Below are 138781 nucleotides of genomic sequence, written 5' to 3'. Positions count from 1 at the left end.
TGGACTGCTGGTTGCACGTTCTTGATGTGGATTGCAGTCCATTTTCAGGCCACAGTTACTTCCTTCCCAAAAGTTCAGTATGAGTGTGCGCAAATCTGTTTTCTTTTCCTGCTGGGGGTTCAGTGACTGTGGTTGCAGGGAATATCGTGAACACGGGTGGTACATTTCTTCATCATCTAGGTGCTCCTGCCTCACATCCCTTTTCTTTTTTCCTTAATGCAGGTGCACCCACTCAGCTGTCTTATCCTTATCACCAGAGTGTGCTCTTTATTCTGGGAAAAGTGTTCTGAGGGAGGATACGCTTTCTGCAGAATATCTGGTCAAGGCCTCCTCCCTGGGTGTCTGAGTGTTCCAGTGTATTGTAAACTTTCCTGTCAGTTCTCCTTCTTTAGTTCAGGGGCCACTGCTTCACTTGTGCTGACTCCACACGAGGCGAGTAAGGAGGGGATCTGCTCATCTACTGTTTGTGCAGTAGGTGTGGTCTGTTGCTCAGCTCCTCTTTTGTCTCCTCCTCCTGGGGCAGGCATCTGTCTAGATTCGATTCAGTCTCCTTACAGCATGCAGCGTCAAAGGTCCCCCTCTCAGGCCACTGCAGAACACCTGATGTTCTCTCGTGCCATTTATTTGTGCACTGCCTAAACTGCTTAGCGTTATCTGCATGTTTTTTTATCACTAATTCTACTGGGGTCATCAGCCCCTCTCCTTTTACCACTCTAGCCCCCATGACTCCCTGTTTGACACTTTCCTCTTGTCTTCTAATTTCTGGCTGTCCCTCTTCTCTTGTTCTTCTTAGTAATATTATTTTATGTACGGTGGTGGCCTGTTTAAGCCTAGGTGTCCCTGTAGGTTTGTACTTCAAGTCCTCGCCTCCGTCCTCGGCTGGAATATTAAAATAAAATATCCAAATTTAACTATTTCCCATTCTATTTTTCTGGGAACGATCTGTATCTGCAACCGTGGATCTACTTCCCCCCTTTGTCTCCCAGCTATGGTTAGGTTCTCGGGAATCCCCAGATAGGGTCGCAGATGCAGTATTACTCTGCTGGTGGGATCATTACACAAGTTTTCTAATATAGTTGCTAGTGTATATGGTGTCCACAGACTCCGTATTACAGCTTCTCGCGGTAGCACTGGAAACTCCTCTTTAGTTTGAGTGAAGTTTATGATTCGTGTAATATGCCACAATTTTTGATTGATCTCTTGTTCAGTCTGCCAATGCTCTATGCCGTCCTCATCTCTATATGTCCGTTCCAGCCAAAAGTGTGCTCCGATGCCTTTCGTCTCACAATCTCTTCCTTGCTCAAAGTGATCAGAGGTTAATATTTCGTCCTGACTCTTACTCTGACTCCCTTCATTCATCACCTTATTTTATCCTCCTTATGGTTATTATAAGCAATGTGTATCTAAGTTAGTAAGTATAAACAGATAAACAGATATGTATGTGTTTATTATTCTACTGACTATCTGCAAAATTCTAAGTTCCTCTCACACTTAAGTCTTAGGCATGCGTGTGTATGCGTGTATATGAGTGTGTGTGTGTGTGCTCCTTTTGATCCTCTTTCCTTATGACCTGACTGACCTACTGCCGCTGCCCAAAGCTATGCGGCTCACACGAAACTCCCCTGTTCTACTTGCTTTTTTACTGGTGCTACTCCTTTTCTTTATGCGACTCACAGCGAAACTCTTTTCTTTTCTTCTTCTTTTATTAATCTGCCCATGCAGACTCTCGCTTCTTAACCTGTCAAAACTTCTAGCACCAGCTTGTTTAACCCCACAAAACCCAGCACCAGCTCATTTAGCCCCACAACACCCAGCACCAGCTCATTTAACCCCACAAAACCCAGCACCAGCTCATTTAACCCCACAGAACCTAGCACCAGCTCATTTAACCCCACAGGACCCAGCACCAGCTCATTTAACCCCAGCACCAGCTCAACAATTTACTCAGGCAATTAGTCAAGGCGGTATCCACAGATTGATTACACCGCAATACCCTGGCGGTGTCAATGCTAGCAAATTGTATCACACACCTCTGGCAATATTTATCCTGCCTCACTCTGGACAGGATCCTGCCTCAAACCGGACAGGGCGCGCTTTATCTCTTAGCTTTTTAGATTATTATTATTTTTTTTTAAAAAGGCTCTGCTTACCTTTTTACATTTTTTTGGTGCCAGTGGTGTCGCGGTGGAATCTCTGAAGTCCTCCCGGTGGCGATCCTCCTCGTCTGATCTTTGCCCTCCTGGCTGGCTCGCCAATAAATGTTGTATCAAATTATTCCAAAATAGGAGACCCTTGTAAAACTTAGTCCTTGAAAGATGTTCAATTCAGCCTGAAGATAACTTCTCTTTGGAGTCTCGTAAATTATCAGGAGTCTAAGTCCAGAGCATCAGAGTGATCTTTATTGCTGGCAAAAAAGGAGAGCAGCATCACAGGACAAAAAATGGTCACCACGACCCCTCTCTGAGGTGCAAGGGCTACTGTCCTCATGTTTTATACCTTTGGGACGTCACAAGTTGCACTCTTGTCCATCCCCTACATGGGGCACACCCTCACCAGCCCCTTATTTTAACCAATCATACCCTTAGAAATTGTCTTCATCACTGTTGATGAGCCACATGACCTGGGATGCCAGGTGAGCCATGTGGCCTGGGATGCCAGATGTGCCACATGGCTCTAGAGCATCGTGATCTGCTCCAAACCCCTTTTCTATTTTTTCCCCCTCAGGTTCAAACACCTGCAGTTACGTCAGTAGTTTTGGAATTTCCCTAGGTTCCCAGTTTCATAAAGTTACTCCTGTCCATTTTACTCCCTTATCTTCTAGTCCACTCTTAAGCTCATTATTCTTTAAAATAACTTTACCAAGTGCGATAAGCACAACCATCTTCTACATATACACACGCTCTTGTGAGGAACACAGTAGATATACGTTTGATTCCAGTGCTCTCCCTTTGTGTTAAGTTTGCATATCAAACTTAATGTTGTAATCAAGCTAATGACATTATGATCAGACATATCATTGTAATTCAATCATAACCTTATAATCAAACATGATCAAACTAAAGGTATTATTATTCGATATATCATCATAATCAATACAACCTTATAATCAAACATGACGTCAAAGTCATTCAGCATGCATCTTATTCATTTATCTTCTTTTTAGAACATCACAGACTTTAAAATTACACTACACCTTCTTTACCTTTAAGACCTCATTTGCTTTTATATTCAGATACTACTTCTTAGAAAGGATTGGAAACTACTGTACCTAAGGATTAAGTAAAAGACTTTATATGAACAAACAGGAAGAAAGGTCTTTTGTCCTGACAGCTTTCTGATCCATCAATCATGCTTCATACATGGCATGCTACTCCTCCTGCTGGTTAAGTATTTGACTGAGGCATTATGTGTGTGTCACTATCACCGTAGAACAGGATCCGTACATAGAATTTCTGTTAATTTCTCACCAAAGAGCAATGATGAAGTTCAAGAATGATATCCACAACTGCTTTACTTTGAAAATGGATTAAAACTGGATTAAAACCAGAGTGGGTATCCTTTTTCACTTGCCCTTTTTACCTTATCCGTCTTGCCAACCACAACAAACCACTCCTTGCTCAACAAGAAAAACTTTGGAATCATGTCCCAAACCATCATATAATATAATATAATATAATATAATATAATATAATATAATATAATATAATATAATATAATATAATATAATATAATATAATATAATATTTAGAATGTACACCAGAACCGAGGATGGGAATTATTTCCCTGGAGTTGTTTCACTGGTCTGCAATGCCTGAATGACATCCGCGGATGAGATAAAGGTCTTTTTTAGTTGGAGCACAGCAGTGCTTTAATGTACTAAAGCTGGTATGAGATGCAGAGAAAGAGGGAGGGGTGGATGTTTCAGGGTGGATGTATCAGCTGGCACCCGCATCTAACACCTGGCGCCTTAAAAACAATGCGTTGAATCAGCTCAATGCTGTGCAATGCTGAGAAACAGAGGAGGAAGTCTAAAGAGAAAACCAAAGACACCAAAAGTAAACAAGCAGCAGCAGGGGGAATACACACAAGGAAGCAGAAAATCACTGAGGCAAGAAAATACTTGAAGCAAAGCAGCCTAAAACAGAAACAGGAAAAAGGCTATCATTTCACAGTGATTTTCATTTTAATTTGAATGCTGTTACATTGTAAGTGACACCCTTGATATTACCTTTATTTATTAAAAGTAGTACTAGCTGACTGCTCTATCTATCAAACTCACTCTTTGACACTAAAATTCAGGGCATTCGTCTCCAACTCTCCACTCTTCACCTGATGTATTTAGTGAAAATGCCCACATTATTTGGGATTAATTATTTCTAAATAAGCTTTCTTGTTTGGAGCTTGGATTCAAAGTTAAATTAAAGCCCAAAGAAGTTACAACTAGTAATGAACTTTTAGTGTCAGAATAAGGCCAGGCCAATCCAGGTCAGAACTGCTTATTATGGTGACTCATATGATGAAGTCTGCACAGCTACTGAAGGCAAATTAGTTAAGCGAGTCTTACAGCCCAACAGAAAAAGTATTGTCATTCCTATTGTTGGGGTGAGGTTCTGCAAAGACGAGCGTTAAAGACAATGCAGGAACCTGGCACCTCCACAAGTCTGGGCATGCCACCACAGCGAGGACGGTGCCTCTGTTTTTTAGAGTAGAAGCTGACTTCACATCTACTGCAGTCAGCAGCTTTGGCAGAAACTGAGCATGATGGAGGGCAGATGTCTTCAGATGAGTTCAATTTCTAGAGAGGAGACTCTCGGCTATAACAGATTTTCTGAAAGTGGACGAATGTACCGTGTGTTCACCGACTCATTGTCTCGGAAAGCAACGTCTGGGGGTTTTTGACAACATCTGTAGCGGGTGTTGCTCACTGTGCTCACTATAGGAGGAAAATAACAGTATACTAAAATTGTTCAACCCCTTGTGAACCATGGTGCACCCGCATTTTGTCGGACTGCCGTTTTCGAGAACGACCCCAATGGAAAAGCTAAAGCTGATAGACGCCCCAGCTGATGTTGGTGGTAGGCATGTCTCTCAGACTGTCTGAACGTATTTGATAAATAACAAGCTCACATCCGAGATATTTTATTGGCCATTCAGCTTGTTCTCTAAAACCAACATAATAAAGTTCAGAAAAATAATGTTGCCCACTTTCATTGCAACTTTATTGATCCACAAGGGAAAATGCTTTGTGACAGTAGCGCAGCTGCACGCACAAAAATATAAAACACTTGAGAACCCGGAGTAAAAAGAAAAATAGGCGTAAGATAATTAATTTTAAAATGAAAGTAAAAGAAAGTCACATTTTCTGACGTATTACCTGACACTGGCCAAAACTAATGTTGTAACTGCAGTTTTTGCATTTGGTTTCTGACATCCCATGCTTCAGTGTTAGATTATTTGCATTATCATTCTACTGATGACCCAAGAAACCAGGAGCCTAGATTTGCTTGTGTCATTCTATTCAGACCAGGATCCTGCACAAACGTTCAGTTCAATAGACTTAATCCACTGTCAATAAGCAAACAAGTTACAACACTTGAAACAATCACGACTCCTAGATGTTTACTGCGAGTAAAATCCCTTTTCACGCCACTGACAGTGTGTTCTTTGGGGAGTTCAAATGGAATTCATCATGGATGCTATTGCTGGCTTGTCAGCAGCCACGAAATCAGCACCAGGCAGGATGCAGTGAGGAGACTGATCTTGTGGCTCACTCCTCTTGAAGCTGCTTATGAGATGAGAAGAGCAAATGGGTGAAACTGGGTAATAAATAACTGTGTGACTTTTTATACTGTGACCAAGTAGCAGTAGGAGTTACTTACACGGGTCAGTGATGGTGATGGAGCTGCTTTCGATGTCAAATCCACTGATCCCTGCATTGGCCAAAGTGGTCATAATCGCTGTGTTACTGGGAACAGTGCTGTTTACAAACGTAAGGTTCATGATGTTGATGATCGATCCGTTTCTGCCAAAGAGGAAGCAAAAACCACAGTGTGAAACATCATGTTCAAGTCAGCATTCTTAAACTGTATCATGATATTCGAGTCACCTGAAAGCTACCACTTGCAAGTTGATGAAGGATGAGGGGAACTGTCGCACGTATACAGGTTCAACCTGCAGACACAGAATATAAATCATCTACAAACAGTCTGTCTTCATATGGGATACATTGTACAATGAGGTGTAGTTTTATTTGTCAAAATTTGACTTTCAGCCTTAAATTTAGTTTGAATTAAAATATACAGAGACCTTCTGAATCAGCCTGTTAAAAACATTTTTAGCAAATTTTAATGAAAACCTGACATGACATTTTAAGGTAGTTCACTAATGTATATATATAAGCTAGTTCAGTGATTATATATATATATATATATATATATATATGTGTGTAAATATATAATAATTACCCCTGAAAATGTAGCATATTTTTTTCTGTAGGAGACTTACCTGTCTTCTTATCATTGAAGCTCGATTTCTAAAGGCCGTTGATGCTGGATTCAGCAAGTCATTTGTAAAAATGTCACGAACAGACCTGAAAGTCACAACTCTTGTTGTCAGAACTGGTGTAGTAGTGGTCGTTCCCCCTGTTGTTGTCGCAACAGTCGTTGTGGTTGGAGAAGTTGTTGTGGTTGGAGAAGTAGTTGAAGTTGTAGTTGTAGTTGTTGCCTCAGTTGTTGTGGTTGGAGAAGTTGTTGAAGTTGTAGTTGTAGTTGTTGCCTCAGTTGTTGTGGTTGGAGAAGTTGTTGTGGTTGGAGAAGTAGTTGAAGTTGTAGTTGTAGTTGTTGCCTCAGTTGTTGTGGTTGGAGAAGTTGTTGTGGTTGGTGAAGTTGTTGAAGTTGTAGTTGTTGCCTCAGTTGTTGTGGTTGGAGAAGTAGTTGAAGTTGTAGTTGTAGTTGTTGCCTCAGTTGTTGTGGTTGGAGAAGTAGTTGTAGTTGTTGCCTCAGTTGTTGTGGTTGGAGACGTTGTGGTTGGAGAAGTTGTTGAAGTTGTAGTTGTTGCCTCAGTTGTTGTGGTTGGAGAAGTAGTTGTAGTTGTTGCCTCAGTTGTTGTGGTTGGAGAAGTTGTTGAAGTTGGAGTTATTGCCGCAGTTGTTGTGGTTGGAGAAGTAGTTGTAGTTGTTGCCTCAGTTGTTGTGGTTGGAGAAGAAGTTGTAGTTGTTGCCTCAGTTGTTGTGGTTGGAGAAGTTGTTGAAGTTGTAGTTGTTGCCGCAGTGGTCGTTGTTGCCACAGTTGTGGTTGCAGCAGTGGTTGTGGTTGCAGGTATTGTTGTTGTTTGTGTAGTTACTGGTTTTGCAGCAGCTATAGAAAGCAAAGTTTAAGTCTATTTGAACCGTTCTTATTTTTACTTATAAATCATAGAAAATAAAATGTCTTTGCTGACATTTGTTTTCATATAAAATGTTAAACTACTACTATAGCTACTTGCTGCTCAAACATTCACACATAACAAGAGCAACCTCACCTCTGTGACTGTAAACCTCCTGCCCTCAGCAGTTAATCATGACATGATGCAGGTAGCATGCTGACTGTATTGTTTTGTTTTTCCATACTAGTTTCCTTCTTTATTTTGTGTTAAGACAGTTGCATTAATGGCAAAATTGGTTTAACATCTTTCAGCTCACCTGTTAGCAGCAGAAAAACTGATATCATCAATCCAGCGCCCATTGTGTCTTCCTTTGAATCTGCAACATCAAACATGTCTTATTCACACAAGCAAATTAACTTTGTGTTGCCTTCTATTATTTCTATTCATGCTTTAGATTCTTTTTAAATGTAACAGTTTTTCCTAAGCTGAGCAATTTTTAAATAAGTACAAGTCATGGTAGCCCTTAGACAGCCAGACATTTATAGTGTTAAAAGCCTCAATTATACTTACCCAAATGATGCTGTAGGAAAATAAGTTTTTCCTGGCTTTTTAGTTTCAGTCCTTTCTACCGAGTCCAATTTTCATCTGTGGTGCTGTAAACCTCTCATCTTATATAGCCTGAAAAACAATGGCTAGTGACGTGAATCGAGAATGATACATACTCAAGAAAGAATGGACTTATTATTCTACAAATAGGCACCTGTCAGTGTGCTGTCTCACTACCATGGGTCTACTCCCTTCTTTTGTCCTGTAAAACCAGTTGCCTGTAAAGGAATCAACAAACACATAAATCTGAAGATGTCTTAAGGTGAAATGAGGTGGGGATAAATAGCAGAAATGATCACAGAATTGCATATTGAAACATGGTGAATCATATACAGTACACACAAATATTGTAGATGATGCCTCGGCTTTTCTGAGTTAATATCTAAACAGATGATACGGAATATTTAAATTAAATACTTGAGGTTTCTCATGTTAGGGAACTAGAATATAAAATTTGCAAACCAAGAACATAAAGGCAGTTTTATCATTGTAGAGAATCAGAGAGAAATATATGACTGTTTACACTTAATGTGAACTTTATCAACATGGCACTTTGACACAAAAGCATAATTGAACTTTTTTAAAAAGTTGCATGAGAGGTGAGTTTATTACTCAAAACTAAAACAAAATGTAGAATTGGCTTATATAGTGGCAGACATTTGTGTATCATGTGTATCATCGATGGCTGAGTCCCACTCAGTGATCCTGGAAAACACGGGAACAAATGTCAAAATAGAAACGAAAGAAATAAAAAGAAACTACGCTGTGCCATGCAACGATGTGAGGCATGCAGAACGAGGTCTATGTGCCTTTAGATTGCATTATTAATAGTAACAAAATAAATAATAATGGATTTCCTGCCTTTTTCTATTGTGGAGGACCAAGGTTTTAAAACTTTTGTCCAAGCCTTAAATCACATGCAAACTTTACCAAGTAGAAAGACAATGTCCACAACAATAACACTAAACTTAGATAAAAGGGAACATGTATGATCGGAGGAAAGGGTGAAAGAGGTCACATCAGTTTCCCCGACAACTGGACTGCTGGAGTTTTATTGAAATATTAAACAAAAGTAAGAATACTTTTGTAACAGAATGACATGAGACAGATGTTAGGTTTCTCATATATATATATATATATATATATATATGAAACATTGACTGCAAAATCAACATGCAAACCATGTGTATTTGCTGTGTTGGACTGGTAAAGCCGGGCTCTTCTCTTCCTCTGTCACTAATGTACACACTAGCGGTTATATTTTTCTGTCTTCACAGCTCAGGCGATATATTCAAGTAAACAAAGAATGAAATGCGCATCACAATAAGTTGTGTGCCTGCAGTTTCTTGAGACTCCACCCTTCTGAGGTAGGAAATGGTTGCCAAGAAGTTGAAGAGGAAGTACCTCTCCAGTGTACCTGGTACAAAACATATTCAGCATACCTGCAGTGTAAGCATTATGTAAGTTGAGGTTATGATCACAAACAATGCAATTATTAAAGGATGGTGAGCACAAACTAAGGGTTGATGTTCTAAAGGTGTATGAGTAAAGCTTGAGCAATGTGCCAATTACACCCTATCCTTAATTAGACGCTATTCAACAAGGGACAATACGCAAATTTGCTTTAACCGTCTGCATTTCTTCCTTGAGACAGCTTCTCATGCGAGACTCGCCCAGTTAAATTATTGCATCTCATAGATAGGAAAAAAAAATACGTGTTGTTGTTAACAGTAAATGAACAAGGAATGTAATAGTCAGCGCATGACAGACATCTAGTATCGGTAACAGCATTAGAAAATCATACAGCAGCAAGGATTAAATGAGCTTGGAATGATGGATTTGAAGTGGCATACCCACTACGTCACACACAGATGCTAATTGTTTTTCCATGTTAAAGTCTTTCATGTGATCTTGATTTATTGATAGTCTTAATTTTGAACGTGTAAGCAAAGAAAACAAAGTTAAAAAAAAAAATAGATAGAAAAAGAAGAAACGTAGTGAAAAATCAGAACATGTGGACTAATAAGTAGACAACTAAATAAATAAAAAGCAAAACCTGTCCACATACTTGAATGGGGGTAGGAGGAGAGCATTGACTTTGATTATTATTATTATTATTATTGATGGTACATTAGTGTGTTTTCACAACTGAAGGAGAAGAAACAGACTAGACACGAGCATTAGCCTTTCCTCCTCCTGTCACACTGACCTACAATTGACTTGGGAGTGAATAAAATAACTGAATCACCTTAAAAATAAACTACCTAACAATAAAGAGCATTATTTACCTAATGACATCATCCCATGAAAAGTAATTATCCTTTGTTAAAATCTACTTTTAATGTCGTCACTTTCATTGTAGTATATGAGCCGTAAAGAGAGCCAGTGTTTACAGCACAGGGTGGAGCCTATTCCAGTAAAATAGCTTGGGCATTATGAAATAATGACAAACATGAGATTTACAAAAGAATTTTTCTGTTATTAAGGGATTAAGCTGGAATGTGTTTTGAGAGTTGAATGCATTCATTAAACACCTTTCAATAGAAACTAATGACCATTGAAGGGTTACAGAAAGAAATGTTAAAATGTTAAATTAAGGGAATTGTTGCTGAATTTAATTCTAATAGCCAGTAAAGGTTGGTTTGAACCAATTCATCACTGCATTGGTGGTACTTTAGTGATATGTATATGTAAATCCCTGATTATTTACCAGGTTTTGCGATCTATTGACAGCTGCCCATTGGCTTTTTAAAATAAACTAATTTTCTGCTTTTGCTCATAGTATTGAGATGGTGAGATGGAAAAATCAGCCCTAAACGAAGGCCGTGCTAAAACACACACTCACAAAAACAAAAAGGATTAAAAAAAAGTGGATTTTATTTTAATCAAATCTTATTTTACTTTATCTTTCTTTTTACCTGTGGTTTTTAAGAGTGTTTTGTGTGCAACTAAGCGACTGTGACCAAACTGTTAAGATCGGTTAAAAAATAAATAAATAAATAAATAAAAGAGAGAGAGAGAGAGAGAGAGACATAAATATAATAATAACTAACTACAAGTCATTTTCAGAATCAGGATCACTTTATTGATCCCTAGGAGAAATACTTTTCGTTGCAGCGGCTCCTGCTCAAAATGTACCGGTGTTGAGAACACTTAACTTTTCTTCCATCCATTTGCTTTATTTATAAAAGTACATAATTAACAAGCATGAGTTGTGTATGCACATTATAAGCGAAGGCAAATATAGAAAAGAAAAACAGACCAAGAAGTGCACATATTGAATGACATTAGGATGTTCCTCAATTGCCGGAGGAGAGTAAATACTTTTTCCGGTTTACTGATTAATATTAATGATGAAGCTCGAATGTAGTTTTACACATTCACATACATACTTATATACACATTATCATGATCATTATTATTATGTTAAATATATGTTTGCATGTATAGTAATAATAATCATCATCATTATTATTATTATAAAAACACCTACACCACTACATACATAATGGATACAACGAAAAACCCCACATAGGACACAAAGCAAACTAAGAAATATACATAAAAAAATATATATTTTAAAAAATTGCAAAAAACAAAACAAAACAAAAACAAAAAACCTATGTTTGGACACCTACAGAAGTGTCCACAGGCTGTCCATGATGAGTGTCACTGTCACCTAATGCTTCTTAAAATAAACAAATAAATTACTACTACTACTACTACTACTACTACTAATAATAATAATAATAATAATAAAGGCTTTTCATAACCTACAAAATTAGGTCAGTCTTACTGCGTGTATCAAAAGCGCGTATCACCTGTCCCTTTATCCTGTTTTACTCCGCACCAGAATCCACAAAAAACATTAGTAGCATCATCAAACATCGTATCGTCGCCGCGTACTACGAAAAGGTCTGAAAGCAGGCGCGTGGAACAGGGCTTGCGCCTTTTGGATGTAGTCTAGCTGTGCATGTTGGTGCAAATTTTAAATGATGACCAGCTACCGTGACCGGATAGCTTTTTGGACTCGTTGGGGATTCTGTCCCGGTCTGTGCACCCTAAGCACTTCAGGATCAGTGGTCGGAGTTTGGAAGAATCGTCTCTGGTCGCACCAACCCTGTGCACGCGCATTATGTCTGGAGGTTGCTCTAGGTTAAATTCGCAGTGTGCAGTATTAGCCTCTGAGTGGGTCAGAGGAAACCAGGCTACTCCACACCTAAAACACATGGTAACTAGATCTAGGCGTGACACACAAATACATGTGACACTATGTTATGCATCCATGTTGACTAATGACTACATGTGAAACATTTGCAGTCTGCTTAATTTATGCCACGGCCTCTTTTACTAGAGTGTACCTTGTTTCCGTCACTGCCTTATGTATTTAATGATGATAATCAAGCCTGGCACGCAAGAGTCTCAGCAAAGATGACCTGTTGTTGTTGTTGTTGTTGTTGTTGTAAGGCAACTCTTGTGTGCGTAGCAAAACACCGTACCGACAATTAAGTAATGGAAACATAAAATGTAGGCCAAAAACTGCAAACTGGCCGTATAAGATCAAAATTAGCCCAAACGTTTGAATGTTGCTCACTGCTGTACTCGCCGTGAAAATCGACAAACTAGGCCATCAACATCACTCTCCAAATCTTCATTGAAAAATTATGCATGTATATAGCTCATACGGCGTCAAACCACTCAGATCTGTCAAACCAGTCAAACTGCCATTGACTGCAGTTGAAACAGGCCCAAAACTGGAAGAGTCACATCTCCAAAACAAGCTCCAAAGCCTAGGTATTATTTGCCCATCACCAATTTGACCAGTTTGATCAGATTTTTCTCACAATGGGCTATATAAGAACAATTGCAAACAAACAAACTTAGAAATGTCCTTTCAGGTGCCAGCACAGTTTGTCCACACCTGTCTAAAGAGTCACATGAAATTAGTTTGCTATATTTGAAATCAAGTTCTTTACCTATTGATTACACATTTAATTAGCATTTCAAGAAGCGCTTTTAATAAAGTGCAGGCCTATTTCACGTGATGAAATTTATATTTTATTTGTATTTTTTATTTGTATTTGTCATTTTAGAGTGTTTTTATCAACTGTAACAACTGCAACCTGTGTCCCCAAGGTGGCAGCAAGCTATTCTACACCCGTGAAAAAACATGTCAGATTATTTTAGCCTGCTGTGTTCTGCACAAATTTGCAAAAAGGAAGGCTCCCTGACCCAGCACCAGCAGAAAATGGGCCACCTCATTTAAATGCCATCATGACAGCAATTAATTACACGGCTTTAGGGTAGGTCATCATGCCGTGATTGCACAGCAGCGATGCACGCAAGACATTTCCTGCAAAGCAGCAGACATAGTTTGAAAACATTGTAATATTTCCTCATGGTTTCTCAGCAACACAAATTGCTCTTCCTCTGCATTAAAGAAAAGAGAGCACAATTGTTTGACCTGTTCTTCCACATAGCAGCCTATATTTACAACATTTGAACAAGGACAAATAAAGGGATAAGGGGAATCTCATTTCAAATAGCCTACATTTTCATTTTATGCCTGCTGATGTAGTTGTGTTCATTAAAAAAACGTGAAACTGTTTGACAGCATACCATAACTGTCAGGCGTGTTGTCCATATCTTCACATTCAGGTTGTGTCAACTTCAACCTCTGAAATAGTAAAGTTCTTCTTTTTACAGTTTGACACCATTTTTATGAAAGAACACTCCTGTCATGCGGCGTGGGAAACTTGTCCTTATATGGTATTCTTGGGGCGTTTATCATGCAAATATGCTATCCTCATGCACGTCGGCTCAAGCACGCAAAGGTGGCATTTGTTATGTTTCTACAGGTCATTTACACACTTTAGTGACGTTGGCGGTGTTTTATTTGAATCCGACAGGGCGTGTTCGTACGAACACAACATAACCTAGTTTCTCTGCTATGACAATCATAGTGGCTGTCATATAGTCCAAACTAAGTCCACATAGTCTTGTCTGAGACATTGAGGTTAATCAAGTGCTTACTTCATGTTATTCCAGTCTGCTTCAAATATTTGCCTCTTCCTTGGCCTTTGCTTTTCTTTACTTTTAATGCAACTACTTCTGCTCTGTGAATGTCTCTTAAGTTGAGCACAATAGGTATAATGTGTATTTATTATACAATTTTAGAATCTAGTTGGATCTGGTTGAAGTTTTCTGGACATTAATACCATTTACAGATAAAGCAGACTAATGAAATAAACTCACGGTATTCTATTTTTTTCCCCATAACATTTCAACAAAATCTCGATTTTGAAGAGACTACACATCAGGAATGGAACTGCACAGTTTCGAACACTGGATAGAGTGATTAGTTAATTCCTTCCTTTTCAGTTTGATGGAGGTTCAGCTCTCAGAGTGTCATTCTGTCTGTCGCCCACAGTCTATCCAACTTTCTTGTCCCCCCTCTCCCTCTCACGCATCCAAGTACACTAACGCAAAGTAACCAATAAGCCAGCTGATTTGGGGGACACTGAGACCAAATGTAAGTTTCAATAAACCAGAGAGTGGATAAAATAACCAGATCACATGTTTTGTCCAATGACAAATAACCAACATTTATTAAAAGACACTTTATGTGTGTAATAGGCTCATTGATTGACACACACACACACACACACACACACACACACACACACACACACACACACACACACACACATGTGCCCTCTATATATTTACCTTGAAAACCCTCAGACTGCAAAGTTGCTGCTCCCCATTACTGTCCTGAGTTAGTCTATTTGCTTTATTTGTTTACATGGTTACTTACAGCTGACTGACTTAATGTTGTGCGCCGGCTTTTCACTTGACTGCCAGCACACTCCCTGGGTTAATTGTGGCTGACGACTACTGCTACTACTCCCTGCCCTGGTGAAACCTGATTTACCTATTTCTTGGTTTTGCTGATTTAACCTATTTCTTGGTTTTTAGGTAAAACAAACACCATTAAATCCTCCGTGGGTTTTTTGTCTTTTCCCTTTTCTTGCACTGCTGACTGCTGTTTTGCATAGGTTTATAGATATAAAGATTTTTATTTTACATTGGCATTTGCTTTTTCAGAGGGTTTTAATTAGTACTGTGTAGAGTGTCTTTATATAACTTGACTTGGGGCTGGACTAATTGTATTTTCTGTTTCGACTAGGCCACATCAGATACAGCAAGGAAGGTCGGCGGCCTGTTCAACCTGGGGCTTTGCATGCCATTTCTATAGCACAGTTGAGTGTGGTTTGTGTGTTTACACTTTTTAGTGTTGTGTGTTTCCTGTATTAAGACAGCGATTCTCTCCCCTGAACAGAATTGTTTTGAATGTCATAATTGTGTCTCTGCTATCTCCTTCTTGTTTAAATTCCTGTTCACCAGGTCACATATGGATGAATCACATCATCATTTGCCACACCCACGATTAATACATTCATGGACACATTCAGGGTGGGGCATCTTCCTGTAAAATGGTTTCATGTCAAAGAGCATTATGAAGCCAAATGACATCCACAAAAGAGTTTTAATACCTTTACTGTAATTAAGATCAGGAACTTACTTTGCAAATGCATCAGGTAAATACCTTTAACCAGAAACTCTGCAATGGGAAAGTTTTAGAAAGATGACAATGGACCTCTTCCTCTTCACTCCACATTGTTTTAATGCTCAGCAGTATCTGAATAATTTGAGAGGTTGAACAAAGAAATGTCCATTTTGTGTTAACTACAAAGATAGCATTAAGCATTAAGCAAGTATTCTACATCTTTAACATGTTATTTCATGATTGTCTCCTCAACTGACTGCCACACTCTGTTTACATGGTGTTTGCAAATCCATGACCAACATCTAGCTAAAAGCAAAAAAAAAAAAAAAAAAATGCTCCCACATCGTGCTCCGTCTCTGATCATTTTCAAAAGCCTTGAGGGATTTTTTGGTTCAGATTTGATGCAAACTGCTCAAGGAGTGAAGGTTGAGCTGATTACCATTTGGTGGTCAAAATTCAAATTATCTGTGGTCCTCGCCAAACGCAGTGTATTATATAGGTCTGGTCAGACATCCACAACTTGACTGGTTGTCAGTGGCATTGAACCACAAATTGGCATTTCTACTTTCTGGTTGTTTCTAGTGTAGCAGTTGTGTAGCAGTTGCATAACTATTACTGCACTAGCAGGTGGTTATCAAATGTTAAGAAGACACACATGTTTTATCAGTATGATCTGTAAATTTCAAATAAAGCGGCAAAAGCAAGAGAGATTGAAAAGACTGATGTACTTTAGTATGCCTGATCGCTTGTGCTTTTTTTCTGGCAGGCAACACCATTGCTTACACTTAACTAAATTTAACTAAGAAAATTTTAAATCTCAGAAGATTTATTTTTCTCTTTGTGACTCTTTTCGTACTGTTGATCATTTTCTGTACTTCTTCTGTCTGAGTTCATTGTTACTTCTTGGTTTCAAATTACTGCAGCTTCTTGGTTTAGTGGGCTGATTTTACATAATTGCAAACTGCTGCACATTCACCAAAGACAGAATGCAATTCAACATTGATCTCGGGTAGACAATAACTAACTTTAACAATGAATGCAAATTACCAACAGATTCAGCTGGGGAAGAACAGTTTGACACACATTTATCATTCACTTTTTTTTTTATTCACCTCTTATTGTTTTGTACAAGAATAAATTAAAGAGAAAAATAACATTTATGAATGGCATTTATTTCATGTGAACTTCACTGGGGTTTTCATTAGTCCATGAACTTCAGTCTAATCCACTTATTCCTAATCCACCAGAATAGAAGAAAAATAAGACATTTTATATGCAGGATCATGCGTTCTGGTCATTGGAAAGACATAGATTACACAGGCTAGAAGAAAATTACACAGAATACAGACCTGTATGAGTAAATAAATACTTGAAAATTAAATAAAGCATTCTCATGACGTATGTATGCCATGACTATCAGTAAATCTATATATTATATCAATGTGTTTGACCCCCCATTCTGATATTATGCTAAACGAAAATAGAACTGCATTTGGAAACGACAGAATGAGTTGAGATAATTATAATATACTATAATAATTAAGGTAGAACAGGAGCATCTTTTCAATAACATTTTAACAAGTAATGTTAGCTTTATTATTGTTGAGATTTTTCAAGGTACCAACTGCTTATGAGTTCACACCAGCAGCATAAATTCACAACTAGCTATTGTTGCTACATGTCAGACATGACATGCTTCATATCAGGGCTTCTAATGATGTGATGACGTGTCAAGATCACGTGTGCATATTCCAACAGCTAATTTTTAAATGGATCACTACAGTAAACCAGTGTTTGAACAATCAAGTCAATGTAGCTGCCTGTTCTCAGACATTTTTATTTTCTATGCTCTTGTAACTTTTGGAAGTGTGAACACAGAATGACAGTGGGCTTTGTTATTTTGTCTGGACCAGAATCCTGGACATTCACAAAAAGAAACGTGCAATATCTAATTAAATGTCAGAAGTCAAGTTATCCATTGTCAGAAAGCAAGTTCATTTGAAGCCACAACACCTAAAATAACAATGAATGCTGGATATTTTACTGACAGCAAAGTCCCTTTTCAAACCAGTGATGACAGTCATGTTCTATTGACTATTAGGTGGTCGGATAGATAATTGAAGTCAGCATAGACGCTATTGCTGGCTTGTCAGCAGCCATGAAAACAGCACCAGGCAGGATGCAGTGAGGAGACTGATCTTGTGGCTCACTATGCTTGAAGCTGAAAGTGAAGTAAAGGAGAAACACACATTAGGTCAAGAAATAAGTGAGAAACGTTTGATTCTCTGAGATCATTTCACTCTAATACTTACAGCTGCCAACGGTGGTTGGTGCTGTGGTCGTTGTTGGTGCTGTGGTCGTAGTTGTTATTGGTGCTGTCGTTGTAGTCAGTGGGGTGGTTGTGGTTGTTGTTGAAGCTGAAAGTGAAGTGAAGGAGAACCAGATGTAAGGGCAAGAAATAAGTGAGAATTTTTTATTAATTTGTGTTCATTTAAATGAAATCATTACTTACATGTTTCAACAGTGATGGAGCTGCCTTCAATGTCAAAGCCTTTAACCTCTGAAGCTGCAGTGATCAAAACATCCCGAACCGCAGAGTTGTCAGGAACAGATGTTTCTACAAATTGTAGGTCCATGGTGTTGATGATTGATCCACGTCTACCAAAGGTGAAATTAAAACAGTGTGTGAGATATCTGTCTTAAGTCAGTATTCTTGATGTAAAAATTATTCAAAAAATTCAATAGTTAAAATATTCCAATTTACCTGAAGGACACCACCTGCAAGGCGCGGAAAGAACCAGGAAACTCACTCCGGTAGCGGGGTTCAAGCTGCAGAAGCAACATACAAACTTACTTCAAATAATTGTTTGTTCTTTGATGATAATTACACTTGAGTTTGAGGGTCTTAATCTGCTGATTTAAAATTTAAGATGAAAAAGCCATTTCTTTGCAAATTAGAAGACTTACCTCTCCCGTAATGTTGACTGCTCGGGCTCGAAAGCCTGGTGATGATGAATTCAGCAAGTCATCTGTGAAATTGTCAAGAACTGATCTGAAAGTCACGACTCTAGTTGTAACAGCTGGACTTGGTGTAGTGGGTGCTGTGGTCGTTGTTGTTGGTGCTGTGGTTGTTGTTGCTGCTGTGGTCGTTGTTGTAGGTGGTGCTGTGGTCGTTGTCGTTGGTGCTGTGGTTGTTGTTGTTGGTGGTGTCATTGTTGTTGTAGTTGGTGCTGTGGTTGTTGTTGTTGGTGCTGTAGTTGTTGTTGTAGGTGGTGCTGTCGTTGTAGTCAGTGGGGTGGTTGTTGTTGAAGCTGAAAGTGAAGTGAAGGAGAACCAGACGTAAGGGCAAGAAATAAGTGAGAAATTTTTGATTAATTTGTGTTCATTTAACTGTAATCAATACTTACACGTTCCAACAGTGATGGAGCTGCCTTCAATGTCAAAGCCTTGAACCACTGAAGCTGCAGCGATCAAAACACTCTGAATCGCAGAGTTGTCAGGAACAGATGTTTCTACAAATTGTAGGTCCATGGTGTTGATGATTGATCCACGTCTACCAAAGGTGAAATGAAAACAGTTTGTAAGATATCTGTCTTAAGTCAGTATTCTTGATGTAAAAAATATTCAAAAAATTCAATAGTTAAAATATTCCAATTTACCTGAAGGACACCACCTGCAAGGCGCGGAAAGAACCAGGAAACTCACTCCGGTAGCGGGGTTCAAGCTGCCGAAACGACATACAAACTTGCTTCAAACGATTGTTGGTTCTTTGATAATCTTTGACGATAATACACTTGAGTTTGAGGGTCTTAATCTGCTGATTTAACATTTAAGATGAAACAGTCATTTCTTTGCAAATTAGAAGACTTACCTGTCTCTTTATGTCGGCTGCTCGGGCTCGAAAGCCTGGTGATGATGGATCCAGCAAGTCATTTGTGAAATTGTCAAGAAGTGATCTGAAAGTCACGAATCTAGTTGTAAGGGCTGGACTTGGTGTAGTGGGTCCTGTGGTCGTTGTTGTTGGTGCTGTGGTTGTTGTTGGTGCTGTGGTTGTTGTTGTAGGTGGTGCTGTGGTCGTTGTTGTTGGTGCTGTGGTTGTTGTTGTTGGTGCTGTGGTTGTTGTTGTTGGTACTACGGTTGTTGTAGTTGGTGCTGTGGTCGTTGTTGTTGTTGGTGCCATGGTTGTTGTAGTTGGTGCTGTGGTTGTTGTTGTAGGTGGTGCTGTATTTGTTGTTGTAGGTGGTGTGGTAGTTGTTGTAGTTGGTGCTGTGGTTGTTGTTGTAGGGGGTACTGTGGTCATTGTTGTAGATGCTGTCGTTGTTGTAGTTGGGGCTGTGGTCGTTGTTGTTGGTACTGCGGTTGTTGTAGTTGGTGCTGTGGTCGTTGTTGTTGTTGGTGCCATGGTTGTTGTAGTTGGTGCTGTGGTTGTTGTTGTAGGTGGTGCTGTGGTTGTTGTTGTAGGTGGTGCTGTGGTTGTTGTTGTAGGTGCTGTGGTTGTTGTTGTAGGTGGTGCTGTGGTCGTTGTTGTAGGTGCTGTGGTTGTTGTTGTAGGTGGTGCTGTGGTCGTTGTTGTAGGTGGTGCTGTGGTCGTTGTTGTAGGTGGTGCTGTGGTCGTTGTTGTTGGTGCTGTGGTTGTTGTTGTAGGTGGTGCTGTGGTTGTTGTTGTTGGTGGTGCTGTGGTTGTTGTTGTAGGTGGTTCTGTGGTTGTTGTTGTAGGTACTGTGGTTGTTGTTGTAGGTGGTGCTGTGGTCGTTGTTGTAGGTGGTGCTGTGGTTGTTGTTGTAGGTGGTGCTGTGGTCGTCGTTGTTGGTGCTGTGGTTGTTGTTGTAGGTGGTGCTGAGGTCGTTGTTGTTGGTGCTGTGGTTGTTGTTGTAGATGGTGCTGTGGTCGTTGTTGTTGGTGCTGTAGTTGTTGTTGTAGGTGGTGCTGTGGTCGTTGTTGGTGCTGTGGTTGTTGTTGTAGGTGGTGCTGTGGTCGTTGTTGTGGTGCTGTGGTTGTTGTTGTAGGTGGTGCTGTGGTTGTTGTTGTAGGTGGTGCCGTGGTTGTAGTTGTAGGTGGTGCTGTGGTTGTTGTTGTTGGTGCTGTGGTCGTTGTTGTAGGTGGTGCCGTGGTCGTCGTTGTAGATGGTGCTGTGGTTGTAGTTGTAGGTGGTGCCGTGGTTGTTGTTGTAGGTGGTGCTGTTGTCGTTGTCGTTGGTACTGTGGTTGTTGTTGTTGGTGGTGCTGTGGTCGTTGTTGTTGCTGTGGTTGTTGTTGTAGGTGGTGCTGTGGTCGTTGTTGTTGGTGCTGTAGTTGGTGTTGTAGGTGGTGCTGTGGTTGTTGTTGTAGATGGTGCTGTGGTTGTTGTTGTAGGTGGTGAAGTGGTTGTTGTTGTAGGTGCTGTGGTTGTTGTTGTAGGTGGTGCTGTGGTTGTTGTTGTAGGTGTTGCTGTGGTCATTGTCGTTGGTACTGTGGTTGTTGTTGTTGGTGCTGTGGTTGTTGTTGTAGGTGGTGCTGTGGTCGTTGTTGTAGGTGGTGCTGTGGTTGTTGTTGTTGTAGGTGATGTACTTGTTGTTGTAGGTGGTGCTGTGGTCGTTGTTGTTGGTGCTGTGGTTGTTGTTGTAGGTGGTGCTGTGGTTGTTGTAGGTGGTGCTGTGGTCGTTGTTATTGGTGCTGTCGTTGTTGTTGTAGGTGGTGCTGTGGTCGTTGTTGTAGGTGGTGCTGTGGTCGTTTGGGTTGTTGTTGTTGTAGGTGTGTAGTCGTTGTTGTAGGTGGTGCTGTGGTTCGTTGTGTCGTTGTGTGGTGTGTGTGTTGTTGTGGGTGGTGCGTGTTGTGTGTTGTTGTTGGTGTGTCTGTTTGGTGTTGTTAGGTGGTGGTGTGGTCGTTGTTGTTTGTGGTTGTGGTTGTTGTTGTGAGGTGTGCGTGGTTGTTGTTGTAGTGTTTGTGGTTTGTGTTGTAGGTGGTGCGTGTTGTGTTGTAGGTGGGCTGTGGTGTTGTTGTGTGTATGTGGGTTGTGTGTGGTTGTTGTAGGTGGTGCTGTGGTCGTTGTTGTTGGTGCTGTGGTTGTTGTTGTAGGTGGTGCCGTGGTTGGTGATGTAGGTGGTGCTGTGGTTGTTGTTGTAGGTGGTGCTGTGGTCGTTGTTGTAGGTGCTGTAGTTGTTGTAGGTGGTGCTGTGGTTGTTGTTGTTGGTGCTGTGGTTGTTGTTGTAGGTGGTGCTGTGGTTGGTGATGTAGGTGGTGCCGTGGTTGTAGTTGTAGGTGGTGCTGTGGTCGTTGTTGTAGGTGCTGTGGTTGTTGTTGTAGGTGGTGCCGTGGTCGTTGTTGTAGGTGCTGTGGTTGTTGATGTAGGTTGTGCTGTGGTCGTTGTTATTGTAGGTGGTGCTGTGGTCGTTGTTGTTGGTGCTGTGGTTGTTGTTGTAGGTGGTGTGTTAGTGGTGCTGTTGTTGTTGGTGGTGCTGTGGTCGTTGTTGTAGGTGGTGCTGTGGTCGTTGTTGTAGGGCTGTGGTAGTTGTTGTAGGTGGTGGTGTGGTGTTGTTGTGGTGGTGCTGTGGTTGTGTTGTGTGCTGTGGTTTTTTGTGTGTGGTTGTTGTTGTGTGTCTGTGGTTGTTGTGTGTGTGGTGTGGTTGTTGTTGGTGCTGTGGTCGTTGTTGTTGGTGCTGTGGTCGTTGTTGTAGGTGGTGGTGTGTGTTGTAGGTGCTGTGGTTGTTGTTAGTGGTTGTGTGTTGTGTGTGTGCTGTGTTGTTGTTGTGGTGCTGTGGTTGTTGTTGTAGGTGGTGCTGTTGTCGTTGTTGTTGGTGCTGTGGTTGTTGTTGTAGGTGGTTGTTGTAGGTGGTCGTTGTTGTTGTTGGTGGTGCTGTGGTCGTTGTTGTAGGTGGTGCTGTGGTTGTTGTTGTAGGTGCTGTGGTTGTTGTTGTAGGTGGTGCTGTGGTTGTTGTTGGTGTGGTGTTGTGTGGTGGTCTGTTGTTTGTAGTGCTGTGGTGTTGTTGTGGTCGTTGTTGTTGTTGGTGCTGTGGTCGTTGTTGTAGGTGGTGCCGTGGTTGTTGTTGGTGCTGTGGTTGTTGTTGTAGGTGGTGCTGTGGTTGTTGTAGGTGGTGCTGTGGTTGTTGTTGTTGGTGCTGTGGTTGTTGTTGTAGGTGGTGCTGTGGTCGTTGTTGTTGGTGCTGTGGTTGTTGTTGTAGGTGGTGCTGTCGTTGTTGTAGGTGGTGCTGTGGTTGTTGTTGTAGGTGCTGTGGTTGTTGTTGTAGGTGGTGCTGTGGGGTTGTTGTTGGTAGTGTGGTTGTTGAGTGGTGCTGTGGTCGTTGTTGTTGGTGCTGTGGTCGTTGTTGTAGGTGGTTCTGTGGTTGTTGTTGTAGGTGGTGCTGTGGTCGTTGTTGTTGGTGCTGTGGTCGTTGTTGTAGGTGGTTCTGTGGTCGTTGTTGTTGGTGCTGTGGTCGTTGTTGTAGGTGGTGCTGTGGTTGTTGTTGTAGGTGTGCTGTGGTTGTTGTTGTGGTGCTGTGGTTGTGTTGTGGTGCGTTGTGTGTGTTGTTGTTGGTAGGTGTCTGTGGTCGTTGTTGTTGGTGCTGTGGTTGTTGTTGTAGGTGGCGTGGTTTAGTTGTAGGTGGTGCTGTGTCGTTGTTGTTGAGTGCTGTGGTTGTTGTGTAGGTGGTGCTGTGTGTTGTTGTTTGGTGCTGTGGTTGTTGTTGTAGGTGGTGCTGTGGTCGTTGTTGTAGGTGCTGTGGTTGTTGTAGGTGGTGCTGTGGTCGTTGTTGTTGTTTCTGTGGTTGTTGTTGTAGTTGGTGCTGTGGTCGTTGTTGTTGGTGCTGTGGTTGTTGTTGTAGGTGGTGCTGTGGTCGTTGTTGTTGGTGCTGTGGTGTTGTTGTAGGTGGTGCGTGGTTGTTGTTGTAGGTGGTGCTGTGGTTGTTGTGTAGTGTGTGTTGTTGTTGGTGTGTGTTTGTAGTGGTGCTGTGGTTGTTGTATGTGTGCGTGTGTGTGTGTTTGTCTGTGTTGTGCTTAGCTGGTCTGTGGCGTGTTGTTGGTCTGTGTTGATATGTTGTATTGTGTTGTGTGGTCTGTAGTGTGTAGCGTGCTGTGGTTGTTGTTGTAGGTTGCTGTGTTGTTGTTGTAGGTGGTGCTGTTGTCGTTGTTGTAGGTGCTGTGGTTGTTGTTGTAGGTGGTGCTGTGGTCGTTGTGTATCGTGGTCGTGTGGCGTGTTGTTGTATAGTGCTGTGGTTTTTGTGGTCTGTGTGTTGTTGTTGTGGTGCTGTGGTGTTTGTGTTGTGGTGTAGTTGTGTGATGTGTGTGGTCTGTTTGTAGTTGTGGTGCTGTGGTGTTGTTGTATGCGTGTTGTGTGCTGTGTTTGGCTTGTTTGTTGGTACGTTTGTTTGGTGCTGTTGTTGTGCTGTGGTTCGCTGGTTGTTGTTGGTAGTGTGGTTGGTTGTTGTTGTGGTGTTTTCGTTTTTTCTGTTGTTGTGTGTGTGTGGTGTGTGGTCGTTGTGTTGTTTGGTGCTGTGGTTGTTTGTGGTTGTAGGTGGTGCTGTGTGTTGTTGTTAGGTGGTTGTCGTGGTTGTTGTTTGTAGGTGCTGTGGTTGTTGTTGTAGGTGTGGCTGTGCGTGTGTTGTTGTAGGTGGTGCTGGTGTGTTGTTGTTGTAGGTGTGTGCTGTGGTTGTTGTTGTAGGTGGTTCTGTGGTCGTTGTTGTAGGTGCTGTGGTTGTTGTTGTAGGTGGTGCGTTGTGTTGTTGGTTGTGTTGTGGTGTTGTGTGGTGCTGTGGTGTTGCGTTGTAGGTGGTCTGTGGTTGTTGTTGTAGGTGGTTGTCGTGTGTGTCTGTTGTTGTAGGTGGTGCTGTGGTTGTTTGTTGTTGTAGGTTGTTGTTGTGTGTGGTGTTGTTGTAGGTGGTCTGTGGTGTTGTTGTTGTGGGTGTGTTGTGGGTCTGTGGTTGTTGTTGTGGGTTGTTGTGGTCGTGGTTGTTGTGTAGGTGGTGCTGTGGTGTTGTTGTAGGTCTGTGGTTCGTTGTTGTAGGTGGTGCGTGGTGTTGTTGTAGGGTGCTGTTGGTGTTGTGTTGTAGGTGGTGCTGTGGTCGTTGTTGTTGGTGCTGTAGTTGTTGTTGTAGGTGCTGTGGTTGTTGTTGTTGGTGCTGTGGTCGTTGTTGTAGGTGGTTCTGTGGTCGTTGTTGTTGTAGGTGATGCTGTGGTTGTTGTTGTTACTGCTGTGGTTGTTGTTGTGTTGTCGTTGTTGTAGGTGGTCTGGTCGTGTTGTATATGTGGTGTGTTCTGTGGTTCGTTTGGTGTCAGGTAGGTGTAGGTGGTCTTTGTTGTTGTAGGTGCTGTGGTTGTTGTTGTAGGTGGTACCGTGGTCGTTGTTGTTGGTGCCGTGGTTGTCGTTGTAGGTGGTGCTGTGGTCGTTGTTGTTGTAGGTGGTGCTGTGGTCGTTGTCGTTGTCGGTGGTACTGTGGTTGTTTGCGTGTTTCCTGGTTTCACAGCAACTATCAAAGATGTACAGAGAATTTTATTTTTCTTTGTCAGTAATCCCTCTAATGCCCTCTGACAAAAGTCCTGTTCTAGAGTTTCAGACATCAGTCAAACTGGAAATCTGTTTGACTCTTAATTTGTCCTCTTCCTATGACAATATTTCTGTAATTTCCCACCCTACTCATGAACACATTCCAAAAACATGTACAGCAATGATTCTTGTTATACATGTTATACGTTGTTCATGTGCTTTCTTTGTTTTGTACTGATTTTCCTTGTTTTGCATCAGTGCATTCAGCATAATAGTAAATAGACGTATCAGCTCACCTGTTAGCACCAGGAAAACTGATATCACCAATCCAACACCCATTCTTTCTTCTTTTAAATCTGTTGAAAAAAATGTGGTGTCACTTGTCAGCTCATGTTGGGTCACATCGAGAAGAACTGATGAGTCCTGTCTTAGATGGGCTGAGCTATTCTTTCATTACTATCACTTTGTGCCCTATCTTTGACTCTGCTCCTCTATTTAGGCACCGTTGTCCTCCTGGACAATGTTATTCCACTCAATAAAGATCAACAAACTAACTCCCAGGGAGGGCCAGTGATGGCCACACACCGTATTGTAGGGATGTGCCAACATCTGACTATTAATGTATCATATTCTCTCCTTCTCTCCATCTCTTCCTTCAACCATATCAAAGTATTCAACCCATCCTGCCCTACTTCTCCCGTACAAGTGCTCTGTCTCAAAGACAAACTTATGATTATGACCAACAATGCTGCGAAGATGCTAGATTTTCCCACAACAAAAGAACTCAATTGTAAGGTCATGTCACACATTTCAGTTGTAATAGCCCAGAACATTACACACCCTGTCTGATGCCATTTTACTCTGGCCCTCAGAGACCTGCAGGCATAGTTGCACTAAAGATAATAATAATGTTATGTCCTATGTGCTGTCCCATATTAGAACGGTATGTGAGAACTCTAATTATGGGGTTCCACTCTGCTGTAGCTGAGTTTCTCTGCTTGTTATTGACATGTTATAAAGTTATTTATTCTACTATATATATATATATATATATATATATATATATATATAAAATAATTAATTAATGAATACATTGTTTTTTAAAAATTGCCTTGATAATAAAATGGTAGTATTTAAAATATAATCAATTTGTCAACCACGAATATTTGGTTACAATAGGATTTTTAGACTATTAATAAAAATATCACTATGACATAAATGGCAAAAAAACACACAAACATTTAACAGACACAGCCACAATACATACATGCATACATACATGCATACATAAATACATGAAAGTCCATTATTGTACTTACTCAAAAGGAAAAACTGAAAAGTTGTTAATTCTCCTGCTTGTATCCGGTGTAAAAGGTTTTAAAATATCTCTGTATCTTTCCTTGAGCTCAGATCACTTCTGTGATGCTACAAACCTTCCACCCAAAGTGACATCTCATGTCTATGGACACCTATAAGTATTCTAGTGGAACAAAGGCTAATGACGTGGTTCAGAGACGATGCATATTTATCACAAAGGCTGGGCAGAAACACATTTTTGAATAGACCGTCAGACAGTTTGTTGGCTCAGTACCATGGACCAACTCCCTTCTTTTGTTCAATGGAACTTGTTGTCAGTGCAACAGGTAAATAAAAGAGATCTCCCGAGGTGGAATGGATGAACAAGATTCCGTTATTAAGTATTTTCATTGCATTGCATTGACATGTAGGATTTGATCCCACAAAACTGTCATTTTTCTTCAGCTGACATCAGTGGGGCTGACATGTTTGAGGGCTACGGCTTTATTCTGGTCTGATGCGTTCCATATTCTATAGGCTGCATACAGCACCATATAGCATGTGAGACAATGGACAGCGGTTGTGACTGTCCGTTGGCTGCCACACCAGCGGTTGTGGGGGTTAATCTGATCAAAATAAAATCTATCTATTTTAATAGTTTGCTTGAAATTCTTTGACGTTCTGACGATCTGGAGTCTGGGAGCCATGTACGCAATGCGCGACACATTGTCAGGCATTTCCTGTGGACTTGGTTAAAATTAAGCGACAGACACGGCCACTAAGGAATGGTCCTTTTCTTAACATCAGGAACTCCTGGAGTGCATTCACACGGAATATGTGCAGAACGGAATGTTCTGTGAAGTGCCATCAATCAGCTTTTCAGCATGTGACTGAACTGGAGCAGATGGTGTATCCCCATGCACTTCATGTCATTTGAATACAGGTAAACCTCTTCTGCTAAAAGCATGCTGCTTCAGAGCTTCTCTGACTGTTTTAGAAGCCTTGTGAGATAGACTACTGTGGCGTTTCAATTACTGATGTTTAAAAAAATAAAGTACATGGTTTACAGAAGGGTATGTGCAAGCAAGGAGAAAGGTCTCTTGTCCAAAGAAAAATAATCATCCACCATTGTTAAAAGATACATTATTGGGGTGAATCATGTTTAGTGTGGAGTAATGTTTTTCTAGCGCTTTGTTTAGGAGTCTGTGTTGCATTCACTACGGTGCGATATGTACCGAGGACAATAAATAAATGTCAAAACACTGGGTGAGGCCTCTTCTTTAGAAAGGCTACATGCCAAAGAGCAATTATGAAGCTCAGTGACTCTTCAAAAGCATGCTATATTTAGGAGCTGACAACGTACTTTGGGCATTAATGACATCGAGTTCACGTCATTAACCAGAAGCTGTATTGTGCAAAACTTGTAAGAGGCATGACTCAACACGTTGATTAGTTTATGTCTTTACATTTTTGTTTTCATTACATTTTTAAATAATGTACATTGAAGAATTACCGTTTTATAATTAGGTGTTAATTAGAAAGACAATAACATTTAGTGGTTGGTACACCGGGTAAAATCATTAGTTATCTTAAATATTTATCTTATGTTCCCAAGGACATTGCCTTCACTGCTGGAGTTTAGCCAAACCACATGAACTGAACTGAACTGAACTGAGTGGAGTTAATACAGACTTTTATTAAGATGCAGTATTGTGTACATACAGATACATCCACCATGGAATAGCAGAGGTACAAACATAATACTATTATAATTTACAAATTATAAAACAAATTATAAACGACACAGAGTATAAAACACTGAGTTTTGTGTGCACCTGGAAAATAAGTCTTCTAAATCTTTCTCTGCTGCACTCAATTTACACAATTTAACTAGCCCTAAATCTGGATTTGCATTTGTGCTGTAACCTCTTCCTGGTTTTTTGTGTGTTTGTTGGCTTTGTTTGTGCATTCAGAACGCACACACGCACATGTTGCACTCACTCACACATTTCCTTGTTAGCACCGATACCGTTACTATCCACACCTCATACCGGTTGAAATTAGTTGTTTCTTTTCTTTTCAATTAACAATGAAAAACTTGACTGCTTGACTGTCTCTAGTCATAAATATACTACAATTTCTGTCACCTAGTGACAACAAACAAGAGAACCGCGAGGCAGCATTTCTACTTTCCGGTCATTTCTTGTAAAACTGTTGTGTAGCTGTAGCAGTGTTTCCCATACACTATTAATACAGCATTAATACTTTGACCAAATGCTAAGAGCACACATGTCATAACTTTGTATATTTCAAATACAATTTCAATCTCAGAAGAAAAAATATTTAATTTTCTCTTTGTGATCCCTCTCCTATCACTGGTCGCTTTCTTTCTTTCTCCTGTCTGACTTCAGTGTTACCTTGCAAATTACTGCAGCTTCTTGGTTTGCGGCCACAGCACTTTTCTATAATTGCAAACTGCTGCACATTCACCAAAAGACAGAATTCAGTTCATCAGTAGACAAGAACTCACTTTAACACTGAATTACAGACATATTCAGCTGGGGAAGAACCCATTTTTGATTCACCTCTTATTGTTTTGTGCATGAACGGATTAAAGAGAAAAATAACCGTCATGATTGGCACTCTTTTTCATGTGAACATCACTGGGGTTTTCATTAAAGTCCCTGAACTTCAGTCTAATCCATGTTTCTCTTAATCCACCAGAATAGAAACAAATAACCGAAAATAACAAGAAAAAAAAAGAAAGAAAAAGAAAATTCACCAGAGACATTCTATATTCAGGATCTTGTATTATGATCATTGTAAAGACATTGATTACACATTCATACCAACTTCCTCAAATGCTGTTATACCAGACTTTTTAACCCATCATTATTGTAAGCAGCACAGTATTATTAATACAAGAACACAATCTACAGTTCTGCTGTTTAATAAAATGTGATATGTTTGCTAATATTGATTTAGTTGATTTGTTATTGTGTGAAGATAATAGCAGGTAAAGTAACAAAAATTTTGCAATGCAGTACAGAAATTTTTAACAAGGCTTCAGCTAAGTTAGACACGCAGCTTTTAGTTTCTGTCCGGTAATGACGTCTAAAAAGATGCCTTTCTGAGATTGTTATCAGTCAGACACACAAAAAAAACCAAAAAAACAGGTTTGTTTGGTAAGATGTCTTGACGTGTTCATCTATATTTTCTCTCTGCCGGAGGCGATTGGCTGGGTGAGGGGTGTGGTGTTATATAACGCCATCAAACGCCCATATAACAAGGCTCTGAGACAAAAACAGCAGGACTCTCAGTTAACTAGTGGCAATGACCGGACTGGAAGTGAAATCACTATTTGACAGGAGACTGGACTTGCAATTGCACAGTTGACATTGTAGTCTTTTTAGGCATTGTTGGAGTATGTATAGCATGCAAAACACGTGTTCTGACGCCATCTGCCAATTACGCATTTATGTGCCGCGTCTATTGGGAAGAAGAAGTCTGGACAGTCGCCACATACCTGTCACTCACAGGACTAACACAGAAAGACACTGTCTTCTAGTTTAGAGTCACCACTAAACATACCATGCTTGTCTCGGAGATGTGGAGAAAAGCTTATATACGTCAATATAAGGTCAAGTTTTTGATTATTATTCTCTTACTTACTTCACACCTTACATTACACATTCCTTGGAAGTGGAAACAGGGATTCAGTGAAATAAAAGAGCCGCGCTTCATGTAGCAAAAACAGAAACTAAAATCTCCTTAGTCACCCATGTAAGCACTTATAGTAATACTGTATTGGTATTAAGTACACAAATTTACCCTGCATGTCTGGTTTTCCTGCATTTCCAGTGCCTGCTTTTTGTTTCCTCTCCCTCTGTATCTAATTTCACTCACCTAGGCACAAGACTGGCAGGAGCACCTGAACCAGCTGGGGCATATCGCTAATTTGCAGCTCACTTTCTAAGGATTGCTGTGGCTTTACTCCAGCTCCAGATAATGCAGCATTGCTCGTCTCTGCCAGCACAAGTCACGTCTTATGTGTAGTAAGTGTTTTCTTATCCCTAAGACTTATCTCAGTTGTTTCTTTTAGTGCCTCTGAGAGAGAAAGACAGTTTCCTGCCTTAGGTGCCACTTTTGTGTTTTCCAGCATCATTTTCATTTTTCCTTTTCAATTTAGTTTTTCACTAAAGAGTTTTTAATAAACCCCAATTGTTGACTTTTACACGAACCTCATAGTCTCTTGCATTCTGGGTCCAACCACTGGCTTGACAGACATCACAGAATGTATGTTGAACAAAGCCGTGATATCACCCATAGTATTCCTGTAGTATGATTCGCTCTCCTTTGGCCTCCTAAACAACATCAAGTCAGACGGCCTACTTTACTTTTGAGACCTCATTAGCTTTTATACTCAGATACTATTTCTTCTGTTGGTGAATGTTTAATAATAACTACTGTACCTAAGGATTAAGTAGATTTTCTTTTCTTTAAAGACCTGTACAAACAAGAAGAAAGGCCTTACGTCCTAACAGCATTTGGATGCATTAATCATGTATCATACTCCTCCTGCTGGTTAAGTGTTGGAAGCATTATGTGTGTGTCACTGTCACTGTAGAACATGAACCGTACATTCATTTCTGTTTATTTCTCACCAGAGAGCAAGGATGAAGTTCAAGAACTATATGTCCACAACTACTTTATTTAAGGACTGGATTATTACTTTGCAAGCGCATTAAACCCAAACGTTGTGGGAAACTTCAGGCAGAGGTGTCCTTTTTTTCAATTTCTCTTTTTATCTTATTCATCTCGCCAACAACATCAAACCACAGCAAAGCAGCCAAAAGCACAGAAGAGGCTATATTTATAAGAAAGGAACTACAAAAGAAACCCAGAAACATAATACATGCCACATTTTCACTGTCTTTCAAATCAGCCTAAGTGAAAGACCGATTATAAAACCATGTCCATCATTCAGGGTGTGCCCAGTACATCTTTGCATTGCTGTTGTTTGTTTTTGTAAATGCAACAAAGAGGAACTCTCATCACTTTCTGGGTGGGACCAGATGTGCAGTATTTACAACCAGCAGACGTCGGTGACAGACAGGATATTTCCCAGTCCCATAGCGCATGCTGAACAAGACTACATCAAGTGCTATTCATTGAGAGGGGTTTTATTGGCAGGAAGATGAACATTATTTAACAATTTGTTTAGTTATGAGGTCATTAATCTCTTTGAAACCTCGAAATACAAAGTTGAACTTGAAATAACTGTTCCTCATTTCCCAGTGGTTTTCAGTCTAATTTGAATGTTGTTACGTTGTGATCGGCACCTTTAATATTACCTTTATTAAAAGTGCATTTGATGGATAAAGGGAGGTAGAAGAACAGAACAGCACTGTTTTATGTGTGCGTGTCATGACTCTGGCATCCAGGTTAAATTATTATTTATTGTTTTCCGCCCTGATGTCAGTTAGACATGCACAAGACTCAAACCCTGGACGTTTCCATATGCACAGCAGTCTCCAATAATAAAGGTGAATAAAGGCATGTGTGATTGAAGAAATATGTAACTTAACCACATGGATTATCAACATGACTGCATCAATAATTAACCACATGCTGATACATTATTTAATGACGGGATAATCCTGTAGACTCATTAAATACTTTTATGATTAATTCTTGACTGGATTTATTTATCACTAAGTTAATAGCTACAAGGACAGGATATTTTAAAAGTGTCATTACATATAAACAACCGTCGCTTAGACAGGGGCGTCCCTGTTGCGTATAGACGGTCTCAGGGCACATTGCTCACAGTTCTTTTACGCTGGCCATTTCTGATTAGATTTCCCAAATGTGATTTTAATGCAAAGTCTGAACAGGCCCTAAGATCCCAGACAAAGTGGTGTACACTGCAATATTATTCAAAAAGAGGATACCTCTGCAATGATTTTTGTGAGATATTCCCGGCTATAATGTTGCAGCTCCTATCCACAACAGCCAACTATTGATGCAAGTTATGTTACTATGTCCAGCGTACGGACATTGTTATGAGACAAAATGGATTTTTAACTCGACCAAAGAAGGACCTCCGCAAGGATAAGAGATGCAAGGTAACAGGTATGTTTATGCATGGCAGTGGCACTAGTAGGCCATCACTCATTGCTCTTAAATCCTAAAAGTAGCTGCACACATATGCTAATACATTTAATGCTAATACCTGAGAAATGTTGGACACAGGGCATTTACCCACAACTCTCCACTCTTCACCTGATATATTTAATGAAAATACCCACATAAATGGCTTTTTTGGGATATATCAAATTTCTAAATAGGCTTTCTTATTTGGAGCTTGGATTCGAAGTTAAAGCTCAAACTACTTACAGTGATGACTCATAATGAAGTCTGCGCGGTTGCTAAAAGCAGTTTAGCTAAACGAGTCTTACAACCCAACAAGAGTAGTGTTATCATTCCTATTGTTGGGGTGAGGTTCTGCGAAGACTCAGGCGTCACAGAAACCTGGCACCTCCACAAGTCTATGCATACCGCCACAGGGAGGAACACTTCAGTCTGCACATGAGTCAATTACTCTATTTTTAGAGTAGAAACCAACTTCACGTCCACAGACAAAAAGAAATGAATCAGCAGCTGTAGCAGAGACTGAGGAATGAGTGCGCCAATGTGTTTCAGGGAGGAAGAACAGAGAAAAAGAAAGAATAAGATGTGAAATGATAGATCAGGTGCTAACTCTTCCAAGAGGAGTACTAAATAAATACTGAACTTAGTCACTGTCAGTTGAAAAAGAATGAATATAGCTGAACTCCTGAATGAACTTCTAGATAAAAATAGCAGTGTAGAAACTGAAAGCTTATGAGAGATGATGACTCATGTATGAGGGAGAGAGAAAGAAAAATTATAGATCTCATATCATTGACTGATCTGGAGAAATAATCCAATTTCACTTAATTGATCAGAAAATTATTATTTAATTACTGCAAGTAATTAGTCTTCCTCTATGTCAGTGACTATAATGACAGGCAGAACAATTAAATAAGCTTCCACCAGATGGCAGAAGGAACAAAATTAACCTGTCTGTCTATCTAATGCCATAGTCATGATGTTTGGAGTGATAGAGATGGACTTGAATTGAGAAAGTAGTCAATCCTATTGTGGCCCTATTCAAAAATTTCAGAAAACACAAAGGCTTTACAGAAAACACAACAACATTACAGAAAACACAATGAAATTTCACGGTAAGGACAATACTTCTTTCTGATTGAACAGAACCTGTGCTAAAATACATGCTGATGTGATTTGCTTGGTTGTTTCGCTGCCAGTCAAACAAATTATGCTTTGTGAATGGTCAGATCAAAAATAACATTATATGTATGTCCTCTTCAGTTACTATTTCCAAACCAGTAATCAGATTAAAGTTACTCATCCAAGTCACGGTGTATTTTTCCTGAGTGAAAAGATATATTTTTGCTTTCCTCTTATGCGACCAGTTTTCAGCATGAGGACAACTCATGTGTAATACTGCACAGCGACACACAGACAAACAACAATGGAGGGAGGAGAGATGTGTGTTTTCCAGCCGCCACTATTTTGAGTTTGAGTCAGGTAAAGAAAACAATATCAAGGTTCGTTGTACACTCCATTCTCACAACAAAATCCTATCGAGCTACAAAAACACAGCATTGAATTTAAAGAAACATTTGGAGTAGTTGTTTTTATAAAAACAAGTATTTATATTTTAGTGAATTCAAGAAAGACTGATTTTATTTTATTTTTTTATAAAAACTGCATTAAACTATGTATTTTTTCAGGAAATAGTTTTCGAATTAAATCTGTTAAAATGCACTTCCAATAAACTGAGTACTGGCAAAACCAGTTGTCATTGTTATGTTGAGGCAGGGGGGAGTTGTCGGCAGCTGCTGTATGTAACTATTAACGTAACTTGTATTCTAATTTAGTTATTTTTAAAATCAAGTGATCAGGAAAGATATTCCTCTATTAATGACATCTCATCCTCCATTCTTCCCAATGTTTTTTTTTGTGTGTGTGTCTTTTGTGTTTTCTCGAGTGTTGTTGTGTTTTCTGTAATGTCATTGTGTTTTCTGTAATGACGTTGTGTTTTGTGAAATGTCTTGTGTTTTTTGTCATGTCGTTGTGTTTCGACCTTCAGGGAAACTGTACAATCTCCACTGGGTCGTGGACACAATTTTGACCCAGATGAAGTCATAGTATGAGCAGTGGTCAACAAAAAAAAAAAAAAAAAAAAAAAGCTGAGCTCACGATAATACGATGAAAGTTACCTCAAGACTCCTCCACGCCACTAGAGAGCCAAGTGGTGTTTACACTGGAGGCTTTTGCGACAGGTGTTTTAATTGATAATTGCAACAAAGGTGCTGACTGAGGCGGAATTAAACAGTGACTGTGGTCGATTTTACGTGGTTATGGGTGGTTTGTGTTTATGTGAAACGGACTATTGAACTGAGTACTGAACTGAAATACGACAAGAAATAAAGCGCCTTGTGAAGTTGAAATGCTGGAAAAAAATGGATTCGTTTTTTCGAGTACACGTCCGAACAATAGGCCCATTACCAGCCAGTAGTGGCTTCAGTGTAGGACTCTGTCACTAGAATTAAGTTAAAAAGTACTTCGGTTTGGACGCTGGAGACGACGCGGTTCTTCACGTGGAGTCAACGGAGCTCGTTCGATGGACGGACGGAATTTCTGCTCTTATACCTGGAGCTGCCCCGGAGTTACCGGGACACCAAGCATTAAAGAGCGGGACGTCTGATCGTCTATGTCGGCCAACGTTTGGGGGGTATGTTCGCTCTTCGCTGACACAAACATTTAAATGGCTATTGTGAATCTGTGTGCACAAGTTAAATAGTCTACGCGTAAATCCAATGTTGCTACCCTCTTAAAAATGCTTTGTGCGTTAAGACGTATTGCTTGGTGAATATAAACTTCTTCTTTTTGTTTAACGGCGGTTGGCATCCAGCTTGTTGGTGCATTACCGCCACCTTTTCCTCCGTGGATTGGAGTGGATCAGATATTAGGCTTACAATCTAATTTCGATTATACAATAGTCATAAAATAAATGAAAAATCCGCTGCCTCCATCATATTGTCTGCTATACTTACTACAAAGGCTGATAAACATTTGGTTAATGAGACTGAGAGTGAACATAATGGGGTTGTGAAAAGGCCTCAAAATGACACTGTTAAACAAAAATGTCCCTCTAAATTAACAGTCAAAGCTTGGATGGACAAAATAGACAATATACAAAGGGTAAGAAAAGCTAAATTACCAAAACTATCAAAGCTTAAAACATTGTTGACTTGGCAGATGGCAGATCTTCCACTCAATCTGCGTGTATTAAAGCAGAGGCGGAAAAGGCCGTGCTTTTGGCTCATGCTGCTGCATTAAAGCCGAAGATCAGAAGAGTTGTCCAGGAGCCAAGGACTGTTAGTGTCACCACGCCATTTCTGAAGAAAAAGCATGTTGAAGCTTGTTTAACGTTTGCTGCACAACATTTAGACAAGCCTGTAAAATACTGGAAGAACATAGTTTGGTCAGATAAGAGCAAAATTTAACTCTTTGGATGCCATAACACACACCAAGTTTGGAGGACAAAATGCACTGCACATCACCCCAAAAACACCGTACCCACAGTGAAGTTTGGGGGTGGGACCATCATGGTGTGGGGCTGTTTTTCTGCATACGGGCAAACTTCATATAATTGAAGAGAGGATAAATGGAAAAATGTACAGAGACATTCTTGATTAAAAATCTGCTGCCACCTACCAGAATAATGAAGATGAAATGAGAGTGGACATTTCAAGACAATGATTTAAAGCACAGAGCCAAGGAAACTCTCAACTGGCTTCAGAGAAAGAAAATAAAGCTGCTAGAATGGTCCAGCCAATCACCTGACTCCAATTGAAAATCTATAGGAAGTACTAAAGATCAGAGTTCATAGAAGAGGCCCACAGAACCTTCAAGATTTAAAGACTGTTTATGTGGAAGAATGGGCCAAAATCACATCTGAGCAATGCATGCAACTAGTTTCTCCATATAGGAGGCGTCTCTTGAAGCTGTCATTACCAACAAAGTATTAACTATTAGATAAAAATCTGTAAGCTTGTTCAATACTTTTTCCCTCTGTTATTTTACATTATAACACATAACTTAATTTCTGAAACTATTTGTTTTGGTTTCTTTCTATGTATGGATTACATTGGTTGTTACCAACTCCTGGTCAAAATTTCAGGTCTACAGCACCTTTAGAAATAGGTTTGCTATGAAAAATTGTGATGGTATTTTTCCCGCTTTATGTACAAGTCAATCAAACCTCTCCACCTCAATGCAATGATCAAACAGCAGGACAACTCTACAGCATACTGCAACGGCAAAAACATTTTCTACCACCCAGGGAAATTCCATTTTATGATGGAGAACTGGCAGTTCACTAGGGGACCATCAAGGGATGCTGTGCACATCTGCCTTCATAAGACCCCAGAAAAAGGCTACACTGTTGCCAAGCATCTGCTCAAGGAGCATTTTGGAAATGAACTGAAGGTAATGGCTGCCTACATGGAGAAGATAGTCAGATGGCCAAGTGCCAAGTCTAAAAATGTGAAAGGACAACAAGCATACAACTATACTTACGCAAATGTTTGAAAGCTTTGGAGGAACTTCAATACTTGGAAGAGCTAAACATGTCAGGAAATATGAAAATTCTGATTCAGAAACTCCCATATAAACTTGGATAAACATGGACAGCAAAGGCTTGCAGAGTTTTGGATGGAGACAAGCAAAGAGCTTGTTTCACTGACATCATCAAGTTCACTGAGCGACAAGTCTGAATTGCTTCAGATCAAGTCTTTGGTGGCATGCAGGACACTCCACTCAAGGAAGAATCAAAAGCAAGCCTCAAGTGACATCATGACTCAAAAGAAACGGTTTTGCAACTTATGTGTCTATTAGTGATGAACGCAAAGCAAGTGTTCACAAAAATGAAAGGCTAACTATATTTCCTGTCTGCACTGGAGCGATGTCCACGACTGGAAAGGAAAATGCACAGAGAATAATTACATTTTCTGAGAGAGAAAGGTCTTTGCTTCGGTTGCTTGTGCGCAGGGCATTTAAGCAGTGTCCAAAATCTTTTTTCCACTACTGTGCAACCATTGCAGCATCCATTGACACTCTCGCAAGTATTGTGACAATTATAACCCATCCTTCTGCAACTCAAAGCTCATTAATTAAGTTAATACCAAATGGCCCCGGCCAAAATGCACAGTGTTGACGAGGAGTTGGCTAAAATGATTGCCTTTGATTTGCTTCCCTTTTCTGCTGTGGAGGACCAAGATCTTAAAACTTTTGTCCAAGCCTTAATTCCCATTGAAACTGTAATAAGTAGAAAGACAATGTCCACAACAGTAATACCCAGCTTATATAAAAGAGAGCATGTATTATGGGAGGAAATGGTGAAAGAGGTCACATCAGTTTGCCTGTTTATTCAAATATTGAACAAAAGTAAGAATGCTTTTGTAACAAAATAACATGAGACAATTGACAAAAAACATTGAATGCAAAAGGGCTTATTAATGCACAAACCATTCGTCGTCAATTGGGTCAAAAGAGATGTTAGTCAAAAGTTCAGAGGTGTTTTGGTATGACTGTACGGCTAATACATGAGAGCCAACTGAAGTTATGATCGAGAAGAATATGGAAAATATGCACTTCTAAAAGAGATTGTGAAAGTTTTTGATTTCATTTTTGATCAAATGCTTGGTGTGGACTAACTATTTTACTGGACCCTTAGCAATATAACAGGATCATTTTTTGCTGGCGTTTTATCTGCTCTTGAAATACTGTGTGGCTTAATAGATGAGTTGCACACACTTTTGTGTGTGTGACTGGTCTGACATAAGTGTTTACTGAACCTGCAGTTATGATTTTATCCTGAAAATGGTATGCATCATTCTAATCTCAATTAAGCTTTCCAACAATGTATAACTACAACAATGTATAACATGTGTGTTGACACATGTGGGGCCGTCACATCTGCAAGGGGCTGATGGCATGATTCATCCTGCCTTGTGCCAAGATTCTTGACTGATGATGGTTGCGTAATAGTGTGGAGACGTAGACATACTTCAATCAATGATCGTCACCATGTGCATTCTATTTTTGTACCTCGTGTACTGAGTTCTCTGGATTCTCTGAAGCATTTACTTTTTTGTTTTTTCTATTACATAATGTAAAGTAGAAGTGTATTACAGTGCTCAGTGAATGTATTCATGCATGCACTAAAACTGGTCACAGTTGAAACAAGTTTGAATAAGTGAGTGGTACATTGGATTGGATTACTGAATTTTCATCCACTTTCTCTGTCTTCACAGCTCAGACAATACATTCAAATCAACAAAGAATGAAACACCCATCACAATGAATTTTGTGACACTCCACCCTTATGCAACAACAAATCATATGATCTCTGAATGTGGCTGAACTCTGAGGTAGGAAACGGTTGCCAAGAAGTTCAGGGACATGTACCTTTCCATTGTACCTGAAGCATAACATACTGCATACCTTGCAGTGTGAACATTATGATACACACACTGCAGTTATTTCAGGATGGAGAGCACAAACCAAGGATTAGTGTTCTAAAGGTGTATGAGTAAAGCTTGAGCAATGTGTCAGTTACACCCTGTCCTTAATTAGACGCTATTGAATAAGGGACGATCACTTATTGCGCTAATTTGCTTTAACACTCTGCGTTTCTTGTTTCCATGAAACAACTTCTCATGCAAGTTAAATTACAGCATCTCATACAGTAGTTAGGGAAAAAAAAACTTTGCAAAAAGAACAGGGTCCTCAGTTAAGCGGCAGCACTGAGCTGATGGTTAGTGCATTTTTAGGTATGCATGAGGCGAAGAAAGCAGGTAAACTGATATTAGTTTGCAGTACATTAACAAAACCATAATGTTAACAGTAAATGAAACAGAAATATAACTCACATGGCAAGTTTGTGTTGGCAATAGGGGAAGCAAAGAAGCCCACACATCGCTGTTTCGTCAACTATCTCAAGCTTGGTGTGGATCACCAAATAATAATAATCCATTTTTAGATTACAATTGTATTGTAAACTACCACTGTGACTACTGAGGCTGACGGAAACGTGGCTGCGCCTACAGCCTCTACGACCACTCGCATTCATACAGGACAGACTAGGGATAGGGGAACCTTTCGGTTATTGGATAACCACTCTGCCTCCTGCGCTACTGCCGCCCCACAGACTAGTATCCTAACTTCCGCTGATTCCAAGATACTTAAGCTTCTCCTTTTAGATGGGGGAGGCATGCCATCTGTAAGAGAATGATGGATTTAAACTGGCATACCCACTAATTCGCACAGATGCTAATTGTTTTTCACGTTGAGGTGGTATTTTCTATTTTAGTTAGCATTATCTCAAACTGTTATAAATAACTACCAGGTATTGAAGGAGAAGAAACAGCGACACTCGGATTAGCCTTTCCTCCTTTTGTCACACTGAACTACGACTGAACCCACTGTGTGGATTTCAACTGACTAGGTAGTAGATAAAATAACGGAATTGCCTAAAATGTGAAGTATGTTACAATAAGAACATTATTTATATAATAAATCTAGGATAATTGCTCATTTTGTTTTTGTATGAAGATGTTATTTTTCAGTTTATATTAATTTGTTAGTTTTATCTTCACATTAATTGTTGTTTTCTGAGTGTATTGTAATATGACCCCCGGAAGAGTAGTCGCTGCTGAGACAGTGACTAATTGGGATCAGAAATAAAGAAATAACAAAATAAAAGACTGAGACTTGGTGTGATATTTAAAGGCAATATTTATCCCCAAACCAAGATGGTGCTGAAACACAAGTTAACAAAAGAAGAAAACAAATAAAACTGAGGATATGTTGAAAGCACAAGAAATATGTATAATTGAACCAAACTGTTGAGTTTGAGTGAACGAAAGTTAAGTAAAAAAAACAAAAACAAAAAAAAAAAACAAATAGAAAAATCACAATGTAGAAGTGGTGAAATTTTAATATGCACTGTGGATCTCATGAATATCACAAATACTGACACCTCCCACAGGAGAAAAACATAAATCTAATAATAACTAACTATAATTCCCGTGATATAGGCAGATACATTGTACAGAGAATGGAGGTGATTCTTTAGGAGTGATGGGAAACCAGCAGCAGTGCTTATGTATGCTGTGGGTGCAACTAGTAACGACATTCAATTGCACCATTAAGTGTTTCATCTTCCAGATACACTCCCAAAGATTTCTGATCAGAATAGCAACACCCACTTGCCAGCCACTTAATATACAATTAATGGTATTTTGATGTTTGCTGTTTTTTTTTTTTTGTATTGTCTGTACTTTTTTTCTGTACAGGTAATATCAGTACTCACACTTAACTAAACTTCATAATAGACTTATTTTTCTTTTTACTGCGTTTTACTTTAAGTGTAAGCAATGGTGTTGCCTACCTGGGAAAAACAAGTCCCTGGATGTCAGTCTAATCCACGTATTCTTGATCCACAAGAATAGGGAAAAAAATCACCAAAAACATTATATATTCTTGACATCTGACCATTGTAAAGACATAGATTACACAGGCTACAATACAATTCCACAGAATACAGAGGTGTATGATAAATAAATACATAAGTATGCCATGACTATAAATAAAGCTATGTATTGAGTCTGTGTGTTTTTAGAAACCTCACTGATCTTCTCTTTTCTCAACTTTTGTTGACATTTTTTGTTTCATTTGGAAACTGCAACAAGAGTGTAGAAAGAACAGCAACATCTTTCCAATAACATTTTCACAAATTTGTTAGATAGATAATGGAAGTAATCATAGATGCTATTGCTGGCTTGTCAGCAGCCATGAAAACAGAACCAGGCAGGTTGCAGTGAGGAGACTGCTCTCGTGGCTCACTGTGCTTGAAGCTGAAAGTGAAGTGAAGGAGAACCAGACATTAGGTCAAGAAATAAGTGAGAAACTTTGGATTCTTTGTGATCATTTAACTCTAATACTTACAGGTGCCAACAGTGGTTGGTGCTGTGGTCGTGGTTGTTGTTGGTGCTGTCGTTGTCGTCAGTGGGGTGGTTGTGGTTGTTGTTAAAGCTGAAAGTGAAGGAGAAGCAGACATAAGGGCAAGAAATAAGTGAGACTTTTTGGTTCATTTTTGTTCATTTAACTGTAATCAATACTTACACGTTCCAACAGTGATGGAGCTGCCTTCAATGTCAAAGCCTTGAACCACTGAAGCTGCAGCGATCAAAACACTCTGAATCGCAGAGTTGTCAGGAACAGATGTGTTTACAAATTGTAGGTCCATGGTGTTGATGATTGATCCACGTCTACCAAAAGTGAAATGAAAACAGTGTGTGAGATATCTGTCTTAAGTCAGTATTCTTGATGTAAAAAATATTCAAAAAATTCAATAGTTAAAATATTCCAATTTACCTGAAGGACACCACCTGCAAGGCGCGGAAAGAACCAGGAAACTCACTCCGGTAGCGGGTTCAAGCTGCAGAAACGACATACAAACTTGCTTCAAACGATTGTTGGTTCTTTGATAATCTTTGACGATAATACACTTGAGTTTGAGGGTCTTAATCTGCTGATTTAACATTTAAGATGAAACAGTCATTTCTTTGCAAATTAGAAGACTTACCTGTCTCTTTATGTCAGCTGCTCGGGCTCGAAAGCCTGGTGATGATGGATCCAGCAAGTCATTTGTGAAATTGTCAAGAAGTGATCTGAAAGTCACGAATCTAGTTGTAAGGGCTGGACTTGTTGTAGTGGGTGCTGTGGTCGTTATTGTGGTTGGCGCAGTGGTTGTTGTAGTTGGTGTAGGTGTTGTTGTAGTCGGCTCCGTGGTTGTAGTTGGTGCAGGTGTTGTTGTAGTGGATGAAGTTGTTGTTGTAGTTGTGGTTGTTGGTGTTGTGGTTGTTGTTGTTGTGGTTGTCGGTGTCGTAGTTGGTGTTGTACTTGTGGTTGTCGGTGTCGTAGTTGTCATTGTGGTTGTCGGTGTCGTAGTTGGTGTTGTACTTGTGGTTGTCGCTGTTGTAGTTGGTGTTGTAGTGGTGGTTGTCTGTGTCGTAGTTGGTGTTGTAGTTGTGGTTGTCGGTGTTGTAGTTGTGGTTGTTGGTGTCGTAGTTGGTGTTGTAGTGGTTGTTGTCGGAGTCGTGGTTGGTGTAGTTGTTGTGGTTGTCGGTGTCGTAGTTGGTGTTGTAGTTGTGGTTGTCGGTGTCGTAGTTGGTGTTGTACTTGTGGTTGTCGGTGTTGTAGTTGTGGTTGTCGGAGTCGTGGTTGGTGTAGTTGTTGTGGTTGTCGGTGTCGTAGTTGGTGTTGTAGTTGTGGTTGTCGGTGTCGTAGTTGGTGTTGTAGTTGTGGTTGTCGGTGTCGTAGTTGGTGTTGTACTTGTGGTTGTTGGTGTTGTAGTTGGTGTTGTTGTTGTGGTTGTCGGTGTCGTAGTTGGTGTTGTAGTTGTGGTTGTCTGTGTCGTAGTTGTGGTTGTCGGAGTCGTGGTTGGTGTAGTTGTTGTGGTTGTCGGTGTCGTAGTTGGTGTTGTAGTTGTGGTTGTCTGTGTCGTAGTTGGTGTTGTAGTTGTGGTTGTCGGTGTTGTAGTTGTGGTTGTTGGTGTCGTAGTTGGTGTTGTAGTGGTTGTTGTCGGTGTCGTAGTTGGCGTTGTTGTTGTGGTTGTCGGTGTCGTAGTTGGTGTTGTACTTGTGGTTGTCGGTGTCGTAGTTGGTGTTATACTTGTGGTTGTCGGTGTTGTTGTTGTGGTTGTCGGTGTCGTAGTTGGTGTTGTACTTGTGGTTGTCGGTGTTGTAGTTGTGGTTGTCGGAGTCGTGGTTGGTGTAGTTGTTGTGGTTGTCGGTGTCGTAGTTGGTGTTGTAGTTGTGGTTGTCGGTGTCGTAGTTGGTGTTGTACTTGTGGTTGTTGGTGTTGTAGTTGGTGTTGTTGTTGTGGTTGTCGGTGTCGTAGTTGGTGTTGTACTTGTGGTTGTCGGTGTTGTAGTTGTGGTTGTCGGAGTCGTGGTTGGTGTAGTTGTTGTGGTTGTCGGTGTCGTAGTTGGTGTTGTAGTTGTGGTTGTCGGTGTCGTAGTTGGTGTTGTACTTGTGGTTGTCGGTGTTGTAGTTGGTATTGTAGTGGTGGTTGTCGGTGTCGTGGTTGGCGTAGTTGTTGTGGTTGTCGGTGTCGTAGTTGGTGTTGTAGTTGTGGTTGTCTGTGTCGTAGTTGGTGTTGTAGTTGTGGTTGTCGGTGTTGTAGTTGTGGTTGTTCGTAGTTGTGTGTAGTGTGTTGTGTGTTGTGTGTTGTTGGTGTCGTATGGTTGTGTTGGTGTAGTGGGTTGTTGTAGTGTTGGTTGTCGGTGTCTGTGTGTGTAGTTGTGGTGTCTGTCGTAGTTGGTGTGTAGTCTGGTGTCGTGGTAGTTGTGGTTGTCGGAGTCGTGGTTGGTGTAGTTGTTGTGGTTGTCGGTGTCGTAGTTGGTGTTGTAGTTGTGGTTGTCGGTGTCGTAGTTGGTGTTGTAGTTGTGGTTGTCGGTGTTGTAGTTGTGGTTGTCGGTGTCGTAGTTGGTGTTGTAGTTGTGGTTGTCGGTGTTGTAGTTGTGGTTGTCGGAGTCGTGGGTTGGTGTAGTTGTTGTGGTTGTCGGTGTCGTAGTTGGTGTTGTAGTTGTGGTTGTCGGTGTCGTAGTTGGTGTTGTAGTTGTGGTTGTCGGTGTTGTAGTTGTGGTTGTCGGTGTCGTAGTTGACGTTGTAGTTGTGGTTGTCGGTGTCGTAGTTGTGGTTGTCGGAGTCGTGGTTGGTGTAGTTGTTGTGGTTGTCGGTGTCGTAGTTGGTGTTGTAGTTGTGGTTGTCTGTGTCGTAGTTGGTGTTGTTGTTGTGGTTGTCGGTGTCGTAGTTTGTGGTTGTCGTGTCGTAGTTGGTTGTATTTGGTTGTCGGTGTTGTAGTTGTGGTTGTCGGAGTCGTGGTTGGTGTAGTTGTTGTGGTTGTCGGTGTCGTAGTTGGTGTTGTAGTTGTGGTTGTCGGTGTCGTAGTTGGTGTTGTACTTGTGGTTGTCGGTGTTGTAGTTGTGGTTGTCGGTGTCGTAGTTGGTGTTGTAGTTGTGGTTGTTGGTGTTGTAGTTGTGGTTGTCGGTGTCGTAGTTGGTGTAGTTGTTGTGGTTGTCGGTGTCGTAGTTGGTGTTGTAGTTGTGGTTGTCGATGTTGTAGTTGTGGTTGTCGGTGTCGTAGTTGGTGTTGTAGTTGTGGTTGTCGGTGTTGTAGTTGTTGTTGTCGTTGTGGTTGGTCGTGTTGTATTGTGGTTGTCTGGTTGGTGTGTTGTTGGTGTTGTCTTGGGTTGTCGTAGTTGGTGTTGTAGTTGTGGTTGTCGGTGTCGTAGTTGGTGTTGTAGTTGTGGTTGTCGGTGTTGTAGTTGTGGTTGTCGGTGTCGTAGTTGGTGTTGTAGTTGGTGTTGTTGTTGTGGTTGTCGGTGTCGTAGTTGGTGTTGTAGTTGTGGTTGTCTGTGTCGTAGTTGTGGTTGTCGGAGTCGTGGTTGGTGTAGTTGTTGTGGTTGTCGGTGTCGTAGTTGGTGTTGTAGTTGTGGTTGTCGGTGTCGTAGTTGGTGTTGTAGTTGTGGTTGTCGGTGTTGTAGTTGTGGTTGTTGGTGTTGTAGTTGGTGTTGTAGTAGTTGTTGTCGGAGTCGTGGTTGGTGTAGTTGTTGTGGTTGTCGGTGTCGTAGTTGGTGTTGTTGTTGTGGTTGTCGGTGTCGTAGTTGGTGTTGTACTTGTGGTTGTCGGTGTTGTAGTTGTGGTTGTCGGAGTCGTGGTTGGTGTAGTTGTTGTGTGGTTGTGGTGTCGTAGTTTGGTGTTGTAGTTGTGGTTGTCGGTGTCGTAGTTGGAGTTGTAGTTGTGGTTGTTGGTGTTGTGTTGGTGATTGTGTTGTGGTTGTCGTGTCGTAGTTGGTGTAGTACTTGTGGTTGTCGGTGTTGTAGTTGTGGTTGTCGGAGTCGTGGTTGGTGTAGTTGTTGTGGTTGTCGGTGTCGTAGTTGGTGTTGTAGTTGTTGTTGTTGTGTCGTAGTTGGTTGTGTTTGTGGTTGTCGTGTTGTAGTTGTGGTTGTCGGTGTCGTAGTTGGTGTTGTAGTGTTTGTTGTCGGTGTCGTAGTTGGTGTTGTAGTTGTGGTTGTCGGTGTCGTAGTTGGTGTTGTACTTGTGGTTGTCGGTGTCGTAGTTGTGTTGTGTTGTGTTCGTGTGTAGTTGGTGTTGTTGGTGTTGTGTTGTGGTTGTCGGTGTCGTAGTTGGTGTTGTACTTGTGGTTGTTGTGTGTCGTAGTTGTGTTGTTGTGGTTGTCGGAGTCGTGGTTGGTGTAGTAGTTGTGGTTGTTCGGTGTCGTAGTTGGTCTGTGTAGTTGTGTGTTGTTGTTGTGTGGTTGTCGGTGTCGTAGTTGGTGTTGTACTTGTGGTTGTTGGTGTGAGTGGTGTTGGTGGTGTCGTGTCGAGTTGTCTGTGGTTGTGGTGTTGTAGTTGTGGTTGTGTGTCGTAGTTCGTGTGTTGTGTTGTGTGTCGTAGTTGGTGTTTGTGGTTGTCGGTGTCGTAGTTGGTGTTGTAGTTGTGGTTGTTGGTGTCGTAGTTGGTGTTGTAGTTGTGGTTGTCGTTGTTGTAGTTGTGGTTGTTGGTGTCGTAGTTGGTGTTGTAGTTGTGGTTGTCGGTGTCGTAGTTGTGTTTACTTGTGGTTGTCGTGTTGTTGTGTGGTTGTCGGTGTCGTAGTTGGGTTGTACTTGTGGTTGTGTTTGATTGGTGATGTAGTTGTGGTTGTCGGAGTTGTGGTTGGTGTAGTTGTTGTGGTTGTCGGTGTCGTATGTGTTGTGTGGTGTGGTGTGTAGTTGTGGTTGTCGGTGTCGTAGTTGGTCGTTTGTAGTTGTGGTTGTTGGTGTCGTAGTTGGTTGTAGTTGTTGTGTGTTGTCGGTTGTCTGTGTGGTGTGTTGTATTGTGGTTGTCGGTGTGTAGTTAGTTGTATTTGTGTTTGTTGGCGTGTAGTGGTGGTTTCGTGTGTATTGGTTGTATGTGGTTGTCGGTGTCGTAGTTGGGTTTGTAGTTGTGGTTTGTCGTGTGTCGTAGTTGGTGTTGTACGTTGTGGTTGTCGGTGTTGTAGTTTGGTGTTGTTACGTTGGTGTTGTAGTGTGTTTTGGTTGTCGGTGTAGTGTTGTTGTGTTGTCGGTGTCGTATTGGTGTTGTAGTTGTGGTTGTCGGAGTCGTGGTTGGTGTTGTACTTGTGGTTGTTGGTGTGTAGTTGGTTGTGTTGTGTTGTCGGTGTCGTAGTTGTGTTGTACTTTGGTTGTCGGTGTTGTATTGTGGTTGTCGGAGTCGTGGTTGGTGTAGTGTTGTGGTTGTCGGTGTCGTAGTTGGTGTTGTAGTTGTGGTTGTCGTGTCGTAGTTGGTGTTGTATTGTGGTTGTCGGTGTGTAGTTGTATTGTGGTGGTGGTTGTGTGTTGTAGTTGGTTGTTGTTGTCGGTGTCGTAGTTGGTGTTGTATGTGGTTGGTGTGTTGTGGTTGTCGTAGTTGGTGTTGTAGTTGTGGTTGTCGGTGTCGTAGTTGGTGTTGTAGTTGTGGTTGTCGTTGTTGTAGTTGTGGTTGTCGGTGTGTAGTTGTGGTTGTTGGTGTCGTAGTGTGGTTGTAGTCGTTGTGTCGAGTCTGGTTGTGTAGTTGTTGTGGTTGTCGGTGTCGTAGTTGGTGTTGTAGTTGTGGTTGTTGGTGTCGTAGTTGGCGTTGTAGTTGTGGTTGTCGGTGTCGTAGTTGGTGTTGTACTTGTCGGTTGTAGTTGGTGTGTCGTAGTTGGTGTTGTGTTAGTTGTGTGTGTTGTCGGTGTGGTTCGTGTAGTTGTCGATGTGAGTGTGTTGTTGGTGTTGTAGTTGTGGTTGTCGGTGTCGTAGTTGGTGTTGTAGTTGTGGTTGTCGGTGTCGTAGTTGGTGTTGTAGTTGTGGTTGTCGGTGTTGTAGTTGGCGTTGTTGTTGTCGGTGTCGTAGTTGGTGTTGTAGTTGTGGTTGGTGATGTAGTTGTGGTTGTCTGAGTCGTGGTTGGTGTAGTTGTTGTGGTTGTCGGTGTCGTAGTTGGTGTTGTAGTTGTGGTTGTCGGTGTCGTAGTTGGTGTTGTAGTTGTGGTTGTCGGTGTTGTAGTTGTGGTTGTCGTAGTTGTTGTAGTTGTGGTTGTTGGTGTCGTAGTTGTGTGTTGTCGGAGTCGTGGTTGGTGTAGTTGTGTGTTGTCGTTGTGGTTGTTTGTGTTGTAGTTGTGGTTGTCTGTGTCGTAGTTGGTTGTAGTTGTGTTTACGTGTTGTAGTTTGTTGTGTTGTAGTTGGGTTGTAGTGGTTGTTGTCGGTGTCGTAGTTGGCGTTGTGTGTGGTTGTCGGTGTCGTAGTTGGTGTTGTTGTTGTGGTTGTCGGTGTCGTAGTTGTTGTTGTAGTTCTGGTTGTTGGTGTCGTACTTGCTGTTGTAGTTGTGGTTGTCGGTGTCGTAGTTGGTGTTGTACTTGTGGTTGTCGGTGTTGTAGTTGGTGTTGTACTTGTGGTTGTCGGTGTTGTAGTTGGTGTAGTTGTTGTGGTTGTCGGTGTCGTAGTTGGTGTTGTAGTTGTGGTTGTCGGTGTCGTAGTTGTGGTTGTTGTACGTGTTGGTGGTTGTTGGTTGTCGGTGTCGTAGTTGGTGTTGTTGTTGTGGTTGTCGGTGTCGTAGTTAGTGTTGTACTTGTGGTTGTCGGTGTTGTAGTTGTGGTTGTCGGAGTCGTGGTTGGTGTAGTTGTTGTGGTTGTCGGTGTCGTAGTTGGTGTTGTAGTTGTGGTTGTCTGTGTCGTAGTTGGTGTTGTACTTGTGGTTGTCGGTGTTGTAGTTGGTATTGTAGTGGTGGTTGTCGGTGTCGTAGTTGGCGTTGTTGTTGTCGGTGTCGTAGTTGGTGTTGTAGTTGTGGTTGGTGATGTAGTTGTGGTTGTCTGAGTCATGGTGTTGTAGTTTGGTTGTGGTGTCGTGTGGGTTGTGTTGTGTTTCGGTGTCGTAGTTGGTGTTGTAGTTGTGGTTGTCGGTTGTAGTGGTAGTTGGTGTATGGTGAAGTTGGTCGGTCGTGTGTGTCGTGTTGTGTTGCATGTGTAGTTGTGGTTGTATTGGTGGTCGTAGTTGGTGTTGTAGTGGGTTGTTGTCGGAGTCGTGGTTGGTGTAGTTGTTGTGGTTGTCGGTGTCGTAGTTGGTGTTGTAGTTGTGGTTGTCGGTGTCGTAGTTGGTGTTGTAGTTGTGGTTGTCGGTGTTGTAGTTTGTTGGTGTCGTGTTGACGTGTGTTGTGGTTGTCGGTGTGTAGTTGTGGTTGTCGGAGTCGTGGTTGGTGTAGTTGTTGTGGTTGTCGGTGTCGTAGTTGGTGTTGTAGTTGTGGTTGTCTGTGTCGTAGTGGTGTTGTAGTTGTGGTTGTGGTTGTGTAGTTGTTGTGGTTGTCGGTGTCGTAGTTGGTGTTGTAGTTGTGGTTGTCGGTGTCGTAGTTGGGTTGTGTTGTGTTGTGGTTGTCGTATTGGTGTTGTACTTGTGGTTGTCGGTGTCGTAGTTGGTGTTGTACTTGTGGTTGTCGGTGTTGTTGTTTGTGGTTGTCGGTGTCGGTATTGGTTTGTACTGTGGTTGTGGTGTGTAGTGGTGTAGTAGTTGTGGTTGTCGGTGTCGTAGTTGGTTGGTGTAGTTGTTGTGGTTGTCGGTGTCGTAGTTGGTGTTGTAGTTGTGGTTGTCGGTGTCGTATTGGTGTTAGTTGTGGTTGTTCGGTGTCGTAGTTGTGTTGTGGTTGTGGTTGTCGGTGTCGTAGTTGGTTGTATTGTGGTTGTCGGTGTTGTAGTTGTGGTTGTCGAGTCTGTGGTTGGTTGTTGTTGTGGTTGTCGGTGTCGTAGTTGTGTGTAGTTGTGGTTGTGTGTCGTAGTTGTGTGTATGGTTGTCGGTGTCGTAGTTGGTGTTGTAGTTGTGCTTGTCGGTGTTGTAGTTGTGTGGTTGTGTGGTGTCGTAGTTGGTGTTGTAGTGTGTTGTTGTAGTTCGTGGTTGTCTGAGTATGTTGGCGTTGTTGTTGTGGTTGTCGGTGTCGTAGTTGGTGTTGTAGTTGTGGTTGTCGGTGTCGTAGTTGGTGTTGTACTTGTGGTTGTCGGTGTTGTTGTTGTGGTTGTCGGTGTCGTAGTTGGTTGTTGTAGTTTGTTGAGTCGTGGTTGGTAGTTGTTGTGTTGTCGGTGTAGTTGGTTGTAGTCGTGGTGTGGTGTCGTAGTTGTTTGTAGTTGTGGTTGTCGTGTTGTAGTTTGGTTGTCGGTCGTAGTTGGTGTTGTTGTTGTGGTTGTCGGTGTCGTAGTTGGTGTTGTAGTCTTGTGGTTGTCTGTGTGTAGTTGGTTGTAGTTGTGGTTGTTGTGTGTCTTGTGTTGTGTGTTGTTGTTGTGGTTGTTCGGTGTCGTAGTTGGTGTTGTTTGTTGTGGTTGTCGGTGTCGTAGTTGGTGTTGTACTTGTGGTTGTCGGTGTTCGTAGTGGTGTTGTAGTTGTGGTTGTCGGGTCGTGTTGTCTTGTGGTTGTTGTGTTGTGTGTGGTTGTCGGTGTCGTAGTTGGTGTTGTATTGTGGTTGTCGGTGTCGTAGTTGGTGTTGTAGTTGTGGTTGTCGGTGTCGTAGTTGTGTTGTGTTGTGGTTGTTTGGTGTCGTTGTTGGGTGTGTAGTTGTGGTTGTCGTGTCGTAGTTGTGTTGTATGGGTTGTGGTCGAGTGGTGTAGTTGTGGTTGTCGTGTGTATTGTCGGTGTCGGTAGTTGGTGTTGTATTGTGGTTGTGGTGTCGTAGTTGTGTTGTACTTGTTGTGTGTTGTATGGTTGTGTGTGGTTGTCGGTGTCGTAGTTGGTGTTGTAGTTGTGGTTGTCGGTGTTGTAGTTGGTGTTTGTTGTGGTTGTCGGTACGTATTGGTGTTGTAGTGTTGGTTGTCGGTGTCGTGGTTGGTTGTAGTTGTTGTGGTTGTCGTGTCGTAGTTGGTGTTGTACTTGTGGTTGTCGGTGTTGTAGTTGTGTTGTACGTGGATTCGTGGTAGTTGGTGTAGTTGTTGTGGTTGTCGGTGTCGTAGTTGGTGTTGTAGTTGTGGTTGTCGGTGTCGTAGTTGGTGTTGTAGTTGTGTGGTTGTCGGTGTTGTAGTTGGTGTTGTCGGAGTCGTAGTTGGTGTTGTAGTTGTGGTTGTCGGTGTCGTAGTTGGTGATGTAGTTGTGGTTGTCGGAGTCGTGGTTGGTGTAGTTGTTGTGGTTGTCGGTGTCGTAGTTGGTGTTGTAGTTGTGGTTGTCGTGTCATTGTGTGTCTGTGGTTGGTGTGTAGTTGGTTTGAGTGTGTTGTCGGTGTTGTAGGTTGGTGTTGTTGTCGGTGTCGTAGTTGGTGTTGTTGTTGTGGTTGTGTGTCGTTGTGGTTGTGAGTCTGGTGCGTAGTTGTTGTGTTGTGGTTTGTTCGGTGTTCGTAGTTTGGTTGTTGTGTGTATTGGTGTTGAGTGTGTTGTCGGTGTCGTAGTTTGGGTGGTGTGTATTCTGTTTGTGGTGTTGTCGGTTGGTTTGTTGTTGTGGTTGTCGGTGTCGTAGTTGGTGTGTTGTATTGTGGTTGTCGGTGTGTAGTTGGTGTTGTGTGTGTTGTCGGAGTCGTGGTTGGTGTAGTTGTTGTGGTTGTCGGTGTAGTAGTTGGTGTTGTCGTTGGTGTAGTTGTTGTGGTTGTCGGTGTCGTAGTTGGTGTTGTAGTTGTGGTTGTCTGTGTCGTAGTTGTGGTTGTCGGAGTCGTGGTTGGTGTAGTTGTTGTGGTTGTCGGTGTCGTAGTTGGTGTTGTAGTTGTGGTTGTTGTGTCGTAGTTGGTGTTGTAGTTGTGGTCGTGTTGTTTGTGTTGTCGTGTCGTTAGGGTGTTGTAGTTGTGCTTGTCGGTGTTGTAGTTGTGGTTGTCGGTGTCGTAGTTGTGGTTGTCGGAGTCGTAGTTGGTGATGTAGTGGTGGTTGTCGGAGTCATGGTTGGTGTTGTACTTGTGGTTGTCGGTGTCGTAGTGTGTGTTGTCTGTGTGGATTGTTGTTGTAGTTGTGTGTGTGTAGTTGTGGTTGTCGGAGTCGTGGTTGGTGTAGTTGTTGGTGTTGTTGTCGGTGTCGTAGTTGGTGTTGTTGTTGTGGTTGTGGTGTGTGTTATTGTTGTGTTGTCGGTGTGTAGTTTGGTTGTTGGCGATCGTTTGTAGTGTGGTTGTCGGTGTCGTAGTTGGTGTTGTAGTTGTGGTTGTCGGTGTCGTAGTTGGTGTTGTAGTTGTGGTTGTCGGTGTCGTAGTTGGTGTTTTTGTGGTTGTGGTGTCGTAGTTGGTGTTGTTGTTGTGGTTGTGGTGTCGTAGTTGTATTGTGGTTGTGTTGTTGGTGTTGTATTGTGGTTGTCGGTGTCGTAGTTGGTGTTGTTGTGGTTGTCGGTGTTGTAGTTGGTGTTGTAGTGGTGGTTGTTGGTGTCGTAGTTGGTGTTGTAGTTGTGGTTGGTGATGTAGTTGTGGTTGTCTGAGTCGTGGTTGGTGTAGTTGTTGTGGTTGTCGGTGTCGTAGTTGGTGTTGTAGTTGTGGTTGTGGTTGTGGGTGTCGTAGTTGGTGTTGTAGTTGTGGTTGTCGGTGTTGTAGTTGTGGTTGTCGGTGTCGTAGTTGGCGTTGTAGTTGTGGTTGTTGGTGTCGTAGTTGGTGTTGTAGTTGTGGTTGTCGGTGTCGTAGTTGGTGTTGTACTTGTGGTTGTTGGTGTTGTAGTTGGTGTTGTTGTTGTGGTTGTCGGTGTCGTAGTTGGTGTTGTACTTGTGGTTGTCGGTGTTGTAGTTGTGGTTGTCGGGTCGTGTTGGTGTAGTATTGTTGTGTGTTGTCGTAGTTGTGTCGTAGTTGTGGTGTGTCGTAGTGGTGTTGAGTTTGGTTCGTGTGTCGTAGTTGGTGTTGTAGTTGTGTTGTCGGTGTGTAGTTGTGGTTGTTGGTGTGTAGTTGGTATTGTGGTTGTGTCGATGTGTTGGTGTAGTGTTGTGGTTGTCGGTGTCGTAGTTGGTGTTGTACTTGTGGTTGTCGTGTGTAGTTTGTAGTTGTGGTGTTGTGTAGTTGTTGTGGTTGTCGGTGTCGTAGTTGGTGTTGTAGTTGTGGTTGTTGTGTCGTAGTTGGTGTTGTAGTTGTGGTTGTCGGTGTCGTAGTTTGGTTGTGTTGTACTTGTTGGGTGTTGTCGGTGTTGTATGTGTTGTGGTGTTGTAGTTGTTGTGGTTGTCGGTGTCGTAGTTGGTGTGTAGTTGTGGTTGTTGTGTGTAGTTGGGTTGTAGTTGTGGTTGTTCGGTGTCGTATGTGGTGTTGGTGTCGTAGTTGTGTTGTAGTGGTTGTCGGTGTCGTAGTTGCATGTTGTTGTGTCGTGTCGTATTGGGTGTACTGTGGTTGTCGGTGTCGTAGTTGGTGTTACTTGTGTTGTCGTAGGGTGTTGTGGTTGTTGGTGTCGTAGTTGGCGTTGTAGTTGTGGTTGTCGGTGTCGTAGTTGGTGTTGTACTTGTGGTTGTTGGTGTCGTAGTTGGTGTTGTAGTTGTGGTTGTCGGTGTCGTAGTTGGTGTTGTAGTTGTGGTTGTCGGTGTCGTAGTTGGTGTTGTAGTTGTGGTTGTCGGTGTCGTAGTTGGCGTTGTTGTTGTGGTTGTCGGTGTCGTAGTTGGTGTTGTAGTTGTGGTTGGTGATGTAGTTGTGGTTGTCTGAGTCGTGGTTGGTGTAGTTGTTGTGGTTGTCGGTGTCGTAGTTGGTGTTGTAGTTGTGGTTGTGGGTGTCGTAGTTGGTGTTGTAGTTGTGTTGTCGGTGTGTAGTTGGTTTGTATGGTGGTTGTCGGTGTGTAGTGGGTTGTTGTTGTCGGTGTCGTAGTTGGTGTTGTAGTTGTGGTTGGTGATGTAGTTGTGGTGTCTGGTTGGTGCGTAGTTGTGGTTGTCGGTCATGTGGGTTGTGTGGTTGTCTGGTGTCGTAGTTGGTGTTGTAGTTGTGGTTGTCGGTGTCGTAGTTGTGGTTGTGGTTGTGGTGTGTGTTGTAGTTAGTGGTTTGTCGGGTCGTGGTTGGTGTAGTAGTTGTGGTTGTCGGTGTCGTAGTTGGTGTTGTAGTTGTGGTTGTTGGTGTCGTAGTTGGGTTGTAGTTGTGGTTGTCGTGTCGTAGTTGTGGTGTCGTGTTGTAGTTGTGGTTGTCGTGTCGTAGTTGGTGTTGTAGTTGTGGTTGTCGGTGTCGATTGTGTATGTGTGTTGTTGTGTGTTGTAGTTGTGGTTGTCGGTGTCGTGTTGGTGTTAGTGTTGTGGTTGTCGGTGTCGTAGTTGGTGTTGTAGTGGTGGTTGTCGGTGTCGTAGTTGGTGTTGTATTGTGTTGTGGTGGTTGTGTTGTGGTTGTCGGTGTCGTGTGGTGTTGTAGTTGTGGTTGTCGGTGTCGTAGTTGGTGTTGTACTGTTGTGGTTGTTCGGTGTCGTAGTTGGTGTTGTAGTTGTGGTTGTCGGTGTCGTAGTTGGGTTGTAGTTGTGGTTGTGGTTTGTAGTTGTGGTTGTCGGTGTCGTAGTTGAGTGTTGTACGTTGTGGTTGTCGGTTCGTAGTTGTGTTGTATGTGTTGTCGTGTCGTAGTTGGTGTTGTATTGTGGTTGTCGGTGTCGTAGTTGGGTTGTAGTTGTGGTTGTCGGTGTGTAGTTGTGTTGTCGTGTACGTGTTGTTGGTGTGTAGTGTGGTTGTCGTGTCGTAGTTGTGGTTGTGGTTGTCGTGTGTGTGGTTGTAGTTGTGGTTGTCGGTGTCGTAGTTGGTGTTGTACTTGTGGTTGTCGGTGTTGGTTAGTTGTGTTGTCGTGTTGTGTGTGGTTGTGGTGTCGTAGTTGGTGTTGTAGTGTTGTGTGTTGGTGTCGTAGTTGGCGTTGTGTTGTGGTTGTCGGTGTCGTAGTTGGTGTTGTAGTTGTGGTTGTCGGTGTCGTAGTTGGTGTTGTAGTTGTGGTTGTCGGTGTTGTTGTTGTGGTTGTCGGTGTCGTAGTTGGTGTTGTAGTTGTGGTTGTCGGTGTTGTAGTTGGTGTTGTACTTGTGGTTGTCGTAGTCGTAGTTGGTGTTGTAGTTGTGTGGTGTTGTCGGTGTCGTAGTTGTTGCGTGTGTGTTGTGGTTGTCGGTGTCGTAGTTGGTTGTTGTAGTTGTGGTTGTGTTGGTGTGTAGTTGTGGTTGTTGTCGTAGTGTGGTTGGTGTAGTTTGTTGTGGTTGTGCGGTGTCGTAGTTGGTGTTTGTAGTTGTGGTTGTCGGTGTGTGTTGGGTTGTCTAGTGTGTTGTTGGTTGTTGTAGTTGTGGTTGTCGTGTGTGTTGGGTTGTTGTGGTTGTCGGTGTCGTAGTTGGTGTTGTAGTTGTGGTTGTTGGTGTCGTAGTTGGTGTTGTAGTTGTGGTTGTCGGTGTCGTAGTTGGCGTTGTAGTTGTGGTTGTCGGTGTCGTAGTTGGTGTTGTAGTTGTGGTTGTCGGTGTCGTAGTTGGTGTTGTAGTTGTGGTTGTCGGTGTCGTAGTTGGCGTTGTTGTTGTGGTTGTCGGGTGTAGTTGTGGTTGTGTGTCGTAGTGTGTGTGTTGTGGTTGTCGGTGTGTATTGGTGTTGTAGTTGTGGTTGTCGGTGTCGTAGTTGGTGTCTGTGGTTAGTTGGTGTTGTAGTTGTGGTTGTCGGTGTCGTAGTTGGTGTTGTAGTTGTGGTTGTCGGTGTCGTAGTTGGTGTTGTAGTTGTGGTTGTCGGTGTCGTAGTTGGTGTTGTAGTTGTGGTTGTCGGTGTTGTAGTTGTGGTTGTCGGTGTCGTAGTTGGTGTTGTAGTTGTGGTTGTCGGTGTTGTAGTTGTGGTTGTTGGTGTTGTAGTTGGTGTTGTAGTTGTGGTTGTCGGAGTCGTGGTTGGGGTTGTGGTTGTGTGGTTGTTCGGTTGTGTAGTTGTGTTGTGTTGTGTGTTAGTTGGTGTCGTAGTTGGTGTTGTAGTTGTTGTTGTCGTTGTCGTAGTTGGTGTTGTAGTTTGTGGTTGTTGGGTGTCGTAGTTGGTGTTGTAGTTGTGGTTGTCGGTGTCGTAGTTTGTATTGTGGTTTGTTGTGTTGTAGTTGTGGTTGTCGGTGTCGTAGTTGTGTTGTACTGTGTTGTTGTCGGTGTTGTACGTTGTGGTTGTTCGGTGTCGTAGTTGGTGTTGTAGTTGTGGTTGTTGGTGTCGTAGTTGGCGTTGTAGTTGTGGTTGTCGGTGTCGTAGTTGGTGTTGTACTTGTGGTTGTTGGTGTCGTAGTTGGTGTTGTAGTTGTGGTTGTCGGTGTCGTAGTTGTCATTGTGGTTGTTGGTGTTGTAGTTGTGGTTGTCGGTGTCGTAGTTGGTGTTGTTGTTGTGGTTGTCGGTGTCGTAGTTGGTGTTGTTGTTGTGGTTGTCGGTGTCGTAGTTGGTGTTGTAGTTGTGGTTGTTGGTGTCGTAGTTGGCGTTGTAGTTGTGGTTGTCGGTGTCGTAGTTGGTGTTGTACTTGTGGTTGTTGGTGTCGTAGTTGGTGTTGTAGTTGTGGTTGTCGGTGTCGTAGTTGGTGTTGTAGTTGTGGTTGTCGGTGTCGTAGTTGGTGTTGTACTTGTGGTTGTGTCGTGTTGTGTTGTATTGTGTGGTTGTCGGTGTCGTAGTTGGCTTGGTTGGTTGTGGTGTCGTAGTTGGTTGTAGTGTGGTTCGGTGTCGTAGTTGGTGTTGTACTGTGGTGTGTGTGTGTAGTTGTGTTGTATGGTTGTCGGTGTCGTAGTTGGTTTGTAGTTGTGGTTGTTTGGTGTCGTAGTTGGTGTTGTAGTTGTGGTTGTCGGTGTTGTAGTTGGTGTTGTCTATGGGTTGTTTGGTGTCGTAGTTGGTGTTGTAGTTGTGGTTGTCGGTGTCGTAGTTGTCATTGTGGTTGTTTGTGTTGTAGTTGTGGTTGTCGGTGTCGTAGTTGGTGTTGTACTTGTGGTTGTCGGTGTCGTAGTTGGTGTTGTACTTGTGGTTGTCGGTGTCGTAGTTGGTGTTGTAGTTGTGGTTGTTGGTGTCGTAGTTGGCGTTGTAGTTGTGGTTGTCGGTGTCGTAGTTGGTGTTGTACTTGTGGTTGTTGGTGTCGTAGTTGGTGTTGTAGTTGTGGTTGTCGGTGTCGTAGTTGTCATTGTGGTTGTTGGTGTTGTAGTTGTGGTTGTCGGTGTCGTAGTTGGTGTTGTACTTGTGGTTGTCGGTGTTGTAGTTGGTGTTGTAGTGGTGGTTGTCGGTGTCGTAGTTGGTGTTGTAGTTGTGGTTGTTGGTGTCGTAGTTGGTGTTGTAGTTGTGGTTGTCGGTGTCGTAGTTGGTGTTGTAGTTGTGGTTGTTGGTGTCGTAGTTGGTGTTGTAGTTGTGGTTGTCGGTGTCGTAGTTGTCATTGTGGTTGTTGGTGTTGTAGTTGTGGTTGTCGGTGTCGTAGTTGGTGTTGTACTTGTGGTTGTCGGTGTTGTAGTTGGTGTTGTAGTTGTGGTTGTCGGTGTCGTAGTTGGTGTTGTTGTTGTGGTTGTCGGTGTCGTAGTTGGTGTTGTAGTTGTGGTTGTCGGTGTTGTAGTTGTGGTTGTCGGTGTCGTAGTTGGTAGTTGTGTTGTGGTTGTCGGTGTCGTAGTTGTGGTTGTGAGTTGTGGTTGTAGTGGTTGTTGTCGGTGTCGTAGTTGGCATTGTTGTTGTGGTTGTCGGTGTCGTAGTTGGTGTTGTACTTGTGGTTGTCGGTGTTGTAGTTGTGGTTGTTGGAGTCGTGGTTGGTGTAGTTGTTGTGGTTGTCGGTGTCGTAGTTGGTGTTGTAGTTGTGGTTGTCGGTGTCGTAGTTGGTGTTGTAGTTGTGGTTGTCGATGTTGTAGTTGTGGTTGTCGATGTTGTAGTTGTGGTTGTCGGTGTCGTAGTTGGTGTTGTAGTTGTGGTTGTCGGTGTTGTAGTTGGTGTTGTAGTTGTGGTTGTCGGAGTCGTGGTTGGTGTTGTACTTGTGGTTGTTGGTGTTGTTGTCGGTGTCGTAGTTGGTGTTGTTGTTGTGGTTGTCGTGTCGTAGTTGTGTTGTAGTGGTTGTGGTGTGTGTAGTTGTTGTTGTGGTTGTCGGTGTCGTAGTTGGTGTTGTAGTTGTGGTTGTCGTGTCGTGTTGGTGTTGTTGTGGTTGTCGGTGTCGAGTTGGTGTTGTGTTGTGGTTGTCGGTGTCGTAGTTGGTGTTGTAGTTGTGGTTGTCGGTTGTAGTTGTGGTTGTTGGTGTTAGTTGGTGTGTAGTTGTGGTTGTCGGTGTAGTTGTATTGTGGTTGTTGGGTTGTAGTTGTGGTTGTCGTGTCGTAGTTGGTGTTTATTGTGGTTGTCGGTGTTGTAGTTGGTGTTGTAGTTGTGGTTGTCTGAGTCGTTGTTGGTGTAGTTGTTGTGGTTGTCGGTGTCGTAGTTGGTGTTGTAGTGGTTGTTGTCGGTGTCGTAGTTGGTGTTGTAGTTGTGGTTGTCGGTGTCGTAGTTGGTGTTGTAGTTGTGGTTGTCGGTGTTGTAGTTGTGGTTGTCGGTGTCGTAGTTGGCGTTGTAGTTGTGGTTGTCGGTGTCGTAGTTGATGTTGTAGTGGTGGTTGTCGGTGTCGTAGTTGGTGATGTTGTGGTTATCGGCGTTGTAGTTGGTGTTGTCGGAGTCGTAGTTGGTGATGTAGTTGTGGTTGTCGGTGTCGTAGTTGGTGATGTAGTTGTGGTTGTCGGAGTTGTGGTTGGTGTAGTTGTTGTGGTTGTCGGTGTCGTAGTTGGTGTTTAGTTGTGGTTGTGTTTGTCGTAGTTGTGTTGTTGTTGTGTTGTCGGTGTCGTAGTTGGTGTTGTAGTTGTGGGTTGTGTTGTGTTTCGTAGTGTGTTGGTGTATTGTTGTGGTTGTCGTGTCGTAGTTGGTGTTGTAGTTGTGGTGTCGGTGTCGTAGTTGGTGTTGTGTGGTGTCGGTGTGTAGTTGGTTTGTTGTGGTTGTCGGTGTCGTAGTTGGTGTCTGTTTGTGGTTGTCGTGTCGTAGTGGTGTTTACTTGTGGTTGTCGGTGTCGTAGTTGGTGTTGAGTGTGGTTGTTGGTGTCGTAGTTGGTGTTGTAGTTTGGTTTGTGTGTAGTTGTATGTGGTTGTGTGTTGTAGTGTGTTGTCGGTGTCGTAGTTGGTGTTGTATTGTGGTTGTCGTGTCGTAGTTTGTGTTGTTGTGGTTGTGTGTTGTAGTTGTGGTTGTCGGTGTCGTGTTGGTGTTGTTAGTTGTGGTTGTCGTGTCGTAGTTGGTGTTGTATTGTGGTTGTCTGGTGTTGTAGTTGGTGTTGTTGTGTGTGGTTGTCGGTGTCGTAGTTGGTGTTGTAGTTGGGTTGTCGGTCGTGTGTAGTTTTTGGTGTCGTGTAGTTGGTGTTGTAGTGTGGTTTCGGTGTCGGAGTTGGTGTTGTAGTTGTGGTTGTCGATGTTGTAGTTGTGGTTGTTGGTGTGTATTGTGTTAGTTGTGGTTGTCGGTGTCGTAGTTGTCATTGTGGTTGTTGGTGTTGTACTTGTGGTTTCGTTCGTAGTTGTGTTGTCTTGTGGTTGTCGGTGTTGTAGTTGGGTTGTAGTGTGGTTGTCGGGTCGGGTAGTTGGGTCGTGTGTTGTTGTGGTTGTGTGCGGTGTCGTAGTGGTGTTGTAGTTGTGGTGTGGTGTGTAGTTGTTTGTTTGTGGTTGTCGTGTTGTAGTTGTGGTTGTCGGTGTCGTAGTTGGGTCGTTGTAGTTGTGTTGTGTTGTCGGTGTCGTAGTTGGTGTGGTATATTGGTTGTCGGTGTAGTTGTGATTGTGGTTGTCGTGTGTATTTGGTGTGGTGTGAGTGGTTGGTTGTGTTGTGGTTGTCGGTGTCGTAGTTTGGTGTTGTTATGTGGTTGTGTGTCGTGTCGTAGTGGTGTGTAGGTGGTGTCGTGTTGTTTTGTGGTGTCGGTGTCGTAGTTGGTGTTGTATGTTTGTGGTGGTATTGCTTGTGTTGTGTTGTCGTCGTAGTTGGGTTGTTTGTGTGTGTGTCGTGTTGTGTTTATTGTGGTTGGTTCGTAGTGTGTTGTGTGGTGTGTAGTTGTGTTGTGTGTCTAGTTGGTTTGTATTGTGGTTGTCGGTGTTTAGTTGGTGTTGTAGTGTGGTTGTCGGTATGGGTTGAGTGTGTTGTGTGTCGTATGTGTTGTGTGGTTGTCGTGTAGTTGTGTTGTTGTGGTTGTGTCGAGTTGTGTTGTAGTGTGTGTCGGTGGTTTGTTGTGGTTGTTGTGTGTTGTGGGTTGTCGTGTCGTAGTTGTTGTATTGTGTTGTCGTGTCGTAGTGGTTATGTGGTGTCGGTCGTTTGTGTTGTAGTTGTGTGTAGTGGTTTTTGGGTGTGTGTTAGTTGTTGTTTGTGGTTGTTGTGTGTAGTTGGTGTATTGGTTTGGTCGTAGTTGTTGTGTTTGTGGGTTGTTCGGTGTCGTAGTGTGTGTGTTGTGTGTTGTGTGTTGTCGAGTTGTGTTGTATTGTGTGTGGTCGGTTGAGTTGTTGTCGTCGAGTTGTGTGATTGTTGTCTGTGTAGTGTGTTGTATTGTTGTCGTGTAGTTTGTGTGTGTTGGTGTGTTTGTTTGTTTGTGTGTTGTGTTGTTGTGTTGTTTGCGTATGTTTGTATTGTTCGTTGTGTTGTGGTTCGTGTCTAGTTGGTGTAGTTTGGTTTGTCGAGTTGGTTGTGTGTTTTGTGTGTGTAGTGTTCTAGTTGTTGGTTAGTTTGTCTGTATTTAGTGTTTTTTGTGGTGTATGTGGTTGTCGTGTCGATGTTGTGTTTTATGTTTGTTTATGTTGTGTTGTTGCTCTGTTGTTGTTTGTGTTGTCTATTGTTGTTGGTTTGGTGCGTGTTATTGTTGGTTGTAGTTTGTTGGGTCGTAGTTGGTGTTGTATTGTGTCGTGTATGTTGTGTGTGTGTTGTCGGTGGTTGTGGGTTGTCATTGTGGTTGGTGGTAGTTGTTTATTTGTTCGTGTCGTAGTTGTTTGTGTTGTGTCGGTCGTTTGTTATTTGGTTGGTTGTGTGTTGTGGTGTGTGTTTGTGTTTCGTGTGTAGTTTGTGTCTTGTTGTTTGTTGTGTTAGTTGTGCGTGTGTATTGGTTGATTGGGTTGCGGTTGTATTGCGTTGGTGGTTGTCGGCGTTGGTGTTCGTAGTGTTGTGTTCGTTGTAGTGGTGTGTGTTGGTTGTTCGTAGGTTGTGTTGTCGTGTGTTTGGTGTTTGTTGCGTGTCGTATTGTGTTGTGGTTGTGGTTGTGTTGGTGTGTCTGGTGTTTTGTGTGTGTGGTGTTTGGTGTGTTGCTGGGGTGTTGTTTGGTTGTGTGATGTGTTGGTGTATGTTGTTTGTGGTTGTGGTGTGTGTATTGGTGTTGTAGTTGTGGTTGTTGGTGTAGTTGTTGTGTTGTAGTGTGTTGGGTTGTTGTTGTGGTGTGTCGGTGTGGTTGGTGTGTTGTAGTTGTGGTTGGGTGTGTAGTTTGTATGTGGTTGTGTGTTGTGTGTTTGTGGTTGTGGTGTCGTAGTTGGTGTGTTGTAGTTGTTGTGTCGGTGTGTGTTGGTTGTGGTTGTGTGTTGTGGTGTGGTTGTTTGGTGTCGGTATGTTGGTGTGTTGTTCGGTGTGGTGGTTGTTTGGTGTCGTGTTGTATTGTGTTGTTTGGTTGTTGTGTGTAGTTGTGTTGTGTGTCGTGTTGTGTGTATTGTGGTTGTCGTGTTAGTGTTTGGTGTGTGTGTTTGTGGTGTGTAGTGGTGGTTTGTGTTAGTTGGGTTGTAGTGTGTCGGTGTGTAGTGTTGTGTGTTGTGGTTGGTGGGTGTCGTAGTTGGTGTGTGTTGTTGCGTTAGTGTATTGTGTGGTGGTTGTGTGGTTGTGGTGTGTGTGTGGGGTTTTTGGTCTGTGTGTGTGTTGTTGTTGTGTGTTGTCGGTGTGTAGTTGTGTGTTGTTGTTGGGTCTGTAGTTGTGGTGTGGGTCTGTTGTGTGTTGTGGTTGTGGTGTGAGTTTGTGTGTGGTTGTGTGTTGTGTGTTGCGTGTGTGTGTTGCGGTTGTTGGGTGTTGTCTTGTGTGTGTGTTTGGTGTGTGTGTGTGTTGTTGTTGGTTGTGGTCGTGTTGTGTGTTGTGTTGTGGTTGTGGTTGTCGTGTAGTTGGTGTTGTGTTGGTGGTTTTCGTGTTGTGTTGTGGTTGTCAGTGGTTGTGTTGGTGTTGTTGTGTTTGTGGTTGTTGTGTTGGTGTTGTATTGTGGTTGTGTGTGGTGTTGGTGTTGTTTTGTGTGTTGTGTTGTTGTGTTGGTTGTGTGTTTGGTTGGTTGTGTGTGTTGTGTGTTGTTGTTGTGTTGTGTGTTGGTTGTGTTTCGTATGTTGTGTGTTGTGGTTTGGTGTGTGTATTTGTGTTGTTGGTGTAGTTGTCGTGTGTTGTTTGTGTGTTTGGTGTTGTGTGTTGTGTTGTGTTGGTTGTGAGTTTGTTGTGTTGTGTGTGTGTTGGTGTTGTGTGTTGTGTGTGGTGTGTGTGTGTTTGTGTTTGTTGTGTTTGTGTTGTGTGTTGTGGTTGTGTGTGTGTTGTGTTGTGTGTGTGTGTGTTGTAGTTGTGTTCTGTAGTTTGTGTGTTGTGTTGTGTGGTTGTGGTGTGTGTTGTTTGGTTGTGGGTTGTGGGTTGTTGTTGTGTTGTTGGTGTGTGGTGTTGTGTTGTGGTTGTGTGTCGGTTTGGTGTTGTTTGTGGTTGTGTGGTGTTGTGTTGGTTGTGTTGTTGTGTGTGTGGTGTTGTGTGTTGTTGTGTGTTGTTGTGGTGTGTGTGGTTTGGGTTGTGTTGTGTTGTGTGTGTGTGTTGTGTTGTGTTGTGTGTTGTGTTGTGTTGTGTCGTGTTGTTGTGTTGTGTTGTGTGTTGTGTTGTGTGTGTGTTGTGTGTTGTGTGTGTGTGTTGTGTGTGTGTGTTGGTTGTGTTTTGTGGTTGTTGTGTTGTGGTGTTTGTGTGTGTTGGGTGTGAGTTGTGGTTGTGGTTGTGTTGTTGTGTGGTTGTGGTTGTTGTGGTTGTGGTGTGTGTTGTGTTTGTTGTGTTGTGGTGTGTTGTGTTGGTGTGGTGTGTGTGTGTTGTGTTGTGGTTGGTTGGTGTTGTGTGTGTTGTGTGTGTGTGGTGTTGGTTGTGTTGTGTTGTGTGTTGTGTTGAGTTGTGTTGTGTGTGATTGGTGTTGTTGGTGTTGTGTTGTGGTGTGGTGTTGTGTTGTTGTGTTGGTGTTGTGGTTGTGTTGGTGTTGTTGTGTTGTGTTGGTGGTGTGTTGTGTTGGTGTTTGTTGTGGTTTGTGTGTGTGGTGGTGTGTTGTGTTGTTTTGTGTTGGTTGTGTGGTGTCGTGTTGGTGTTGTGTTGGGTTTGGTGTTGTGGTTGTGTTGTTTGTGTGTTGGTGGTGTTGGTGGTTGTGTTGTTGTGTTGTTGTGTGTGTGTTGTTTTGGTTGTGTGTGTGTTGTTTTGTGTTGTGGTTGTGTGGTTGTGTTGTTGTTGGTTGTTTGTGTTTGGTTGTTTGGTTGTTGTGTTGTGTTGTGGTGTTGTGTGTGTGTGGGTTGTGTTGTGGTTGTGGTGTGTTGTGTTGGTTGTGTTGTTGGTGTTGTGTGTTGTGTTGTTTGTGTGTGTTTGGTTGTTGTGTGGGTTGTGTGTTGTGTGGTGTGTGTTGGTGTTGGTTTGTTTGTGGTGTTGTGTTGTGGTTTGGTTGTGTTGTGTGTGTGTTGTGGTTGTTGTGTTGTAGTTGTGGTTGGTGTTTGTTTTGGTGTTGTGTTGTGGTTGTGTGTTGTGTTGGTTGTTGTGGGTTGGTGTTGTGTTGTGGTGTGTGTTGTGTTGTGTTTGTGTGTGTGTTGGGTGTTTTGTGGTTGTGGTTGGTTGTGTTGTGTTGTGTTGTTTGTTGTGGTTGTGGGTGTTGGTGTTGGTTGGTTTGGTGTGTGTGTGGTGTGGTTGTGTTGGTGTGTTTGTGTGTGTGTGTTGTTGTGTTGTGTTTGTTGGTGGTTGTGTTGTGTGGTTTGTTTGGTGTGTTTGGTGTTGTGTGGTTGTGGTGTGTAGTTGTGGTTTGGTGTTTGGTTGTGGTGTGTTTGGTGTGTTGTTGGTGTTTGGTGTGGTTTGTGTTGGTGTGAGTGGTTGTTGTTTGTTGTGTTGTGTTGTGTGGTGGTGTGTATTTGTTGTGTTGTTGTTGGTGTGGTGTGTTTGTGTTTCGTGTTGTTTGTGTTGTGGTTGTGTGTTGTTGTGTGTGTTGTGTGGGTGTGTGTGTGTGTGGTTGTGTTGTGTTGTGGTTGTTGTGTGTTTGTGTGTTGGTGTTGTGTTGTTGTGTTGTGTTGTGGTGTGTTGTGTGTGTGTTGTGTTGTGGTTGTGTGTTGGGTTGTGTTGTGTGTTTTGTGTTGTGGTTGTGGTTGTTTGGTGTGTGTGTTGTGTTGTGTGTGTGTTGGTTGTGGTGTGTGGTGTTGTGTTGGTTGTGTTTTTTGTGTTGTGGTGTGTTGGTGTTTGTGTTGGGTTGTGTTGTTTTGGTTGTTGGTGGTTGTGTTGTAGTTGTGGTTGTCGGGTGGTTGGGTTGTGTTGTTGGTGTGTGTTGTTGTGTGGTTGTCGTTGTGTTGGTTTGTGTGGGTGTTGTGTTGTGTTGTTTGTGGTTGTGGTGTGTGTTGTGTTGTGGTGTTGTGGTTTGTGTTTGTTGTTGTGTTGTGGTGTGGTTGTTGTGTTGTGGTTTGTGGTTGGTTGTTGTGTTGGTGGGTTGTTTTGTGTTGTGGTTGTGTGTGTTGGTGTTTGTGTTGTGTTGGTTGTGTGTTGGTTGTGTTTGTGGTTGTGTTGTGTTTGGTTGTGTAGTTGGTTGTGGTGTGTTGTGGTTGTGTGTGGTTTGGTGTTGTGTGTTGTGGTTGTGTGTGTTGTGTTGTTGTGGTTTGGTGTTGGTTGTGTTGGGTTTGTTGTTGTGGTTTGGGTGTGTGTGTGTGTGTTTGTGGTGTTGTGGTTGTTGTGTGGTTGTGGTTGGTGTGTGTGTAGTTGGTGTCTTGTGTGTGTTGTGGTTGTGGTTTGTGTTGTGGTTGTTTTTGTGTGTGTTGTGTTGGTGGTTTGTGTGTTTGGTGTGTAGTTTGGTTGGTTTGTGTGTGTGTGTGTGTGTTGTGTGGGTTGTTGTGTTGTGGTGTTGTGTTTGTTGTGTTTGTGGTTGTGGTTGTGTGTGTGTTGTGTTGTGGTTGTGTTTGTGTGTTGGGTTTGTTGTGGTTTGGTTGTGTTGGTGTTGTAGTTGTGTTTGGAGTGTGTTTGGTGTTGTGTGTTGTGGTTGTTGTGTGTGTTGTGTTGTGTTGTGGTTGTGGTGTCGGTTTGTGTTGTGTTGTTGTGTGTTTGGTTAGTTGTGTTGTGGTGTGGTTGTGTTGTGTTGTGTTGTGGTGTGTTTTGGGTTGTGTTGTTGGGTTTGGTGTGTCGTTTGGTGTTGTGTTGTTGTGTGTGTTGGTGTTTGTTGTGGTTGTGGTGTGTTGTTTGTGGTTTGGTTGTGTTGTGTGTTGTGTTGTGGTGTGGTGTGGTGTTGGTTTGTTGTGGGTTGGGTCGTTTGGGTTGTTGTTGTTGTGTGGTAGTTGTGTGTTTGGTTGTGGTGTGTAGTTGTGGTTGTGTTGTGGTTTGGTGTGTGTTGTGTTTTTGTGGTTGTGGTGTGTGTTGTGTGGTAGTGTGTTGTGTGTGTTTTTGTTGTGTGTTGTGTTGTGTGTGTGTTGTGTTGTGTGGTTGTGTTGTGTGTTTGGTGTTGTAGTTGGGTTGTTGTGTGGTTGTGTTGTGTTGTGTGTTGGTGTTGGTGTTGTGTTGTGGTGTTGTTTGTGTTTGGTTTGGTTTGGTTGTGGTGTTGATTGGTGGTTGTGTTGTGGTTGTGGTGTTGTTTGTGTTGGTGTTGTTGTTGTGTTGTGTTGTGTTGTTGTTGTGTTGTGTGTTGGTGTGTGTTGTGTTGTGTTGTGTGGTTGTGTTGTTTGGTGTTGTAGTTGTGGTTGTGGTGTGTAGTTGGGTTGTGTTGGTGGTTGTGGTTTGGTTGTGTTGGTTGGTGTGTGTTGTGGTTGTGGTGGTTGTGTTGTGTGTGTGTTGGTGGTTGTTGTTGTGGTTGTCGGGTGTGTTGGGTTGTTGTGTTTGTGGTTGCGTGTTGGTTGTGGTTGGTGTTGTTGTGTGTTTTGGTTTGTGGTGTGTGTTGTTTGTGGTGTTGTGTTGTTGGTTTGTGTTGTGTTGTGTGTTGTGTTGTGGTTGGTTGTTGTTGGTTGTGGTGTGTGTGTTGTGTTGTGGTTGTGTGTGTTGTGGTTTGTGTTGTGGTTGTGGTGTTGTGTTGTTTGGTTGTTGGTTGTGTGTTGTGGTTTGTGTTTGGTTGTGGTGTGTAGTTGGTGTTGTGTTGTGGTTGTGGTGTGTGTTGTGGTTTGGTTGTCGTGTTGGTGTGGTTGTGGTTGGTGTGGTTGTGGTTTTGTGGTTGTGGTTGTGTTGGTTTGTGTGTTTGGTGTTGTGTTTGGTTGGGTGTGTGTGTTGTGTTGTGGTTGTGTGTGTAGTTGTGTTGTGGTTGTTGGTGTTGTGTTGGTTGTGGTTGTTTGTTGGTTTGTTGTTTGGTTGGTGTTGTGTTGTGGTTTGGTGTTTTGGTTTGTTGTGTGTTTTGTTGTGTGTGTGGTTGTTGGTTGTGTTGGTTGGTGTTGTGTGTGGTGTTGTGTGTGTTGTGTGTGTGTTGGTTGGTGTGTGTTGGTGTTGTGGTTGTGGTGTTGTGTGGTTGGTGTTGTTGTGGTGTGGTTGTGTTTGTTGTGTTGGTGTTTGTTTGTTGTTGTTGTGTGTTTGTGTAGTTGTGTGGTGTGTGTTGTGTGTGTGTTGGTGTTTGTGTGGTTTGTGTTGGTGTTGTGTTGGGTGTGTTGTGTTGTGTTGTGTGTGTTGGTGTGTTTTTGGTTGTGGTGTGGGTTGTAGTTGGGTTGTGGTGGTTGTTTGTTGTGGTTGTGTCGGTGTTGTGTTGGTGTTGTTGGTTGTTGGTGTGTTTGTTGTGTTGTGGGTGTGTTGTGATTGTTGGTTGTGGTGTTTTTGGTTTGTTTGTGTTTGGTTGTGGTGTGTTGGTGTTGTGTTGTGGTGTTGTTGTTGTGGTTTGGTTGTGGTTGTTGGGTTGTGGTGGGTGGTTGTTGTGTTGGTTGGTTGTGTGTGTTGTGGTGTGTTGGTGTGTTTTGTTGTGTTGGGGTGTTGTTGTTTGGTTGTTGGGTGTGTGGTTGGTTGTTGTTGTGGTTTGGTTGTGAGTTGGGTGTTGTGGTTGTGTGTTGTGTTGTTGTTGGTGTGTTGTGGTTGTAGTTGTGTGGTTGTTGGTTGTGTAGTTGGTTGTAGTTGTGGTGTGTTGGTTGTGTTTGTTGTGGTGTGTTGGTGTTGTTTGTTGTGTGTTGAGTTGTGTGGTTGGTGTGTTTGTGTGTGTTGGGTTGTTTGTGTTTCGGTGTGTGTTGGTGTTTGTTGTGTTTGTGTGTGTTTGGTGTTGTGGTTGTGGTGTTGTTTGGTGTTGTGGTTGTGGTTTGTGTTGTGTGTGGTTGGTGTTGAGTTGTGGTTTGTGGTGTGTTTGGTTGTTGGTGTTGTGGTTGGTGTGTGTGGTGTTGTTGTTGTGGTTGTTGGTGTTTGTGTTGTGGTTGTGTGGTGTTGTTGTTTGTGGTTGGTGTTGTGGTTTGGGGTTGTTGTGGTTGTGGTGTTAGTGTTGGTGTTTGTGTTGGTGTGGTGTGTGTTTGGTGTTGTAATTGTGTTGGTGTTGTGTTGTGTTGGTAAGTGTGTGTTGGGTTGTGTGTGTGGTGTGTTGAGTTGTGGTTGTGTGTGTTTGGTTTGTGTGTTGTTGTGTTGTGGTTGTGTTGTGGTTGGTGTTGTTGGTGTGTGTGTTGTTGTTGTGTTGGTTGTGTTTGGTTTGTTTTGGTTGTGGTTTGTGTTGTGTTGTGTTGTTGTTGGTGTGTTGTTGTTTGTTGGTGTTGGTGTTGTGTTTGTTTTGGTTCGTTTGGTTTGTGTGTGTGTTGGTTGTGTTGTGGTTGGTCGGTTGGTTGTGTTGTTTGTTGTGTCCGTGTTGTGTTGGTTTGGTTGGGTGGTAGTTGGTGTTGTACTTGTGGTTGTCGGTGTCTTAGTTGGTGTTGTAGTTGTGGTTGTCGGTGTCGTAGTTTGTGTTGTACTTGTGGTTGTCGGAGTCGAAGTTGGTGTTGTAATTGTGGTTGTTGGTGTTGTAGTTGTGGTTGTCGGTGTCGTAGTTGGTGTTGTAGTTGTGATTGTCGGTGTTGCAGTTGTTGTTGTCGGTGTTGCAGTTGTAGTTGGTGTTTTAGTTATTGTTGTAGCTGGTTGGGTGGTTGCTGTTGTCGTTGCTGCTGTGGTCGTCGAGGTTGTCCCCGTGATTGTTTTTGTGGTTGGCCCAGTTGTGGTACTTGCAGTAGTAGTTTCTGTAGTACTACTTTCCGTAGTTACTGGTTTCACAGCAACTATCATAAATGTACAGAGAACAATCTAAGCTTCTGCTACTCATTTACACATTTCAAAACATTGAATTGCCTGTCAGCACTGAATCATGTTATATAGGTTATAGATATGTTTGATTCAGTGCATTCAGCATAATAGTAAATCAGCTTATCATCTTTCAGCTCACCTGTTAGCACCAGGAGGATTGATATCACCAATCCAGCATCCATCCTTCTTCTTTTTCACCTGCTAAAAAAAACGTAAAATTATTACTATAGTTGTTTAGTTCCACGTATTTCTGTGTATTTAGATAAATCTTTATTATTATTATTATTTCATATTTAAACATAACTTGGTATTGGTGATTAGGATTATTTGTAACATATCGTGGCCTTTATGCATTTCCTTGTCTAAAAACATTCGGTCAGTGTTTTAGTCATGGTCCTGGTGTCTTCACCAATTTTCTTTCATTTTTTTTTTCGTCATAAAGATAATGACAATAAAATATCAATGGCAATGTGCCTGTGCTCTCTCCAACAGTGGAGTAGTTGATCAAGCTGGTTCACTGAGGTTACAAATGACTCTTTGAACACTCAGTTTGCCATTGACCTCACTGAAATGTCCTTCAGCACATCAGTAAATCCTTATTGGTACAGGTGTGTCACAGCCTGACCCTCAATATGGGAGAGATGTGCCATCATCCAACAACAACGTATTCAACCCATCTTGGCCTACTTCTCCACCTGTGTCCACTGCAACCTCTCTATCACAAAGCAAAACTTATGGATATGACCAATAATGCTGCAAAGATTATAGACTTCCCTATGAGAAAGTTATAAGAACTCAATTAGGCAATGTCACACATTTCAGTTACAAAAGCCTACATTACACTCCCTGTGTGATGCCGTTTCACTGTGGCCCTCAGGGCACAGGGACAGGATCAACAGGTGCAGACAGGCTACAGCAAAATTTTCACAATAGGCTAAACTGCTGAGAAATCACCTGTATTTAATGTTATTAAAATGTTATGTTGTATCCTGTGTTAGGTTGTCGCTTGTTCCACTCTGCTGTAACTGTGTCCAGGAACGATAAAATTATTCATTCTCCTGAATCATTATTGTCTGTCTCATATATATAATATATATGTATATATGTGTGTGTGTGTGTGTGTGTATGTATTTATATATACATATACACATATATATGTATGAGAATATGTATGAGACAGACAATAATGATTCGTGTATATATATATATATATATATACACACAGACATTTGAAACTGCCTTAATCATAAAATGCTAGTATATTTATCCCAATTCTAACATTCTGGTGAATAGTGTTTTTATACAACTAAAGAGAATACACTGAATTTCTTTCATGTTGAAAGACACGACATGTTGTGAAAGAAATGTTGAACTTAGAAATTACAATAGGATTTAGGGTATTAGTAAAAAAAAATCACTATGACATAAATGCGAAAACTCACAAAAGTAACTAACAAAACCACAACTATATGAAAATCCACAATTGTACTTACTGAAAAGTTTTCAGATGAAAATTTGTTAATTCCTCTGCTTGTATCCAGTGTAAAAAATTTTAAAATATTCACGTATTTTCCGTTGAGCTCAGTTCACTTCTATGATTCTACAAACCTTACACACTAAGTGACATCGCAGGTCTATGAAGACCTTTAAGTATTCTAATGGAACAAAGGCTAATGACGTGACTCAAAGATAATATTTTTCACAAAGGTTGGTTAGATTCCTGGACTGTCAGCTGTCATTCTCAATGTTATTTGACTCAATACTGTGGGCCAACTCCCTTCTTTTGTTCAATGGAACTTGTTGTCAGTGCACATGACAAACCGATAAATACAGAGTTCCCCCGAGGTGAAATAGGTGAACCAGATTCCATTGCTGAATATTTTCATGACATTGACGTCAAGGATTTGCTCTCACAAAACTTTATTGAACTGACATCAGTGGGGCTGACATGTCTGAGGGCTATGGCTTTATTCTGGTCTGATTAAACCTACATTCCATATTGTATATGCTGACCAGTCAGATGGTTAATATCGTATTACAAGCAGGTAGTACACTCTGGAAGAAAAGCCACAAACATGTGACCTGAAAATATCTGTCTTTATACGGACTACATGAACTTGAACATCATCTCGGTGACTCAAAAGCTGACACATCTCAATGCCTGTCCAGCATGTTTAAAAATGAGTGAGTAAAGGAAGATTTGGATACACCCCATGAAAGGATGAAGGGATGAAAGGCTTTGCAGAGGAACAGAATGACTGTGTATATACCTGCCATAGTCACTACCACTGCAATGTAGCCCCGTGGACCACATAGCAAGTGAGACAATGGACAGCTGTTGTGGCGGTCTGTTGTCTGTGCATAAAACATGTTGACATACAAAGGTCAGCACCAGTGGTTGTAGTGGTTAATCTGATCAAAATAAACCATCATTTTCTCCTGCTGTCCATTTGTTTTAGAGTCACTGAGTTTGTGACACATACCTTGTAGGATATGTACCGTACAATAGAAGGATATTTAAAACTGGGTGAGGCCTGTTCTTTAGAAAAGGCTACGTGCTAAAGAGCAATTATGAAGCTCAGTGACTATGATTCAAAACATCCTTAATACTATATTTAGGATTTGACAACATAATTAATAGCATCAAGTTTATGTCAGCTGAAGAAGGATGACACAACAGATTAACTTTATTTTTTAAAATTCATAATGGAAATTCATAATTTGGTATTAATTACAAAGACAACTACATTACAACTAAGACAACTACAAGACAACTACAGATTTTTCCGGTAAACCGGAAAAATCAGTAGTTATTTCAAATCTTTCTCTTGCCATCCCACAGACATTGCTTTCACTTTCAGAGTTTAGCAACAATAGATACGGACAATATGTTGAGACTTTTTTGATTAACTGAATTGAATTGAGTCGAGTTAATACAGAACTTTCCAAATATAATAGTATTACAGTTTACAAATTACAAAGATGTAAGGGATAATGCATTGTGAGCTGGTGATTATTGAAAAGATGCAGATGATGATCTGGTTTATGCTCTAGAACTGGGACTTAATGTCGTATGCTTAAGGGGAGAACTTCTTCTTGGTTGCTTGCTCTACAACCTCTGCTCATTGTCCCCCTTCAGCTCCTTCTTGCTGTGTAGTGGTATCTTCTGTAAGATATTTCGCGCCTGAGCGTAGACTCATGATTGCTGTCGTACTGCTTGAGCCTGCCGTGTAACCTTTTTTTACTGTACTGCACTCACGGTGCGTGTACCAATGCAAGGACAGACAGTTAGTTAACGATTTGCCGAAGTCCTTTAATAATCACAAGGCTCGTCTCTTGTCTTTGAAGTCTAAGTGAAGTCTTCTTGGTACCGTAAAACTGAAAATTGTTACAGACAGGAGCACATATCCGTAGTGAATAAACATTGTACAGGTACATTTCAATCAGTGTCCAATGGAGCTAGCATCTGCTGTGATTAGCAAAGCACATTTTTCCACAAACATCATAAATGAAGAGTTCATCATAACACGTTTCACAAAATATACAAGTATGAAACAAATACACACAAAAAATAGTTAAAGATAAATATATTCCAAGACAAAAGCGTTGAAACAACTTCAGCAGTGTGACTTCGGCAGTCGGCTTAGCTTGTCTGTACTCTACTGGCTTAATTAAACATGCAACAGAAAAAACCTTAACTGTATAACAAAGGTTGAAAATTAATGAACAGAGCACACACTCTGACACTGTTTTTCTAAACCAAAGAACAGAGCACTCACTCTGACGCGGTTTTTCACAACCAAGATCATTGACTTTTTAAACACTTCTTATCTACTCAGTTATTAACTTATAAACTTATTTAACTTAAGATGTTTAACTTTTAAGAGCAGCACACTGAGCAAAGAAAACAAAAGTTAAGTAACTAAATATGTTTAATATTTTAGATTCCTCAAAGTAACCACCTTTCTTCTTCTTCTTCTTTCTTTTTTTTTTTTTTTAAAGTTGTATGTCCTGAGAGGCAATTGACCTCTTCAACCTGTCTGTGGAGCAGGACAGAGACGGCAGCCTGTCACTGAACAAGCTTCTCTGCCTGACTATGATGTCATGTAGCGGGTGATGGACATTATTCATAATTGTCTTGATTTTGTTCAAGCTCCTTGCCTGTGCCCCCGATGTCACAGACTCCAGCTCTGCCCCTACCACAGAGACCATCTCCTGGATCAGTTTGACCAACCACGAGGTGTCCTTCTTCCCAGTGCTGCCTCCTTAGCACACCACAGTGAAGAAGAAGGCACTGGCAATGATAGCCTGGTAGAACATATTCAGTAGCTTCCGACAGATATTAAATGACCGTAGTCACCTTAGGAAATTGAGATGACATTTTTTTGTATACCGAGTCTGTGTTGATCGGCCTGTCCAGTTTGTGATATGGCTGAAGCCTCAGGTACTTGTAGGTCTGAGCCACCTGTACACTCTCCCTGATGATGTTTTACGGGCCTAAGGCAGGGCTTGGAACTCCAGAAAATCAGCTACCATCTCCTTGCTTTTAGCTGTATTGAGCTGAAGGTAGTTTGTTCCACACCATGAGATGGTGTACAACCAGATGGTTGTACTCATGCTTCTGACCGTAACCTGATACACTCCACAATTGCAGTGTCATCTGGCATCTGACTGTCAGCAAACTACAGGGGGTCTAGAGCAGGGATGTACAAATACTTCCCACGGGAGGGCTAATATTGAATCCAAGGGGAAGGCTGAGGGCCAAAATGTTCATTTTGCAGTACATTAAGTTAAATATGCGTATATACATCATGCATGTGCAAAATAAACACTATCACACAATAATTTTCAAAATTTCAATGACACTGGTTATTGCACTTCACATTTATATTCAAAAAATGACTAAACATCTATCTGGCTTATTTAAATAAGAAAAATAATTGGAGCACTCTGAAGACATTTAGTGCAACAGGCAAAGTAAAATGGGACAAAACATGCCCGAATTTAAATCAGTACTGCACTTACTAGTGCAATAAACAGGAAAAAATAACATACATTAAATATACAGATTTCAATCATACGTCATACACTGCGGTGGAATCGAAAAAAATTGTTTGTGTGCCACTGTCTAGCATGCTCCATCTCCATCCTCTCACTGCTGCCGGTCTTTTTCACCTCACAGGATTTGTTGGCAGAAGCTCAACAGCGCCACCCTACCATCAATCTATCACAGTGTTATTCTCTGGTCAGGAGTGGAAGTGCACCAATAAATCGTATTCAATGAGAGCAAGAGCAGCAGGTGGCGACAGTGGGGGAAAAAATGGTCTTCATGTTGCTGGATGTCAGGGTGACAGGTCTGTTTTGGTTCATCTCCCTCAGGGGTAGCTTCTTGGTGACAGGGATGATGCAGGATGTCTTTCACTGCAGGGAGACCCTCCTAAAGTGTAGGCTCAGGTAAAATGCATGCAGAAGGGGTTCCCTTTTTAATTAACTGAACTGAATTGAATAGATTTAATACAGATTTTATTTATTTATTTATTTTTTATTTTATTTTATTTATTTTTTTTTAATGTAGCTGTCTGCAGTATTCTCTACGCTCCATTGTTGACATCTTTTTTACACCAAAAGTAAAATCCAGAAAATATCGATACATCTGACTTGAATAGCAGAGGTAGATATAGAATATCACCACCATAAAAAGTTGTATGTCCCACATTGCTGTTGCCAGGCGGACCTGGAATAAAAACAATAAGATTTTTGTCCACCTGGAAAATAAATATTCCAATTCTGTCACATATCATTTCATGACTGTTTCCTCCACTGCTGCGCTCAATTTACACAACTTAACTAGCCTCAAAACTGGATTTGCATTTGTGCTGTAAATGTCTTTTAAATTAATTGATGGTTAAATATAGAATATAGAATTTTTGTCATCTAGTGACAACAAACAGGCAAAGCCATGACTCTTTCTGGCTAAAAGCAAAAAATGCCTCCAGTGGGTGCTTCATCTGTTAATGAACACTGTTTTCACATTGCCTGTCCTTCCATCCAACTTTCCATAGCAAGATACTGTAAAATCTGACACAAACTACTGGTCAAGGAGTCGCGTTTGAACTGATTACTGTTATTATATAGGTGTCAGCAGACATGGTGAAAGTCGACTCCAAGTTGGCTGGTTGTCAGAGGCATAGAACCACAAGCATTTTCTACTTTGTGGCCGTTTCTGGTAAAACTGTTACTGCATTAGCAGGTGGTTAGTGGTAGTGGCACATAGTGGGCTGCTTTCATATAATTGAAAACCTCTGCACATTTATTGCAACTCATCAATTATAACATTTTTATTGTTTGTGCAAGAACAAATGAAAGACAAAAATAACATTCAGAAATGAAGGTTATTTCATGTGAACATCGCTGAGGTTTTCCCTGAACTTCAGTCTAATCCACGTATTCTTAATCTACAAGTATCTATAATCTAAAAGTACCAAAGACATGTAGCATGTGTAGACATTCCGACTACACATGCTACATGAAAATCCCACTGAATACAGACCTGTGTGATTAAGTGAATACATTTTAAAAATCAATAAAGCACTCTCTTGACATACGTATACCATGACTATCAATAAAGCTATGTATTGGGTCTGTGTGCTTGGGCAACCACCACCAAAGAGCTTTCTCTTTACTTTACTTTTGTTGAAAACACTCTCCAACCCATGTTCTGCTGTTCTGCTACATACTGTGCTATCTTCTGCTATGCTATCAAGTTAACTCTAAAAAACTTTTTCTGCTTTTGGAACCTATATAGTATATTGATATATACTATTTTGTGTGTGTGTGTGTGTGTGTGTGTGTGTGTGCATATAAATATATATGATACTTTTATGATACAAGTAGAACAGCAACATCACAAAAAACAGTTAACAAGTAATATTAGCAATTTTGTAATCTTCACTGGGTTACATAGTGCTAAAGCAGTTAAATAGTCAACATTCAAAAACAAAAACTTAACTCATTGTCAGGAGTCATGGTTTTGCCTGAAAGAAAGTTATTTGAAGCCGCAACACCTAAAATAACCATGAATGCCGAATTTTTACCCTTTTCAAAACCAGTGATGATAGTCATGTTCTGTTGACAATTATCTATCCATCCAACTACCGTAATTGCATAAACGCTATTGCTGGCTTGTCAGCAGCCATGAAAACAGCACCAGGCAGGATGCAGTGAGGAGACTGCTCTCGTGGCTCACTGTGCTTGAAGCTGAAAGTGAAGTGAAGGAGAACCAGACATTAGGTCAAGAAATAAGTGAGAAACTTTGGATTCTTTGTGATCATTTAACTCTAATACTTACAGGTGCCAACAGTGGTTGGTGCTGTGGTCGTGGTTGTTGTTGGTGCTGTCGTTGTCGTTGTCGTCAGTGGGGTGGTTGTGGTTGTTGTTAAAGCTGAAAGTGAAGGAGAAGCAGACATAAGGGCAAGAAATAAGTGAGACTTTTTGGTTCATTTTTGTTCATTTAACTGTAATCAATACTTACACGTTCCAACAGTGATGGAGCTGCCTTCAATGTCAAAGCCTTGAACCACTGAAGCTGCAGCGATCAAAACACTCTGAATCGCAGAGTTGTCAGGAACAGATGTGTTTACAAATTGTAGGTCCATGGTGTTGATGATTGATCCACGTCTACCAAAGGTGAAATGAAAACAGTGTGTGAGATATCTGTCTTAAGTCAGTATTCTTGATGTAAAAAATATTCAAAAAATTCAATAGTTAAAATATTCCAATTTACCTGAAGGACACCACCTGCAAGGCGCGGAAAGAACCAGGAAACTTATTCCAGTAGCGGGGTTCAAGCTGCAGAAACAACATACAAACTTGCTTCAAATAATTGTTTGTTCTTTGATGATAATTACACTTGAGTTTGAGGGTCTTAATCTGCTGATTTAACATTTAAGATGAAAAAGCCCTTTCTTTGCAAATTAGAAGACTTACCTCTCCCATAATGTTGGCTGCTCGGGCTCGAAAGCCTGATGATGATGAATTCAGCAAGTCATCTGTGAAATTGTCAAGAACTGATCTGAAAGTCACAACTCTCATTGCAAGGGCCTCATTTGATGCCGTAGTGGACGTTGGAGTAGTGGCTGTCAGTGCCAAGGTTGTTGTTGTTGATGCTGCAGCCGTGGTTGTAGTTGGAGCAACTGGTGTAGTGACTGGGGTAGTGGTTGTTGTAGCTGACACAGTTGCTGTTGTGGTTGGTGCTGTGGTTTTTGTTGTGGTTGGTTTTGCGGTTGTTGATGGTGTTGTTGCAGTCGCTGTCGTAGTAGGTTCTATTGATGTTGTTGTGGGTGTCATGTTTGTTGTAGCAGTTGTTGTTGTCTGTGCTGTGGTTGTTGTGGTTGGTGCAGTGGTTGTTGTTGAAGTGGGTGCACTGGTTGTTGTTGCAGTATGTCCGATTGTTGTCACTGTTGGTGCAGTTGTAGTTGTAGTCGATGCTGTTGTTGTTGTGGTTGGTGCAGTTGTTGTAGTGGGTGCAGTAGTCGTTGTTGTAGTTGCTTCAGAGGTGGTTGTTGTAGTGGGTGCCGTAGTCGCTGTTGTAGTTGGTGCAGTGGTTATTGTTGTGGTTGGTGCAGTGGTTGGTGTTGTGGTTGGTGTAGTCGATGCTGTTGTAGTTGGTGCAGTTGTTGTAGTGGGTGCAGTAGTCGCTGTTGTAGTTAGTGCAGTGGTGATTGTTGTAGTTGCTTCTGTGGTGGTTGTTGTATTTGGTGCAGTGGTTGTTGTGGTTGGTGCAATCCCTGTTGTTGTTGTTGTGTTTAAATACCAGATGTTACCATTTAAATATTTTGCGGATGTTTGAATTTAAATGAGTGCACTTCAGTATGTCAGTTATTTCTCACTTTACACTGAACATTTCTTTAACTTCCTTCTACTCAATATCACAGTTCAAAACTTTAAAATGTACAAGTTATAAATTGTTCATATGTTTCTGTGTTACTTGGTTTGTATACTATGTTCCTTGTTTTGCATTTATTATAATAGTAAATAGACTCATCATCATTCAACTCACCTGTTAGCACCAGGAAAATTGATATCACCAATCCAACACCCATTCTTTCTTCTTTTAAATCTGTTGAAAAATGCATATTCATATAAGTTGCTATAGGCTTTCATATTATTCGACTTCCCAAACTGCTAACTTATTGTTAGCGTGACAGTCTATAAATATATATAGTCCTCAATTGTACTTACCCAAAAATTAAAAATTTTCAGATGAGAAATTGTTAATTCGCCCATTTAAAAATATTTCTGTGTTTTTAGTTGTGCTTTGTTTACAACTATGATACTGCAAACCCAGCACCCTGTGTGAGACTCGATGTCTACGGAGGCCTCTAAGTAATCTAAACAAAGGACTCAAATAATAAATATTTTTCACAAAGCCTTGGCAGAAGCATACCTTTGAATAGATTCTGTCAGCTGTCGGTGAGTTTCTTGGCTCAGGACCTCCTCTCTCCTCTCTCTTCAATGGAACTTGCTGTTAATGCACGAAACCAGCTGAAATGGACAAACAAGACTGCATTATTGAATAAATAAATTTGAATAACTAAATTGGCATTTTTCTTCAGCTGTCAGCGGGGCTCAGTGGTGACATGTTTGGGAGCTACAGCTTTATTCTGGTCTGATGCAACCTACATTCTATAAGCTGGACAGTCAGATGGTTAATGCTATATTACAAGCAAGTAGCATACTACAAGAGAAAAGTCACAGACTTGTGACTAGAAAAGGATAAAATGTTCCTGTAGACTTGATTAAAATTAAGTGACTGACACGGAAACTCCTGGATTGCATTCACACTGAATAGTTTGGCTCACTGTCTATTCTACTGAAGGACATGTCCAAGCAAGGACAAAGACCTCTTGTCCAAATAAAAAATACCCACAACCTTTGTAAAAGATTATTGTGGTGAATCATGTTTAATGTGAAGTAATGTTTTTCTCCTGCTGTCCATTTGTTTGGGCGCCTCTGTGTATGTGTCACGTTCATTGTACGATATGTACATTTTAATGGATGTCTAAAACACTGGGTGAAGCCTCTTCTTTAGAAAAGGCAGCATGTTACAGAATAATTATGAAGCTCAATGACTATGATTCAAAAACATACTTAATACAATATTTAGTTTAGGAATTGACAGCCTACTTTGTGAGATGATGACTCAACACACAGATTAGTTGTTAGTTAGTTATTGATTGATTTTTTTGTTTGTTTGTTTGTTTTTTGTTTTTTTTGGTTTTTTTTTAAACATTTTCTATATCTGGTCTGCTATTTGAATAATGTCCAAGGACTACTGTCAGACATTTACAATTTGGTAGCTTTTCTGCTGATTCAGAATGCTGGGGGTAATAGTAGTGTTGAGTAGTAAAATAAATTTCAGCTATTGAGGTTTTCCTAAAGCATGCAATGCTGTGGTAAATGTCATTGAGGTGCCAATCTCAGAGATTTACAAAGATATTCTGATGTTTTTAATGGTATTATAGATGCCAGGGGAAAAAAGTGCTAATTATTTTATTTTCATGTTATACATTTTCATGTTATATATTTTTTGTGCAAGGGTTGTACAGTGTTCCTAACAGTAAAAAGGTTAGTGGCTTGCATATGTACATCGTTCGGCCACAAAATTATGTCCACGTCTAATCTTATGCATATCTCACAAAATATCAATGGTCAACCACTATCAATGGTTCTAATGTTGTGGCTGATTGGTGGTTACACAACAAGTAGTTTTGACCAAGCAATCTGATTGGTCAATAAGACGTTTAGAACGTGCTCAAATCAGCCGTACAGCACAGCAGACTCATCACTAAAAATATTGCTCCGCCAAGTCTGTGGCAACATTGTATCCATCTCCATGGCAACACCGTAACTGTCAGAGGTAAAGTCCGAGACCGCGTTTAAACATCTCAGAGTTCACTCATCTGGACTAGAAAATCATTTGTGTTGCTAGGTTGTTACTAAGGTTCGGATTACTTGCTTAAATATATATGTAGATGAAACATTATACATGTAAGTCTATAAAAGTCAATGTGCAAGTATTAGAGAGGAGACTTGCATTGAGATCATGACGAAGGTTGAGGATGTGATACAAATTTTCTTTCAGGATGCACAAACCAAGGGTTAATGTTCTCAAACATGTATCAGTTATGCTCAAGCAATGTGTCAGTAGCCCAGCACACACTATTTAAGAGGAGACGGTGGTTTGTTTATCTAGATCAAGTTGATTTGTTTTAGTTGCCTATATTTCTGTTGTCCTAACACATAATCTTGTAAGTCCCAATAGCAGGATCTCACAGTTAGAAGAAAGCTTTGTATAAACACCAGGAGTGGCATCAGTAATTGTGAGTTTTCTGGTATTTTATGAAGTTAATATGACTTCAGCTCAGGAACAAGACCACGCCCCTTGTCCTCCTTCCCAACACTTCTGTTTTCCTTTTTTTTTTTTTTTACAACTTCCACCTATCATTAGAGAAACCAAAGAACTGTAATCTGTCATCAATTTACAGCACAGTCTGTCCCATCTGGGACAGGAAAAGAAAACGGAATTGAAACTGTTTCCTTCAACTACAGGTGAAACATGAAATGAAAGAAAGGAAAGGAAAGGGGGCAGTGCCATCTCATAGGTTAGGATGTAAAATGCTGTAAATGTAAAATATTTAGGTATATGGGTCACGTGTTATCACAAATCCCTCTTCCGTAATCTTAAACAAGATGTACAACGTAGGGACCCTCTGCCTCTTTCTTTAGCGGGGAGGATCAGTATGATTAAGATGAATGTTCTCCCTGAGTTTATTTATTCCAAAATCTTCCTACTTTTTTAAATTTTTTTTTTTTTTTTTTAATATAACTTAAACAGTCAAGTGTCATCCTTTATATGGCATAAAACAGTCCAGGATTAACAAAAATACATTACAGAGGCCTTGTGTAATGGGAGGTATGGGACTTCCAAATTTTATGTACTACTACTGGGCTGCCAATATAAGAGCATTGCTGTATTGGTTGGGAAATGATGGCACTGATGTCCTTTGTGCTGAATGGATGGCGTTGGAGGGGGTTTCCATCTGAGCTACCTCCTCAGCAGTTTTACTATGCTCCACACTACCTTTTAAATGGCTTATCTCAGCCCATTACTAATGCGGTTGTTATCCATTCAATTAAAATATGGAACCAGTTTAGAAGGACCTTTAATCTCACTGATGTATCACATGCTGCGCCATTGATTTAAAAAAAAAAAAAAAAAAAAAAAGTCTTATGTTTGTCCCATCAATGATGGACGAAGCTTTTAACGTCTGGGCAAGAAGTCGAGTAGGTTCACTATCTGACCTCTATACTGACATTAGGTTTGTCTCTTTTATACAGTTACAACAGAAATATGACCTTCACAAATCACATTTCTACAGGTATTTACAGCTTTGTGGCTTTGTGGCTTCTAACTCTGTTTCCCATTGAGTCCTCCTGTATCTCTGCTTGAGACATTTTTAAAATGTGAAGTCAACACAAAACAAGTAATAGGCAGAATCTATACGTTGCTTAATACACACAATTTGAGCAGCCTGGATAGCCTTCGAACTAAATGGGAAACAGACATAGATGAAATGATTCCAGATGCAATATGGCACCGAATACAGAGAATTTATTCTTCCTCAATATGCCTCAGACATACAGTACTTCAGTTTAAAATAGTGCACCGTCTTCATTGGACCAAAGAGTCCAAGATTAAGACAGGTATTGAGTAGGTAGGTAGGTATGTAACCGATGCAGACAAGGTCCAGCCACATTGTTACACATGTTTTGGTCGTGCCCTAAAGTGTATAACTTTTGGCCATCTATCTTTGAGGTATTCTCTGAGATATGTGGGAAAATGGTACACCCATCCTCTCTGATTCCAATATTTGGTGTGGCTCCAATGGATGTGACTCTCTCTGGACACTATCGAAACATGATGGCCTTCTGCTCTTTGTTGGCTAGGAGGCTTATCCTGTTTAAATGGAAGGACGCTCTCCCTCCAACCTATGGTCAGTGGATTAGGGAGGTTATGAGTCATGTTCATCTAGAAAAAAATTAGATATACAGTAAGAGGGTCTGCCATTTGGCAGCCATGTAATTCCTTTGTAGAACGTACGGCATATGCATATATATATATATTCTGTTTGTTACATTTGAAAATATGATAAAAAAAATGCTGTAAATGTATTGTAAGATGCACTGGGCTGTTCAAATACAGGGGATTGTAAACCCCGATGTCGAAATACAACTCCCTTTGTACAGGTTTATTGGAATAAACTTGCTAGGTTCAACATCAGGGCTTGTCCTGTACTTTGCTGCATGTTTTAAGTACAACAAAGGAGGCATTTAGATATGGTTAACTTCCTGATCACTTGACATACATTTCTGTGTACACTAATCATGAGAATTTTCCATTTTTTATTCACAACAGGAAATGGCGTGACATTATTTAAATTTTCTCTGTACGTGTTTTGTTATTTATAAGTATTATTTAAATGTCTGTGTATTTATGTGTGCCTTTAGGCCGAGGTTCTATGCAAAATTTCGTTTTCAGTATGACAATAAAGACTCTTGATCCCTGATACATACCAATGGACAAAGATGACTCTCTGACGTGAAGGACCGCTGTCCCCACATTCATTTCTAAATGTCCGCAATTAACTTTCTACAATTTTGAGATTAACTACAGAAACTGTAATCTACACAATTTACAGTACATAAACTTAACTTTTGCTCTTTTTTAAAGATCTAATCAAATAATTGAAATTCTCTTTTGTAGCAGAACAAATATGGCCTTGGTTTATGTGTGTGAAGTAATTTGTGATAATAATGTGGGTGTTTAAATGCTTCTACCCAAAAGTTGGTGGTGGGGCTTCTGAAATGTATAGACACAAAGGCCGCATGTTTAGTGAAAAGCTGTGCACAAAGAGGATGACGGAGATCTAGCGAGGACACTCACACTGCCTCTTTCAGCTAAGTTCAGATAAAAAAAATAAAAAATAAAATGGAGTGACTAGCAATTTTTGAACAGTCCGAAAAAAAAATCAACAGAGGTCCAAGTAAATTGAGGATGTCCTCACAGGAATCATTATGGTTTAAATACATAGAATACATAGAAGATCGCATGCAGCTATACAGCAATTAAACGGTGGCAATGAAGCAAACCTGGAATAGGTACAGTTCATGCTGGATTGAGCTACATGCTAAAATGCCCACAGCATAGTACAGCTGCATGTATTGATAGCGAATCTCATTAAACTACATGCAACTGTTGCAGTAAAGTTATCTATTCATAGATATTTCAGTGAATCTGTAAATTTTCCGCAAAAAAAATGAGACAAAACACACAAATGCATTTGGAAATGCATGTGCTTGCGCCTCTGTCGAGAAAATTCTACTATATTCTCTTAGATCAGCCTCCAGTATTTGTCATGTTTGCCACAAGAGCCTGTGAGCATGAGAGTGCAGAAACGGAACAGTTGCCACATAATTATGTAAAATGATCAGGGGCGAACTCTGTCAGTGCAATTCTTTGCCCAGCGATTTGAATTTTGCAGGTATTTTGCATGGCCAGTTGTTGTGAAACAAACATGTTGTAAAGTTCACACGTTATGACCTTCTGGGTAGTATTTCTTCTGTACTGACTATTGAGGCTCGTGGCCAGAATAAACCATGAGCAACTCCCTGTCCTTTCTGAAAAGCCTAAAGCCTAATTCACAGGTATGACAAATGCTGAGACTGTCTGGTACTATAGACACCGTAGTAAAATGTAATTACAGATAATTACATTAGTTTATATGTAAACACTGAGTCACTTTTGCTTTACCCACTGAATAAAAGGCTGATTTAAATGAATTGAGCCTATAATGACGCCCTGCTTAAACCATGACTTGACATTGCGTCATGTTGTGCCCTACAGCACTTTACGACCTGTTTTTTTTTTTTTGTTTGTTTGTTTGTTTTTAAAGTATTAAAGACCCATTGTATGAAAATTCTAGCTTTGTGGGCCTCAGGTGACCCGGTCTGCCTTTTATACGAGACAAACAAACAAAACCATTTAAATGAGTTGGAGAGTGATTCTGCAAGAAAAGAAGTCAGGATCCAGTGTGGATGCAGTGAGGAGGCTGGTCTTGTGAATCACGATGCTTAAAGCTGAAGAGGAGAAGAGGTGGGAAACCAAACATTAACCAAACATTTATTAGTAATTGCGTAACTTTCTGATGAAGTAGCAGTAAATGTTGCTTACAAGGATCAACGAGACCAGCTGCGTTTAGATGGACAGTATTTTTTCAACCTCCAAAACATTATGTTTGCAGGCCTCAAGAGTGTAAAATCTGCCAGAAATAGAGAATATTAGAAGAACAAGGACAAACCCACATTTTCAATAGCCCAGCGCACATTGATATGACTGATTCATTTATCTTTGATTGAACAACTTGTTGTTTTGCTACAACAATTTTTCTGGCCTTCCCATAAACTCCTCACAACACAGGATGTTCACCCCATGATGACCAAACCTGCACACGAAAATGTATTATTTAAAAAGCTCCAATCAACCTCTTAAGTGGATATTGGCTGCTAAAACTAAATTTCATAACACTGAAAATATTACGAAGACTTAAGAACATACCTGGAGAGTGGAAAACTCCAACCAATCCAAATCTGCCCAGTCTGTCCTGACTGAGATGAGGCATTTTTATTTCTGAACAGAATACTAGTGTCCATGCAAACACAGTGACAATTAGACAATGACGGATCTGCCTTCTAAAGAGTGGTATCAGTAACAGATAATCTCTGTGGTGTTGATGACCGGTACATTCCTAAAAAAAAAAAAAGAAACAAAAATATAGCGTGAAGTATCAGATTTAAGTCAGTATTCTTGAGTTGTAAATCGATAAGTCAAACTAATCAAATTACCTGAATGAAGTTGAAGGAAGAGGGAAACCGTTTCCTCTCCTCTTATATTCAGCAAGGCAGTTGTAAAAGTGTCTAAAAACGAGCGAACTAAAGGTATTGGTTGGGTTTACGGCACACATTATTGGTACTGTGGTAGCCTCGAGTCTTTCACACATTGAAGTCTATTGCAATTCTTGTCATACATGACGGTCGTCATGGAAATACGCTCTCTTTTTGGTATCCACTGCAGATGATAATGGTCTTAAAGCATAGGCTGAGTTAAATAAGCCTGAATCACCAGCATGACAAAGGGCAACAGTGTCTAATTGTAAGACACTATTGTGAAATGTAATCGCGTTTAATCTCGTTAGGTTTATTGTCTGTGTACATCATTGGTGGTAAGAGACACATTCTCATTACCTACCAAATCTAAGAAATATCAGAGATGATTCACATTCTTCAAAGGTTTTATGTTCTGATCATCGTTTCCGGCGCACATCGTACAAACCACATGAAACCTCACAGAATACAGCATTAATTAAACAAATACATTTCCAGACTACAGAGAGGTTTAGACACTTTTAAGTGCAAAGTAAAAGAACATTTTTGATTTAACTAGATTCATCTTTTGCCTTCACAAATTTCACAAGGTTGTGTGTTAATCAACTTAACAAAAACGTGCTGGTAGTTTGATGAGCATTGAATATGTTTAAAAAAAACAAACAAAAAAAAAAAAAAACGCTTAAGTGTGATTCTACAGAAGAAGTTGCTGGCTTGTCAGAAGCCAAGGAAACAGCCCCAGGGAGGCTGCAGTGAGGAGGCTGATCTTGTGGGTCGCTGTAATTGAAGCTAAAAAAAAAAAAAAAAAAACGAGAAGGGAACGCAAACATTTAGTTAAGAAATACTTGTCTGACCTTCAATAGTTATAGTTTACTAAGCAGGAAATGTTACTCACATGCACTATTAACGCTGATGGAGCTGCTTTCAATGTCAAAGTCGGTAACATTTGAAGCGGCACCGATCAAAACATTCTGAATCTGGTTGTTGTCAGGAACAGATGTGTCCACAAACCTTAGGTTCATGGTGTTAATGATTGAACCACTTCTACAGAACAGAAGAGAACAGAAATAAAAAGAATAAGCAGTCAAGGATTCGAGGTTTATTATTTGTCACATGCATGGTGTACAGGTACAGCAGCAGCAGTGAAATGAAACTGCAACAGCCCTCACTGTGCAAACGTCGGGTTTAAGTGAAAACTGTAAAATGACTGAACAAAGTCAAAATGTTCTAATTACCTGAAGGACACCAAATCCAAGGAATTGAAGGAAGAAGGGAACTGCCTTTGGTAGAGGGGTTCAATCTGCAAAGAAAAAAAAAATTTCCGAGGTAGGTTGCATTGTGAGGTGTATCAAATTAGATTTCGCTGTAGTATTCCCTTTCCCTCCCACAACCCACCCACAAAGCCCTATTTGTATGTCTTTTTTTAGTACATAAAAAGCTCAGTGACTTTTCATGAGTGAGATGTTTAAGCTAGCTGATGAGGTCATAAAAAACTTTTTTCAAAGAGTGAGATTTACCTGTCTCTTTATCAGTGAAGCTCGATTCATAAACGCTGCGGAGGACGAATTCTGTAAGTCGGGTGTAAACGTGTCTTGAGTAGATCTAAAAGTCACAACTTTTGTTGTGAGGGCCACAGTTGGCGGTGTGGTGACTCTAAATAGAACTGCAATTAAACATATGAAAGTTGCAGGTTTTGTTGTTGCTGCAGCAGTTGTTGTTGGAGCTGTGGTTGTTTTCATTATTTCAGCTGTCGAAGTTTCATGGTTTGCTGTTGCCTCTACTGCTTGTGTAGTTACTGGTCCTGTAGCAACAATTGACAGAGAAAGGATGATTTTAAAATACCTTTTTTGTGTTCTTGTTCAGTTATGTAGTGCACAGGTTACATTAAAATGTTTAAACTCAAAGATAATTAAAATTATCTGTTTTCAAATTGATCATTATAATTGCAGCAGCACCAGGCAGGATGCAGTGATAAGGCCGCTTCACTCTTCTTGACGCTGCTCTAAATGTTGTGGAAAAGCAAACCAGGAATTGCTTCGACAAGCAGTTCCAAGATACTGTTCATTTGTGACGTGATAGCATTTAAAATGACTTGCCTGCACCATCCACAGAAACAGAGGTTGTGTCGATGTTAAAGGCTGTGATGTTGGAAGATGCGTCGACCAAAACTGTGGCAATCTGAGTGTTGTTAGGAACAGATGTGGATCTAAACGTGAGGTCCATGTTGTTGATGATTGATCCGTTGCTGCAAAAGGATTTACAGAAACATAGTTTTATTTCTATGGATTTATAATCAATATTCTTAGGATTCTACCAGTATAATGATTAAAAATTACCTCAATGAAATCACAGTCAAGGAGCTGAATGAAGGAAATGCTCTTTGGTAGAAAGGTTCCAGCTGCAGAAACACAAACAATCTTTAAATGCATGTGTTATGTTTCATGGAAAATGATTTCCTCACTTTCTAATCTCACAGTGTAATTATGCTACAACATTTTTGCTGATAACAGAGACCCATTTTGAACCTATTTGAATGACTACCTACTGTGTCCGCATACAATTAAATGTATGTGGGTGAGATTATTTACATCAGTTTCTCTTCAAATCTCACCATCTGCAGTGAAGCTCATCAACAACAATCTAGCATCACAGAGGAAGCAACATCTGTTTCTTACAAACTAATACCAACAAAGACATTTCTTAAATTAAAAAAGTAGAAAATTCATTTGGTTCTTTCTATACATTTGAATTTTACATGGAGGGGAAGTGTACTGTGTTCAGAGCATTTGATGAATATAATATCATTTGCAAAGAAGAAGAATGACGTGTGGCACTTTGCAGAAATAATGTAACTTAATAATACACAAGGTGAAATGTTTCCATATTATAAGAATGCAAATATTTTCACTTAAAGATACTTACATTTGACTTTAGCAGATTAGCCCGATTGATAAATGCTTGAGATGAGGAATTCAGCAAATCATTTGTAAAGGTCTCTCCAGCTGATCTGAAAGTCAACCGCCTTGTTGTAACTGCCTCAACAGTTGTGGTAGAGGTTGTCGATGTAGTGACAATACTTGTAACTGGGGTTGTAGAGGACTGTGGCAGGAGCTGCATGTTGGGATGGCAGTGCATTGCAGCGTGTATTAGCTGAGATGGGCTGCAGTTGTTGTGGGATTGGCAGTTGCATTTGCAGCAGTGGTATTAGCTGCAGTAGTGGGGGCTGCAGTTGTTGTGGCATTGGTAGTTGTATTTGTATCTGAAAGAAAAGCAGACACAAAGACAAATATGTGGTGAAAGTGAAAAATTAGATATTGTTACTCAAAGGGCATTCTTTGTACTATATGTTTATGAATGGCCAGTTAACTATAGCAACAGGTGGCAGGATGGCAGGAAGATTTATTGATGGTCACCAAAGAACGATCAACTCAAAGTCATGACATAGACTGACATGAATCAACTACATGGGTATATTTCCTTGCTAGTCAAGTGTGGCACTACTGTTTACTTACCAACTACTTGGACAGTGTTGGCTTGAATAGTGATGTTGAGCGTACTGTTGGGATTATTCACTGCATCTACTAAGGTTTGTGCAACATCAGAAGCCGTTGGGATTTCTGCAGTTGTGAAATTTCTGCTGAACTCGATTCCCACCTCTGCAAAAGTGTTCTCCATTCGTGTTCGGGTCAAGGCTGGTCTACATAAAAAAGCAGATATTTGAACCATTATTGATCACTAGTATCATGTCTGTGCCCATGGTCTTTATGAAAACTTTTATATACAAATGCTTAGAAGATTCTGTCAAGAAACATATCCTCTCACCTAAATGCTATGATGAATGTTTGGCGGAAAATTGCACCATATCGAGCCAAGTAGATGATGTCACACTGCGAAGTAAAAATGTAAAATTAAATGAAGAAGAAGTTAAAAGTCACTAAGTACACCTCATTAAGTGAACGTATTGAGGTATTGGACTCACCGCTGTTACAACTCTTGTCTCAAGGGCCCTAAATTGTTGGCTGTTCCTGTCACTGAGTTCTGGGACAAACGGTTCTACCAAGGTTGCTTGAATAGCCACAACTGGGGGTGGTGCTTCAGTTGTAGTAGCTGTTGTATTTGGTGCAGTGGTTGCCATTATTGTAGTCACTTCAGGAGTCGTTATTGTTGCTTCAGAAGTTGTTGCGCTAGTTGATGGATCAGTTGTTGTAGTTGGCATAGTAGTTGTTGTTGTAGTTGCTTGAACAGTTGACATTGTAGTTGCCACAGTGGTTGTTGTTGTTTGTGCAGTTGTTGCTGTAGTTGTTGTAGTTGTTGCTGCATCAGTTGTTGTAGAAGTTGGCATAGCAGTTGTTGTTGTAGTTGGTGCATTGGTTGTTGTAGTTGGTGCAGCAATTGTTGTTGTTGTTGTAGTTGCTTCAGGAGTTGTTGTGGTAGTTGATGTTGTAGTTGCAGCATCAGTTGTTGTCATAATTGGCATAGTAGTTGTTTTTGTAGTCGCTGAAGTAGTTGTTGTTGTTTGTGTAGTTGTTGTGGGTATCACAGCCATTGCTGTTGTTGTTATTGGTAGTTCAGTTGTTGTTGTAGTTGTTCCATCCATTGTTATTGTTGTAGGTGCGGGAGTAGTTGTTGTTGTTGTTGTAGTTGCTGCAGTAGTTGTTGTAGTTGTTCTATCCATTGTTGTTTTTGTAGGTGTGGGCGTAGTTGTTGTTGTTGTAGTCGCTGCAGTAGTTGTTGTAGTTGTTTCACCCATTGTAGTTGTTGTTGCTACATTGGTTGTTGTTGGTGCAGTAGTAGTTGTTGTTGCAGTTGGCATAGCAGTTGTTGTTGTAGTTGCTGCAGTAGTTGTTCCATCCATTGTTGTAGGTGTGGGAGTAGTAGTTGTGGCTGCTACATTGGTTGTTGTTGGTGCAGTAGTAGTTGTTGTTGGTGGTGGTGGTGCAGTTGTTGTATTTGGCATAGCAGTTGTTGTAGTTGCTGCAATCATTGTTGTTGTTTGTGTAGTTGTTATAGCTGTTCCATCCGTTGTTGAATCAGTTGGTGCAGTAGTTGTTGTAGTTGTTGAAGCAACAGTAGTAGTTGAACCTTCTACCTGTGTACTCACTGGTTCTGGACCAACAACTGACAGTGAAGAAAGAGTTTATTTTTGTGAATTTTGAAGTTTAGTACAATTTATGGTATTTTATAGTATATTTTACATGAGAATAACATTTAAAGCCGCTGCTCTGAAACTGACAGCTCGCCACCTAGAACAACTGACCTAGCTTTGCTTACCTGTTAAAATCAGGAGAATGCATATGATTTGTCCAGCACACATTGTGTTTCTGTTTAATCTGAAGAAGACGAAGAGACTTGCTCACAGATGTTGAATTTCCAACTGATTCTGTATAATTTTCAGCATCTGAACAATATTCAATATCAATCAAAAATGAAAATTTGTTGTGGCAGAATTTTAACATATAACTCATGGCAACCTATGTATAACTAGCTCATGTTCTTTATGTTGAAAATTTAAACTGGCATGTCTTAGCATCATGGCACCTCAAATACTTGCCTTCATTGCCCAGCTGCACACTGACTACAGATTATTAATGTATCCAGTATTAAATACAGTTTTAATGCTCATACGCACAAGTGACTGTGATAAATTAGCTAAATGCTTACCTGTTCAGGAGAAAATGATCCAAGTTGGCATCAGTTTAAAATCTTTCCAGACTTTAAGCAGTCTCCATCCTCCAAATGCTTCTTAAATATTTGCAAATATTTTACTATTTTACTATGCTTCTGGTCATGAAACTTGACGGATGCTGAGTTTTTTTGTTTTGTTTTGTTTTTTGTTTGCTTTTTGTTCCGGGGAAATCTGAAGTTATTTCTGATTGCTTCCATGGCTACAGTACTCTGTGTATAATATATGTGTGTGTGTGGGTGTGTATATATATATATATATATATATATATATATATATATATGTAGAACAAACTTTTTTTTAAAACATTTTTAAATAATCCAGAACAATCAACTTCTGTACCGCCAAACCTTATCCACATATAGAACCATATCCAGATATTTTTGCAGTCAAACTGATTTCAAGACAGTGCTTTTTGGAATTCAAATAATTGAGAAGTGTTGCTATGATAGATTTAGAAAGTATATCCAGTTGTCAAGATTTAGTGTTAAAACTTCACCTCTGCCTGGCAAATTCTACTTCTGTTTTCACTTATATATTTAATATATTTTTTGCTTCCAATGTTCCATTGTCAAAATGTGTCTTTAATCCCTATTTGTCTGTCACATATAATCCAGAATAGAGGCGGTAGAACACAAACACTAAAGACTAACGAGAGAAGCTCCCTACTGGAAACAGATTAGTATCATCCTTTTGTATATTATTTGTAATTACTACATGTATTTATATCTGAATTCAACAACATACCCAAAACCAGCAGGATTTCACAAAACATTGATTTATGATAGCACTACAATTCCTAATTTAAAACAAAGCTTATTGACCTGAATGTATTTTATAATATTATAATAATAATTTAAATAATAAAAAATAAACAGATAAACCAAGTATACTCTGATAAAGACAAACATACCTACCTAAAACGGAAATCAAGATGAAAAGTTCCCCCTTTTATCTTCTACCACCAACTTATTACCTCATGTGACATTCCACATTGAGTATAGTCTTTCTAAAATGCAATGGAAGAAAAGCTAGGTTGACTTTTAGAAAATTTCAAGGACCTTTAAAAATTAACAAAAATTACCTCTGCCAGCGCCTTGGTTCTGTTTGATAATGTACTCCAGTCTTTTGCCCTTTGAACTGATGTTGAAACACACTTGCATGCCATCTAAATATGACAAATATTTCTGCCTCCCAGCGATTATACAAATCAGTTATTTGCAAGTCATGCAAATTAGTTTGAATAAAGAATCCCCTTTAGACTGGTGGCATGTTAAAGCTTGACATTGATGTTAGGTGAAATTATAATGGAGAACCTGCAGGGTAGCGTGTACTTAAACACATCACAGTTATATACATAATAATAATATAATAATAATAATAAATACATACTACCAGCCTTAGCCTATGGTAAAGGGCCAACACAGTCAATAAGCAGGTGTTCAAAAGGTTGACTGGTTGTTGATACAGGACACAAAGGTGCAGGCTTTATACACAGATTAGGCTTGCCTGTTATCTGACACGTATGGCAGGTTTTAAGCAGAGATATCTCTCTTTAGCCTCGGCCAGTAGAAATAGTGCAACACCCTGTTGTAAGTTTTCTTAACCTCTGAATGTCCTGCTGTATTATGAGCTGTATGAAAAATACAGTTGCAGTCTGGTTGGAACTACAACTTGAAAAATGGCATCCCACTTTCTTTCACTTTTTAACCCACTTTCTCACCAACAAACCATCCTCGAGGAAGTACCCTGGAACAGCACTCTCCAACTCATCAGATGGACGGACCTGCGGAAACAGTTCTTTCAGGGAGAGGTCTTCTTCCTGCTCCTGTCTTAACTCACTGCGAGTAACAGACAGCACACAGTCAGGTAATGGAAAACATACTTTTGATTTTTGCCTTGTCAACTTAGCGCACTTTTCAAGAAGCGGATCAATACGACTTTGGGCCCTGGTAACGACACAGGCTGAACCAACCAATGACTTTGTCGGGTTTCCAAGGCTTACATCACCAACAGAAGGAGTTGAAGCAACTAGAGGGGAAGGAGGCAAATCACTCCACAACCGTGCACCAACCAAGTCAATTCCTAGTATTACCTGTATTCCCTCCACAGGCAACTCAGGACACATGCCAAGTGAAACGTCACCTTTCACCAGATTTGAAGACAGACTGACATTATGTAGAGTGACAGTAAAAACATTAAGACCCATACCCTTGACTACCGTCCAACCTTGAGTATCACTGTCTGAGGAAAATGGCAACACAGACTCTAAAATGAAAGAATCCAAAGCACCTGAATCCCTTAGAATTTTAACAGGCACTTTTTATCACTTCCTTCCAAGGACACAAAACCTTTGGAGACAAATGGATGGTATCCTGGGTCAACCAATGTCAAATCAGGTTCATTCGCTAACTCAACAACCACCGGAACACAAGGACTGACAGCCTCAGTAGACTTCGTATGCAACTGAACAGCAGCTATATCTTCAGCCTTTTCAGCTGTACAGATTGAGATCGCGAGTACGACTGGCTTTACAGGATGATTATCGTGATGAAATTTGCTTTTGGCTTTCAGCACCGGGCACTCCTTTTTCCAGTGCCCTTGACCTAAACAATAGTTACAAGACGTGCTTTGGTTTTGCTGAAGACGAAACTGGGAAACGTTTTCCAAGCGTGTCCCTGATTCATTTTTTAACTCATCTAGCTGCCAACTATTGGAAAAAGTTCCTCTGTGACTGCAAACAGGTAGCTTGTGTGTCAGGGAATATTCGTCCGCCAGAACTGCAGCCTTAGATGCGGTCTTTACCTGGCGCTCAAAGAGGTACGTAACAATGTAATCTGGAAAAGTCGATTTGAATTGTTCTGACTGAGGGAAGGTCTCTACCTGAGCCGCCACATGCCAGTGATTAAAAAGAGTTGTTAACCCCCTGGCAAACTCCACATATGTTATGCGTTCATGCTTTGTAGATTTTCTGAACTTTTGCCTATAAACCTCTGGCACCAACTCACATGCTTTAAAAACTGCAGCCTTGCCTTTGCTGTAATTTTCTCTGTCGGCCATACTTAGAGCAGAGAGCTTTTCCAGTTAGGTGCATTGTAACAACAGCATTTGTTCAGGATCAGACCACTTCCTAGTCTTAGCTAGTCGTTCCAATAACAAAAAAAAAAAGTGTCTATATCCTCTTCTGAAAAATTTGGGACCAACCTTAAACTAGTAGCAACATCAAAAAGATCCCAGGTACCGACTGGTTACTTGAATCAAAAAGCTTCCCCTCTTTTATCAGGTCTAGACGACCACGCTCCAACGCATGCTGCTGCTGCCTGAGATCAGCGTCACGCCACTGAACATCTTGATGTAGCTTTTCCAGTTGCACAGCATGCTCTTTAGCACGTTCCTCCTGTTTTAACAACTGTCCATGTTGTAGTATTAACAACTCATTCATTTGCTGATCAAATGTTAAGGTCACCCCAAAACTATCAGGAGGTCGCCCGGAGGACGCACTCCTTTCCGTGGACATGCTCTCAGTGAAACCCTCCTCTACCTTTGGCAGCACCTCCTTCTCAACCAACTGTGCCTTTAAAGTAGACAAAATGGTTTCTTTTCGCGACTGCCTAGAGCACACCACATCAAAACGCTCTGCAACCTTCAGTAATTGCTCCTTGCTGAAGACCTTTAACAACTCATGTGTAGCATTCTCTACAAACTCATCTACTGAAGCCATAACCACTTCACTTACCGGTTGTCAATACATAACAGGAGGTCAGCCAGACTAGAAATACAAAACAACCACCCAAACCCTGGCAGGCTAAATGGCATACCACCCAGCTATGTCCTCTAGTCACATCAGCCTCCTATCAGCCACAATAAACCACACTAACTTTAACAATGGTGTACAACCAAGCTGTCAGCTATGGAGCAAGCTTTCCCCTATCTACCTGCCTAGCAAAGGAACTAGCTAACTAACTCAATCCCTAGTCTTCATGCAAGAGTTGTGGTGGGCAGATTAAACACAGAGCCCGATGACTTGGTGAAGCAACCAGCATGCTGGTGGACCCCCCTGAGCAGTCACAGAGGTGTTCCCGAGCCATTGCCCTAACCACACTGATGCACAAAAAAAACAAAAACCCCTGTGTAAGAATCTCCCATTAACATTGTTCCAAAAGAATTTCAAACAGATGTCACTGAAAACTCAAGTTAGATTCTCCCCACCATATTCAGTATTAAGCTGTCCTCTGGAAACATGCAGTTTGTTTCAGTTTTTCAAAACTTTGCATAAATATATGTATATATTCATCATAATATCCCTTCACCCCTTCCCCTCGACCTCTTCATCCCGTCCCCTTCTTTTTCCTTCAAAATAAACTTCTTTGTTAACACAAAGATCATCATGAAATGCTGACATGTTAAAGTTTCCAATGCCCCTAAACATGCTCCTCAACATCCAAATAATGTACACAAAAATCTACTTTCCTTAACCAAGCAGAGTTTGATCTCTGGAGTTATCTTTGCTGCTACTGTGTACGGCCACGACCACATCTGTGTGTGTGCAGTTTTCAGCTGCCTGCATATTTTTCCCTTGTGAGACTTTAAGCAGTAGTAGATGATAGGATTTAGAGGTGTTCACTGATCATATGAGTGGCCCTCATGAAAACAAACTAGACCCAAGGTAGTTTTGCCAATTCCTTTTATACAGAACAGAGGTGTTCTTCACACGCTGGAAGGTGTTTTCTGTTATATTTGATAAAATGTCCATATGAGCATTTTTAAAGTTAGTTTATTGTTTAGCCTTCTGTGTACTTTCTGTATCCTGCCATTTTCAAAACAAAACTGAATCACTGACCGTGATATCAGCAGTAATAGTACATTTAAAAAATACACAAGACCAACTTTTAAATGTTTGCGCCTTTAATTGAAGCATCTGTAGTACTTTGTGTTACATTTTCTGAATATACTTGAGATAACAAAAAACAAACAAAAAACAAACTTACAAGATATTAATATAGATAGATTTTTTTTTTTTTTAAATAATTTTGCATCCTGATCAACTTGAAGACACCATTTACAACTTTCCCCACTTTGGGGTAGGATCACCTTATATGTTTTTGTAACGATTATAAATAATTGTAATTATACGAGTATAAGATAAGATAATGAGATCACAGAATCCACATATAATGGAAAAAAATTGAATATGAAAGTTGACCAGATAATCATTGAAGACATTGTTCATATATTTTATGAACTCCGTAGTATTCAATGAGACTTATCTCAGGTTTCAAGAGGCAGATCATAATACAGGCTGAATAATTTCCTTCGCTGAAACTTAAACATTTATTCACTTACTTCCTGTTCAGTTTGAATATTACACACATTGTAATTGTTCTAACTACAAAGTCAATTTTGTATTTGTTGTCAGTGAAAACTTTGCAGTTGTTTCCTTCATTTATGCTATTTTAGGGAGATCAAAGGTGTAGCAACGTGTGTGTGCACTAAATTTGAATTGAATATCTAGATGCTTCTTCTAAGCCATATTATATTTGCTATTCATCAGAAGCTCTTCTTGGATTTTGAAGATGAACGATGTCCCTCCTCATACCAGTTAGTGCAGACATTTTCTAATGGGATTCCATGGACTTCAGCAGAGACTATTGCTGACATGACAGTAGCCATGACAGCAGCACCAGACAGGATGCGGTGATGAGACTGGTCTTGTGGCTCACTCCACTTGACGCTGTTGTAAATGTTGAAAAAAGGGAAACAAGGCATTGCGTTAACTAAAACTCCTATTATATTAAAACTTTATAATATGATAGCATTCAAAATGACTTGCCTGCACCATCCACAAAAATAGAGTTGGTGTCAATGTTAAAGGCTGTGATGTTGGAAGATGCATCGATCAAAACTGTGGCAATCTGAGTGTTGTTAGGTACAGATGTGGATCTAAACGTGAGGTCCATGTTGTTGATGATTGATCCGTTACTGCAAAAGGATTGACAGAAACATAGTTTTATTTCTATGGATTTATAATCAATATTCTTAGGATTCTACCAGTATAATGATTAAAAATTACCTGAATGAAATCACAGTCAAGAAGCGGAATGAAGAAAATGCTCTTTGGTAGAAAGGTTCCAGCTGCAGAAACACAAACAATCTTTAATTGCATGTGTTATGTTTCATGGATAATTATTTCCTCACTTTCTAATCTCACAGTGTAATTATGCTACAACATTTTTGCTTATAACAGAGACCCATTTTGAACCTTGTCCTATTTCAATGACTACCTACTGTGTCCGCATACAATTAAATGTATGTGGGTGAGATTATTTACATCAGTTTCTCTTACTAACAAAAATATTGCTTGAAATTAAAATGTTTGTAGAGAATGTATTTAGTTCTCTCTATGCATTTGAATTTTACATGGAGGGGAATTGTACTATGTTCAGATTTAGATGAATATAACTAATTAATATGTTTGCAAAGAAGAGGAATGACATGTGGCACTCTGCAGAAATAATGTAACTTAATAATACACAAGTGAAAATTTTCCATGTTATAAGAATGTGAACATTTTTATTTAAAGATACTTACATTTGACTTGAGCAGATTAGCCCGATTGATAAATGCTTGAGATGAGGGATTCAGCAAATCATTTATAAAGGTCTCTCCGGCTGATCTGAAAGTCAACCGCCTTGTTGTAACTGCCTCAACAGTTGTGGTAGAGGTTGTCGATGTAGTGACAATACTTGTAACTGGGGTTGTAGAGGACTGTGGCTGCATGGGAGCTGCAGTTGTTGTGGCATTGGTAGTTGCATTTGTATCTGAAAGAAAGGGAGACACAAAGACAAATATGGGGGTGAACGTGAAAAATTAGATATTGTTACTCAAAGGGCATTCTTTGTACTATATGTTTATGAATGGCCAGTTAACTATAGTAACAGAAAAGTTTTCTTTTAAAATGGAAGGTAGTTGTTTCTTCTTTATTTTCTTAGATGGCAGTAAGATTTATTGACAGTCACTAAAGAAAGATCAACTCAAAGTCATGACATAGACTGACATGAATCAACTGCATATGGGTATATTTCATTGCTACTCAAGTGTGTCACTACTGTTTACTTACCAACTACTTGGATAGTGTTGGCTTGAATACTGATGTTGAGCGTAATGTTGGGATTATTCACTGCATCTACTAAGGTTTGTACAACATCAGAAGCTGGCGGGATTTCTGCAGTTGTGGAATTTCTGTTGAACTCGATTCCCACCTCTGCAACAGTGTTCTCCATTCGTGTTAGGGCCAAAGCTCGTCTGCATAAAAAAAGCAGATATTTGAACTATTATGAATAACTAAAATTATGAAAACAAATACAAATGCTTAGAAGATTCTGTCAAGAAATGTATCCTCTTACCTAAATGCTATGATGAATGTGCGGCGGAAAATTGCACCATATCGAGCAAAGTAGATGATGTCACACTGTGAAGTAAAAATGTAAAATTAAATTAATAACAATCACTGATTACAGTTAATTAAGTGAAAGTATTGAGGTATTGGACTCACCACTGTTACAACTCTTGTCTCAAGGGCCCTAAATTGTTGGCTGTTCTTGTCACTGAGTTCTGGGACAAACACTTCTACCAAGGTTGCTTGAATAGTCACAACTGGTGGTGCTTGAGTTGTAGTAGCTGTTGTAGTTGGTGCAGTGGTCGTTGTTGTAGTAGTTGTTGCAGTGGTGGTTGTTACGTTGGTGGTTCCATTTGCAATAATTGTAGTTGTTGGTGCAGTGGTGGTTGTTGCGTTGGTGGTTCCATTTGCAACAGTTGTAGTAGTTGATGCAGTGGTGGTTGTTGCATTGATGGTTCCATTTGCAATAGTTGTAGTAGTTGGTGCAGTGGTGGTTGTTATCGTAGTTGGTGCAGTGGTGGTTGTTGCGTTGGTGGTTCCATTTGCAATAGTTGTAGTAGTTGGTGCAGTGGTGGTTGTTACTGTAGATCCTGCAGGAGTTGTTGTAGTTGATGCAGCAGTTGTTGGGGAAACAGGCTCCACGTTAACTAAAACCCCTATTATATTAAAACTTTATAATATGATAGCATTTAAAATGACTTGCCTGCACCATCCACAGAAATAGAGTTGGTGTCAATGTTAAAGGCTGTGATGTTGGACGATGCATCGATCAAAACTGTGGCAATCTGAGTGTTGTTAGGTACAGATGTGGATCTAAACGTGAGGTCCATGTTGTTGATGATTGATCCGTTACTGCAAAAGGATTGACAGAAACATAGTTTTATTTCTATGGATTTATAATCAATATTCTTAGGATTCTATCAGTATAATGATTAAAAATTACCTGAATGAAATCACAGTCAAGAAGCGGAATGAAAAAAATGCTCTTTGGTAGAAAGGTTCCAGCTGCAGAAACACAAACAATCTTTAAATGCATGTGTTATGTTTAATAGATGATGATTTCCTCACTTTCTAATCTCACAGTGTAATTGTGCTACAACATTTTTTCAAATTTTAGTTCTCTCTATACAGTTGAATTTTAAACTGATGGGAAGTGTACCATGTTCAGATGTAGGTGAATATAACAAATTAATATGTTCGCAAAGAAGAGGAATGATGTGTGGCACTTAAATAACGTAACTTAATAATACACAAGGTGAAATGTTTCCATGTTATAAAAGACATTTTCATTTAAAGATACTTACATTTGACTTGAGCAGATTAACCCGATTGATAAATACTTGAGATGAGGGATTCAGCAAATCATTTGTAAAGGTCTCTCCAGCTGATCTGAAAGTCAACCGCCTTGTTGTAACTGCCTCAACAGTTGTGGTGGATGTTGTGGGGACTGCAGTTGTTGTGGCATTGGTAGTTGCATTTGCAGTAGTTGTATTAGCTAAAGTAGTTGGAGCTGCAGTTGTTACTGAAAACACACACAAAGACACAATAAAAACAAATATGGAAAAAAAATTGAAAATAACAAATCAAAGGGCCTCTTTGGGAAAAATTGTATGAATCCCAATGTACTGTATGTTGATGAATGGCCAGTTGGAGTTATAGCCCCTCATTAACTGTAGCAGAAGAAAACTTTAAGAGGGAAAGTTATTTCTTCTTTATTATATTCTGAGATGGCAGAAAGATTTATTGATGGTCACTAAAGAAAGATCAATACAAAGTTATGACATAGACTGACATGAATCAACTACACATGGGTGTATTTCCTTGCTAGTCAAGTGTGGTACTACAGTTTACTTACCAACTACTTGGACAGTGTTGGCTTGAATAGTGACGTTGAGCGTACTGTTGGGATTATTCACTGCCTCTACTAAGGTTTGTGCAACATCGGCAGGCGGTGGGATTTCTGCACTTGTGGAATTTCTGTTGAACTCGATCCCCACCTCTGCATCAGTGTTCTCCATTCGTGTTTGCGTGAAAGCTGGTCTGTATAAAAAAACAACATATCAACCATTTTTGATCACTAGTATTATGTCTATGGCCATGGTCAATATGAAAACTTCTATATACAAATGCTTAGAACGTTCTGTCACAAAATATATTCTCCCACCTAAACGCTATGATGAATGTGCGGCGGAAAATTGCACCATATCGAGCCAAGTAGATGATGTCACACTGCGAAGAAAAAATGTAAAATTGAGTGAAATCTCACAAGATACAGTTAATAAAGTAGAAGTATTGAGGTATTGGACTCACCAGAGTTATAACTCTAATCTCAAGGGCCCTAAATTGTTGGCTGTTCCTGTCATTGAGTTCTGGGACAAATGGTTCTACCAAGGTTGCTTGAATAGCCACAACTGGGGGTGGCGCTTCCGTTGTAGTAGTTGTTGTAGTTGTTGTAGTCGGTGCAGTTGTTGTTGTAGTTGCTGCAGGAGTCGGTGTTGTAATTGCTGCAGTTGTACTTGGTGCAGGAGTCGTTGTAGTTGCTTCAGTTGTTGAAATTGGTGCAGGAGTTGTTATTGTAGTTGGAACAGGAGTTGTTGTAGTTGAGGCAGGAGTTTTAGTTGGTTCAGGAGTTGTTGTAGTTACTGCAGGAGTTGCTGTTGTACTTTGTGCAGGAGTTGTTGTTGTAGTTGCTGCAGTTGTTGATGTTGCTGGAGTTGTTGTACTTTGTGCAGGAGTTGTAGTTGCTACAGTTGTTGGAGTTGCTGCAGTTGTTGTAGTTGATGCAGGAGTTATTGTACTTGCTGCAGTTGATATAGTTGGTGCAGGAATTGTTGTTGTCGTTGGTGCAGGAGTTGTAGTTACTGCTGATGTTGTAGTTGCTGAAGGAATTGTTGTTGTAGTTGCTGCAGTTGTTCCAGTTGGTGCATGAGTTGTTGATGTAGTTGGAGCAGGGGTTGTTGTTGTAGTTGCGGCAGGAGTTGTTGTTGTAGTTGCTGCAGTTGTTGTAGTGGGAGTAACTACTCGGACAGTGTTGGCTTGAATAGTGATGTTGAGCGTACTGTTGGGATTATTCACTGCATCTACTAAGGTTTGTGCAACATCGGCAGCCGGTGGGATTTCTGCACTTGTGGAGTTTGGGTTGAACTCGATCCCCACCTCTGCAACAGTGTTCTGCATTTGTGTTGACCTGCATGAAAAACAACATATATTTGAAACATTATTGGTCACTAGTATCATGTCTATGGCGAAAACGTCTATATACAAATGCTTAGAAGATTCTGTCAAGAAATATATCCTCTCACCTAAATGCTATGATGAATGTGCGGCGGAAAATTGCACCATATCGAACAAAGTAGATGATGTCACACTGCGAAGAAAAAATGTAAAATTAAATGAAGAAGAAGTGAAAAGTCACTAAGTACACCTCATTAAGTGACATTGTTGAGGCATTGGACTCACCACTGTTACAACTCTTGTCTCAAGGGCCCTAAATTGTTGGCTGTTCCTGTCACTGAGTTCTGGGACAAACACTTCTACCAAGGTTGCTTGAATAGCCACAACTGGGGGTGGCGCTTCAGTTGTAGTAGCTCTTGTAGTTGGTGCAGTGGTGGTTGTTGCATTTGGAGTGGTTGTAGCTGCAGTAGTGTTGAGTGCAGGTGTTTCTGAAAGCACAAACACACACCAAGACAAATATGAAAAAAGCAGCTATTCTTGGTCAAAAGGCATTCTTTGGGAAAATTGTATGAATCCCAATGTTTATGAATGGCCAGTTAGAGTTCAAACGACTCATAAACTGTAGCAGAAGAACAGTTTTCTCTTAACAAGGAAAGTGTTTTTTTTTGGTATATTCTGAGATGGCAGGGAGATTTATTGATGGTCACTGAAGAAAGACCAACTCAAAGTCATGGCATAGAGTGACATGAATCGACTACATATGGGTGTATTTCCTTGCTAGTCAAGTGTGGCTGTACTGTTTACTTACCAACTACTCGGACAGTGTTGGCTTGAATAGTGATGTTGAGCGTACTGTTGGGATTATTCACTGCATCTACTAAGGTTTGTGCAACATCGGCAGCCGGTGGGATTTCTGCACTTGTGGAATTTGGGTTGAACTCGATCCCCACCTCTGCAACAGTGTTCTGCATTTGTGTTGACCTGCATGAAAAACAACATATATTTGAAACATTATTGGTCACTAGTATCATGTCTATGGCGAAAACGTCTATATACAAATGCTTAGAAGATTCTGTCAAGAAATATATCCTCTCACCTAAATGCTATGATGAATGTGCGGCGGAAAATTGCACCATATCGAACAAAGTAGATGATGTCACACTGCGAAGAAAAAATGTAAAATTAAATGAAGAAGAAGTGAAAAGTCACTAAGTACACCTCATTAAGTGACATTGTTGAGGCATTGGACTCACCACTGTTACAACTCTTGTCTCAAGGGCCCTAAATTGTTGGCTGTTCCTGTCACTGAGTTCTGGGACAAACACTTCTACCAAGGTTGCTTGAATAGCCACAACTGGGGGTGGTGCTTCAGTTGTAGTAGCTCTTGTAGTTGGTGCAGTGGTGGTTGTTGCATTTGGAGTGGTTGTAGCTGCAGTAGTGTTGAGTGCAGGTGTTTCTGAAAGCACAAACACACACCAAGACAAATATGAAAAAAGCAGCTATTCTTGGTCAAAAGGCATTCTTTGGGAAAATTGTATGAATCCCAATGTTTATGAATGGCCAGTTAGAGTTCAAACGACTCATAAACTGTAGCAGAAGAACAGTTTTCTCTTAACAAGGAAAGTGTTTGTTTTTTGGTATATTCTGAGATGGCAGGGAGATTTATTGATGGTCACTGAAGAAAGACCAACTCAAAGTCATGGCATAGAGTGACATGAATCGACTACATATGGGTGTATTTCCTTGCTAGTCAAGTGTGGCTGTACTGTTTACTTACCAACTACTCGGACAGTGTTGGCTTGAATAGTGATGTTGAGCGTACTGTTGGGATTATTCACTGCATCTACTAAGGTTTGTGCAACATCGGCAGCCGGTGGGATTTCTGCACTTGTGGAGTTTGGGTTGAACTCGATCCCCACCTCTGCAACAGTGTTCTGCATTTGTGTTGACCTGCATGAAAAACAACATATATTTGAAACATTATTGGTCACTAGTATCATGTCTATGGCGAAAACGTCTATATACAAATGCTTAGAAGATTCTGTCAAGAAATATATCCTCTCACCTAAATGCTATGATGAATGTGCGGCGGAAAATTGCACCATATCGAACAAAGTAGATGATGTCACACTGCGAAGAAAAAATGTAAAATTAAATGAAGAAGAAATGAAAAGTCACTAAGTACACCTCATTAAGTGACATTGTTGAGGCATTGGACTCACCACTGTTACAACTCTTGTCTCAAGGGCCCTAAATTGTTGGCTGTTCCTGTCACTGAGTTCTGGGACAAACACTTCTACCAAGGTTGCTTGAATAGCCACAACTGGGGGTGGCGCTTCAGTTGTAGTAGCTCTTGTAGTTGGTGCAGTGGTGGTTGTTGCATTTGGAGTGGTTTGTAGCTGCAGTAGTGTTGAGTGCAGGTGTTTCTGAAAGCACAAACACACACCAAGACAAATATGAAAAAAGCAGCTATTCTTGGTCAAAAGGCATTCTTTGGGAAAATTGTATGAATCCCAATGTTTATGAATGGCCAGTTAGAGTTCAAACGACTCATAAACTGTAGCAGAAGAACAGTTTTCTCTTAACAAGGAAAGTGTTTGTTTTTGGTATATTCTGAGATGGCAGGGAGATTTATTGATGGTCACTGAAGAAAGACCAACTCAAAGTCATGGCATAGAGTGACATGAATCGACTACATATGGGTGTATTTCCTTGCTAGTCAAGTGTGGCTGTACTGTTTACTTACCAACTACTCGGACAGTGTTGGCTTGAATAGTGATGTTGAGCGTACTGTTGGGATTATTCACTGCATCTACTAAGGTTTGTGCAACATCGGCAGCCGGTGGGATTTCTGCACTTGTGGAGTTTGGGTTGAACTCGATCCCCACCTCTGCAACAGTGTTCTGCATTTGTGTTGACCTGCATGAAAAACAACATATATTTGAAACATTATTGGTCACTAGTATCATGTCTATGGCGAAAACGTCTATATACAAATGCTTAGAAGATTCTGTCAAGAAATATATCCTCTCACCTAAATGCTATGATGAATGTGCGGCGGAAAATTGCACCATATCGAACAAAGTAGATGATGTCACACTGCGAAGAAAAAATGTAAAATTAAATGAAGAAGAAATGAAAAGTCACTAAGTACACCTCATTAAGTGACATTGTTGAGGCATTGGACTCACCACTGTTACAACTCTTGTCTCAAGGGCCCTAAATTGTTGGCTGTTCCTGTCACTGAGTTCTGGGACAAACACTTCTACCAAGGTTGCTTGAATAGCCACAACTGGGGGTGGCGCTTCAGTTGTAGTAGCTCTTGTAGTTGGTGCAGTGGTGGTTGTTGCATTTGGAGTGGTTGTAGCTGCAGTAGTGTTGAGTGCAGGTGTTTCTGAAAGCACAAACACACACCAAGACAAATATGAAAAAAGCAGCTATTCTTGGTCAAAAGGCATTCTTTGGGAAAATTGTATGAATCCCAATGTTTATGAATGGCCAGTTAGAGTTCAAACGACTCATAAACTGTAGCAGAAAAACAGTTTTCTCTTAACAAGGAAAGTGTTTGTTTTTTGGTATATTCTGAGATGGCAGGGAGATTTATTGATGGTCACTGAAGAAAGACCAACTCAAAGTCATGGCATAGAGTGACATGAATCGACTACATATGGGTGTATTTCCTTGCTAGTCAAGTGTGGCAGTACTGTTTACTTACCAACTACTCGGACAGTGTTGGCTTGAATAGTGATGTTGAGCGTACTGTTGGGATTATTCACTGCATCTACTAAGGTTTGTGCAACATCGGCAGCCGGTGGGATTTCTGCACTTGTGGAATTTGGGTTGAACTCGATCCCCACCTCTGCAACAGTGTTCTGCATTTGTGTTGACCTGCATGAAAAACAACATATATTTGAAACATTATTGGTCACTAGTATCATGTCTATGGCGAAAACGTCTATATACAAATGCTTAGAAGATTCTGTCAAGAAATATATCCTCTCACCTAAATGCTATGATGAATGTGCGGCGGAAAATTGCACCATATCGAACAAAGTAGATGATGTCACACTGCGAAGAAAAAATGTAAAATTAAATGAAGAAGAAGTGAAAAGTCACTAAGTACACCTCATTAAGTGACATTGTTGAGGCATTGGACTCACCACTGTTACAACTCTTGTCTCAAGGGCCCTAAATTGTTGGCTGTTCCTGTCACTGAGTTCTGGGACAAACACTTCTACCAAGGTTGCTTGAATAGCCACAACTGGGGTGGCGCTTCAGTTGTAGTAGCTCTTGTAGTTGGTGCAGTGGTGGTTGTTGCATTTGGAGTAGTTGTAGCTGCAGTAGTGTTGAGTGCAGTTGTTTCTGAAAGCACAAACACACACCAAGACAAATATGAAAAAAGCAGCTATTCTTGGTCAAAAGGCATTCTTTGGGAAAATTGTATGAATCCCAATGTTTATGAATGGCCAGTTAGAGTTCAAACGACTCATAAACTGTAGCAGAAGAACAGTTTTCTCTTAACAAGGAAAGTGTTTGTTTTTTGGTATATTCTGAGATGGCAGGGAGATTTATTGATGGTCACTGAAGAAAGACCAACTCAAAGTCATGGCATAGAGTGACATGAATCGACTACATATGGGTGTATTTCCTTGCTAGTCAAGTGTGGCAGTACTGTTTACTTACCAACTACTCGGACAGTGTTGGCTTGAATAGTGATGTTGAGCGTACTGTTGGGATTATTCACTGCATCTACTAAGGTTTGTGCAACATCGGCAGCCGGTGGGATTTCTGCACTTGTGGAATTTGGGTTGAACTCGATCCCCACCTCTGCAACAGTGTTCTGCATTTGTGTTGACCTGCATGAAAAACAACATATATTTGAAACATTATTGGTCACTAGTATCATGTCTATGGCGAAAACGTCTATATACAAATGCTTAGAAGATTCTGTCAAGAAATATATCCTCTCACCTAAATGCTATGATGAATGTGCGGCGGAAAATTGCACCATATCGAACAAAGTAGATGATGTCACACTGCGAAGAAAAAATGTAAAATTAAATGAAGAAGAAGTGAAAAGTCACTAAGTACACCTCATTAAGTGACATTGTTGAGGCATTGGACTCACCACTGTTACAACTCTTGTCTCAAGGGCCCTAAATTGTTGGCTGTTCCTGTCACTGAGTTCTGGGACAAACACTTCTACCAAGGTTGCTTGAATAGCCACAACTGGGGGTGGCGCTTCAGTTGTAGTAGCTCTTGTAGTTGGTGCAGTGGTGGTTGTTGCATTTGGAGTGGTTGTAGCTGCAGTAGTGTTGAGTGCAGGTGTTTCTGAAAGCACAAACACACACCAAGACAAATATGAAAAAAGCAGCTATTCTTGGTCAAAAGGCATTCTTTGGGAAAATTGTATGAATCCCAATGTTTATGAATGGCCAGTTAGAGTTCAAACGACTCATAAACTGTAGCAGAAGAACAGTTTTCTCTTAACAAGGAAAGTGTTTGTTTTTTGGTATATTCTGAGATGGCAGGGAGATTTATTGATGGTCACTGAAGAAAGACCAACTCAAAGTCATGGCATAGAGTGACATGAATCGACTACATATGGGTGTATTTCCTTGCTAGTCAAGTGTGGCTGTACTGTTTACTTACCAACTACTCGGACAGTGTTGGCTTGAATAGTGATGTTGAGCGTACTGTTGGGATTATTCACTGCATCTACTAAGGTTTGTGCAACATCGGCAGCCGGTGGGATTTCTGCACTTGTGGAGTTTGGGTTGAACTCGATCCCCACCTCTGCAACAGTGTTCTGCATTTGTGTTGACCTGCATGAAAAACAACATATATTTGAAACATTATTGGTCACTAGTATCATGTCTATGGCGAAAACGTCTATATACAAATGCTTAGAAGATTCTGTCAAGAAATATATCCTCTCACCTAAATGCTATGATGAATGTGCGGCGGAAAATTGCACCATATCGAACAAAGTAGATGATGTCACACTGCGAAGAAAAAATGTAAAATTAAATGAAGAAGAAGTGAAAAGTCACTAAGTACACCTCATTAAGTGACATTGTTGAGGCATTGGACTCACCACTGTTACAACTCTTGTCTCAAGGGCCCTAAATTGTTGGCTGTTCCTGTCACTGAGTTCTGGGACAAACACTTCTACCAAGGTTGCTTGAATAGCCACAACTGGGGGTGGCGCTTCAGTTGTAGTAGCTCTTGTAGTTGGTGCAGTGGTGGTTGTTGCATTTGGAGTGGTTGTAGCTGCAGTAGTGTTGAGTGCAGGTGTTTCTGAAAGCACAAACACACACCAAGACAAATATGAAAAAAGCAGCTATTCTTGGTCAAAAGGCATTCTTTGGGAAAATTGTATGAATCCCAATGTTTATGAATGGCCAGTTAGAGTTCAAACGACTCATAAACTGTAGCAGAAAAACAGTTTTCTCTTAACAAGGAAAGTGTTTGTTTTTTGGTATATTCTGAGATGGCAGGGAGATTTATTGATGGTCACTGAAGAAAGACCAACTCAAAGTCATGGCATAGAGTGACATGAATCGACTACATATGGGTGTATTTCCTTGCTAGTCAAGTGTGGCAGTACTGTTTACTTACCAACTACTCGGACAGTGTTGGCTTGAATAGTGATGTTGAGCGTACTGTTGGGATTATTCACTGCATCTACTAAGGTTTGTGCAACATCGGCAGCCGGTGGGATTTCTGCACTTGTGGAATTTGGGTTGAACTCGATCCCCACCTCTGCAACAGTGTTCTGCATTTGTGTTGACCTGCATGAAAAACAACATATATTTGAAACATTATTGGTCACTAGTATCATGTCTATGGCGAAAACGTCTATATACAAATGCTTAGAAGATTCTGTCAAGAAATATATCCTCTCACCTAAATGCTATGATGAATGTGCGGCGGAAAATTGCACCATATCGAACAAAGTAGATGATGTCACACTGCGAAGAAAAAATGTAAAATTAAATGAAGAAGAAGTGAAAAGTCACTAAGTACACCTCATTAAGTGACATTGTTGAGGCATTGGACTCACCACTGTTACAACTCTTGTCTCAAGGGCCCTAAATTGTTGGCTGTTCCTGTCACTGAGTTCTGGGACAAACACTTCTACCAAGGTTGCTTGAATAGCCACAACTGGGGGTGGCGCTTCAGTTGTAGTAGCTCTTGTAGTTGGTGCAGTGGTGGTTGTTGCATTTGGAGTGGTTGTAGCTGCAGTAGTGTTGAGTGCAGTTGTTTCTGAAAGCACAAACACACACCAAGACAAATATGAAAAAAGCAGCTATTCTTGGTCAAAAGGCATTCTTTGGGAAAATTGTATGAATCCCAATGTTTATGAATGGCCAGTTAGAGTTCAAACGACTCATAAACTGTAGCAGAAGAACAGTTTTCTCTTAACAAGGAAAGTGTTTGTTTTTTGGTATATTCTGAGATGGCAGGGAGATTTATTGATGGTCACTGAAGAAAGACCAACTCAAAGTCATGGCATAGAGTGACATGAATCGACTACATATGGGTGTATTTCCTTGCTAGTCAAGTGTGGCAGTACTGTTTACTTACCAACTACTCGGACAGTGTTGGCTTGAATAGTGATGTTGAGCGTACTGTTGGGATTATTCACTGCATCTACTAAGGTTTGTGCAACATCGGCAGCCGGTGGGATTTCTGCACTTGTGGAATTTGGGTTGAACTCGATCCCCACCTCTGCAACAGTGTTCTGCATTTGTGTTGACCTGCATGAAAAACAACATATATTTGAAACATTATTGGTCACTAGTATCATGTCTATGGCGAAAACGTCTATATACAAATGCTTAGAAGATTCTGTCAAGGAATATATCCTCTCACCTAAATGCTATGATGAATGTGCGGCGGAAAATTGCACCATATCGAACAAAGTAGATGATGTCACACTGCGAAGAAAAAATGTAAAATTAAATGAAGAAGAAGTGAAAAGTCACTAAGTACACCTCATTAAGTGACATTGTTGAGGCATTGGACTCACCACTGTTACAACTCTTGTCTCAAGGGCCCTAAATTGTTGGCTGTTCCTGTCACTGAGTTCTGGGACAAACACTTCTACCAAGGTTGCTTGAATAGCCACAACTGGGGGTGGCGCTTCAGTTGTAGTAGCTCTTGTAGTTGGTGCAGTGGTGGTTGTTGCATTTGGAGTGGTTGTAGCTGCAGTAGTGTTGAGTGCAGGTGTTTCTGAAAGCACAAACACACACCAAGACAAATATGAAAAAAGCAGCTATTCTTGGTCAAAAGGCATTCTTTGGGAAAATTGTATGAATCCCAATGTTTATGAATGGCCAGTTAGAGTTCAAACGACTCATAAACTGTAGCAGAAGAACAGTTTTCTCTTAACAAGGAAAGTGTTTGTTTTTTGGTATATTCTGAGATGGCAGGGAGATTTATTGATGGTCACTGAAGAAAGACCACCTCAAAGTCATGGCATAGAGTGACATGAATCGACTACATATGGGTGTATTTCCTTGCTAGTCAAGTGTGGCTGTACTGTTTACTTACCAACTACTCGGACAGTGTTGGCTTGAATAGTGATGTTGAGCGTACTGTTGGGATTATTCACTGCATCTACTAAGGTTTGTGCAACATCGGCAGCCGGTGGGATTTCTGCACTTGTGGAGTTTGGGTTGAACTCGATCCCCACCTCTGCAACAGTGTTCTGCATTTGTGTTGACCTGCATGAAAAACAACATATATTTGAAACATTATTGGTCACTAGTATCATGTCTATGGCGAAAACGTCTATATACAAATGCTTAGAAGATTCTGTCAAGAAATATATCCTCTCACCTAAATGCTATGATGAATGTGCGGCGGAAAATTGCACCATATCGAACAAAGTAGATGATGTCACACTGCGAAGAAAAAATGTAAAATTAAATGAAGAAGAAGTGAAAAGTCACTAAGTACACCTCATTAAGTGACATTGTTGAGGCATTGGACTCACCACTGTTACAACTCTTGTCTCAAGGGCCCTAAATTGTTGGCTGTTCCTGTCACTGAGTTCTGGGACAAACACTTCTACCAAGGTTGCTTGAATAGCCACAACTGGGGGTGGCGCTTCAGTTGTAGTAGCTCTTGTAGTTGGTGCAGTGGTGGTTGTTGCATTTGGAGTGGTTGTAGCTGCAGTAGTGTTGAGTGCAGGTGTTTCTGAAAGCACAAACACACACCAAGACAAATATGAAAAAAGCAGCTATTCTTGGTCAAAAGGCATTCTTTGGGAAAATTGTATGAATCCCAATGTTTATGAATGGCCAGTTAGAGTTCAAACGACTCATAAACTGTAGCAGAAGAACAGTTTTCTCTTAACAAGGAAAGTGTTTGTTTTTTGGTATATTCTGAGATGGCAGGGAGATTTATTGATGGTCACTGAAGAAAGACCAACTCAAAGTCATGGCATAGAGTGACATGAATCGACTACATATGGGTGTATTTCCTTGCTAGTCAAGTGTGGCTGTACTGTTTACTTACCAACTACTCGGACAGTGTTGGCTTGAATAGTGATGTTGAGCGTACTGTTGGGATTATTCACTGCATCTACTAAGGTTTGTGCAACATCGGCAGCCGGTGGGATTTCTGCACTTGTGGAGTTTGGGTTGAACTCGATCCCCACCTCTGCAACAGTGTTCTGCATTTGTGTTGACCTGCATGAAAAACAACATATATTTGAAACATTATTGGTCACTAGTATCATGTCTATGGCGAAAACGTCTATATACAAATGCTTAGAAGATTCTGTCAAGAAATATATCCTCTCACCTAAATGCTATGATGAATGTGCGGCGGAAAATTGCACCATATCGAACAAAGTAGATGATGTCACACTGCGAAGAAAAAATGTAAAATTAAATGAAGAAGAAGTGAAAAGTCACTAAGTACACCTCATTAAGTGACATTGTTGAGGCATTGGACTCACCACTGTTACAACTCTTGTCTCAAGGGCCCTAAATTGTTGGCTGTTCCTGTCACTGAGTTCTGGGACAAACACTTCTACCAAGGTTGCTTGAATAGCCACAACTGGGGGTGGCGCTTCAGTTGTAGTAGCTCTTGTAGTTGGTGCAGTGGTGGTTGTTGCATTTGGAGTGGTTGTAGCTGCAGTAGTGTTGAGTGCAGGTGTTTCTGAAAGCACAAACACACACCAAGACAAATATGAAAAAAGCAGCTATTCTTGGTCAAAAGGCATTCTTTGGGAAAATTGTATGAATCCCAATGTTTATGAATGGCCAGTTAGAGTTCAAACGACTCATAAACTGTAGCAGAAGAACAGTTTTCTCTTAACAAGGAAAGTGTTTGTTTTTTGGTATATTCTGAGATGGCAGGGAGATTTATTGATGGTCACTGAAGAAAGACCACCTCAAAGTCATGGCATAGAGTGACATGAATCGACTACATATGGGTGTATTTCCTTGCTAGTCAAGTGTGGCTGTACTGTTTACTTACCAACTACTCGGACAGTGTTGGCTTGAATAGTGATGTTGAGCGTACTGTTGGGATTATTCACTGCATCTACTAAGGTTTGTGCAACATCGGCAGCCGGTGGGATTTCTGCACTTGTGGAATTTGGGTTGAACTCGATCCCCACCTCTGCAACAGTGTTCTGCATTTGTGTTGACCTACATGAAAAACAACATATATTTGAAACATTATTGGTCACTAGTATCATGTCTATGGCGAAAACGTCTATATACAAATGCTTAGAAGATTCTGTCAAGAAATATATCCTCTCACCTAAATGCTATGATGAATGTGCGGCGGAAAATTGCACCATATCGAACAAAGTAGATGATGTCACACTGCGAAGAAAAAATGTAAAATTAAATGAAGAAGAAGTGAAAAGTCACTAAGTACACCTCATTAAGTGACATTGTTGAGGCATTGGACTCACCACTGTTACAACTCTTGTCTCAAGGGCCCTAAATTGTTGGCTGTTCCTGTCACTGAGTTCTGGGACAAACACTTCTACCAAGGTTGCTTGAATAGCCACAACTGGGGGTGGCGCTTCAGTTGTAGTAGCTCTTGTAGTTGGTGCAGTGGTGGTTGTTGCATTTGGAGTGGTTGTAGCTGCAGTAGTGTTGAGTGCAGGTGTTTCTGAAAGCACAAACACACACCAAGACAAATATGAAAAAAGCAGCTATTCTTGGTCAAAAGGCATTCTTTGGGAAAATTGTATGAATCCCAATGTTTATGAATGGCCAGTTAGAGTTCAAACGACTCATAAACTGTAGCAGAAGAACAGTTTTCTCTTAACAAGGAAAGTGTTTGTTTTTTGGTATATTCTGAGATGGCAGGGAGATTTATTGATGGTCACTGAAGAAAGACCACCTCAAAGTCATGGCATAGAGTGACATGAATCGACTACATATGGGTGTATTTCCTTGCTAGTCAAGTGTGGCTGTACTGTTTACTTACCAACTACTCGGACAGTGTTGGCTTGAATAGTGATGTTGAGCGTACTGTTGGGATTATTCACTGCATCTACTAAGGTTTGTGCAACATCGGCAGCCGGTGGGATTTCTGCACTTGTGGAATTTGGGTTGAACTCGATCCCCACCTCTGCAACAGTGTTCTGCATTTGTGTTGACCTGCATGAAAAACAACATATATTTGAAACATTATTGGTCACTAGTATCATGTCTATGGCGAAAACGTCTATATACAAATGCTTAGAAGATTCTGTCAAGAAATATATCCTCTCACCTAAATGCTATGATGAATGTGCGGCGGAAAATTGCACCATATCGAACAAAGTAGATGATGTCACACTGCGAAGAAAAAATGTAAAATTAAATGAAGAAGAAGTGAAAAGTCACTAAGTACACCTCATTAAGTGACATTGTTGAGGCATTGGACTCACCACTGTTACAACTCTTGTCTCAAGGGCCCTAAATTGTTGGCTGTTCCTGTCACTGAGTTCTGGGACAAACACTTCTACCAAGGTTGCTTGAATAGCCACAACTGGGGGTGGCGCTTCAGTTGTAGTAGCTCTTGTAGTTGGTGCAGTGGTGGTTGTTGCATTTGGAGTGGTTGTAGCTGCAGTAGTGTTGAGTGCAGGTGTTTCTGAAAGCACAAACACACACCAAGACAAATATGAAAAAAGCAGCTATTCTTGGTCAAAAGGCATTCTTTGGGAAAATTGTATGAATCCCAATGTTTATGAATGGCCAGTTAGAGTTCAAACGACTCATAAACTGTAGCAGAAGAACAGTTTTCTCTTAACAAGGAAAGTGTTTGTTTTTTGGTATATTCTGAGATGGCAGGGAGATTTATTGATGGTCACTGAAGAAAGACCAACTCAAAGTCATGGCATAGAGTGACATGAATCGACTACATATGGGTGTATTTCCTTGCTAGTCAAGTGTGGCAGTACTGTTTACTTACCAACTACTCGGACAGTGTTGGCTTGAATAGTGATGTTGAGCGTACTGTTGGGATTATTCACTGCATCTACTAAGGTTTGTGCAACATCGGCAGCCGGTGGGATTTCTGCACTTGTGGAATTTGGGTTGAACTCGATCCCCACCTCTGCAACAGTGTTCTGCATTTGTGTTGACCTGCATGAAAAACAACATATATTTGAAACATTATTGGTCACTAGTATCATGTCTATGGCGAAAACGTCTATATACAAATGCTTAGAAGATTCTGTCAAGAAATATATCCTCTCACCTAAATGCTATGATGAATGTGCGGCGGAAAATTGCACCATATCGAACAAAGTAGATGATGTCACACTGCGAAGAAAAAATGTAAAATTAAATGAAGAAGAAGTGAAAAGTCACTAAGTACACCTCATTAAGTGACATTGTTGAGGCATTGGACTCACCACTGTTACAACTCTTGTCTCAAGGGCCCTAAATTGTTGGCTGTTCCTGTCACTGAGTTCTGGGACAAACACTTCTACCAAGGTTGCTTGAATAGCCACAACTGGGGGTGGCGCTTCAGTTGTAGTAGCTCTTGTAGTTGGTGCAGTGGTGGTTGTTGCATTTGGAGTGGTTGTAGCTGCAGTAGTGTTGAGTGCAGGTGTTTCTGAAAGCACAAACACACACCAAGACAAATATGAAAAAAGCAGCTATTCTTGGTCAAAAGGCATTCTTTGGGAAAATTGTATGAATCCCAATGTTTATGAATGGCCAGTTAGAGTTCAAACGACTCATAAACTGTAGCAGAAGAACAGTTTTCTCTTAACAAGGAAAGTGTTTGTTTTTTGGTATATTCTGAGATGGCAGGGAGATTTATTGATGGTCACTGAAGAAAGACCAACTCAAAGTCATGGCATAGAGTGACATGAATCGACTACATATGGGTGTATTTCCTTGCTAGTCAAGTGTGGCAGTACTGTTTACTTACCAACTACTCGGACAGTGTTGGCTTGAATAGTGATGTTGAGCGTACTGTTGGGATTATTCACTGCATCTACTAAGGTTTGTGCAACATCGGCAGCCGGTGGGATTTCTGCACTTGTGGAATTTGGGTTGAACTCGATCCCCACCTCTGCAACAGTGTTCTGCATTTGTGTTGACCTGCATGAAAAACAACATATATTTGAAACATTATTGGTCACTAGTATCATGTCTATGGCGAAAACGTCTATATACAAATGCTTAGAAGATTCTGTCAAGAAAATATATCCTCTCACCTAAATGCTATGATGAATGTGCGGCGGAAAATTGCACCATATCGAACAAAGTAGATGATGTCACACTGCGAAGAAAAAATGTAAAATTAAATGAAGAAGAAGTGAAAAGTCACTAAGTACACCTCATTAAGTGACATTGTTGAGGCATTGGACTCACCACTGTTACAACTCTTGTCTCAAGGGCCCTAAATTGTTGGCTGTTCCTGTCACTGAGTTCTGGGACAAACACTTCTACCAAGGTTGCTTGAATAGCCACAACTGGGGGTGGCGCTTCAGTTGTAGTAGCTCTTGTAGTTGGTGCAGTGGTGTGTTGTTGCATTTGGAGTGGTTGTAGCTGCAGTAGTGTTGAGTGCAGGTGTTTCTGAAAGCACAAACACACACCAAGACAAATATGAAAAAAGCAGCTATTCTTGGTCAAAAGGCATTCTTTGGGAAAATTGTATGAATCCCAATGTTTATGAATGGCCAGTTAGAGTTCAAACGACTCATAAACTGTAGCACAAGAACAGTTTTCTCTTAACAAGGAAAGTGTTTGTTTTTTGGTATATTCTGAGATGGCAGGGAGATTTATTGATGGTCACTGAAGAAAGACCAACTCAAAGTCATGGCATAGAGTGACATGAATCGACTACATATGGGGTATTTCCTTGCTAGTCAAGTGTGGCTGTACTGTTTACTTACCAACTACTCGGACAGTGTTGGCTTGAATAGTGATGTTGAGCGTACTGTTGGGATTATTCACTGCATCTACTAAGGTTTGTGCAACATCGGCAGCCGGTGGGATTTCTGCACTTGTGGAGTTTGGGTTGAACTCGATCCCCACCTCTGCAACAGTGTTCTGCATTTGTGTTGACCTGCATGAAAAACAACATATATTTGAAACATTATTGGTCACTAGTATCATGTCTATGGCGAAAACGTCTATATACAAATGCTTAGAAGATTCTGTCAAGAAATATATCCTCTCACCTAAATGCTATGATGAATGTGCGGCGGAAAATTGCACCATATCGAACAAAGTAGATGATGTCACACTGCGAAGAAAAAATGTAAAATTAAATGAAGAAGAAGTGAAAAGTCACTAAGTACACCTCATTAAGTGACATTGTTGAGGCATTGGACTCACCACTGTTACAACTCTTGTCTCAAGGGCCCTAAATTGTTGGCTGTTCCTGTCACTGAGTTCTGGGACAACACTTCTACCAAGGTTGCTTGAATAGCCACAACTGGGGGTGGCGCTTCAGTTGTAGTAGCTCTTGTAGTTGGTGCAGTGGTGGTTGTTGCATTTGGAGTGGTTGTAGCTGCAGTAGTGTTGAGTGCAGGTGTTTCTGAAAGCACAAACACACACCAAGACAAATATGAAAAAAGCAGCTATTCTTGGTCAAAAGGCATTCTTTGGGAAAATTGTATGAATCCCAATGTTTATGAATGGCCAGTTAGAGTTCAAACGACTCATAAACTGTAGCAGAAAAACAGTTTTCTCTTAACAAGGAAAGTGTTTGTTTTTTGGTATATTCTGAGATGGCAGGGAGATTTATTGATGGTCACTGAAGAAAGACCAACTCAAAGTCATGGCATAGAGTGACATGAATCGACTACATATGGGTGTATTTCCTTGCTAGTCAAGTGTGGCAGTACTGTTTACTTACCAACTACTCGGACAGTGTTGGCTTGAATAGTGATGTTGAGCGTACTGTTGGGATTATTCACTGCATCTACTAAGGTTTGTGCAACATCGGCAGGCGGTGGGATTTCTGCACTTGTGGAATTTGGGTTGAACTCGATCCCCACCTCTGCAACAGTGTTCTGCATTTGTGTTGACCTGCATGAAAAACAACATATATTTGAAACATTATTGGTCACTAGTATCATGTCTATGGCGAAAACGTCTATATACAAATGCTTAGAAGATTCTGTCAAGAAATATATCCTCTCACCTAAATGCTATGATGAATGTGCGGCGGAAAATTGCACCATATCGAACAAAGTAGATGATGTCACACTGCGAAAGAAAAAATGTAAAATTAAATGAAGAAGAAGTGAAAAGTCACTAAGTACACCTCATTAAGTGACATTGTTGAGGCATTGGACTCACCACTGTTACAACTCTTGTCTCAAGGGCCCTAAATTGTTGGCTGTTCCTGTCACTGAGTTCTGGGACAAACACTTCTACCAAGGTTGCTTGAATAGCCACAACTGGGGGTGGCGCTTCAGTTGTAGTAGCTCTTGTAGTTGGTGCAGTGGTGGTTGTTGCATTTGGAGTGGTTGTAGCTGCAGTAGTGTTGAGTGCAGGTGTTTCTGAAAGCACAAACACACACCAAGACAAATATGAAAAAAGCAGCTATTCTTGGTCAAAAGGCATTCTTTGGGAAAATTGTATGAATCCCAATGTTTATGAATGGCCAGTTAGAGTTCAAACGACTCATAAACTGTAGCAGAAAAACAGTTTTCTCTTAACAAGGAAAGTGTTTGTTTTTTGGTATATTCTGAGATGGCAGGGAGATTTATTGATGGTCACTGAAGAAAGACCAACTCAAAGTCATGGCATAGAGTGACATGAATCGACTACATATGGGTGTATTTCCTTGCTAGTCAAGTGTGGCAGTACTGTTTACTTACCAACTACTCGGACAGTGTTGGCTTGAATAGTGATGTTGAGCGTACTGTTGGATTATTCACTGCATCTACTAAGGTTTGTGCAACATCGGCAGCCGGTGGGATTTCTGCACTTGTGGAGTTTGGGTTGAACTCGATCCCCACCTCTGCAACAGTGTTTCTGCATTTGTGTTGACCTGCATGAAAAACAACATATATTTGAAACATTATTGGTCACTAGTATCATGTCTATGGCGAAAACGTCTATATACAAATGCTTAGAAGATTCTGTCAAGAAATATATCCTCTCACCTAAATGCTATGATGAATGTGCGGCGGAAAATTGCACCATATCGAACAAAGTAGATGATGTCACACTGCGAAGAAAAAATGTAAAATTAAATGAAGAAGAAGTGAAAAGTCACTAAGTACACCTCATTAAGTGACATTGTTGAGGCATTGGACTCACCACTGTTACAACTCTTGTCTCAAGGGCCCTAAATTGTTGGCTGTTCCTGTCACTGAGTTCTGGGACAAACACTTCTACCAAGGTTGCTTGAATAGCCACAACTGGGGGTGGCGCTTCAGTTGTAGTAGCTCTTGTAGTTGGTGCAGTGGTGGTTGTTGCATTTGGAGTGGTTGTAGCTGCAGTAGTGTTGAGTGCAGGTGTTTCTGAAAGCACAAACACACACCAAGACAAATATGAAAAAAGCAGCTATTCTTGGTCAAAAGGCATTCTTTGGGAAAATTGTATGAATCCCAATGTTTATGAATGGCCAGTTAGAGTTCAAACGACTCATAAACTGTAGCAGAAAAACAGTTTTCTCTTAACAAGGAAAGTGTTTGTTTTTTGGTATATTCTGAGATGGCAGGGAGATTTATTGATGGTCACTGAAGAAAGACCAACTCAAAGTCATGGCATAGAGTGACATGAATCGACTACATATGGGTGTATTTCCTTGCTAGTCAAGTGTGGCAGTACTGTTTACTTACCAACTACTCGGACAGTGTTGGCTTGAATAGTGATGTTGAGCGTACTGTTGGGATTATTCACTGCATCTACTAAGGTTTGTGCAACATCGGCAGGCGGTGGGATTTCTGCACTTGTGGAATTTGGGTTGAACTCGATCCCCACCTCTGCAACAGTGTTCTGCATTTGTGTTGACCTGCATGAAAAACAACATATATTTGAAACATTATTGGTCACTAGTATCATGTCTATGGCGAAAACGTCTATATACAAATGCTTAGAAGATTCTGTCAAGAAATATATCCTCTCACCTAAATGCTATGATGAATGTGCGGCGGAAAATTGCACCATATCGAACAAAGTAGATGATGTCACACTGCGAAAGAAAAAATGTAAAATTAAATGAAGAAGAAGTGAAAAGTCACTAAGTACACCTCATTAATGACATTGTTGAGGCATTGGACTCACCACTGTTACAACTCTTGTCTCAAGGGCCCTAAATTGTTGGCTGTTCCTGTCACTGAGTTCTGGGACAAACACTTCTACCAAGGTTGCTTGAATAGCCACAACTGGGGGTGGCGCTTCAGTTGTAGTAGCTCTTGTAGTTGGTGCAGTGGTGGTTGTTGCATTTGGAGTGGTTGTAGCTGCAGTAGTGTTGAGTGCAGGTGTTTCTGAAAGCACAAACACACACCAAGACAAATATGAAAAAAGCAGCTATTCTTGGTCAAAAGGCATTCTTTGGGAAAATTGTATGAATCCCAATGTTTATGAATGGCCAGTTAGAGTTCAAACGACTCATAAACTGTAGCAGAAAACAGTTTTCTCTTAACAAGGAAAGTGTTTGTTTTTTGGTATATTCTGAGATGGCAGGAGATTTATTGATGGTCACTGAAGAAAGACCAACTCAAAGTCATGGCATAGAGTGACATGAATCGACTACAATGGGTGTATTTCCTTGCTAGTCAAGGTGGCAGTACGTATTACTTACCAACTACTCGACAGTGTTGCTGAATAGTGATGTTGAGCGTACTGTTGGATTATTCACTGCATCTACTAAGGTTTGTGCAACATCGGCAGCGTGGGATTTCTGCACTTGGATTTGGTTGAACTCGATCCCACCTCTGCAACAGTGTTCTGCATTTGTGTTGACCTGCATGAAAAACAACATATATTTGAAACATTATTGGTCACTAGTATCATGTCTATGGCGAAAACGTCTATATACAAAATGCTTAGAAATTCTGTCAAGAAATATATCCTTCACCTAAATGCTATGATGAAGTGGCGGAAAATTGCACATATTGAACAAGTAATGATGTCACATGCGAAAGAAAAATGTAAATTAAATGAAGAAGAAGTGAAAAGTCACTAAGTACACCTCATTAAGTGACATTGTGAGCATGGACTCACCATGTTACAACTCTTGTCTCAAGGGCCCTAAATTGTTGGCTGTTACTGTCACTGAGTTCTGGGACCAAACACTTCTACCAAGGTTGCTTGAATAGCCAAACTGGTGGGTGGCGCTTCTTGTAGTAGCTTGTAGTTGGTGCAGTGTGGTTGTTGTCATTTGGAGTGGTTGTAGCTGCAGTAGTGTTGAGTGCAGGGTTTCTGAAAGCACAAACACACACCAAGACAAATATGCAAAAAAGCAGCTATCTTGGTCAAAAGGCATTCTTTGGGAAAATTGTATGAATCCCAAGTTTATGATGGCCAGTTAGAGTTCAAACGACCATAAACTGTAGCAGAAAAACAGTTTTCTCTTAACAAGGAAGGTTTTTTTTTGGTATATTCTGAATGCAGGGAGATTTATTGATGGTCACTGAAGAAAGACCACTCAAGTCATGCATAGATGACATGAATCGACTACATATGGTGTATTTCTTGCTAGCAAGTGTGCAGTACTGTTTACTTACCAACTACTCGGACAGTGTTGGCTTGAATAGTGATGTTGAGCGTACTGTTGGGATTATTCACTGCATCTACTAAGGTTTGTGCAACATCGCAGCGGTGGATTTCTGCACTTGTGGAATTTGGGTTGAACTCGATCCCCACCTCTGCAACAGTGTTCTGCATTTGTGTTGACTGCATGAAAAACAACATATATTTGAAACATATATGGTCACTAGTATCATGTCTATGGCGAAAACGTCTATAACAAATGCTTAGAAATTCTGTCAAGAAATAATCCTCTCACCTAAATGCTATGATGAATGTGCGGCGGAAAATTGCACCATATCGAACAAAGTAGATGATGTCACACTGCGAAGAAAAAATGTAAAATTAAATGAAGAAGAAGTGAAAAGTCACTAAGTACACCTCATTAAGTGACATTGTTGAGGCATGACTCACCACTGTTACAAGCTCTTGCTCAAGGCCTAAATGTGGCTGTTCTGACTGAGTTCTGGACAACACTTCTACCAAGGTTGCTTGAATAGCCACAACTGGGGGTGGCGCTTCAGTTGTAGTAGCCTTGTAGTTGTGCAGTGGTGGTTGTTGCATTTGGAGTGGTTGTAGCTGCAGTAGTGTTGATGCAGGTGTTTCTGAAAGCACAAACACACACCAAGACAAATATGAAAAAAGCAGCTATTCTTGGTCAAAAGGCATTCTTTGGGAAATTGTATGAATCCCAATGTTTATGAATGGCCAGTTAGAGTTCAAACGACTCATAAACTGTAGCAGAAAAACAGTTTTCCTTAACAAGGAAAGTGTTTGTTTTTTGGTATATTCTGAATGGCAGGGAGATTTATGATGGTCACTGAAGAAAGACCAACTCAAAGTCATGGCATAGAGTGACATGAATCGACTACATATGGGTGTATTTCCTTGCTAGTCAAGTGTGGCAGTACTGTTTACTTACCAACTACTCGGACAGTGTTGGCTTGAATAGTGATGTTGAGCGTACTGTTGGGATTATTCACTGCATCTACTAAGGTTTGTGCAACATCGCAGCCGGTGGGATTTCTGCACTTGTGGAATTTGGTTGAACTCGATCCCCACCTCTGCAACAGTGTTCTGCATTTGTGTTGACCTGCATGAAAAAAACATATATTTGAAACATTATTGGTCACTAGTATCATGTCTATGGCGAAAACGTCTATATACAAATGCTTAAGATTCTGTCAAGAAATATATCCTCTCACCTAAATGCTATGATGAATGTGCGGCGGAAAATTGCACATATCGAACAAAGTAGATGATGTCACATGCGAAGAAAAAATGTAAAATTAAATGAAGAAGAAGTGAAAAGTCACTAAGTACACCTCATTAAGTGACATTGTTGAGGCATTGGACTCACCACTGTTACAACTCTTCTCCAAGGGCCCTAAATTGTTGGCTGTTCCTGTCACTGAGTTCTGGGACAAACACTTCTACCAAGGTTGCTTGAATAGCCACAACTGGGGTGGCGCTTCAGTTGTAGTAGCTCTTGTAGTTGGTGCATGTGGTTGTTGCATTTGAGTGGTTGTAGCTGCAGTAGTGTTGAGTGCAGGTGTTTCTGAAAGCACAAACACACACCAAGACAAATATGAAAAAAGCAGCTTTCTTGGTCAAAAGGCATTCTTTGGGAAAATTGTATGAATCCCAATGTTTATGAATGGCCAGTTAGAGTTCAAACGACTCATAAACTGTAGCAGAAGAACAGTTTTGTCTTAACAGGAAAGTGTTTGTTTTTGGGTATCTGAGATGGCAGGGAGATTTATTGATGGTCACTGAAGAAAGACCAACTCAAAGTCATGCATAGAGTGACATGAATCGACTACATTGGGTGTATTCCTTGCTAGTCAAGTGTGGCAGTACTGTTTACTTACCAACTACTCGACAGTGTTGGCTTGAATAGTGATGTTGAGCGTACTGTTGGGTATTCACTGCATCTACTAAGGTTTGTGCAACATCGGCAGCCGGTGGGATTTCTGCACTTGTGGAATTTGGGTTGAACTCGATCCCCACCTCTGCAACAGTGTTCTGCATTTGTGTTGACCTGCATGAAAAACAACATATATTTGAAACATTATTGGTCACTAGTATCATGTCTATGCGAAAACTCTATATACAAATGCTTAAAGATTCTGTCAGAATATATCTCTCACCTAAATGCTATGATAATGTGCGGCGGAAAATTGCACCATATCGAACAAAGTAGATGATGTCACACTGCGAAGAAAAAATGTAAAATTAAATGAAGAAGAAGTGAAAAGTCACTAAGTACACCTCATTAAGTGACATTGTTGAGGCATTGGACTCACCACTGTTACAACTCTTGTCTCAAGGGCCCTAAATAGTTGGCGTCCTGTCTGATTCGGACAACATTCACCAAGTTGCTTGAATACCACAACTGGGGTGCCTTCAGTTGATAGCTCTTGTAGTTGGTGCAGTGGTGGTTGTTGCATTTGGAGTGGTTGTACTGCAGTAGTGTTGAGTGCAGGTGTTTCTGAAGCCAAACACACCCAAGACAAATATGAAAAAAGCAGCTATTCTTGGTCAAAAGGCATTCTTTGGGAAAATTGTATGAATCCCAATGTTTATGAATGGCCAGTTAGAGTTCAAACGACTCATAAACTGTAGCACAAGAACAGTTTTCTCTTAACAAGGAAAGTTTTTTTTTTGGTATATTCTGAGATGGCAGGGAGATTTATTGATGGTCACTGAAGAAAGACCAACTCAAAGTCATGCATAGAGTGACATGAATCGACTACATATGGGTGTATTTCCTTGCTAGTCAAGTGTGGCAGTACTGTTTACTTACCAACTACTCGGACAGTGTTGCTTGAATAGTGATGTTGAGCGTACTGTTGGATTATTCACTGCATCTACTAAGGTTTGTGCAACATCGGCAGCCGGTGGATTTCTGCACTTTGGAATTTGGGTTGAACTCGATCCCCACCTCTGCAACAGTGTTCGCATTGTGTTGACCTGCATGAAAAACAACATATATTTGAAACATTATTGGTCACTAGTATCATGTCTATGGCGAAAACGTCTATATACAAATGCTTAGAAGATTCTGTCAAGAAATATATCCTCTCACCTAAATGCTATGATGAATGTGCGGCGGAAAATTGCACCATATCGAACAAAGTAGATGATGTCACACTGCGAAGAAAAAATGTAAAATTAAATGAAGAAGAAGTGAAAAGTCACTAAGTACACCTCATTAAGTGACACTGTTGAGGCATTGGACTCACCACTGTTACAACTCTTGTCTCAAGGGCCCTAAATTGTTGGCTGTTCCTGTCACTGAGTCCTGGGACAAACACTTCTACCAAGGTTGCTTGAATAGCCACAACTGGGGGTGGCGCTTCAGTGAGTAGCTTTGTAGTTGGTGCAGTGGTGGTTGTTGCATTGGAGTGGTTGTAGCTGCAGTATGTTGAGTGCAGGTGTTTCTGAAAGCACAAACACACACCAAGACAAATATGAAAAAGCAGCTATTCTTGGTCAAAAGGCATTCTTTGGGAAAATTGTATGAATCCCAATGTTTATGAATGGCCAGTTAGAGTTCAAACGACTCATAAACTGTAGCAGAAGAAAGTTTCTCTTAACAAGGAAAGTGTTTGTTTTTTGTAATTCTGAGATGGCAGGGAGATTTATTGATGGTCACTGAAGAAAGACCAACTCAAAGTCATGGCATAGATGACATGAATCGACTACATATGGGTGTATTCCTTGCTAGTCAAGTGTGGCAGTAGTTACTTACCACTACTCGGACATGTTGGCTTGATAGTGATGTTGAGCGTACTGTTGGATTATTCACTGCATCTACTAAGGTTTGTGCAACATCGCAGCCGGTGGGATTTCTGCACTTGTGGAATTTGGGTGAACTCGATCCCCACCTCTGCAACAGTGTTCTGCATTTGTGTTGACCTGCATGAAAAACAACATATATTTGAAACATTATTGGTCACTAGTATCATGTCTATGGCGAAAACGTCTATATACAAATGCTTAGAAGATTCTGTCAAGAAATATATCCCTCACCTAATGCTAAGAATGTGCGGCGGAAAATTGCACCATATCGAACAAGTATGATGTCACACTGCGAAGAAAAATGTAAAATTAAATGAGAAGAAGTGAAAAGTCACTAAGTACACCTCATTAAGTGACATTGTTGAGGCATTGGACTCACCACTGTTACAACTCTTGTCTCAAGGGCCCTAAATTGTTGACTGTTCCTGTCACTGAGTTCTGGGACAAACGGTTCTACCAAGGTTGCTTGAATAGCCACAACTGGGGGTGGCGCTTCCGTTGTAGTAGCTGTTGTAGTTGGTTCAGTGGTGGTTGTTGCATTTGGAGTAATTGTAGCTGCAGTAGTGTTGGGTGCAGTTGTTCCTGAAAGCACAAATACACACCAAGACAAATATGAAAAAAGCAGCTATTCTTGGTCAAAGGCATTCTTTGGGAAAATTTTATGAATCCCAATGTTTATGAATGGCCAGTTGGAGTTCAAACAACTCATTAACTGTAGTATAAGAAGATTCTTCTTTAACAAGGAAAGTGTTTGTTTTTTGGTATATTCTGAGATGGCAGGGAGATTTATTGATGGTCACCGAAAAAAGATCAACTCAAAGTCATGGCATAGAGTGACATGAATCAAGTACATATGGGTATATTTCCTTGCTAGTCAAGTGTGGCAGTACTGTTTACTTACCAACTACTCGGACAGTGTTGACTTGAATAGTGATAATAAGCGTATTGTTGGGATTATTCACTGCATCTACTAAGGTTTGGACAACATCGGCAGCCGGTGGGATTACTGCACTTGTAGAATTTCTGTTGAACTCGATCCCCATCTCTGCAACAGTGTTCTGCGTTTGTGTTAGTCTGCATGAAAAAGCATATATTTGAACCATTATTGATCACTAGTATCATGTCTATGGTTATGATCAATATGAAAACTTCTCTATACAAATGCTTAGAAAATTCTGTCAAGAAATATATCCTCTCACAGAAATGCTATGATGAATGTGTGGCGGAAAATTGCACCATATCGAGCCAAGAACATGATGTCACACTGTGAATTAAAAATGAAAAATTAAATATAGACCAGTGAAAACTACTAATTACAATTAATTAAGTGACATTATGAAGTTACTGAACTCACCTCTGTTACAACTCTTGCCTCAAGGGCCTTAAATTGTAGGCTGTTCCTGTCATTGAGTTCTGGGACAAACGGTTCTACCAAGACTGCTTGAATAGCCACAAACTGTCGTGGGGCTTCAGTTTTATTGGTTGTTATAGTTGGTGCAGTGGTGGTTGGTCCACTGGTAGTTCCATTTGCAGTAGTTGTATTAGCTGCAGTAGTGTTGAGTGCAGGTGTTTCTGAAAATACACATACACAGACATAAATAAAATAAACAAAAGGTAGTTATCTCTAGTGAAAGGACATTGCGTGGAAAAACTGTATTAATCGCAATGTACTGTATGTTTATGAATGCCCAGTTGGAGTTCAAGCCCCTCATTAACTGTAGCAGAAGAAAAGTTTCCTTTTTACAAGGAAAGTGTTTGGTTTTTGGTATATTCTGAGATGGCAGGGAGATTTATTGATGGTCACTGAAGAAAGACCAACTCAAAGTCATGGCATAGAGTGACATGAATCGACTACATATGGGTGTATTTCCTTGCTAGTCAAGTGTGGCAGTACTGTTTACTTACCAACTACTTGGACAGTGTTGGCTTGAATAGTGATGTTGAGCGTACTGTTGGGATGATTCATTATTGTTGTTTTTAATGCAGAGGTTGTTGTGGCGTTGGTTGTTCCATTTGCAGTATATGTATTAGCTGCATTAGTGGGGGTCGTTGTTCCTGAAAACAAAACAAAACAAAATAAAACCACACACTCAGAAGGACAAACCTGAACTTGCCTTGTAGCCAGCTCCACTGACACTACTTAATTCAATATTAAATTAACCCCTATGCCCTCCTCAAATTTACTATCCTCTGCCATAAAATCCTCATACATCAACATATTTTTTCCACCCTTTTTTCATAAATCACTTCAGACCTGCTCAAAACTACCAACATTTCAATAACTTTGTGGATTTAAACCCTTTAAATGCCAGTCTAGTCATTCAAAGTATTTCATTATTTTATGCAAAAAATACAAAAACTGAAGTATTCTTCATAAAATAAATAGTAGGATGACGCAGCTTTGGTGGAAATTGCAGTCTTGGGTACGTCATGGATTGGCAATAAAATTGATTTGATTGCATCATTATTTTTGATGTTGTGTCAGATTTAAAATTTTGCAACCTCTTGGCAGCTTCGTGGCTAAAATGTACACATCCAAAAAACAGCCGTCATACATCAATATATATATATTTTTTTTTCTTCTATTTTGGATTCAGGTAGATACACAGACACACTCACACTTGGAGCACCTGGATGGTCACATGGCTCCATCATAATAAATGGGAAATTTACAAGAATTTCATGCTGAATCTGATCAAATACAGTAAAAATAGCATTAGTTTTCTTATAAATTAAATGCTAACATTTCAGACTGCACATTTTTATACTGGAATGACAGTCAGATTAAAAAATGTGGTTTGAATGTAAGTCAATGGGGCATTTTTGGCCACAAAGGTGTCCAGAGGGAGTATCTGACACTACATAAAAAAAAATACTCATGCCATCAAATCATTTTTATTGCTTATCTTTGACATATCCAAAACCACAACCACCAAAGCTCCTTCCACTTACTGTTTTTATGGTAAGTCAGTTTTTGTCATTTTTTTCTCCAGACATTTAAAAAGTTAAAATCCTGAAAATAATTCAAACTTTGGTAGTTTTGAGCAGGTCTGAAGCTGTTTAAGTGATTTCTCAAAAAATAAATTAATAAATATTGATGTATGAGGATTTTGCCAAATTTTAAATCTGACACTACATCCAAAATAATGATGAAATCAAATCAATTTTATTACAAATCCTTGGCATATCGAAGACTCCAATTACCACCAAAGCCCCATCATCCTACTATTTATTTTATGAAAAATAATTTAGTTTTGTCATTTTTTGTAAAAACAAACAAACAAACAAACAAACAAACAAACAAAACATCAAAAACAAAACAAACAAAAATAAACATTTAAAACTTCATATTTTCAGACTGGCATTTAAAGAGTTAAAATCCTGAAAACTCTTGAAATTGGGTAGTTCTGGACAGTTCTGAAATTGTTTAAGTGATTCATGAAAAAAAATATATAAAAAAATGTTGATGGATGAAGATTTAATGGCAGTTTATTTATGCGAGGGGGCAAAATGCATCACGGGAGTATAAATGACATGTGAGAGTAAAAGACACTGGATTTAAAAAAAAAAAAAATTGTCTCAAAAGAGGAATTCCTGCAGAAATTCAAGCATCGGCCAAAAATGACCAACAAATGGACAAAAAAAAAAAAATTGAAAAAAATGCTCGAGGAGGTCATAAGGGTCAACCAAACAGATTCATCAAATCAGAACTCTGTGATCCACTTTACATTACAATCATTACTGACTTACCTGTCAGTATCAGCAAAACTGCTATGATTTGTCCAATGGCCATTTTGGCCTGCTCCTGAAGGTATGAGATGAGATGATCATTAATTTTAGGTTGTCAAATGTTTATTTTAATAATAGAATGTTGGTTTGTAGCAGTATCTATATATCAGTTGGTATTTTTTTTAAAAAAATCAAAGTAGTTAACACAAATTAATACAGATTTACAATTAGGGCTGCACGATTCTGAAAAAAAAATGTGAATCATGTGAATTTTTTTTGCTTAGAATTGAGATCATGATTCTTTGGCACGCCCTTTTTTTTTACAAAATGTTTATTGCACTGTTGAACAGAACAAAACAAACAAACAAAAAAACATTCAAATGGTCATTCAAGTTGCCTTGCGGTGCTGCTACGAGGGCAGAACACACTTTGCAAAGTAACTTAGACTGTTAGTCATCGTCTGGCTTAAATCCAAAACACTTCCACGTCGCTGAATGGGAACCTTTTTTGGGCACAAGTTTGTTTCGGGTCTGTGGGCGACTCTCGCCACTACCAGCTGGGGTTTCTTCGCCATCCATTTAACTCTCTTTACCGCCTACTTCTCTCTGCTTCTCTCCCTCACCGTTTCCACACACTCAACTGCAGTAGTGTTGGGTCGTTCACGAATGATTCGTTTGAAAGAACGGATCTTTTCAGTGAACGAACTGTATCGAATCATTTTATGAACTGATTGCGTGGCCCGTGCATGCACTCTCTGACTCGTGGCTCTTTGTGAAACTTCGGCCAATGACGCAGTTAGTCGGCAGATAGCGCAGGGGGACGGTGCGTGTGTGTGATGTGAGCTCCAAATCATTCCTTTGTTTGACATTTGTCGTGTTTGTTTATTATTTGTTATTTGTTTTGTTTTTTTATGTTTTTAAGCTATTTATTTTCTTTTTTATTCCATATTTAAGCCTATTTAAGTTTGTGTTGTCCTCTTATATTTTTCCATATCTTTAATTTTTTATGGCATTTTCTTGTAATTGACATATTTGGTTTTTGCACTAAACTGAATGAGGTCTATTTTTATTTTTGATCGTTAAAATGTGTTAATGTTAAAATATACAGTGTTTGTTTATAATTTTGCTTTATATTTATTTTCCACTTTCATATTGTATTAATTTCAGTGGAATAAAGCATAGACGGTCACAAAGGCTATACTTTGTTTATTTGAAAGGTTGTAAATGCATCTCTTAGTGTTGGGTCTTAAGCCTATATTGCAGCAAATGGAGGAATATAGTCAGTGATTGAGGAGAGGGATCCGGTCAGTGAATGCTACTGATCTCTTACTGATTCGTTCTTCAAGTGAACCAGTTCACTGCAGGTCGCAAGCCGACACAGAGGCTGAGATGCCCGAAGCCCCTCCGGCTGAAAGAGCTTTCTGGACCAAACGACTTTGGGGAATGGTACACACATTGTTTTACGTTTATAATTTGTACGGCTGCGTTTTCACCGTTACGATTTTAATGGTGGGGGTGTGGGTGGGGCACACATTATTTTTATTTTATTAAATATTTTTTTATTAAACACAAATTATTTAACAGTACACCCCAGATGTGATGTAAATTGTAATGTTAATGCTCGCAATATTTTTTCCATTTGTAATTTGTACACGCACATTATTTTACGTTTATAATATTCATCGCCTGTGTTGTACTTTTAATCCCTGTTACGATTTTAATAATGGGGGTGGGAGGGATCTTTAATTGTGTTTAAATTTATTTCTGTCTGGCAGGTTCATCACTGATTTCACTGTGACTGGAAAAAGATCACTCTAAAACCTAAAATAAGTCCTTTTGAAAGTTTCTTGTTTGTTTTTTTTTTTTTTTGTTTTGTTTTTTAGTTTATTTATTGTATTGGGACAATGCACATTCATCAACACTGATTCGTTGAGCGCGGGTGTAAATGGCAGGTTCCCAGATAACATACAGTAGACAATTTTAAAACCACACAACACATCATACAATGGACAATTACAACACAGAACACAGACAAACAATATCAACGCAAGACAGACACAGACAGGCAAATAAAGACAAACAATTTTACCCCCCAGTTGCAGAACAATATACCAAAAGCCCCGGGAACAGGCATCAGATAAAGAGGAAGCTGTATGGTTACATGTCTGGTTTGTTTTTAACCAATGTTTGTGATTTTTGAGTGAGTAGAGAGTGAGTAGTTGTCACAATTTCTGATGTGTGCTGGTAAGTTAGTCCATGACTGTGTCCCTCTACAGAAACAACCATCTGACAGCATTTTGTTCTACGCCTTGATACACTACAGTCACCTCTTGTTAAGGCTCTGGTTCTTTGTCCTTCATTGTTTTTTTTTGTTTTTTTATGAATGAATTCATTCAGTGCATTTAAGACTCTGTAAATGAGGCAGACATCCATAAAAATATGATATTACCTCCCTGTCCTATGAGCAATGTAACTACTAATGTTATTGATAGCCCCATTAAAGTCTGCCAGTAGCCCAAGGCATCGTACTTTCTATGCCACGTATACTAAAGCCATAGAACTGGAAAGACTACTTGAAATTCCACATGTAGTTTTGTTGGCAATTAAAAGACTCTATCACTCCAAAGTTCTCTCTCTATAGCTCTTCTATATAGTTCTTCTGTATCACGCAGAGTTTATAATCTGTGCTTTACGGGTTATTACTATTGAAATTAGTTTGATCTGTCACATTAAACAAACATTGAGAAAATACAAAATAAATGTGAACAAATAAAAAGTGGCCAAGCAATTGAGACCATGTTTGTGCTGCAAACTAAAAAACAATTTAAGGCTTGTCATTACATCTCATTTCAGCTTTGTGATTTGATGTTCTGTCATGTCAAAACAGTACAACAAAACAATTCTTGCATGATTAAATGTATTGTATTTTCCCAGAGTCTGCATAGAAATGATTCAAATCTTTTATGTAATAATTCAAAAAGTTGTTTATTACAGAACCGTCTTTGTTCATTCCTCTGGATTACAAAGTGACCACAAAAAAAAAAGAAATGTGTGTGTGGTTTATACTAAAAATTATAGTCTGAATAGAAAATATTTTGCATATGCAAATAAATGCAGGTTTCATTTCATGATCGCGGGGAGCGATAAGGAGACACCTTTGTCTACCATTTACTGGCAGTGAAGGGTCAATACACTTGTTTATTTATTCTTAGTTTGATATGACATGAAAATTTAACAAATTCACAAGTACTCATTTCAGGACGTTGGGTTTATATTTTGGTACACATTGATGACTTAAATTGTGATATATAGTGAAATAATCCTACCAGTCCTACCAATCCCAAATAACTAAAGATCTTAATCTTATCCTAAAGAAATTAAATTCCAAACAAATGCATGGGTCTATACTTGTCATACTCATACAAATGAAAGCTACTTACCCAAAGTATAAATCAGAAGTTAACTCTTCTTTGCAGCTTCATAGTCTCTTGTGATGGCACTTGTTTCTTTCAGTCTTACTTGTAACCTACCAAAGAATGTGATGTGACTCATCAGTCTCTCTGCTGTGGCTAATGCATTCCACTTGATCAGAATCATTCTGCATAGCATGTCAAGTAAATAATAGGGGATTGGACATTTGGTTTAACCAACAATGTTGACACTCCCTGTGAAACACACCTTAATGCAATGTACCAGGAATCAGAAAATATTTCTTCTCTTTGATGTCAATGCAATTGCCAGATCAGGTGGTTCCATGCCAAACATGACGGTTTCTAGATGAGTGGCATGGCAATGGCATGTTTTTGTGTTGTGTGTGAGAGTGTGTGTGTGAGCTCACTGGGTATGCCCTGCTTGTGCAAAAAAGAAGACGCCTAGTTTCATTCCCCTCTTAGTACCTGTCAAGTTGTCATCGGTTGCCATGATGTGTGTTTGTTTTTTACTATAATCTTAAACTATTTTGAGGTGTGTTTTTTTTTTTTTTATGTGCTTCGATGCATGAATACAATAGTATCCGATGGGCGTAAAACTTACCATGTCACAGTGATCAGATCAGATGATGATTAGATTGAGGGTGCGGCCTGTTGTTTTTGGCCGTTCAGTTGAAGGAATTCAAGACATGAACTCTCTAGCATAGAATTATTAGTAACATAACTTCCGGGTCTGATGATTCATTATAGAAAATATATCTGTGTCATGCAATTAAAAATATGCCATGTTTGAGATGAACTTTAACTGTAGATGTATTAGATATAAACAGATGTGGATGTAAAACATATATCCAGTTTACTGGAAGGATGCCTGTGAGCATTTCACAGGCATCCTTCCTACACTGCCAAACGCACCCACCTAGCTTGCTGGTGTATTGGGGAAAAAATAAAATAAATAAATAAATGTTGATGGCTTTGTGCCGTAATTTAAAACCAATGTTGGAGTGAGACACAAAATGCGCCAAAGTCTTCCAGGTGCACATCCAGCTCCTGTCCACCCTGGGATGTTTGGCCACCGTAACGTTTCAGCGAGTGTTTGGAGCGGCAGAATCGTCCCGGCAGTGTTGGTTGAAATAATTTCTCTGTCCCCAGCTTCCATCCAGTTCCCACACGGACATCGCCAACAAGCCGAACTTAAATGAGGATTTCACGCCATTGCCGGCTTCCCGAATATAATTTGGTGCCACAGATTGCACCCACATCGCAACAAAAGTTAAGTTAAGAACAGGTTTTTCGTCGCCGATTGTTAGTGTGCGTAAACCGGTATCCATGCGCTTGATAAATCATTCTAAATTTCATTCCTACGGAATACATACATTTCTGTTTGAATCAACAACTCTGATGTTTACTTTTCTTACGAATGTCTTGGTTTTGTTTTTACTGAAAATATGAGCTTCTATGAAGGAAGGAAAGTGCTGACAGAGTCGGTGGGAAGGGCTTTAGGGTCAGTGAATAATAAAAATCAGGTAACATTTTCTAAGCTCTTTGATGGGGTTTTGGGGATTCCCCTGAATTTAATGCCATCCAGAATCAAGCCCTGAGGTGTTATCTTGGAGTTCATAAATTCACTGCAAAGGATGTCGTATATGAGGACACAGAATCGGAATCCTGTCTTGTAAAGCAAAAATGCGAAATGGTTCGGCCTAGGAACCGACTTGTTCGGTTGCCAGATGAAAGGTTGACCAACCAGATCTTTTTCCCATAAGTGCCATTTTATCTTCTAACTTAAGCCACTGTTGAACAAATATTGCTGAGACCTGGCAAAGGTAGTTAATTTTTAACCATTCTGGTGTAAGTGTCTTAAATTAGCCTAAAATGACTAAGTTGCCAAAAGTAAACATTTGTTCTGAGGGACAAAAATGCCCCATTGAAAACCACTATAAATACACTTTTTGGTCCCACATATATCTTAACATAAATGAGGACTGGGGACTACTAGCCCTCAATCAATTTAATTATTTTTTATAGTCTACCAGTTTATTTCCCCTTTTCAATGCAGGCAGCAAAATTTCAGAGTATTTGCGATTTTTTGCAATGGTGCTTGCTACCGAAAAGATGAGTGTGTGCCACTGTTGATGTCAGATAATGGTGTATGTGTCTGTGTAGGTCTCTGTGTGTGAGTGTTTGTGTGGCAGGTGTGTGTGGTTTTGGGAGTCTACACTTGCGTTATGAACTAATTCAATGAAAGAATAAATAAAATGGTCTTTGCTCTGGTCCTTGCTCAGGTTTTCATGCAACCAAGGTTATTAGCAAGAGCAGTAGTGGGGGAGAAATCATTTTTTAGGTGGCAAGACACTACAGCACACAGGAGGCTCTAGACGCTCCATTACATCCCAGCCCTGACAGGTGTGATCCCAGGACCTACACACTATGCTGCCGCTTGAAACAGTGACCCAACATCCAGCTTTCCTCTCCTTGTGACTGATGAAATCCTGAAACATTTTGTGGCCATGACAAACTTACATGTGAGATGTGCGATGGCAGACTGGCGAGATATGGATACAGAGGAACTGCAGGCTTACGTGGGACTGCTCATTTTGGCCGGTGCTCATAGATCAAAACATGAATCAACCTTCATGCTCTGGAGTGAAAACAACAACAACAACAAACAAACAAAAAAAAACCAAAAAAAAACAGGACCCATGATAAACTATCTACACCCAGACACTGTGATAACAAGCCTTCTGCAAAGTCTGGGACATGTGGATGCACCACTTGCCGATGCTATTCAGCCCAGATGTGGACATCTGTGTTGATGAGCATCTTATTCCATTCAGAGGCAGGTGCAGCTTCAACCAGTACATGCCTGTAGAAGTTAACTAGGGCAAGAGAGTGGTCCTTGAGATTACGGAGGGGCTCCGGGGCATGTCATTACCATTTGACAACTTTTCACCTCCTTTGCCCTGACAGAGGAGCTGCTCAGGAGGAAACTGACCTTGGTTGTCTCAATTGAGCGAAACAACCCTGAGCTTCCCCCTCATTTTCATTTATTTATTTTTTTTTTTTTTTGATATGTATATTTTAGACTGGAGTAGTTCTAAAACACTGAGCATTTAACTGAAAAATATCAATATATAACTATTACAGCAGTGTTTAGGAAGAGGACATTTTTTGGCTTTTGGACCTTGAGTGTGACTTTTTTGCTAAATCTGACACTGAAAAAAAATAATGAACATTAATAATCCTAACCCATCAGAGGCGGAGATTTGTCTCTGTGTTAGTCCTGCGATAGACTGGTGACCTGTCCAGGGTGTACCCCGCCTCAGACGCCTCGACAGCTGGGATAGACTCCAGCAACCCTCGCAACCCTAGTGAGGATAAGCGATAGTCGATAAGATGAGATGAGAGATTAAGGTCGTGGCCCTCTGGATCTGTTATTGTTGCATTTATCCTGAGTGGTATAGGTTTGTTGATTAAAATTGAGACCCTTCTTTTTCTAGAGTTATGTGGCTAAGTAATCTTGGTTGTATTGTGATTTAAGTTTTAAGTGACGGTTTAAGTTTCTGTTGTTCAGTCAGAGAGAAGTGAGTCTCTTGTAATAGACAAATACCTGCTTGCAGTTTTTTTAAATGGTTAAGTGCCTTGGTCCTCATCACCTGTGAGCCCATGCCCCTAATATTTAAGCTAACAAAGTTAATTTAACTAATTTATTTAAAATATATAAAATAAATAAGAAGAAGAAGAAAAAAAGAATATCGACACTTGAGTGGTACTGATAGTGATGCTGATTTAAGTTATATTTCATTATTATTATCATGAGTGACACAAAAAAAAGGGGGTAACACTTTCTATGAAGGCTGTATTTATAATGCCCTATCAATGCACTCACAATATTTTATAAGGTGTCTATAAAGCATTATAATGGTCATTATTACCATCTATACATATTCACAAGTCGTCATAACCAACTTCATGATGCATTATGACAACTGGTTATGAATGATTATAATTTTAATCTGAATAGTGCATTATAAATTTGTCAATCTCTGCGGTAACACTTTCTATGAAGGTTGTATTTATAATGCCCTATGAATACACTCATAATGTTTTATAAGGTGTCTATAAAGCATTATAATGGTCATTATTACCATCTATACATATTCACAAGTCGTTATAACCAACTTCATGATGCATTATGACAACTGGTTATGAATGATTATGATTTTAATCTGAATAGTGCATTATAAATATGTCAATATCTGCCTAGTCACTTGTTAGTTTTATAATGCATCATAACTACTTTGCTTTGCTAAATGTGCATAGTGATGCATAATGACTTTTGACTTCGCCTATAGTGCTTTATATCTGTAGTTATAAGTATATGTAATAAAGTTATAATAATTCTATACATCTCCCTACAGCACACTGTTATAAACAGCCATGCAATATCATAAGTGCTATTTGTCAGCTCTAAGTAAAGTGACAAGAATATGACACTATTATTAACAGATATAAGTTACTATGAGTAATTAAAATGTGCAATGAACTAAGTCCTGAGTCTGGCATCTTTACCCCATATGCACAGTGTTAATATCATAGGTGTTATTTGTCAGCTTTAGGTAAATTAGAGCAAATGAAATGCCTGGACAGTAAAGACAAAAGAAATGCATTTAGTTCACTTTATTTTCATTTAAACCAACACACATAATCAGAATGATTATCAACGCTCTGAGCACATTACACAAACACATGAAACAGGCCACAAATGTGGCACGGCGTGGTCCTAGAGATGTGGCTCTTAAAAGTGCCTTTGGGTTGGTGACGTGATTCAGGGTCAGAGGTCAGGAGATGGTTTGACAGCAACTACAAGAAGAACAGAGTCAAATCTTTAGTGCTCTAGGTGGGTTTGTTTTTATGCAGAAAGGTTTGAATGAAAACACATAAGCAGATCACGTTTTTTGTTTAAAGCAGCCTAATGAGACATTATGTTACCGCATATCGTGCAGGCAGCGCAGATTACCCGTAGGTGGCTTAAGCTAGCTACACGAAAGTTACAAGACACGGCTAGTTTTAACTCACAAATTAGATCGTTTTCATATTCTTGCGTTTAATGATTGAAACCATTCGAAATCATTGCTTTAATATGTAAACGATGTGCTTCATGTAAGCAAAGTAAGGCATTAGCTCACAAAACACTAGCAGGACAGAGAGACAACATACCTGGCCTGGAGAGGACTCAGCGGAGAAAGGAAAGAAAAGCCGCTTTACGACTAGTACATACAGTCAATGCTTTACGACAGTGGGAGGAGCTGGGGACGGAGGTGGGTGGGTGGGGTCAGAGGTCAGGGGTCATGGACTAAGGAATGACACTTCTACAATAATAATAATATAAATAAAAACGATATCAAAATAATATCTGACGGCATTCAATAAAGGCGGACATTTCTAGCGATCCTGTATAAGAGACCAATATAACAAATAACCATTAATTTTTTTTCGAATCTCAAAGTGCCGAATCCTGCAGCAAAATTGACGTTACATTAAAAACCGAAATAAGACCATTACAAATCTAGTCTAAATGAAATTAAATCAAACCTCTTCATTGCGCAGTGTCCCATTGACAGTCGTCCTCACGAAATAACTTCCAATTGAAATACATCAGTTTGAAATTCGTTTCGAGCGGCATGAAAATTTGAGAAAAATCGGCAGGCACCAAACAATAGATTAATTTTCGTGACAGTTTCACATCCACTGTGACACCGGGTTGGCATTTAACCGCTTCTTTATACAGGATCGCTAGAAATGTCCGCATTTATTGAATGCCGTCAGATATTATTTTGATATCGTTTTTATTAATATTATTATTATTGTAGAAATGTCATTCCTTAGTCCATGACCCCTGACCTCTGACCCCACCCACCCACCTCCGTCCCCAGCTCCTCCCACTGTCGTAAAGCATTGACTGTATGTACTAGTCGTAAAGCGGCTTTTCTTTCCTTTCTCCTCTGAGTCCTCTCCAGGACAGGTATGTTGTCTCTCTGTCCTGCTAGTGTTTTTTGAGCTAATGCCTTACTTTGCTTACATGAAGCACATCGTTTACATATTAAAGCAATGATTTCGAATGGTTTCAATCATTAAACGCAAGAATATGAAAACGATCTAATTTGTGAGTTAAAACTAGCCGTGTCTGGTAACTTTCGTCTAGCTAGCTTAAGTCACCTACGGTAATCTGCGGTGTCTGCATGATATGCGGTAACATAATGTTTCATTAGGCTGCTTTAAACAAAAAACGTGATCTGCTTATGTGTTTTCATTCAAACCTTTCTGCATAAAAAACAAACCCAGCTAGAGCACTAAAGATTTGCCTCTGTTCTTCTTGTAGTTGCTGTCAAACCATCTCCTGACCTCTGACCCTGAATCACCTCACCAACCCAAAGGCACTTTTAAGGGCCACATCTCTAGGACCACGCCGTGCCACATTTGTGGCCTGTTTCATGTGTTTGTGTAATGTGCTCAGAGCGTTGATAATCATTCTGATTATGTGTGTTGGTTTAAATGAAAATAAAGTGAACTAAATGCATTTCTTTTGTCTTTACTGTCCAGGCATTTCATTTGCTCTAATTTACCTAAAGCTGACAAATAACACCTATGATATTAACACTGTGCATATGGGGTAAAGATGCCAGACTCAGGACTTAGTTCATTGCACCTTTTAATTACTCATAGTAACTTATATCTGTTAATAATAGTGTCATATTCTTGTCACTTTACTTAGCGCTGACAAATAGCACTTATGATATTGCATGGCTGTTTATAACAGTGTGCTGTAGGGAGATGTATTCATTATTATAACTTTATTACATATACTTATAACTACAGATATAAAGCACTATAGGCGAAGTCAAAAGTCATTATGCATCACTATGCACATTTAGCAAAGCAAAGTAGTTATGATGCATTATAAAACTAACAAGTGACTAGGCAGATATTGACATATTTATAATGCACTATTCAGATTAAAATTATAATCATTCGTAACCAGTTGTCATAATGCATCATGAAGTTGGTTATAACGACTTGTGAATATGTATAGATGGTAATAATGACCATTATAATGCTTTATAGACACCTTATAAAACATTATGAGTGCATTCACAGGGCATTATAAATACAACCTTCATAGAAAGTGTTACCATATCTGCCTAGTCAATTGTTCATTTTATGATGCCTTATAACTACTGTGCTTTGCTAAATGTGTATAGTGATGCATAATGAGTTTTGTCTTTTATTATAGTGCTTTATATATGTAGCTATAAGTATATGTAATAAAGTTATAATAATGTATACATCTCCCTACAGCACACAGTTATAAACAGCTATGCAATATCATAAGTGCCAGTAAAGTGACAAGAATATGACACTATTATTAACAGATATAAGTTACTATGAGTAATTATTAGGTGCAATGAACTAAGTCCTGAGTCTGGCATCTTTACCCCATATGCACAATGTTAATATCATAGGTGTTATTTGTCAGCTTTAGGTAAATTAGAGCAAATGAGGTATTGTAGAAATAAGATTACAAACAAATATGAGGCACAATGAAATGAGAGCCTGGACAGTAAAGACAAAAGGAATGTATTTAGTTCACTTTATTTTCATTTATACTAACACACATAATCAGAATGATTATCAATGCTCTGAGCACATTACACAAAGACATGAAACACGTGAAACAGGCCACAAAAGTGGCACAGCGTGGTCCTAGAAATGTGGCTCTTAAAAGTGCCTTTGGGTTGGTGAGGTGATTCAGGGTCAGAGGTCAGTGGATGGTTTGACAGCAACTACAAGAAGAACAGAGGCAAATCTTTAGTGTTCTAGGTGGGTTTGTTTTTTATGCAGAAAGGTTTGATTGAAAACACATAAACAGATCACGTTTTTTTGTTTAAAGCAGCCTAATGAGACATTGTGCATATCATGCAGGCAGCGCAGATTACCCGTAGGTGGCTTAAGCTAGTTAGACGAAAGTTACCAGACACGGCTAGTTTTAATTCACAAATTAAATCGTTTTCATATTCTTGCATTTAATGATTGAAACCATTTGAAATCATTGCTCATGTAGCAAAGTAAGGTATTAGCTCACAAAACACTAGGAGGACAGAGAGACATCCTACCTGTGCTGGAGAGGGCTCAGCGGAGAAAGGAAAGAAAAACTGCTTTCCGACCAGTATACAGTCAATGCTTCACGACAGTGGGTGGAGCTGGGGAGGGAGGTGGGTGGGTGGGGTCAGAGGTCCGGGGTAATCGACTAAGGAATGACATTTCTACAATAATAATAATATTAATAAAAACGATATTAAAATAATATCTGACTGCATTGCCAGTGAAGTGGTACCTTGCCGCACATAGGAAAAATAAATGCGGACATACTAGCGATCCTGTATGAAGAAGCGGTTAAATCCCAACCCGGTCTCACAGTGGATGTGAAACTGTCACGAAAATAAAACTTCTGTTTGGTGCCTGCTGATTTTTCTCAAATTTTCATGCCGCTCGAAGCGAATTTCAAACCGATGTAATTCAGTTGGAAGTTATTTCGTGCTATCAGGACGACTGTCAATGTGACACTACGCAAGGAAGAGGTTTGATTTTATTTCAT

At 40.5% G+C, this 138781-nt stretch overlaps 8 protein-coding genes and 4 long non-coding RNA genes across 12 annotated transcripts; all 12 read right to left on the bottom strand.

Annotated features, from left to right (window-relative positions):
• Nucleotides 1-7246: 7246 nt before the first annotated feature.
• On the bottom strand, nt 7247-8005 carry LOC125007440. Its single transcript, XR_007112690.1, has 3 exons — nt 7933-8005; nt 7679-7738; nt 7247-7355 (listed from the first exon to the last, which is right to left on the bottom strand). It is a non-coding gene; the product is annotated as an uncharacterized LOC125007440 (long non-coding RNA).
• Nucleotides 8006-16622: 8617 nt separating this feature from the next.
• On the bottom strand, nt 16623-20974 carry LOC125009812 (integumentary mucin C.1-like). Its single transcript, XM_047588060.1, has 7 exons — nt 20966-20974; nt 19806-19828; nt 19410-19656; nt 19198-19262; nt 18051-18196; nt 17851-17955; nt 16623-17759 (listed from the first exon to the last, which is right to left on the bottom strand). Exons 1-7 carry the CDS (start codon nt 20972-20974, stop codon nt 17674-17676), a joined length of 681 nt encoding a protein of 226 aa, XP_047444016.1. The 3' UTR covers nt 16623-17673.
• A 3856-nt stretch (nt 20975-24830) lies between these two features.
• On the bottom strand, nt 24831-26431 carry LOC125007421. The gene is made up of 3 exons (XR_007112684.1): nt 26311-26431; nt 25288-25347; nt 24831-24974 (listed from the first exon to the last, which is right to left on the bottom strand). It is a non-coding gene; the product is annotated as an uncharacterized LOC125007421 (long non-coding RNA).
• A 13752-nt stretch (nt 26432-40183) lies between these two features.
• On the bottom strand, nt 40184-44446 carry LOC125007375 (mucin-2-like; the record flags this gene model as incomplete). Its single annotated transcript, XM_047584188.1, has 6 exons — nt 40184-41322; nt 41414-41500; nt 41591-41736; nt 41843-41906; nt 42054-43354; nt 44425-44446. Coding segments are annotated over 4 exons (1428 nt in total), but the record flags the coding sequence as incomplete, so codon positions are not given.
• A 7018-nt stretch (nt 44447-51464) lies between these two features.
• LOC125007366 (mucin-2-like) lies at nt 51465-57310 on the bottom strand (the record flags this gene model as incomplete). Its single annotated transcript, XM_047584177.1, is given in 9 exon segments — nt 51465-51518; nt 51752-52188; nt 52808-53160; nt 54245-54427; nt 54669-54887; nt 54988-55327; nt 55494-55936; nt 56111-56976; nt 56978-57310. Coding segments are annotated over 9 exon segments (3228 nt in total), but the record flags the coding sequence as incomplete, so codon positions are not given.
• Nucleotides 57311-67462: 10152 nt separating this feature from the next.
• On the bottom strand, nt 67463-69326 carry LOC125007434. Its single transcript, XR_007112687.1, has 3 exons — nt 69211-69326; nt 67857-67918; nt 67463-67692 (listed from the first exon to the last, which is right to left on the bottom strand). It is a non-coding gene; the product is annotated as an uncharacterized LOC125007434 (long non-coding RNA).
• A 5770-nt stretch (nt 69327-75096) lies between these two features.
• Nucleotides 75097-75567, bottom strand: LOC125007427. The gene is made up of 3 exons (XR_007112685.1): nt 75501-75567; nt 75249-75394; nt 75097-75158 (listed from the first exon to the last, which is right to left on the bottom strand). It is a non-coding gene; the product is annotated as an uncharacterized LOC125007427 (long non-coding RNA).
• Nucleotides 75568-83547: 7980 nt separating this feature from the next.
• Nucleotides 83548-86822, bottom strand: LOC125007391 (alkali-sensitive linkage protein 1-like). The gene is made up of 7 exons (XM_047584213.1): nt 86642-86822; nt 86056-86117; nt 85816-85964; nt 85237-85520; nt 84955-85019; nt 84615-84763; nt 83548-84508 (listed from the first exon to the last, which is right to left on the bottom strand). Exons 3-7 carry the CDS (start codon nt 85940-85942, stop codon nt 84414-84416), a joined length of 720 nt encoding a protein of 239 aa, XP_047440169.1. The 5' UTR covers nt 85943-85964; nt 86056-86117; nt 86642-86822; the 3' UTR covers nt 83548-84413.
• Nucleotides 86823-94289: 7467 nt separating this feature from the next.
• LOC125009735 (mucin-2-like) lies at nt 94290-103850 on the bottom strand. The gene is made up of 25 exons (XM_047587946.1): nt 103688-103850; nt 103164-103366; nt 103007-103071; nt 102726-102891; nt 102195-102398; nt 102038-102102; nt 101750-101922; nt 101226-101428; nt 101069-101133; nt 100781-100953; nt 100258-100460; nt 100101-100165; nt 99109-99985; nt 98963-99027; nt 98654-98838; nt 98103-98320; nt 97742-97803; nt 97502-97650; nt 96955-97388; nt 96806-96870; nt 96520-96704; nt 95991-96220; nt 95473-95534; nt 95233-95381; nt 94290-95133 (listed from the first exon to the last, which is right to left on the bottom strand). Exons 1-25 carry the CDS (start codon nt 103848-103850, stop codon nt 95048-95050), a joined length of 4515 nt encoding a protein of 1504 aa, XP_047443902.1. The 3' UTR covers nt 94290-95047.
• LOC125007363 (mucin-5AC-like) lies at nt 102363-113968 on the bottom strand. Its single transcript, XM_047584148.1, has 37 exons — nt 113823-113968; nt 113666-113730; nt 113377-113549; nt 112853-113055; nt 112696-112760; nt 112408-112580; nt 111884-112086; nt 111727-111791; nt 111439-111611; nt 110915-111117; nt 110758-110822; nt 110470-110642; nt 109946-110148; nt 109789-109853; nt 109501-109673; nt 108977-109179; nt 108820-108884; nt 108532-108704; nt 108008-108210; nt 107851-107915; nt 107563-107735; nt 107039-107241; nt 106882-106946; nt 106594-106766; nt 106070-106272; nt 105913-105977; nt 105625-105797; nt 105101-105303; nt 104944-105008; nt 104656-104828; nt 104133-104334; nt 103976-104040; nt 103688-103860; nt 103164-103366; nt 103007-103071; nt 102719-102891; nt 102363-102398 (listed from the first exon to the last, which is right to left on the bottom strand). The coding sequence occupies exons 3-31, from the start codon at nt 113537-113539 to the stop codon at nt 104207-104209; spliced, it is 4260 nt and encodes a 1419-aa protein (XP_047440104.1). The 5' UTR covers nt 113540-113549; nt 113666-113730; nt 113823-113968; the 3' UTR covers nt 102363-102398; nt 102719-102891; nt 103007-103071; nt 103164-103366; nt 103688-103860; nt 103976-104040; nt 104133-104206.
• A 2368-nt stretch (nt 113969-116336) lies between these two features.
• Nucleotides 116337-119303, bottom strand: LOC125009654 (mucin-5AC-like). Its single transcript, XM_047587831.1, has 7 exons — nt 119144-119303; nt 117699-117901; nt 117542-117606; nt 117254-117426; nt 116730-116932; nt 116573-116637; nt 116337-116457 (listed from the first exon to the last, which is right to left on the bottom strand). Exons 1-7 carry the CDS (start codon nt 119301-119303, stop codon nt 116337-116339), a joined length of 990 nt encoding a protein of 329 aa, XP_047443787.1.
• A 1335-nt stretch (nt 119304-120638) lies between these two features.
• Nucleotides 120639-130202, bottom strand: LOC125009588 (mucin-5AC-like). The gene is made up of 10 exons (XM_047587698.1): nt 130138-130202; nt 126720-126774; nt 124875-125024; nt 124324-124541; nt 124169-124233; nt 123871-124043; nt 123349-123551; nt 122254-122318; nt 121081-121206; nt 120639-120723 (listed from the first exon to the last, which is right to left on the bottom strand). Exons 2-10 carry the CDS (start codon nt 126760-126762, stop codon nt 120639-120641), a joined length of 1128 nt encoding a protein of 375 aa, XP_047443654.1. The 5' UTR covers nt 126763-126774; nt 130138-130202.
• Nucleotides 130203-138781: the final 8579 nt, after the last annotated feature.

This window comes from Mugil cephalus, chromosome 1, assembly GCF_022458985.1.
Source record: "Mugil cephalus isolate CIBA_MC_2020 chromosome 1, CIBA_Mcephalus_1.1, whole genome shotgun sequence".
Classification (NCBI taxonomy): domain Eukaryota; kingdom Metazoa; phylum Chordata; class Actinopteri; order Mugiliformes; family Mugilidae; genus Mugil; species Mugil cephalus.
This window is presented reverse-complemented; position numbering and strand designations above follow the sequence as displayed.

What these genes read in the sequence shown, in the direction of transcription:
- LOC125009812 (XM_047588060.1), bottom strand. An exon ending in CAGCCGACATAAAGAGACAG is followed by an intron (nt 19,263 to 19,409) that starts GTAAGTCTTCTA and finishes TCGTTTCGGCAG; the next exon opens with CTTGAACCCCGCTACCGGAG. An exon ending in TTGCAGGTGGTGTCCTTCAG is followed by an intron (nt 18,197 to 19,197) that starts GTAAATTGGAAT and finishes CACCTTTGGTAG; the next exon opens with ACGTGGATCAATCATCAACA.
- LOC125007391 (XM_047584213.1), bottom strand. Translation starts at nt 85,942, where the DNA reads ATGGACCTCACGTTTAGATCCACATCTGTTCCTAACAACACTCAGATT. An exon ending in CTTCACTGATAAAGAGACAG is followed by an intron (nt 85,020 to 85,236) that starts GTAAATCTCACT and finishes TTTTCTTTGCAG; the next exon opens with ATTGAACCCCTCTACCAAAG. An exon ending in CATCAGCGTTAATAGTGCAT is followed by an intron (nt 84,509 to 84,614) that starts GTGAGTAACATT and finishes TTTTTTTTTTAG; the next exon opens with CTTCAATTACAGCGACCCAC.
- LOC125009735 (XM_047587946.1), bottom strand. Translation starts at nt 103,850, where the DNA reads ATGCAGAACACTGTTGCAGAGGTGGGGATCGAGTTCAACCCAAATTCC. An exon ending in TTCAAGCCAACACTGTCCGA is followed by an intron (nt 102,399 to 102,725) that starts GTAGTTGGTAAG and finishes TTGTGCTTTCAG; the next exon opens with AAACACCTGCACTCAACACT. An exon ending in TATTTTTGTGGATGGTGCAG is followed by an intron (nt 95,134 to 95,232) that starts GCAAGTCATTTT and finishes CATTTACAACAG; the next exon opens with CGTCAAGTGGAGTGAGCCAC.
- LOC125007363 (XM_047584148.1), bottom strand. Translation starts at nt 113,539, where the DNA reads ATGCAGAACACTGTTGCAGAGGTGGGGATCGAGTTCAACCCAAATTCC. An exon ending in CAACACTGTCCGAGTAGTTG is followed by an intron (nt 112,087 to 112,407) that starts GTAAGTAAACAG and finishes TTGTGCTTTCAG; the next exon opens with AAACACCTGCACTCAACACT. An exon ending in AGACAAGAGTTGTAACAGTG is followed by an intron (nt 105,978 to 106,069) that starts GTGAGTCCAATG and finishes TTTTCTTCGCAG; the next exon opens with TGTGACATCATCTACTTTGT.
- LOC125009654 (XM_047587831.1), bottom strand. Translation starts at nt 119,303, where the DNA reads ATGCAGAACACTGTTGCAGAGGTGGGGATCGAGTTCAACCCAAATTCC. An exon ending in AGACAAGAGTTGTAACAGTG is followed by an intron (nt 117,607 to 117,698) that starts GTGAGTCCAATG and finishes TTTCTTTCGCAG; the next exon opens with TGTGACATCATCTACTTTGT. An exon ending in CAACACTGTCCGAGTAGTTG is followed by an intron (nt 116,933 to 117,253) that starts GTAAGTAAACAG and finishes TTGTGCTTTCAG; the next exon opens with AAACACCTGCACTCAACACT.
- LOC125009588 (XM_047587698.1), bottom strand. Translation starts at nt 126,762, where the DNA reads ATGGCCATTGGACAAATCATAGCAGTTTTGCTGATACTGACAG. An exon ending in CAACACTGTCCGAGTAGTTG is followed by an intron (nt 123,552 to 123,870) that starts GTAAGTAAACAG and finishes TTGTGCTTTCAG; the next exon opens with GAACAACTGCACCCAACACT. An exon ending in GATGCAGTGAATACCCAACA is followed by an intron (nt 120,724 to 121,080) that starts GTACGCTCAACA and finishes TTGTGCTTTCAG; the next exon opens with AAACACCTGCACTCAACACT.